Here is a 132185-nt window from a genome sequence, read left to right as displayed (position 1 = left end):
TGCCCCACTTAGTGTTGTTCCTTTTGAGCCAGAGGAAGAAGCTTCCTTTCTCAGCCTCCTCAGCCAGCTCCTGCAAAGCTTTCCTCTGCTTACATCCAATAACTCCTTGTGTTTTAAGGAGGTACTGGGTGGACTTTCAAATAAACCCTCTGCAGTCCACTTCCAGCATGCCTCTCCTTCCTTCTCTCATAGGCATCCTCAATGCCTTCCTCCCAAGGGACAGTGAGTTTGGCTATGATAGCTGTCCTCATGGTAACATCATCCTTATTTGACTCGACCCTGCGTGCCTTTAAATCCTCTGCCAGCTTTCGCAGGACCTGGTCGTGGTGCCATCTGTACCGGCCTTGGGTCAGAGCTGACTTGCAGCCTGTCAGGATGTGTTGCAGGTTAGGTTTCTTGGTGTCACAGAGCTTTCAGTTGGTTCCAGAGCCGTACCAGCGATGCAAGTTGTTGGGACTCGTGAGGGTGTTGTACGTGGACCTGATGAGGAAACTTAGCCTTGCTTGTGGGATCTTCCACGTCAGACCATGTTATGGCCCTGTTGGTGACTGCCTCCCAGTTTGTCCACCTCCCCTGCTGTTGCTGACTGACAGCTGTAATTTTGTATGACTCGTCCTCCATTCTGGCTATTTCTGAGACAACCAGCTCTTTCCTCTCTTTTCTTGAGGCTGTGAACCACAATTTTGGGGCTGGTCCCGACCCAAGCCCAGCCTTGCCTGCCTGAAACCACCCGACAATATCCTGGTGCTTCAGATGGTTGAGGGCCTGGAGGACGGCTTCTTCAGCGCTCCACTTGGGCCCTGTCCGTACTGGGGCCTTGACATTCTGTATGAGAGGGTCTGTTCATTCCTTAAGCTCAAACTTAAGCCTCACCTTCTCCTGCCGTTAACATAAGCTGATCGATATCGGTAGGAGCTGGAGTCTGTTTCTTCTGAACAGTGCCACGCTTGAGATGCACCGAGGAAGACCAAGCCACTTGGGGATGTAGTTTTTGAGTCCATCCTCTGTACTGAAGTTGCAGGTATCTCAGACAGCTTCAATGGCCACATCTTGCATTGGTAAAGAGTCTGCAAGGCTGTGGTAACATTATCCATGCAGCTCCCTAAAGCTGGGAGCCGCAGACCTGACTCAGATCTTACCCCTCGGATCATCTGCCTGCCACCGATCAGAATAATCTCAAAGGCTGCTGTAAACAGGATAGATGAGATGGAAGCCCCCATTGCTGTGCCTTCTCCAAGCTGATGCCAGCCAGTCCGGACTTCCTGGGTTGTGTAGCAGAAGTAGGATGGTGAGGGACAGATCTGTTAGCATTTGCTAGGTCAAGCCACACCCCATGGAGGTTTGACTTCCTGTGTTTGGCTGCTTGGATTTACTCCCAAATCATAGCAGAGTGTTCAAAACAGCCAGGAAAACCAGGTACCTCCGCCTTCTGTTGTAGTGGATTTTCCCAATGTTTAATCAACTATTAATTAAATAACACGAAGACAGGATCAACTTGCAGCCTCTGTAGGTTTATTGAAGATACTGCATACAGCTCACATCTCTGATCATCCTCGACAGACAGACAGACAGACGGACAGACAGACAGACAGACAGACAGACAGACAGACGGACCCAAACCCAAGAAGCGCCCCAAAAGAATCCTTTCCTCTGCTTTTATGGCCTCCCAACGACGTCATTGTTTTACATTTATCCTGATGATTATTATGGCGACAACCTCCTACATGGAGGTCTTGCTTCATACTTGGCTCCCTTCTCGCACCTGTCAACATATATAACTGGGACACGGATCATGTTGACCTGAGTATCTGTGGTTTTTGGGAAACCATGTAACACCAAGGGTAGTGCCAACTTCCCCCTCAGATCACGTTGACCTGAGTACCTGTTTGTGAGAAAGTGAACTACTGAACCCCTTTAAGGACAAATAGAGGGAACATCTGATTTTTGGGGAACCACGCACTCATGGACATTTCTGGGACTTTTAGATTAGTGAATTCGCCACGACACTGGCAGCTTGTGTTGTAGCCGTTGGACAGGAAGTATTATGTCGTTCTTCTTGCAACCCTAGAGAAGAAGATTTTCCCTTCCACATTAAGTAAGGCTTTGCCTCTGAACTGGTCTGTGTTACAGGAATCTTTCTCTTTTGGGATGAAAGTGGTTTATCTGCTCCATGATTATGGGATGGATTGAGTCTTCCAGGCAGCTATCATCAGCCTCCAGAGGAGCCTCAGCACGCTGGGGAAGCTCTTGTATTTGGTCCATGTGCTGATGCGGGTCTTGCTTTTTCTACAGCCTGTTTGATCTCTTTCCACTTAGGAAGAGTAGTTTCAAACTTGAAGGCTGGCTCTGGGGGGTGAGGCACGTACCCTGGCAATTGGAGGGGAATGTTCCTACTGCCATCACTAAGCTGTTCTGTAATGTGGTCCCCCAGCTCCTGTGCAGTTGTCAACAGTTTCCCACATTTCTTGTCCTCTAGCAAATCTGAGGCGCATCTGAATGAGTCTTGTAAGAAGCTAGCTCTTGCCTTTTCTACCCTACTTCTGCCCTTCTGGATTGGCCTTTCTGCCCTTCTCAGGTTTGAGAACAGAACTGGTCTAAAGGGTCTGCAGTGAAACCAAGTCAGTGTTGTTTGACCTCTGACCTCTTCATCCACGCTCTTCACTTCAGAGTATCAATAGTTAATAAATCAAAGCACATGAGCCAAGTTGATCCAGGCTGTCAGACCGGTTCACACACTCCCTGTACTTCTTACTGATAGTGTTACTCAGATTACAATCAAACTGCTGCTGACTCTACTCCACAAACACAAACTATAAAACAGGTCAATCTTTGTCAAATCACTGCTCTTTAACTCAGACAGAAACTCTACAACATATTTCAAACAGCCAATCAGCATCCAGAAACATTCCTCCAGTCAAACAGTGATCCAGCAGCGTGTGAGCACAGTGATCCTGATCATCAGACATGTAGAGATTTCTGGGGCACTGGTGGCGTAGCGGTCCAAGCACCCCACATACAGAGGCTACAGTCCACGTTGCAGGGGTCGCTGGTTTGATTCCCGGCCGGTTGACCATTTCCTGCATGTCTTCCCCCACTCTCTATTCCCATCATTTCCTATCTCTCTTCAGCTGTCCTAACAAATAAAGGCAAAATGGCCAACAAATATAACTTAAAAAAAAACGACGTAGAGATTTCTCTGGAAGGATTCTCACCTGTTGAAGTGAGTTCAGGTCAGCTTACAGACACTTTCCACCTTCATGTGTGGCGAGAAGAAGCTGCTGGTTCGTCCCACGTCAGTCCTGATGTGTCTGTGTGCATTTGATCTGAGGACGCCATCACATCCTCATACCTTCAGTGACGTCACTCTAACCTTTGACAGAAACCCAGTCAGTGTCAGATTACACTGATCACATGATGTAGCGATGACAGAGGAGACAAGAGAACAGCCTTCATAGAGGTATTTTCACTGACAGACAAGCCCCCTTGTCACATGTCAGCAGCGTGGTATAAAACAGGATATAGTTCTCTGTGCGTGTTGTAGTATAATCTGGCATTTTCAGTCAGAAATCCGCTGTGACTGACATTAAACATTAAATTTTGGGTGGCAAAGGATGAAACAGACTGTCCTCTGGCTTGCTGACTTCTTACATGCAGCATGCCGTGCAAACACATACACGTAACTGACTGTTTACCTCTCAATCACCTCCACCTGCAAGTCCCTCCTCTTCACCTGTGCTTTATTCTCAGCAATCTATTTCCCCATCACTACTATTATAACAAATTGTGAGTCCAAGGATATGTAAGAAATAAAATCATTGAAATTAAAGTTTTGCTGGAGAGGGAACTGATATTTCAAAGTGCAGCCTTAGTGGGCTCATGTGGCCTCCCTGGCTGTCACATCAACATGTATTAAGTGGTGTGCTGTCCTGCCAGTCGCTGCAATATTTATTTGTGATGTAGATGTATAATAGGGGTTGTAGTTGCAACGGATATAATGGACTCATGATTTGTTCTAATAGCTGTGATGGGGAAATAGACTGGTGATAATGTTGGGTGTGGAGGGAGACAGAGGAGGGCGTTATTCTGCTGGGACTGAGAATGAAGCACAGGTGAAGAGGAGGGACTTGCAGGTGGAGGTGATTAAGAGGTAAGCAGTCAGTTACGTGTATGTGTTTGCACGGCATGCTGCATGTTAGAAGCCAGCTCGCCAGAACTCAGAAAGTTCGGGTGAGCTGGCTTCTTTAAGAAAAGAAGCATGGTTCCAGAAAAGATGAAACTTGTCAATAAAACTCACATTATGTGCTGAGCAGCCGTCGTAATGGGGCTTAATAAAAAGAAAGATTTCCCAGAGTGCTTTAAGAGGTTTAAAAGGTGGCTAGAATCTGATCTTGTTTCCTCCGACCGAAGAAGCTTTGTGGGGTTGGTTCAGACGTGGACGTTTATCCTGCTGACGGTGGGAGGAAGTGAAGGCAGCATTTCCTGGAGGTTTTCATGAATATCAGGGACTGTGGTGCCGAAAACAGAGCGTGACAGAGACACACAAAGCTTCACCAACATCTGAACTATACTGAATGCATGAACATTGAACTGTCTCACCTTGTATTTCCTTTTCAGGTTGGCCCATTTGTTGGACCCTTTTTTAATGGTGACTCGGCCCTCCAGGTTTAGAAGTTGAATTATTTCACTGTGGGCCAAAAATATTAGGACAGTCTGTTTCATCCTTTGTCCCCCAAAATATGAGTTTAATGTCAGTCACAGGGGATTCTGACTGAATATGCCAGATTATACTACAACACACAAAGAAGACTATCCTGTTTTATACCACACTGCTGACATGTGACAAGGGGGCGTGTCTATCAGTGACAAGTCCTCTCTGAAGGCTGTTCTCGTGTCTCCTCTCTCATCGCTCCTCCGATTAGTCTCCTCCGTCCTCCAAGCAGCTATAGGAGCTTTGGGACGCCACTTAATATGGCGGGTCAGTAACTACTTTTGTTCAGTGAAGGAGAGAGGAGAGAGGAGAAAGGAGAGAGGAGAGTACAGTGAAGAGCTTTGAGATGCATCCAGTGTGATCCTCACTGCTGCTTCATCACATCTGTCAGTGCTGCTGTTTGTTTCATTAAAAAGGTTAGTCAGCACCATCTAGAGGACTGATAGTAGAACAACATCATGTGATCAGTGTGTAACCTGACACTGACTGGGTTTCTGTCACAGGTTAGAGTGTTGCACTCTGAAGGTATGAGTGTATGAGGGTGTGACAGCGTCCTCAGATCAAGCGCACACAGACACATCGGGACTGAAGAGGGACAAACCAGCAGCTTCTTCTTCTCTCCACACATGAAGGTGGAAAGTGTCTGTAAGCTGACCTGAACTCACTTCAACAGGTGAGAATCCTTCCAGAGAAATCTCTACATGTTTGATGATCAGGATCACTGTGCTCACACGCTGCTGGATCACTGTTTGACTGGAGGAATGTTTCTGGATGCTGATTGGCTGTTTGAAATATGTTGTAGAGTTTCTGTCTGAGTTAAAGAGCAGTGATTTGACAAAGACTGACCTGTTCTATAGTTTGTGTTTGTGGAGTAGAGTCAGCAGCAGTTTGATTGTAATCTGAGTCACACCATCAGTAAGAAATACAGGGAGTTTCCCAGCCAGCATTTTTCATCAAATGTGGTACACGTTGAAGCTCCCTCAAATATATAAACAATGAACACATCAAAAGAGAGGACAGAGCTTCAGTTTTCATAAATTTTATTCTAACTTGTTTCATTTTTTATCAGCATTTGAAATTTGATAATTTTCATTAAAAAAAAAACATTTAATTTTTCATTATAGTGTTGCACAACAGTAGAAGACAGGTAAGAGACATTAAAATACAGTATACAATATACAATATACACACAAACACACACACACACACATACACAAACGTGTGTGTGTGTGTTTGTGTGTGTGTGTGTGTGTGTGTGTGTGTGTGTGTGTGTGTGTGTGTGTGTGTGTGTGTGTGTGAGTGTGTGTGAGAGTATTTATACATACTATCAATGACAGTAATAATAGACAAATGATTAAATAATAAAAGCAACAGCGATACTGACAACAACAAAGGGGAACCATAAAACTGATGGAAACATAAATAACAACAACAATGAAAATGATAATGATGTAATTTGAGATTTTATTTTGGTCTAAGTGTTTATATCATTAAGTCTTTAATGAAGTTTGAAAGACTACTGTTTCATATATTGCACTGCTTCTTTAAGGTTGCCCAGGGTGATATTGTTTGAGGTTTAGTAAATGTGTCACGAGTTTGATGTGCTGTTGTCCAACGTTGTTGAAGGGTCATTAAAGGCATCACGACGCAGAGCAGAAGTTTTCCCGTGCTATTTCTTCCCCACAGCCCTGAAATATATTTAATTAAGTTTTAAGTTAACGCAGTAACAGTTTAACAGATCTGAAGAGATTTAACAATGTACGGCGTTACAATAATAATAATAATAATAACAGTAAGAATAGTAATAACCATAATTGTTATCATCATCATCACTGCTTCTTCCTCTTCACTCTAAGCCCCTCCCCTCCCTTTAAGTTCAGTGTTTGTTTGTTTTTTCGGATTTGTGCAGTTCCTGTGTTACTAATTATGATATGATGATGCGGTCGTAACCAAATATCAGTCGCCCCCAGACCCTGCAGAGTTTGCTGGCTGATTGGACCACCTCCCCACAGATTCTCATCCATCTAGGACAACCCCCAGACCCGATGGGAGGGGGGCATGCTTGTTTGAGTGGGTTGAGATTGAATCTTTGTATCATCTATATAGTCAATTATATTTGTTTTTCTCAAGGTGTATTATCTTTATTATTATTATTATTATTATTATTATTATTATTATTATTATTATTAGGGATGCACCGATATGAAAATTTTGGCCGATACCGATATCCGATATTAATATTTCTGTTATGTCCGATAACCGATATTTACCGATATCGATATATGTTAAAAAAAATAAAGTTTCTGAGATGACAAAATTTTGTACAGACTTAAAATCATGCAAACAGAATTCTTGAATGTCTTCCTTTATTTTCAAAAGGTGTTTCACTTCTAAATAAGAAGGTTACAGGGCTACCATAAAACACAAGTAACCAACAGTGTTACTTTTTAGCAACCCTCACAACTTGTAGCAAGTGTGTAATTAAACCCCTCAACTCACAAAACTCCTGTGAGAATGTCTGGATCATAAATTACAAAAATGATCATAAATCAAAATAAAATCCTGACAAAGTTACCTTAACAAACTTACCAGTATTCATGGCAACCAGGCATTTATTAAATTGCAAAACAAGTTTTAAGCTCCACTAAATTTCAACTCAAATCTGTGAAAAGGCTAAATCAAAAATATCAAAAACATGTCCTGACTGTCAGTTCCAACTTGCACTGTAATTTTCAAGTAAATGTCCCAACACTGAAACAATGTTTCCACCAAGCAAACATAAAAAACACTATACAGGTGCAAATCAGTGCAAGTCAATTTCAAGTCCCATCTTTAAAAATGCTAAATCAAAATATTAGAACTGTGACATAACTAACTCAAAAGACATGGTAGTCTGTGTACATTTACCAACTTAAAGCAGCCACAATGTACTCAAATGAATGTCCCAAACACTGAAACAGGGTTTCCACATGACACTGTAGGTTAAAGTCTAGGCCTCCTTCATCAGCAAAGGCAGGTTTTTTTTGACAAAGAGAAGCATTTCTGCTTTCTCACACTGGATCCTGTTTCTTTTTTCATCAACAATGTGTGATGCAGCAGAGAAGAGACGTTCGCTGTCCACACTTGTACATGGAGCTGAAAGGTACTTGAATGCTGCTTTGGCCAGGGCAGGAAAGCGAGACAAGTTGCTCTTCCAATACTTCAGTGGGCTCTCATTTCTGGGGATGGGGGGCTCACTCAAATAGCCATGCACCTACAGAAATGTAGACAAGTGTATTACTATGTATGTCTGATAAATTACCAGCAATCTGGACATTGCAACATTTTCCTCTTAAGAGCTTTGTTGAACTTTGCTCTGAGCAGATGACCAGTGCTAAAGGTCGACCACAAGAGGGCAGAGAAGCATTACTAAATACGGTATTTCTTAACAATTAGTTTTTTTTAATTTAATTAAATTGACTAGTAACTCTATAGAATGCACAGCACATTAATAAAAAATACAAAATCATTACACAAAGGATTCTAACAGGCTTCATTATTTGAATAAGAGACAGGATCTGATAATACTATACCTGCACACTTGTGCGGCTCGTCAGGCCTGCGTGCTGTTCCATGATCAAGTTTTCCTCCAGAATTTCATCATACATGTCAAGCAGCGACTTTCCACCCTCGTCACTTGTTCTTATCTTCTTCTCTTGAGGTTCTTCTGTGTCCGGTGTCTCCGTAGTTCTGTCGCTGTGCGTCATTTTGTCCACTTGCTTCTGGAGCATATTTACAGCCGCTTGCTTGGTGACCGTGTCAAAATAACGGTCTTTGTACCTAGGGTCAAGGATCGTTGCCAAGTAGTAAAGCGGCTCGGAGAAAGCGCTTCCAAATCGCTCGTTCACAGCTTCCAGTAGAGTGCTCTTTGCTGTGCAGACACCACTGTCTGTGTCAGCCGTCTTGCTCAGCAAACGTTTCAGCGCCACAACAGAGGGAATCACGTCCGCAGCAGTAGCCAAGTGTGAGCTGATCTCCCTCGTTAATTGTTCAAATGGAGTGAGAAGCGTGGTCATGTTTTCAACGAGGCCCCACTGATATGCGCTGAAACAAGCAGGCAGCTCATGATCTGCTCCATACACACCAAGTGCGCGCTTCTGATCCAGTAAACTTTTCATCATATAAAAAGTACTATTCCACCTGGTTGTGACATCTTGTTGTAGCATCTTGGGTTTCATGCCTAACTCTTGCTGTATGACTCTCAGTCGAGAGGTGGCGAGTTGAGAGTGGCGAAAATGTCCGACTATTTTCCTTCCAATAGCCACACAGTCAGAGATGCTCCTCTGGCTTAACACTCCGTTATGCACTGCTAGCTGCAGCGTATGAGCCATGCAGCCCAGGCTTTTAACATCGCACTCGTCCATTGCCTTCTGCATATTCCGAGCATTGTCGCGAAGCACAACATGCACATTGTCTTTTTTAATTTTCCACTGAGCAAACATGGAGTCAAATGCGCTAGCGATGGCAGCCCCAGTATGCGATCCTGCAAACTCTTGTGCATGCAAAACAGCTCTCTTCATTTCAAAGTTTTCATCAATCCACTGAGCAGTAAGGCTCAACATACTCATCTGACTTACGTCCGAACTCCATATATCCGTAGTGAAACTAATGTCAGTCACATTGTCCAACAATTTGTGGATATGCGTGGCCACGACTTCGTGCAAAGCAGGGAGGGAAACGTCGGAGAAGTAGCACCGACTTGGAAGGCTGTAGCGGGGTTCGATATGCTCCATCAACCGCCGAAATCCTCTGTCCTCCACTATGGAAAATGGCTGGTCGTCGAGAGCAATCATTTCCATTACCTTATTCGTTATTGACCTGGCTTTTGCGCTGTCCTTGGCAAATTTCTTGGTTTGGTCGAGTACTTGCTGTATAGGGCTCCCAACTGCGGCTGCTGCTGTTGTTTTTGCCTTCTGGCTAACGTTAGCAGCGTTAGCTTCCTGCCATTGTTTGTGAACTTCTGGATGGCGGTTTTTCAAGTGACATATTAAATTTGTTGTGTTGAATGACTTGACGCGGCATCCCCCTCGCATTACCTCGACTTTGCAAGTGTTGCATACTGCTTTTCGAGTATCTTCAATCGACACCGTAAAAAACGACCACACCGCTGACATTTTTTCTTCCTTTTAGTTTCACCCCCCACAATTCCGTGTTGCAGTGACACTGTCACATGCCCAAACAGATACCACATGGCCAAATCCCCCTCCCCCTCCCCCTCCCGGCACACGTACACAAACAGCAACTAGACGGAAATAAACATCGGTTGTTAATATCGTCCCAGTTTTACTCATCAGACCGATGCCGATATGTTAAAAAATGACAAACATCGGCCGATACCGATATTAATGCCAATATATCGTGCATCCCTAATTATTATTATTATTATTATTATTATTATTATTATTGAATTTTTCTCCATTTTCATTTTAAAGATGAACAGAGGGTGATGGGGAGGGCGTCAGAAGGGAATGCAAAACAGAATAACCGAAATGACTGTAATAATAATAATAATAATAATGATAATAATAATAATAATAATAATAATAATAATAATAATAATAATAATAATAAAATAATAATAATAATAATGATAACAAAAATAATTATATTAATAAAAATAATACTAGTAATTATCAAGTTGTTTGTTTTCATCAACTCCTTTTTTTTTTCAACTTAATAGACAGCAATTCAAATAATGTCGAATAAATTGAAAAAGTCTATTCCCTACCAGTGGACTCTTTCAATGTTCCTCAAGCTGAAAGTCTCCTTCTCTGGCTTAGACAGTTTGCTCTCTGAGACAGGCAGGTCCAGGCAGCTGTTCTGATCTTCCAGAGTGTGATTTTGGTAGGTTCCAGGGTTTATGCTCAAAAACCGCTAGATTGTAGTGAGCATTGCTTGACATTTCCTCAGCTTTGACTGAAAAGTAATAACAATAGTAATAGTAATATTTATACAAATAATAATAACAACAATCAATTATTTAAATTATAAGTGATGAACAAAAGTGTATATCGACGCTGTTGGGCGGAAACCTCGTATCTCCAAATTTTGACATTTTGTTTTTTTTTCATACATCATTACTATTTGTCAGCCTTTATGGGTGGCAATGGTTTCTACATTTTTTTAACCAATGAAAAGTATGAAAAGAACCTTGTGACTAAACCACGTAACTCTATTGGGTCCTCAGACCGTCGACGAAACCTCGTAGCTCCACCCCGTTCCATTTTGAAGGAAGTGCGCATTTCCCTCAAATAGCTTCAAAGTTACGACACAGTTTTCGATTGGCATCGTCTGAGGTGAGTAACGCGATAAAACCCTTCAAATTCAGTTTCACAGGATACATGGTAACTCAGTTCAAGGTATACAGAGAAGTATTACTTATTAATAGTTTTGTTTTTTGATTTCCAGTCGTCCGAATAGGTGGAAGTGATCACGATGACTTGTAGCTAGTTAGCCATGACATAAAATGATCTGAAAAGTCACCGATCTTTCTCTAGCTAGATCCGTGCTTCATTGAAAGTAATAATTCCATGAAAACTCACTTCATAATATTTTGATCATTGAAACTGTGATGATGAATGTCGTTTGGCTTGCTGAGTTGTCTGAAAAGCAAGTTAAATGACACGATATTATCAAGCTAATGCTATGTGGATAGCCTATGAGCACTTTAACAGTGACGTTCTCTTTGATACTTTTGTAACATGTCATACCATCAAAACCGGATATGCATGACGTTTGTTTGTTTTCTGACTTCCTACAGCAGAATGTCTTTATCTTTGGAGGAAATGTGTGAGTTAGCGAAGGTGTCGTATGAGGAGGCAAGAAAGCTACAGCCAGTTGAGTCAGACAGTGACAGCACAGGTGGAGAGAGAGAGGGAGACGAGGAAGCAGAAGTAAGAGGAGGTGATCCATACACAGAGAGTGAGGAGGTGATCCATACACAGAGAGTGAGGTTGAGGATAGTGAGGAAGACAATGTCAGCGAGGAAGTTGAGATGGATGCAGGTATGTTTAATAATGTGTTAATGATTCATGAGTTGAATTGTCATTGCTTCCTGCAGATACATTTAAATAAATAACTTCATTGATAACTTCATTAATGATAAATAGTTAAAACTGTAACTCTAAAACATGGTTTGATACATTTGAATAAATAATTAATTACTTCATTAATGATAAATAGTTAAAACTGTAACTCTAAAACATGGTTTGATACATTTGAATAAATAATTAATAACTTTGTTAGCAATAAATAGTTAAAACTGTAACTCTAAAACATGGTTTGATACATTTGAATAAATAATTAATAACTTTGTTAGCAATAAATAGTTAAAGATGGTTAAAATTAACTTTAAAACACAGTTTGATACACTTTTTATCATTAATACCTTTTATTGTTGCTGTTGTAGATATTCAAAGAAACTTCTAACATAGGAAACAATAGGAATGCACATAAGTTGATACTGTTACAATACATAATTGATTCCTTTTATAGATGTTTTTGTTGCTGAACAAGAACTGAATTATCTTTGTGTGGTTGTTACTGTCAGAGCAGCATCAACTGAATTAACGATGAACTACTTATTTACATTTTACATGTTTTTATAATTGCATCTGTCTCACAGTAGTGTAACATTTCTGAGTATTTGGTTGTAAATATTTTAGAGAGTGTTCTTGTTGGTCTTGCATTCAGTGAAGCCTCATAGCTGTTTTATTTTTTCTCCAGTAGGCTGCAGTATTGAGCCAAGTGTTCATTAGAAATTAGAAATAATCGTTCTGAGGGATTCTCAGTGTCTTGCACTGCTTAGCTAAATAAAGAATTAGTTGTTTGAGTAATTACAATGTTATACTTGCTTAAGAAATACTAAGACAATTAAGGCTATCGTATGCTGAGGACGGAGACTCTGATAATAAGGGTGCAGTTGATGACAGTTTATGCCAAGGTGTTTTCCCCCTAAATTATATTTTCCACAGAAATAAAATTAATATATGTGACGGTATCAGACTCAGTGTCAAGTTTTCTGTCTACTCGTTCTTATTGAGAAAGATCAGAATGTGTACATGGTCAGTGTGGTCAGGGTCAATTGTTTAAATCTCTAGTAATAACCAATGCTCTGTTAAATACTCTGGAAATAGTTATTTTACCAAGACTCTTGCCAAATCTATCACAACAGGAAAATATAACGACGGTATCAGCTGATCTCCGGCACGCACTTTACATTATCAGCTGTTCAACTCGATGACGGAAAAACCTCGTATGTCCACTTCAGCTGGTACAAAAACACTTAACTCCATTTTAGACTGATTTTTCATAAAATGTAATTTATACAATGACACATACTTGGAGCTGAATGTACTGAGAGCTAAATGTCAACTATGACTTTATAGTGTTTCTTTATTTGAAAGTTACAGGTTTTTTTTTTTTTACATTTCCTGAAATTCACAGTTTTGGAGATACAAGGTTTCCCCCCGACAGCTACGATATTAAAAATGAAAATATTAGTTGTGAAACTAAAAGTAATATTAATGTTATACAATGTTACAAAATGAAACATGTTAAAGATGATAAAAGTGATGATGACAATAATAATAGAAATAATAATACTTACTTACTACTACTTTTTATAACTACCATAATATAATATCATAATTATACATATATATTAATCTATATGTACTATAAAAACAAGATTTCAGACAAAAAGCTAAAAATCACATTTTATTCAGATAAGTGGATTTTTGTCATCTCATGGCAGAAAATTAATATTTACATTTTTTTTCTAACTTAAAGAATTAACATTAAATTAATAACACAAATATATTCATATATATAATTATATGTATATACACTTACACCAGAAATTATTCATACCCCTGGCAAATTTTGACTTAAAATTACTTTTACACAACCAGTAAATCTTTTCCTGATACGAAATGACACAGGCGTCTCCCAGATGGTAATAAGAAGATGTACAAGAGGCATCATTGTGGAAAAAAATATTTCTCAGCCTTTATTTACATTTGAACAATAAGTGGCATGTCCAAAATTATTCATACCCTTCTCAATAATGAATAGAAAAGCCTTTATTGGCTATTTATAACAATCAAACACTTCCTATAATTGCTGACCAGCTGTTTGCATATCTCCACTGGTATTTTTGCCCATTCATCTTTAGCGATGAGGTCCAACTCGTTCAGGTTGGAGGGTCTCCTTGCCATCACCCTGATCTTTAGCTCCCTCCACAGATTCTCAATTGGATTCAAGTCAGGACTCTGGCTGGGCCACTGCAAAACTTTCATGTTTTTGTCCGCTAACCAGTTCTTCACCACTTCTGCTGTGTGTTTTGGGTCGTAGTCGTGCTGAAATGTTCACTGGTGCCCAAGGCCAAGTTTCTCTGCAGACTGCTTGATGTTGTAGTTGAGAATCTTGATGTATTGTGTTTTTTTCATGGTGCTGTTTACTGTGATTAGGTTCCCTGGTCCATTGGCTGATAAACACACCCAAAGCATTAGATTCCCACCACCATGTTTGACAGTGGGTATGGTGTTCTTAGGGTTGAAGGCTTCTCCTTTTTACGCCATATGAAGGATACATCATTGTGTTCAAACAGTTCAATCTTTGTTTCATCTGACCATAAAAAAAGAAGACCAGAAGTCTTTTCTTTGTCCAGATGAGCATTTGCAAAGGCCAAGAGGGATGTGTGCCTTATCTGGAGAAGTGGCGTCCTCCTTGGTCTGTGTCCGTGGAACCCAGCAGTGTGCAGTGTCTGTTGGACTGTCTGCCTTGAGACGATGCCACCAGCAGAGCCCAGATTCACCAGGATGGCTTTGGTGGTGATCTTGGTGGATTCTTTTTCACCTCTCTCACTATCCTCCTGGCCAGCACAGGTGTCACTTTTGGCTTCCAACCACATTCTCTGAGATTTTCCACAGTGTGGAACGTCTTGTATTTTTCAATAACACTTTGCACTGTAGCCACTGGAACTTGAAAACATTTAGATATGGCCTTATAGCCCTTTCCTAACTTGTGAGCATCCACAAGGAGCAACCCCAGGTCCTCAGAGAGCTCCTTTGTCTTAGCCATGATTGTCCACAAACCACCTGCAGAGAGCTGCTGTTTTTCACCTGTTGAGTTGATATAAACAGCTGTTCCCAATGAATCAGGGTCATTAGGATGCTTTAGAACAGCTTGGACTATTGGAATGGTATAGAACTTTGGATTTTCCCACAGACTGTGACAGTTTGCAAAGGGTATGAATAATTTTGGACATGCCACTTTTCGTTCAAATGTAAATAAAAGCTAAGAAATATATTTTTCCACAATGATGCCTCTTGTACATCGTCTTATTATCTTCAGGGAGACGCCCTTGTCATTTCCAATCAAGAAAAACCTTGCTGGTTGTATAGAAGTAACTTTTAGTGAAAATTTGCCAGGGGTATAAATAATTTCGGGCATAACTGTATATATGAAAATAAAAAAAAATAATAATATTATATAATAATAATAATAATACATTTTATTTAAAAGCGCCTTTCTAAGCACTCAAGGACACTTTACAGAGAGGTTCAAACACACACAAAAACACGCTAATGCTAATGCTCCAACATGTATGTAAATATTTTATTCTGCCAGTAAATGCAGTTTTGTCAGGTTTGTTATTTTCCTGGATTTCCAGTTTCCTCAGGTTTCTGTTGAAAATTTGTTTTTTAATATTAACAATATTTAAGTGTTTGTTTAATGAATTCATATCAGACAGTATGACTTCCTGGCAGAGAAATGTAAACACACAGCCTATATGGAAACTTTGTAAGATACCATTTCTAAGGGGGATGTCTCAGTATCGTACAGTTTGTTTTTCTGCCATTTAGGTAATAATATACAATACTACTGTAAGAAAATATTAGGGAGACGTTCCTACTGCTGCCCCACCACCTGGAGATGTTCTGGGACCAAAGGGGTTAAACATCTGTGAAGGGTGGATCCCAGCTGATGACCCTGCAGCTGGTCGTGTGGCTCCGGTGAAGTGCAGCAGGCAGCAATGCCCAGTAGGTTGCTAGTACCCATGCTTCCATCTAAGAGATCTCCATAGTGTGTTTATGGGAGAGGGTGGGGGCTGTGTTTGGGCTCATCAGGTTCTGTTTGGGGCTCCAACAAGGTCTGTGTGAGTCCTGAATATCTGTGTCATGTTACTGAGAGCAATGAGAACTAATGTGTGTCCTGTGGTGTAAAGCTTGTTGTAATGATGAACATGTTGTTGTGTTTGTGTGAAGGTGGAGGCTCTGCTATGAATCAGTGTGAGGACGGAGAGGAGGGAGCCCCTCCCTCTAAAGGCACTCTGTGTGGGGAACATGAAGCTCAGAGGTGAGATGAGGATCTCTACCTGTCCATGACTCTGCTCCATGTCAGAGCTCAGTACTCACACCACTCTCTCCCTCCCTCCCTCTCTCTCTCTCTCTCTCTCTCTCTCTCTCTCTCTCTCTCTTTCTCTCTTTCTCTCTCTGTCTGTCTGTCTGTCTGTCTGTCTGTCTGTCTGTCTGTCTGTCTGTCTGTCTGTCTGGACCCAGCTGCGTGTCCATAAAGAGTGATTGGTCTAAGGATCTACCTGATGACTTCAAAGATGGACGTCAGTCTGCTGATAAAATGTAAGAATGTTAAAGGTTTGTGTCCGTCGTCCTCAAAAAAGTCAAAGTGTCCCCCTGAGGGACATTTCTGTCACAATCCCTTTAACCATCTTTGATCTACAATACTCAGAGACCCTTTTTATAAAACTTGAAGAGTTCTTTAACTATTTTTGGTGTTTATGACTCTTTCAGTACCAAAGATAAGAGACCTGCAGCTAGACCTGGACCAGGGCCCAGCTGTGTGTCCATAAAGAGTGATTGGTCTAAGGATCTACCTGATGACTTCAAAGTTGGACGTCAGTCTGATGGTCCAAAGTAATAATCGATCACAGAGTTTTTTTCAGAATCAAACATTATAAAAGTTTGTAGTAAATTTCAGCAGCACTCAAACCTGGAAGATTTTCAGAGTTCATGTTTGTTCATCAGTGTTTGTGATTCTGTCAGAGTCCAACATCAGCAACCAGACTCTCCTGGACCTGGACCCAGCTGTGTGTCCTTAAAGAGTGACGGGTCTTTGTGTCGATTCGATGACTTAAAATCTGTAGAGATGAGTGCTGGTGAAAGGTAAGACTCTCAAAGTGAACTTCCTGTTGTTGTGTGTGAAACATTTGTAACTGTGGTTGGTGTTTTCTCTGTGAAGGTGAACATTAGTCACTGGTTGTGTTTCTATCAGGATCAACACAGTAAACAGGATTGGAGGCAGAAAGAACTGTACTCAGCATGTAGTATCTTCATGTGTGTCCTGTGTTTGTAGGAGGATCCAGCAGTGTTTCTACCAGGATCCACTACATAGAATCTATCACATCAACACTGTGTGTCATTATATTATATACACTACATGATATTATATTTGTTCCACAGAGGTCAGAGATCAGAGGCTCCCATTGGTCAGTCTGCCCAGCAGCATCAAACACAGCTGGACTCCATATTGATGGTGAGTAAATGTACAAACACAGCTCCTCCTGAGAATCAGAGCACACACTCATTCTGTTTGGATGGTTCTGTTTCCTGATCACACTGCAAACATCATCTCTGCCTGAATTATCTTCACACTCAGTGTTTGACTGATTGAATGAAGCCTTACATTTCTGAGCTGCACACAGTCAGAGGTCAGAGGTCATGCTGCTCTCACACAGACTCAGACTTTGGCAGCAGAGTTCACAAAGTGAGTCCAGTTTGAGGTCTTAACAACAGAAACACTTTGCTTCATGTTAATGACAGCTGCTGCTTTCAGCTTCATTCTAATAAACACATCAGGTCTAAAGTCACTGCAGACTTTTTCTGGATGAAAGCACACCAGGAGATTTCTCCAACAGGAAGTTCATTTAAGTGAAACTTGATTTGTAGAAGACCGGACCATCCACAGACTAAGTCCTGAAGCAGCATTGTGATCCAGTCTCCATGCTGGACTCTGCAGACCTGCAGGCTCTCTGTCTGTCACAGATGATCTGATGTTCTGTTTTGTTCTGCTCCAGCTGCTCCAGGAGAACATCATCAGTTTTGTAAAGACAGAGCTGAAGGAGATCCAGAGAGCTCTGAGTCCAGATTACCCAGAATGCTTAGCGAGTCAGAGGGAGGATGAGGATGAAGAGCAGAGGAGGAGCAGAGAGGCCTTTCTAGAGATCACTCTGCACTTCCTGAGGAGAATGAAGCAGGAGGAGCTGGCTGACTGTCTGCAGAGCAGTAAGAGGATTTGAACACATTTAACATGATGGAGAGAGGAAATGGAGACAACATGGGAGAGGTTTACATTTCAAACTCTGCTGTTAATATGATGCACACATTTGTATCACATCTATGAGCTGTGAGAAAGTGTTCACAGCTGATGAAGAGAGTTCAGAGAGGAGGAGAATCAAATCCATCCTGATGTCTGAAAGTGTAAATTCATCAGACTGATTGTAGCTTCAGATCATTCATCACATTTCTCTTTTGTTCTTTCAGGAACTGTTGTTCCAGAGTGCAGACGTGAACTGAAGTCTCACCTGAAGGAGAAGTTCCAGTGTGTGTTTGAGGGGATCGCTAAAGCAGGAAACCCAACCCTTCTGAACCAGATCTACACAGAGCTCTACATCACAGAGGGAGGGACTGGAGAGGTCAGTGCTGAACATGAGGTCAGACAGATTGAAGCAGCATCCAGGACACCACACAGACCAGAGACCACCATAAGACAAGAAGACATCTTTAAAGGCTCACCTGGAAGAGATCAACCAATCAGAGTAGTGCTGACAAAGGGAGTGGCTGGCATCGGGAAAACAGTCTTAACACAGAAGTTCACTTTGGACTGGGCTGAAGACAAAGCCAACCAGGACATCCAGTTCACATTCCCCTTCACTTTCAGAGAGCTGAATGTGCTGAGAGAGAGAAAGTTCAGCTTGGTGGAACTTGTTCATCACTTCTTTACTCAGACCAGAGAAGCAGGACTCTGCAGGTTTGAAGAGTTCCAGGTTGTGTTCATCTTTGACGGTCTGGATGAGTGTCGACTTCCTCTGGACTTCCACAACAATCAGATCCTGACTGATGCTACAGAGTCCACCTCAGTGGATGTGCTGCTGACAAACCTCATCAGGGGGAACCTGCTCCCCTCTGCTCGCCTCTGGATCACCACACGACCTGCAGCAGCCAATCAGATCCCTCCTGAGTGTGTTGACATGGTGACAGAGGTCAGAGGGTTCACTGATCCTCAGAAGGAGGAGTACTTCAGGAAGAGATCCAGAGACCAGGAGCAGGCAAGCAGAATCATCTCCCACATCAAGACATCCCGAAGCCTCCACATCATGTGCCACATCCCGGTCTTCTGCTGGATCACTGCTACAGTTCTGGAGGATGTGCTGAGGACCAGAGAGGGAGGAGAGCTGCCAAGGACCCTGACTGAGATGTACATCCACTTCCTGGTGGTCCAGTCCCAACTGAAGAGCATCAAGTATGATGGAGGAGCTGAGACTGATCAACTCTGGAGTCCAGAGAGTAGGGAGATGATCCAGTCTCTGGGAAAACTGGCTTTTGATCAGCTGCTGAATGGAAACCTGATCTTCTATGAGTCCGACCTGACAGAGTGTGGCATCAAGATCAAGGAAGCCTCAGTGTACTCAGGAGTGTTCACACAGATCTTCAGAGAGGAGAGAGGACTGTACCAGGACCAGGTGTTCTGCTTCATCCACCTGAGCGTTCAGGAGTTTCTGGCTGCTCTTCATGTCCATCTGACCTTCACCAGCCTGATGGAAGAAGAAAAAAAACCGTCCCCGATCTCTAAAATCTTTAGAGACAAACCTAAACTGACACGTCTCCATCAGAGTGTTGTGGACCAGGCCTTACAGAGTCCAAACGGACACCTGGACTTGTTCCTGCGCTTCCTCCTGGGTCTTTCACTGCAGACCAATCAGATCCTCCTGAGGGGTCTGCTGACACAAACAGGAAGTAGCTCACAGACCGATCAGGAAACAGTCCAGTACATCAAGACAAAGATCAGCGAGGATCTGTCTGCAGAGAGAAGCATCAACCTGTTCCACTGTCTGAATGAACTGAATGATCGTTCTCTAGAGGAGCAGATCCAACAGTCCCTGAGATCAGGACGTCTCTCCACAGAGAAACTGTCTCCTGCTCAGTGGTCAGCTCTGGTCTTCATCTTACTGTCCTCAGAGGAAGATCTGGACGTGTTTGACCTGAAGAAATACTCTGCTTCAGAGGAGGCTCTTCTGAGGCTGCTGCCAGTGATCAAAGCCTCCAACAAAGCTCTGTAGGTGGATACATGACACATTAAAAACATGTTGTTCATGACAGATGAAACACTGTGTCTGTGCTAATCACTAATTCTTCTTCAGGCTGAGTGGATGTAACCTGTCAGAGAGAAGCTGTGCTTCTCTGTCCTCAGTCCTCAGCTCACAGTCCTCCAGTCTGAGAGAAGTGGACCTGAGTTACAACGACCTGCAGGATTCAGGACTGGAGCTGCTGTCTACTGGATTGAAGGCTCCCTATTGTAATCTGGAAACTCTCAGGTCAGTATAAGGCTGATATTAAAATCTTATACTGTCAGTAACAATAACCCAATGATTGTTAATGATGTCAAAACACCAAGCTCCACATGACTTAAAGTTTTTGCAAATTATCAGTAAGGATAGGTTGGGAAAGTCAACACACCAAGTCAGTCATTATTGAGGCTGTCTGATTCAAAAAGACATTTTCAGAGAATTACAACAAATAAATTACAGCTGCAAGCAGCATTGAACGGGCCCTCTGGACTTCTCAGCCGTTGCAGAGTCTTTTGCTGCTGTGGTGTCTTCAAGACACTTATCAGCTGTTTATAACGTGCATCTCTCGAGAAGCTCGAGAAGAGTGTTGTTTACTTTATATGAGGCTGATCGCTAATGAGCAGCAGGTTTGTTAAATGATTTCTAATTTTCACAAAGTATTTAACCTTCCAATTTCCTAATCCTAATTCTAATTTCCAAAGTCCTGGAACGTAGTAGTAAGGGCTATAAACAGTTATCTAAATCAAATATCATCCACACTGACCAGGAATAAGAAATTATAATGTAGTGTAATGTAATATCTAGTGCTCTATTAATATCATGAAACAAGGGGTGACAAAAAAGTCACAGTATGCCTCAAAACTATACAACACAGTACAGGAACGTTCATGTAATGTTTAGTTTTGTGGACAGTAAAATATACAGATGATTACAATACCTGCATCACTGAATGAATCTGAATTAACTTGATATACAGGGAAAATCACAACAGTTGTTGGTTGAAGGGACAAATTCAACCCTGTCCGTGGTACTGAAATCAGCAGCTGTCACTCAGCATGCCTCAGTCTCTATGCAGTTTAGATGCATTTTGTGACCTTTTTGTCAGTCTTTGTGCTCTAGGACACAATTAATTAAGCACTAGATATTATTTTAGTGTCATATTCTCTACTTTTATGTAAATTGGATCCTCCCTGTTAGAGAAATGATTCCAAGTATCACACCAGAAAACAGCTGAAAGAAATCCCTGTCTTTCAGATGTCATAGTATTAAAAGCCTCTGCATCCATGCCCGTTGAGTATCATACTCAGGCTAAGGATTATTTCCCCATAATGTGTTCATCTTACTCTGACAGCTTCTTTGTGCCACATTTGGTCACTGTACAAGTATTTTAGGCTCACTAAAAACCATTTCCTGTTTAATGGTGTTAAAAAAATTGCTATGGTGACAGCTTTTGGCGTAGGCTTAAGTGCTTAACGGGGGTTGGGGCAAAGTCTTAGGAAGCCTCGAAACAACTTTGAGGAGAATTTGGCAAACCAAGTAGGATTTGACAGTATTTTTTTGGAAACAGTAACTTCCTGTTGCCAGTTGGTGGCCCTATAAGTTTCAAAAGATTTTCAATGATCCATGTGTTCAGGCCAGGACCCCTAACAAGCACAAGCATTTTTGTAGTGATGTTGAGGTATGGCTGAGCTAGAACAGTTTAAAATGTTATGGCAAGACAAAATGTCAAAATCAAAATTTGCCACCTCAAAGTGACCACACCCTCTGAAGAAAATTCCCTGTTTTTTTGACACACATCAAGACAATCATCTCAACAATGCAAATGATGCAGAAATGTTCAACGGTCTTTGAGATATAGCTGTTCAACATCCACTTCCTAGTTCAGAGAAATAACCAGGAAATGGCAAATTTGGACTTCCTGTTGGTTTTACGACATGGATCCGCAAGGCTTTTTTGTAGGTCAGGGTATGATACACCACCCTACAAGATAACATGTTTCTAGATTATACAGGTTTAAGGGGCTGAAACTTTGAAGATTTTTGCCCAGAATATGGGCAGGGCTAAAATCACCCGATAAGCCATGCCCGCCAATAAATGACCATCTACTGAGATCCTTTAGAACCTTGTCTAATGTGTTTTTATAATTATACTTTACAATCTAGTTTAAAGTGGGAAATATCTCAACTCCAAGATATATGAAGTTTCCAACTACAGGGATGTTTGCTGGAAGAGCAGTGGATTTTGGAGGTTCATTGAGAGGTAGAAAGGCTGACTTGGGCTAGTTGATCCTAAAGCATGATAAACCACCAAACTCCTCTATTACCTTAAGAAGGTGTGCTACTGACGATGAAGGATTGTGCATGAAAATCAGGACATCATCCGTATAGAGGGATATGTGATGAGAGGTGCCTCTGATGGCTATAGGGCTAATATTCCATGATTGTCTTATCAACTGAGCCAGCGGCTCCAGGGATAAAGCAAAGAGCCCTGGGCTCAAGGGACAGCCCTGCCTTGAAGATCTTGCAACAGGAAAAGAGGAAGAGCAAGTTCTTCCGGTCATAATCATAGCAGATGGTGCTGCATACAGTACCTTGACAATGATTGGACTAGACTAGATTGTAAGATTAGCGCACAGTAAACTTAAAGGTCTGCAGCTGCTACAATCACTTGGATCTTTATCTTTCTTTATAAGTAGGGAAATGAGAGCTGTATTGACATTGCTGGAAAAGCCACCCTGCTCTAACGAATATTGAACCATATATAGCAGCAGGGGACCTAGAAGGTCCCAGAAAGTCAGGTTAACCTCCGGTGGTATACCGTCCCAACCAGGTGCCTTACCCCTCTGCATTTATTTTGATTTATTTGATTTATTTGTAAAGGGACCATGTACAATATTTAACATAAATGTCACCATTTGATGCATTGTACCAGAGTAAGCTTAAAGCTAATTTACATCTGTCGCAGACTGCGCTTATAAGTTCTGCCAGAGTGATGGGTTCAGCTAAGTTGTTAGCGTCAGCCTCTGTTAAACATGGGAGGTCCACCCCGCATAGAAAGGAGTCATATTTTGTTTTATCAAATGTTACTTCCAAGCTATAAAGATCTGCATAAAAGGACCTAAATGTATCATTAATCCTTTTGGGGTCAGTTGTGATCTTCCAATGCTTGGTCTTAATACAAGGAATATCTGTAAATTGTTCACTAGCACGTATTTTCATGGCCAGTAAACGACTAGGTCTAGAACCGTGAAAATAATAATGTTGCCTTGTCCTATGTATCTGAAACTCAGAGCGTTGTCTGCTAATGGAGTTGATTTCTATCTTTACTGCCTTCAGCTGTAATTCTAATTGTTCAGTGTAGTTTAATTGGAGTGAGGCATCCAGGAAAACATATGTTTTTACCAGTTTTTCGAGTTTGGAGAGGCGCGCTTCACATAGATTTGATGCAAACAGTGTAGTGTAGCTCCTAATAAAGCCCTTAACAGCATCCCATAGAATTCTGGGGTCTGCAACTGAACCCACATTAAATCCTAAAAATTCAGTGAGGTTTTCCCTAAATTGCTTACAAAAGTCACCACTCTTCAGCAACATTGTATTAAAATCATCATCTGGGCATGTGTAAGGAGAGGTTATTAAATGATATGCTAAGAGAGATATCTTTATGGTCAGACAGAGCAATTGGCAGCAAAGAGACATTATAGCTTTCAAAAAGATGGGGGGAGGCAAAAACAATCAATTCTAGAGAATGTTTTATGTCTTGAAGAGGAAAAAGAAAAGTCTTTGAGCGAAGGTTTAACCGTGCGCCACAGATCGACTAGCCCCGTGTTAATGGCTCACGCTTGCAAGGCAGCAGAAGCCTGCTTATGATCGGGCAACTCCGAGCCTCTGGATCGGTCAAGAGCCGGATCCCACACCGCATTAAAATCACCTCCGACTATAAACGCATAATCTTTACATTCCAGCATGACTGAAGTAAGCCTGTTGTAAAGTTTGTGTCAAATGAGTTGGCAGCATAGGCTGACAGCAGGGCAAGCTTCCTGTTGGAGTATTCTACTTTGGCCAAAGTTATCCTTCCCTACTTTGCCACAACAATCTATCTATCTATTTTTAAATAATTCATGTAGTCGATCAGATATTGGTATCAGGGTTTTACAAAGTATTAAAATTGGCAACATTTCACTCTTTCAACACTTTTGCTTTTGTAATATCTTAATTTAAATAATCTAGCCTGCAAAAAAAGTCAAAAGAAAACATTCTTCATGTGAACACTATATCTGATTCTCTTGATTCAAATAAAGATGCCATGATCGCAAAATACAGGTCTGCATTGCACTTTTACGACAGTCCCTGAATGCACCTGCAGTGACAGTCAGCTCACGGCACTCTTTGATGCCAAGGAGTTGATCCAAACTTACTAAATGTGTCTGATGTATCACCAAACTGGATTAAATCCAGCTATAGATGCAGAGCTTTTTACTGTAATGGCGGCAAAAACTGCAAACATGAAATATTAAACAGACGTCCCCGGTTGTGTCTTTGTCACTAACGCACACTGGGGGGGTAAAAATCCTCAATGAAGAGGAGACTGGTTCACACAGCACACCTGCTGCAGGTAGAGACCAAGCTGACACTGAGCCCCTCCAATAATAACTCAGCCTGTCACAAGTGATGTCAAAATGTGCTCTCTCCCTCTTTGGAGAGGAAGACAGTGCCCACAGATTATTAATACAATTATTCTGTGTATTTGATTCCTTGTTGAACACTTTTATTCATGCTTTCCTTCACCAAACCAAGCTTTTAGAGAAGCAGCTAACATTCACAGGATTTTTTATCAGCCAAACTTTTTTGTCTCTCATCTCTTTAGTCTGTATGGTGTCTGTCTGTCCTGCTGTGGTCTCAGGTTGTGAATTAGCATGCAGATCATGTGAAGTGAAAGAGAATGGTTTGGATTTTATTTCGTGCGGACACTAAAAAAAACCTTCTGCGTACGTAAATCAAAAATAGCTCCTAATAAAAAGCAGAGCAGTATTTATACCTCCACGCAAGCAGTGGTCAAAGCAACGTTCATGTTCATGGAGTTCTTATTGGGCCTGAAACTCACCGGTCAGAGGGGGACCCACCAGTCAGAGGGGGACCCACCGGTCAGAGGGGGACTCCATACACATGAAACAGCTGGGGGGGGGGGGAAGCCTCTGCGTCCCGTGTTTTAACGGTGTGGACGTCCATGTTTCCTTCTTGTAGCTATGACAACACAGACAAGACGGCATGTAGACTTTGTACAACACCCCATTCATGCTGATACAGAGCAACTGAAGAGCTAGCAGCTAACAGACTGTATACAGGTCTGATAAAGAGCAACAGAAGAGCTACCAGCTAACATACTGTACACAAGTCTAATAAAGAGCTACCAGCTAACAGACTGTATACAGGTCTCTATAAACATAGCTACAAGCCGTTAGCCGGCCATTAACCGCTAGCTGTCTCATAGATGAACAAAACCATGAACACAAAGACAAATGAAATGACATGATTACCTGTCCATTAGAAAATCAGCAACCATGGCGTCGCTTTAGAGACCCTTCTAATCCTTCAGCCGTCGCTGAAATGCAGCCCAAATATTGACTCGTGTTTGTATCTTCATCCAGTGTTTTTAAGTCGTCTCCTTTTCCATCACAGTCTTCCTCTTCTTGCTCTGTGTAGCGGCAGAACTTGAGGGCAGAAGTTGAGCTAAATCGTTGGTTTCTCTCTCTGACATGTTTCTCAGATGTTCTGTGTTTGTGAACAGCCTGCGAGGTGACTATCTCAGTCAGGTCACATGCACTCCGGTAAACAGTAGGTGTGTCTTTCGGCAGGTCACAGGTCATCCGGCAGGTCAGCCAATCATTGCCCTCGGTGGCGAATGAATGATTGGACAAACTTATTGCATTCTAGCTGCTGACAAAGACAACTGAGATTTCTCATCTCAGTGTTAGATCACTTTGTGTATTACTCCCTATCGATGTATACATTGCTTTTTGCTCGTGATTGAGAAAAATGCATCAAAATAACATGTCCTACTCCACCTTTAAGTTAAGATAATTGTTAAATCCAAATGCTAAATATAAATCTAAATGTTAAATCTAAATCTAAATATTGATTCTAAATCTAAATTTTAAATATAAATATAAATGTTAAATATAAATCCAAATGCTAAATATAAATCTAAATGTTAAATATAAATCTAAATGTTAAATATGCAATATACATTTAGATTTATATTTAGCATTTAGATTTATATTTAACATTTAGCACAATTTTCTGGCAATTACTTGATGGTTCAGGCTTAGGGGAACTGTGGGGTGGGGTTAGGTATTTGGTTTGATCACTTCCATTTTTGGCAATATGTAACATTCAGCTTAGCTGTAATATTACGTCTACTTAGTTCTGTCTTTATAATTGAATTACCTGTTGCCATAAGTAGAATTATTCTTTTTTTCATAAATTCAAAATGGAAAGAATCCCTGGCTAGATTAAACGTTGTTTCTTGTAATGTACAGGGCCTTAACTGTCTGGATATAGCTATGTTTCAGGAAACTCATCTCCTCGGAAATGATCTTTACAAGGTATCTGTTCTCTCATCGGCTCTTAATAAAACAAAAGGTGTGATAACCTTAAAACGTATCACACTTCAGATCTCCATCATTGGCAAAGGAGGAGATGAAGAGGGTAGGATTGCCTTTAATAAATATGTATGATATGGGCAGAAAGTGGCCTTTGTTAACATATATGCACCAAATAACTATGTCAATCGTTTTTTGCTTGGCTAAATAATGTTTTTGGGGAATTTCCGAATTTGAACTGATAATTGGATCAGATATGAAAGCCATACTGGACCCAGAACTGGACAAATCAAGTAAATCACAATCCAATCTTCCTGCAACTAAGCTGTTAAAACATCTACTCTCAGATTTAAATCTTGCTGAGGTATGGAGGGTACACAATCCTAAATGTAGAGAGTATACTTTTTATTCAAATAGGCATAAATCCTTTTCTAGGATAGACTTCATATTTATATCAGCATCTCTCATGTCCTGGGTAACAAAGCACATGAGCCTGACAGACCATCATGCATATAAATGTAAATTGTTGATTTCGACAAAATCAAGATTTCTATGAACAGTTTGAAGTTGAACTATTACAATTTTTAAAAGCCAATAGACATTCAGTTAATGATATTAGGTTTCTCTGGGATGCAATTAAAGGCTTTATTAGAAATATCGCAATCTTATTCTCCTCTAAAGTGAATAAAAAACAGCTTAAGAAAATACACGATTTAGAAACATCACTTTCCATCCAAGAACAAAATCAGCAAATGAATTACTCTGAACTCTTATGGTATGAATTATGCCAGCACTCTGAACATGCTTACTCATGAGGGGAAGAGGGAGCGTGAGATTGACAGACGGATTGGGGCGGCGTCTGCAGTGATGTGGACGCTGTACTGGTCTTTTGTGGTGAAGAGAGAGCTGAGCCAGAAGACAAAGCTCTCAATTAACCGGTCAATCTACGTTCCAACCCTCACCTATGACCACGAGCTGTGGGTAGTGACTGAAAGAACAAAATCGCGAATACAAGCAGCCGAAATGAGCTTTCTCCGCAGGGTTGCTGGGCTCAGCCTTAGAGACTCCGGGCAGAACTTTAACCAAACCCAAAGGCTGCTGTAGTGATCAGTATGCAATGCTTCCAAAAAGATGCTAGCAGTAAGATGGAAGCCCCCACACACTCTTTCTATAAATCAGTGGATTAATTTGTTATAGAAATATTGACATTGGAGCTCTCTGCTGCTAGGATGAAGGCAGGCCAGGTTACGCTTATAAACAGAATGGAGGCACTCAACTTGGCCAGATCTATATTATGAATTAACCTATATATATGTGTATATATTAGGTGTGCAACAATACGTGTATCTGCATTGAACCGTTTGATACAGTGGTCACGGTTCGGTACGCCCTATGAACCAAACGATACGCAATTTTAGCACTTCTGACTAGGCACTCTGTGCTGAAAGTTCAGAGGATCTGCGCTCGACTCCTCCGGGCTGCATTGACGAGCGCAGGTCCACTGAACTGCGCGCTCCTCCCACATTCATTCAGTCCAAGCTGATCATGTTTGTTTTAACTGTGCTTCATGTGGAAATATATATTTTACCATACGATGGTCTGCTGGGTTCATATGTTCATGTATGTGTGTGTTTGAGCGCGCGCCCGCACGAGAGGGAGTGTCCATCGGGTCCCGCCCCCCCTTGAAAGTCAAAGCAGAAGGGATTTAAGGTTCCCTCTCTCATAGATCAGGTCTATACCTTGTTCTTTTATGTAACAGACTAAATATCCTTATGTTATTTATCTTATTTACATGACGGGATGTCATTTCTGTCTCTACATGGTTGCCCGTTCACAATTCTCCTCTGCTCTCTATCGCGCACGGCAGATGTGCACGCAGACAGACACACACACACACACACAGACAGACACACAGACAGACAGACACACACACACACACACGCGCAAACCCCCCATGCACAGCAGAACGTGTGCCAGGTATATATATATATATATATATATATATATATATATATATATATATATATATATATATGTATATATTAGGTCATTGCACCTACAGTGCTTGGGCCCTGATAATTATATTTTGAATTAAAAAAAACGTGAATGGCTTTTTATTATGTAAAAAATAACAACAGATCTGTCAAATGTGCACGTCTTTTAAGGTTTACTGGATGTAACCTGTCGGAGAGAAGCTGTACTTCTCTGACCTCAGTCCTCAGCTCACACTCCTCCAGTCTGAGAGAGCTGGACCTGAGTAACAACGACCTGCAGGATTCAGGACTGAAGCAGCTGTCTGCTGGATTGGGGAGTCCACATTGTAATCTGGAGACTCTCAGGTCAGTGTAAAGCTGAAATGTACAGTGAGTGTAGATGATGTCAAAACACAAAGCTCCACATAATTTTTTGTTTCCTCAAATTATCAATAAGGACAGGTCAGGAAACTGTAAACTAGCTTGTTCTGTGAAATATTTGTTTTACATGAAACTGTCAAAACCTTTACACTTTGCTTACTGCATGATTCCTTTTCTAACACCAGAGTGTCGGGATGTCTAATCACAGAAAGAGGCTGTGCTTATCTGGCCTCGGCTCTGAGCTCCAACCCCTCCCACCTGAGAGAGCTGGACCTGAACTACAATCATCCAGGAGACTCAGGAGTGAAGCTGCTGTCTGCTGGAAAGGAGGATCCACTCTGCAGACTGGATACACTGAGGTATGACCAGACCACAAGATCTCAAACACTGCAAGAGAAAAAGAAAAAATCCCATTTCTCAAAAAAAATCCTGTTTAGTTTCATTATTTTCTGAGCAGTGATTGGACCTGAATCAGACAAAGACCACCAGAAGACTATTAAATACAAAATAAACTACTCAGTAGAAATTCAAAGCTTGAACCGAAAAGCCAACTGGACTCAGTAGAAATTCTTGAATACATTTCACGTCTTCTCTGAAAGGCTTCTTCACTTCTGAACAGACTGGGGGGGGGACTAGAAAATATAAGCTTCCAACAGTGGTTGGTGTGCTAAGGTGGTCACATGGGGTCGTTATTAGAGTCGTTGACTTAGTTCTTGACAGTTGTTCAGGTCAGCTGTTCATTTTATATACAGAAACATTCCCATGTGCCTGTTCATCCACTAATGTTGTGTGTGAACATGAAGAAGGCAGATGTTATTGTCAGAACATCATAATTATTGAACAAATGTAGAAATATACAGACATCATCTCTAGGGCAGTTGTTTTTGGAGTTGTGTTGTTGTTCATCAAATCAAAGGTTCAGCAGGAATCGTCTTTACCGATTTCAAAGAGGACATGAGAAGCAGAATCTGGACTTCATGGATCCAAAGATCAACAGCCAGCCTTTGCTTTTTGAATCTTTGACTTCTTTTTCTCTGAGTATCTCAACACTGTCAGAAAAAGAGACAGAGTGATGGAGACAGCTGGCTCAGATGAGTTTCAGCCTGTTTCTCTGTCACAGGGACAAACTGAGGAACACTGCTTCATGTTGAACAGCAGGTAGGACTCATGTTGGACTGAACATCACTCTGACTGTGTTTCTTCCTCCAGGGTGGACCATGGTGGAGAGCAGAGGTTAAAACCTGGACTGAAGAAGTGTGAGTGTGGAATCAGTTTGACTCATGATGACCAAACAGCAGACTGTCAGCTAACAAAGAATAAAGCCTTCAGGTGTGTCTGATGATAAACTGCTGCTGTGTTGTGTCTTTGTCTCTCCATCAGATGTCTGTGAACTCACTCTGGACTCAAACACAGCACACAGATACCTCAGACTGTCTGAAGACAACAGGGAGGTGACATGGGTGGGAGAGGATCAGTCATATCCTGATCATCCAGACAGATTTGACTCCTGGTTTCAGCTGCTGTGTGGAGATGGTCTGACTGGTCTTGGTTACTGGGAGGTTGAGTGGAGAGGATGGGTTCATATATCAGTGAGTTACAGAGGAATCAACAGGAAAGGAAAAAGGCCTGGCTGTGGGTTTGGATCTAATGATCAGTCCTGGAGTCTGATCTGCTCTGATGAACGTTACTATGTCCGTCACAATAACATAAGAACAGAGCTCCCTCTCTCCTCGTCCTCTGACTCTCACAGAGTAGCAGTGTATGTGGACTGTCCTGCTGGCACTCTGTCCTTCTACAGAGTCTCCTCTGACTCTCTGATCCACCTCCACACCTTCAGCACCTCCTTCACTGAACCTCTGTATCCTGGGTTTAGGTTGTTGTATCATGGTTCCTCAGTGAGTGTGTGTTCTGTGTAGCATGGAGAGTCTCCTCCTCTTTACACAAACACTACACACAAACAGCTGCTGAAGAACAGTGTACCCTCTGCCCCCACACACACACACACACACACACACACACACACACACACACACACACACACACACACACACACACACACACACACACACACACACACACACACACACACACACACACACACACACACACACACTTCAGCTGATCATGTGATTGTTTCTGTCACATTAGCATGAATGTCTGTTATCAAAGAGCAGGACTCAATGGAAAACTGTCTAACTGAACTTTACTTCTTAACATCTCTATTGTGAAAACATCAGGCCTCATTCATTCTGTGTTTCTTCAATGTATTGATAAGAAAGTTTGTCAGAAAAGTCTGAGTCTCATTCATTAAACTGTCCTTACTGTCGACCTTGGTCTGACAGAGGAATACATTGTGTTTGGAGACAGAGGTTTAGTCTCCTTTGAGGAGCTCTCTGTACAGTTTAACTTGCAGCGCTCTACATTCTATTTTTATCTGCAGTTGCGTACAGTAATGATAACCTACGGTGTCCCCTGGCAGGCCACTCTTTCCACACACCCACTATTTAAAGTTCTGTCAGTTTCATGGTAACAAGGGAATCATTTCCAAGTTTTATTGTTATATTTTAAAGGCAACATACCACCCATTGGCACTTTTTACCATATGATATGGGAGTGTCCTGGTGTGGCCACTTTCTGGAAAATGTTTAACAAAAATTTGTCCCGGTTGTTACACGTGTCTATCCCATTGTTTCCTTCTGTCTTAATTTTAAATGACTTACTTCAGCTGCAGCTTCATAGAGCTCAGAAGCGTGTGTTTTTAGCTGCTTGACGACCGCTAAGAAGTTGGTTGCCACTAGATGGAAACACTAACTACTGCTCACTCGTAACATCGCAACAACCTTTACCATTTCTTTGTTCTTCTGGACCTGGTTCTTAGTAGTCTCTTTTTAATTTGCTTTCATATCCTCTTTGGCCTTTGTTGATCTCTCTGTATGTGACAGTAACTGCATAAATGATAATAAAAATTTGATCACAAAATATAATGTCCCCTCCTCTATGACTACTTACAACAGCAACTGACAGTTAGACTCAAGTCATGAAACTCAGGGGGAAGTCTGGATTTGAGCTGATTAGGACAATGACTTTAATGATGGGAATTCCGGCTCTTTTTAGAGAACCGGTTCTTTTGGCTCAGCTCACTACAAAGAGCCGGCTCTTTTTTCGGCTCCTGAGTCTTGTTTAAATGACTGTATTACTTAAAATAATGTAAAATTATTTGTAAAATGAATAAGTAATGTAAAAAACATACATTATATCAAATGCGTATTATTAATAAGGCTTTATTTATATAATCAACATGGAGCAGAGTGCTACAAAAATTAATTATAAAGTACAAAAAGAAGACCCATCACAATTAGACATAAAGGTCCAATCTCTGATGTCTGTATATTATTTATAAACTTTTAAACACCTTCATTAACAGCAGGTTCCCTTGACTGTCTCTATTCTTCCAATTGCACTGATGGATAAACAGTTCTAATGTCCATGACCTGGATGAATGAGATCCTTCACAGACACTTCTAATGTGCCTTTGCAGGTTTTTTATGGACCCTGATTGATGACATTTTCACCTTACACAGTCTACACTCTGCCTTTTAACAGTCTATGCCATTGAACTGTGTCTAAAGTTTACTGTGTTTTCTGCAGTCACTCGTTTTTTCACCTTTCCAGTGCGTTCTCTCTGTCGCGCATGTTCTCCCTCTCATCTCCCTCCTGTTGGTGTGCTCACTGTGCTGTGTGTGTCTGTAACCCCTCCCCTCCTCCTTCTGCTCAATGTAGACACGTGATTGGTCAAGACGCCACCATGTCTTGACCAATCACGTGAGGCTTAAACAGAAAAAGACGAGAAAAAAAAAAGGCTCCCAATCAGGAGCCGGCTTCCGTCGTTCACTTCAAAGAGCCGGCTCTTGGAGTCGGATCGTTAGCGACAGACACATCACTGCATGACTTTCTGTGCCAAGATCTGGTTCCTGCTCTTTCTCCTCATCTGGTACAGGTTCAGAATTCTCCACAGGACATGTGGGGCAATACTAAACACTTATTTCTACAAATATGCAATAACTACAGCACAAAGATATGCAGTTCACAATCCAGTTGCATTGTACATGTCCCTGGATTTCTTGAGGAGTGCAGACACTTTTTTGCTTGCTCTTGCTTATGCTTGCATTCTTTTCATTTTAACTCTTTTTTCTTCACTGAGAGACTACAAGCAGTCACTCCAGGATACTTAGAAACCACTGGGACTATAATTTATTTTCGACTAAGTGAACTACTGCCTTATCTCGACATTTTATCAAAACTGCAAACGTGGCCTACTGATCGGCAAAAGCCTGTTAGCAGCTAAGCTAACTTGAACCAAAATGCCTCCTTTCACTGTGGACGATTTTCAGAAGATCCTTCAGAAAATTGCTGTGCTGGAAACAAAGATGCATCGGATAGAAGTGAATGTGGAAGTGAATGGACTATGCAGGAATGACACCACTCTTCCATGGGGTCAGAGCAGCAGACATGTACCTGCTAACACACGGCTAGTTAGCCCAAACAATGACACTCCAAAACAGGAGGACTGTGCAGTTGGGACCAGCTGCAACACTCTTGGCGCTAGGCCAAAAGATAAAACGTTTCCCACGTACATAAGAGAACGGATAACAGGCAGAGCCCAGCGCCCTGAGATTTCTGATGCGACTTGCTGGCCTGCACTCTCATCCAGAAGGAGTGCCGCCTCAACCCCCCTACCAAGGAGGAAACAGCCATGGACAGCAGTAAAAACTACTAGTAAGAGCAAACCTGTAGAAGAAACAAAGATACATTTAGAGAACAGATTTGCACCACTTTCACAAGATCCTGACTCTCCATCCCAGGACCTGAGAAACCCTGTGACCTCGAAGACCAAGGGAAGGTAGGAGACCAAATCTATAAGCAAAAGGCCTCAGAGGGAGCTGACGACTGGGCCTGAAACACTGATCGTGGGCGATGGTGCCGTGAAAGAGGTCAGTAGCCTCTGTGGCAAGAGAAACACCAAAGTCCTCTGCTTCACCAACGATTCGGTCTCCGACATCTCAGACAAAATTCTGGACATTGTTGCTGACCACACAACGGTGAAATCACTCATTCTGCACACTGGGGCCTTGGATGTTGTGAAGCAACAATCTGAGGTATTGAAACAAGATTTTACTGATCTGCTGCACAAAGTCAGATCTGTTGATACTGTGGTGTTTATCAGTGGCCCTCTACCGACTGTCCGAAGAGGGGACGAGAGATTCAGCAGGCTGTTGATTTTGAACAAATGGCTCAAAGCTACATGTGCCGCTCAATCAGTGAACTTTATTGACAATTTTAATATTTTCTGGGAACGCAGACACCTTTTTAAGGCAGATGGATTTTGTCTCAACAAGTCAGGAGTAAGATTGTTCACCTCCAACCTATTTTACTCTGTGTATCACACACCAGCTTCCCTGGCCAAGGACAAGAGACAAGACAAAACAAAACAGAAGATAAGACCACATTCTGGAGGAAAACGACTGAGATCGCTGAGCCAGGAGGAGTCTTCATCGCCGCCACCTTCACCCCCCCAAGAGGAGCGTCCTCCAGTGCCGCCAACTTCAACCCCCCAACGAGAGGAGCGTCCTAGACTGCGGCCATCTTCACCCCCCCAACAAGAGGAGTGGCCTCCACTGCGGCCATCTTCCACCCCCCAACAAGAGGAGTGGCCTCCACTCCCAACAAGAGGAGATTTCTATTCTTCACCACCCCAAACACCAGCCAACTCCCCGCCCTCTCCAGTCACTCTCTCTCCCTCCTCCCCCCTCCTGGATTTTACGGATGAGATGAAAAAGCTTGTCAATGTTGGAATCAAGCTTACACCCCGTCCAAATCCCATATTCTCTCCCCTAAATCTACCCCATCGCCCAGCCCCCAGCCCACCACCGCGCCCGAAACCACCATCACAGAAACTTCACAAAGCCCCTTCACCTCCTCAGAATCATCATCATCATAACAATTCTAACTGATATGGGCCGGGTCCAGGCTTCAAAGCTGATATCATTAATGTTTTCAACCAGGAAAAGCCGGGGCCCTGTGGAATTCAGGTAGCCTCCTCAATTCCTCTGTTGGCAGGAAATAGAAAAAGGGTAAATCTGCTGAGAAACAGAAGATACTCGACTAAATCTGCCAACTTATTAAATTTAGCTCCACTTCCTCGTCAGCCACAAACAGCTGTAAAAAATAACACAACTGGTTTCAACTCACTAAACTTAGCTTTATTAAATATCAGGTCTCTGGGAGGCAAATCTTTTTTAATAAATGATTTTATTATTAAACACAATCTTAATTTTATGTTTTTAACGGAGACTTGGTTAGACCAAGATAACAGTGCAGCTGTACACATTGAATCATGCCCTCCAAACTTCTCTTTTGTGAGTGAGACTAGAACGCATAAAAAAGGAGGTGTTAGTATAATTTTTAATGAGTTATTCAAATGCAAGCAGGTGTTTTATGGAAATTTCACTTCTTTTGAATATGTGGCTCTTCAGTTAAATACATCCTCTCGGTCTATATTTCTTAATATTTACAGACCACCTAAATACTGTACTGATTTCTTTGATAACCTTGTTGAACTCCTGTCTCTTATCTGCACTGACTTTGATTCTGTTTTAATTGTTGGTGATTTTAACATCCATGTTGACAAACCTGAGGACAGAGTGACTGAAGAACTGTGTTATGTCCTTGACAACTTTGGACTCACTCAGCATGTGACGCAGCCCACACACAACAGGGGTCACATCCTAGACTTGGTTATCTCCAAGGGTCTAAACATTTCCAAGGTTCTGGTATCTGATGTTGCTCTCTCTGATCACTGCTGTGTTTTCTTTGAAAGTGATTTATCTGTGAACACTAATGTTCAAACTGAGGTTATCTCAAAACGTTACATTACTGAAAGTACCAGTGATATATTTATTCAGGCTTTCTCTTCCATAACCCCCCTCTCTAGGTTCTCTGCAAATGAACTTGTAGAAGATTTCACTTTAAAAATTACAAACATTATTGATTCCATTGCACCAACTAAAGTAAAAGTGGTCTCCAATAAGAAAAAATCGCCTTGGAGGAATACCATGCAGGTCAAACATGAAAAAAAGAAATGTCGAAAAGCTGAGCGCAGGTGGCGTAAAACAAAGCTTCAGGTTCATTATGACATTTATAAAGAAAGACTTCACATGTTTAATCTAGAACTGAAAAAGTCAAGGCAGACCTTCTTCTCAGACATTATCTCCAAAAACAAAGATAATGCACGCGCCCTGTTTGCTACAGTCGACAGGCTAACAAACCCCCCTGTGCCTGTGGCCTCTGAACATTTATCTACCAGGGCCTGCAATGAATTTGCATTCTTCTTCACTGACAAAATTCAGAAAATCAGACAAGCAGTCAGCACTACTGTACGAGGTACTGCGAATGTGTTATCTGTGTGTCCACCAAAAAACCAATCAATCACTATGACACAATTTAATCCAATAAATTACAAAAACCTACAAGATATAATACAACATTTGAAATCCTCATCCTGCTGCCTTGACATTCTACCATCACCATTTTTCAAAAAGGTTTCAGACTGCATGACCTCAGATCTGCTTCAAATTGTCAACATGTCTCTTCTTACAGGTGTCTTCCCCCAGGCCATGAAAACAGCAGTAATTAAACCACTCCTGAAGAAGAACAATTTAGATACATCAGAAATGAACAACTATAGGCCGATATCAAACCTCCCTTTTTTAAGTAAAATTATTGAAAAAGCTGTTTTTCAACAACTGAACAATTATCTAATGATAAATGACTGTTTTGATGTCTTCCAATCTGGATTCCGATCACATCACAGCACAGAGACCGCTCTAGTCAAGGTCCTCAATGATATTCATTTAAACACAGACAATGGCAAAATTTCAGTTTTGGTATCACTTGATCTTAGTGCTGCTTTTGACACAGTTGACCACAAGATACTACTGGACAGACTTGAAAACTGGGTGGGACTCTCTGGTGCAGTACTAAATTGGCTTAAGTCCTATTTAAATGACCGGGACTATTTTGTGTCTATAGGTAAATACACATCTGAGCGGATGAAAATTGTATGTGGAGTACCTCAGGGATCCATTCTGGGGCCTCTACTATTCAACATCTACATTCTCCCCTTAGGTCAGATAATAAGAAACAACCAAATAAAATACCATAGCTATGCAGATGACACACACATTTACATCACCATATCACCAGGGGATTATAGTCCCATACAAACACTGAGTAAATGCATTGAACAAATCAATGACTGGACGAGACAGAATTTTCTTCAGTTAAACAAAGAAAAAACTGAAATGATTGTTTTTGGAGGAAGAAAGGTTAAAGGTTACTGCTCAGCTCCAATCTGCAATGATGAAATGTTCAAACCAACCACTCAGACCTTAATTTCAGCAGCCACATTAAGACAATTACAAAGTCCGCCTACTATCACCTTAAGAATATATCAAGGATTAAAGGACTCATGTCTCAGCAGGATGCAGAAAAACTCGTCCATGCATTTATCTTTAGCAGACTAGACTACTGTAACGGGGTCTTTACAGGACTCCCTAAAAAGTCCATCAGACGACTGCAGCTCATACAGAATGCTGCTGCTCGAGTCCTAACAAGGACCAAGAAAGTAGACCACATCACTCCAGTTCTTAGATCTCTACACTGGCTTCCTGTCTGTCAGAGAATAGACTTTAAAATCCTGCTGATGGTTTATAAAGCACTGAATGGTTTAGGCCCAAAATACATTGCTGATCTGCTACTACTTTATGAACCACCTCGACCTCTGAGGTCATCAGGTACTGGTCTGCTTTCAGTCCCTAGAGTCAGAAGGAAACATGGTGAAGCAGCGTTTAGTCATTATGCACCACATATCTGGAACAAGCTCCCTGAAAGCTGTAGGTCTGTTCCAACTCTCACCTCTTTTAAATCAAAGACTAAGACTTTCTTATTTACCTCTGCCTTCCTATCTTAGATTATTTTAACCCACTTTAAATTAAAATGTTAATGTAATTTTTAATATATTTCTAATTTTCCTTTTCTTTTCTGTTTTATCATATTTGTCATTTTAATTGTGTTCTTTTATGCTTGTCTGAATGTCTCCAATGCTTTTAATGTGTTAATGTAAAGCACATTGAGTTGCCCTCGTGTATGAAATGCGCTATACAAATAAAGCTGCCTTGCCTTGCCTTGCCTTGCCATGTGCTGATGCGGGTCTTGCTTTTTCTACGGCCTGTTTGATCTCTTTCCACTTAGGAAGAGTAGTTTCAAACTTGAAGGCTGGCTCTGGGGGGTGAGGCACGTACCCTGGCAGTTGGAGGGGAATGTTCCTACTGCCATCACTAAGCTGTTCTGTGATGTGGTCCCCCAGCTCCTGTGCAGTTGTCAACAGTTTCCCACATTTCTTGTCCTCTAGCAAATCTGAGGCGCATCTGAATGAGTCTTGTAAGAAGCTAGCTCTTGCCTTTTCTATCCTACTTCTGCCCTTCTGGATTGGCCTTTCTGCCCTTCTCAGGTTTGAGAACAGGACTGGTCTAAAGGGTCTGCAGTGAAACCAAGTCAGTGTTGTTTGACCTCTGACCTCTTCATCCACGCTCTTCACTTCAGAGTATCAATAGTTAATAAATCAAAGCACATGAGCCAAGTTGATCCAGGCTGTCAGACCGGTTCACACACTCCCTGCATTTCTTACTGATAGTGTTACTCAGATTACAATCAAACTGCTGCTGACTCTACTCCACAAACACAAACTATAGAACAGGTCAATCTTTGTCAAATCACTGCTCTTTAACTCAGACAGAAACTCTACAACATATTTCAAACAGCCAATCAGCATCCAGAAACATTCCTCCAGTCAAACAGTGATCCAGCAGCGTGTGAGCACAGTGATCCTGATCATCAGACATGTAGAGATTTCTGGGGCGCTGGTGGCGTAGCGGTCCAAGCACCCCACATACAGAGGCTACAGTCCACGTTGCAAGGGTCGCCGGTTTGATTCCCGGCCGGTTGACCATTTCCTGCATGTCTTCCCCCACTCTCTATTCCCCACATTTCCTATCTCTCTTCAGCTGTCCTAACAAATAAAGGCAAAATGGCCAACAAATATAACTTAAAAAAAAACGACATAGAGATTTCTCTGGAAGGATTCTCACCTGTTGAAGTGAGTTCAGGTCAGCTCACAGACACTTTCCACCTTCATGTGTGGAGAGAAGAAGCTGCTGGTTCGTCCCACGTCAGTCCTGATGTGTCTGTGTGCATTTGATCTGAGGACGCCATCACATCCTCATACCTTCAGTGACGTCACTCTAACCTTTGACAGAAACCCAGTCAGTGTCAGATTACACTGATCACATGATGTAGCGATGACAGAGGAGACAAGAAAACAGCCTTCATAGAGGTATTTTCACTGACAGACAAGCCCCCTTGTCACATGTCAGCAGCGTGGTATAAAACAGGATATAGTTCTCTGTGCGTGTTGTAGTATAATCTGGCATTTTCAGTCAGAAATCCGCTGTGACTGACATTAAACATTAAATTTTGGGTGGCAAAGGATGAAACAGACTGTCCTCTGGCTTGCTGACTTCTTACATGCAGCATGCCGTGCAAACACATACACATAACTGACTGTTTACCTCTCAATCACCTCCACCTGCAAGTCCCTCCTCTTCACCTGTGCTTCATTCTCAGCAATCTATTTCCCCATCACTACTATTATAACAAATTGTGAGTCCAAGGATACGTAAGAAATAAAATCATTGAAATTAAAGTTTTGCTGGAGAGGGAACTGATATTTCAAAGTGCAGCCTTAGTGGGCTCATGTGGCCTCCCTGGCTGTGTCACATCAACCTGTATTAAGTGGTGTGCTGTCCTGCCAGTCGCTGCAATATTTATTTGTGCTGTAGATGTAGAATAGGGGTTGTAGTTGCAACGGATATGCTTGGACTCATGATTTGTTCTAATAGCTGTGATGGGGAAATAGACTGGTGATAATGTTGGGTGTGGAGGGAGACAGAGGAGGGCGTTACTCTGCTGGGACTGAGAATGAAGCACAGGTGAAGAGGAGGGACTTGCAGGTGGAGGTGATTAAGAGGTAAGCAGTCAGTTATGTGTATGTGTTTGCACGGCATGCTGCATGTTAGAAGCCAGCACACCAGAACTCAGAAAGTTCTGGTGAAGACCGTCTCTCCTTTAAGAAAAGAAGCACGGTTCCAGAAAAGATGAAACTTGTCAATAAAACTCACACAGAGTGCTTTAAGAGGTTTAAAAGGTGGCTAGAATCTGATCTTGTTTCCTCCGACCGAAGAAGCTTTGTGGTGTTGGTTCAGACGTGGACGATAATCCTGCTGACGGTGGGAGGAAGTGAAGGCAGCATGTCCTGGAGTTTTTCATGAATATCAGGGACTGTGGTGCCGAAAACAGAGCGTGTTGCATTGAGCCACACAAAGCTTCACCAACATCTGAACTATACTGAATGCATGAACATTGAACTGTCTCACCTTGTATTTCCTTTTCAGGTTGTCCCATTTGTTGGACCCTTTGTTAATGGTGACTCGGCCCTCCAAGTTTAGAAGTTGAATTATTTCACTGTGGGCCAAAAATATTAGGACAGTCTGTTTCATCCTTTGTCACCCAAAATATGAGTTTAATGTCAGTCACAGGGGATTTCTGACTGAATATGCCAGATTATACTACAACACACAAAGATCACTATATCCTATTTTATACCACGCTGCTGACACCTGACAAGGGGGCGTGTCTATCAGTGACAAGTCCTCTCTGAAGGCTGTTCTCGTGTCTCCTCTCTCATCGCTCCTCCGATTAGTCTCCTCCGTCCTCCAAGCAGCTATAGGAGCTTTGGGGCGCCACTTAATATGGCGAGTCAGTAACTACTTTTGTTCAGTGAAGGAGAGAGGAGAGAGGAGAGAGGAGAAAGGAGAGAGGAGAGTACAGTGAAGAGCTTTGAGATGCATCCAGTGTGATCCTCACTGCTGCTTCATCACATCTGTCAGTGCTGCTGTTTGTTTCATTAAAAAGGTTAATCAGCACCATCTAGAGGACTGATAGTAGAACAACATCATGTGATCAGTGTGTAACCTGACACTGACTGGGTTTCTGTCACAGGTTAGAGTGTTGCACTCTGAAGGTATGAGTGTATGAGGGTGTGACGGCGTCCTCAGATCAAGCGCACACAGACACATCAGGACTGAAGAGGGACAAACCAGCAGCTTCTTCTTCTCTCCACACATGAAGGTGGAAAGTGTCTGTAAGCTGACCTGAACTCACTTCAACAGGTGAGAATCCTTCCAGAGAAATCTCTACATGTTTGATGATCAGGATCACTGTGCTCACACGCTGCTGGATCACTGTTTGACTGGAGGAATGTTTCTGGATGCTGATTGGCTGTTTGAAATATGTTGTAGAGTTTCTGTCTGAGTTAAAGAGCAGTGATTTGACAAAGATTGACCTGTTCTATAGTTTGTGTTTGTGGAGTAGAGTCAGCAGCAGTTTGATTGTAATCTGAGTAACACTATCAGTAAGAAGTACAGGGAGTGTGTGAACCGGTCTGGTAGCCTGGATCAACTTGGCTCAGGTGCTTTGATTTATTAACTCTTTCACTGCCAGCATTTTTCAACAAATGTGGTACACGTTGAAGCTCCCTCAAATGTTTAGATCTATGAATATATAAACAATGAACACATCAAATTTTATTCTAACTTGTTTCATTTTTTATCAGCATTTGAAATTTGATCATTTTCATTAAAAAAACATCCATCCATTTTCTTCCGCTTATCATTTTTATTAAAGTGTTGCAGAACGATACAAGACACACGTGTGTGTGTGAGAGTATTTATACATACTATCAATGACAGTAATAATAGACAAATGAATAAATAATAAAAGCAGCAGCGATACTGACAACAACAAAGGGGAACAATAAAACTGATGGAAACATAAATAACAACAACAATGAAAATGAAAATGATAATAATAACAGTAAGAATAGTAATAACCACAATTATCATCATCATCACTGCTTCTTCCTCTTCACTCTAAGCCCCTCCCCTTCCTTTAAGTTCAGTGTTTGTTATTTTTCCAGATTTGTGCAGTTCCTGTGTTACTAATTGTTTAGATATGATGATGTGATCGTAACCCAATATCAGTCGCCCCCAGACCCTGCAGAGTTTGCTGGCTGATTGGACCACCTTCCCACAGATTCTCATCCATCTAGGACAACCCCCAGACCCGATGGGAGGGGGCGTGTTTGAGTGGGTTGAGATTTAATCTGTTTATCATCTATATAGTCAATTATATTTGTTTTTCTCAAGGTTTATTGTCTTTATTATTATTATTATTATTATTATTATTATTATTATTATTATTATTATTATTATTATTATTATAATTATTGAATTTTTCTCCATTTTCATTTTTAAAGATGAACAGAGGGTGATGGGGAGGGCGTCAGAAGGGAATGCAAAACAGAATAACCGAAATGACTAATAATAATGAAAATAACAAGAATAATAATGATAACAACAATAATTATATTAATAAAAATAATACTAGTAATCGTCAAGTATTACTTGTTTTCATCAGCTTCTTTTTTTTTAACTTAATAGACAGCAATTCAAATAATGTCGAATAAATTGAAAAAGTCTATTCCCTACCAGTGGACTCTTTCAATGTTCCTCAAGCTGAAATTCTCCTTCTCTGGCTTAGACAGTTTGCTCTCTGAGACAGGCAGGTCCAGGCAGCTGTTTTGAATTGCATTGATTGCAGCCAAGTGCACTGCTTCCTCTTCCAGAGTGTGATTTTGGTAGGTGCCAGGGTTTATGCTCAAAAACCGCTAGATTGTAGTGAGCATTACTTGACATTTCCTCAGCTTTGACTGAAAAGTAATAATAATAGTAATAGTAATATTAATACAAATAATAATAACAATCATCCATCCATCCATTATCTTGACCGCTTATCCCGTTGGGGGTCACGGGGGGCTGGAGCCTATCCCAGCTGGCTACGGGCGGAAGGCAGGGTACACCCTGGACAGGTCGCCAACCTATCACAGGGCTTAATAACAATCAATTATTTAAAATATAAGTGATGAACAAAAGTGTATTAAAAATGAAAATATTAGTTGTGAAACTAATAATAATATTAATGTTATACAATGTTACAAAATGAAACATGTTAAAGGTGATAAAAGTGATGATGACAATAATAATAGAAATAATAATACTTAAAAAATTATATACATTAAAAAACGCAATGATAATAGCATTAGTAATAAAAACAATTATTTTTTATAACTACCATAATATTATAATCATAATTATATACTAATCTATATGTACTATAAAAACAAGATTTCAGACAAGAAGCTAAAAATCACATCTTATTCAGATAAGTGTATTTTTGTCATCTCATGGCAGAACATTAATATTTGCATTTTTTTCTTACTTAAAGCATCCATCCATCCATTATCTTGACCGCTTATCCCGTCAGGGGTCACGGGGGGCTGGAGCCTATCCCAGCTGACTTCGGGCGGAAGGCAGGGTACACCCTGGACAGGTCGCCAACCTATCACAGGGCTAACACAGAGAGACAGACAACCATTCATGCACACACTCACACCTACGGGCAATTTAGAGTGATCAATCAACCTGAGCATGTTTTTGGATTGTGGGAGGAAGCCGGAGAACCCGGAGAGAACCCTACTTAAAGCATTAACATATTAAATTAATAACACAAATATATTCATATATATATTTATATATTTATATGTATATACACTTACACCAGAAATTATTCATACCCCTGGCAAATTTTGACTTAAAGTTACTTTTATACAACCAGTAAATCTTTTCCTGATACGAAATGACACAGGCGTCTCCCAGAAGATAATAAGACGATGTACAAGAGGCATCATTGTGGAAATTTTTTTTTCTGAGCCTTTATTTATATTTGAACAATAAGTGGCATGTCCAAAATTATTCATACCCTTCTCAATAATTAATAGAAAAGCCTTTATTGGCTATTTATAACAATCAACTGCTTCCTATAATTGCTGACCAGCTGTTTGCATATCTCCACTGGTATTTTTGCCCATTCATCTTTAGCGATGAGGTCCAACTCTTTCAGGTTGGAGAGTCTCCTTGCCATCACCCTGATCTTTAGCTCCCTCCACAGATTCTCAATTGGATTCAAGTCAGGCCTCTGGCTGGGCCACTGCAAAACGTTCATGTTTTTGTCCACTAACCAGTTCTTCACCACTTTTGCTGTGTTTTGGGTTGTTATCGTGCTGAAATGTCCACTGGTGCCCAATGCCAAGTTTTTCTGCAGACTGCTTGATGTTGTTGTTGAGAATCTTGATGTATAGTGTTTTTTTCATGGTGCTGTTTACTGTGATTAGGTTCCCTGGTCCATTGGCTGATAAACACACCCAAAACATCAGGTTCCCACCACCATGTTTGACAGTGGGGATGGTGTTCTTAGGGTTGAAGGCTTCTCCTTTTTTACACCATATGAAGGATACATCATTGTGTTCAAACAGTTCAATCTTTGTTTCATCTGACCATAAAAAAAGAAGACCAGAAGTCTTTTCTTTGTCCAGATGAGCATTTGCAAAGGCCAAGAGGGATGTGTGCCTTATCTGGAGAAGTGGCGTCCTCCTTGGTCTGTGTCCGTGGAACCCAGCAGTGTGCAGTGTCCGTTGGACTGTCTGCCTTGAGACGATGCCACCAGCAGAGCCCAGATTCACCAGGATGGCTTTGGTGGTGATCTTGGTGGATTCTTTTTCACCTCTCTCACTATCCTCCTGGCCAGCACAGGTTTAACTTTTGGCTTCCAACCTCATCCTCTGAGATTTTCCACAGTGTGGAACGTCTTGTATTTTTTAATAATACTTTGCACTGTAGCCACTGGAACTTGAAAACATTTAGATATGGCCTTATAGCCCTTTCCTAACTTGTGAGCATCCACAAGGAGCAACCCCAGGTCCTCAGAGAGCTCCTTTGTCTTAGCCATGACTGTCCACAAACCAACTGCAGAGAGCTGCTGTTTTTCACCTGTTGAGTTGATTAAAACAGCTGTTCCCAATGAATCAGGGTCATTAGGATGCTTTAGAACAGCTGGGACTATTTGGAACTTTGGATTTTCCCACAGACTGTGACAGTTTGCAAAGGGTATGAATAATTTTGGACATGCCACTTATTGTTCAAATGTGAATAAAAGCTGAGAAATATATTTTTCCACAATGATCCCTCTTGTACATCGTCTTATTATCTTCAGGGAGACGCATGTGTCATTTCCAATCAAGAAAAACCTTGCTGGTTGTATAAAACTAACTTTAAGTCAAAATTTGCCAGGGGAATGAATCATTTTGGGGATAACTGTATATATGAAATAAAATAAGCACTCAAGGACACTTTACAGAGAGGTTAAAAACACACAAAAAACACGATAATGCTAATGCTCCAACATGTATGTAAATATTTTATTCTGCCAGTAAATGCAGTTTTGTCAGGTTTGTTATTTTCCTGGATTTCCAGTTTCCTCAGGTTTCTGTTGAAAATAGGTTTTTTAATATTTACAATATTTAAGTGTTTTTTTTAATGAATTCATATCAGACAGTTTGACTTCCTGTCAGAGAAATGTAAACACGCAGCCTATATTGTAACTTTGTAAGACACCATTTCTAAGGGGGATGTCTCACTGTCATACAGTTTGTTTTTCTGCAATTTTAGGTAATAATATACAATACTACTGTAAGAAAATATTAGGGAGACGTTCCTACTGCTGCCCCACCAACTGGAGATGTTCTGGGACCAAAGTTAACCATCTGCGAAGGGTGGCTCCCAGCTGATGACCCTGCAGCTGGCCGTGTGGCTCCGGTGAAGTGCAGGCAGCAGTGCCTGAATATCTGTGTCATGTTACTGAGAGCAATGAGAACTAATGTATGTCCTGTGGTGTAAAGCTTGTTGTAATGATGAACATGTTGTTGTGTTTGTGTGAAGGTGGAGGCTCTGCTATGAATCAGTGTGAGGACGGAGAGGAGGGAGCCCCTCCCTCTAAAAGCACTCTGTGTGGGGAATATGAAGCTCTGAGGTGAGATGAGGATCTCTACCTGTCCATGACTCTGCTCCATGTCAGAGCTCAGCACTCACTCTGTGTGTGTGTGTGTGTGTGTGTGTGTGTGTGTGTGTGTGTGTGTGTGTGTGTGTGTGTGTGTGTGTTTGTGTGTGTGTGTGTGTGTGTGTGTGTGTGTGTGTGTGTGTGTGTGTGTGTGTTGAAGCCCAGAGCAGCAGCATGGACCAGACTCTGCTGGACCTGGACCTGCTCCCAGCTGCGTGTCTATAAAGAGTGATTGGTCTAAGGATCTACCTAATGACTTCAAAGATGGACGTCAGTCTGCTGATGAAATGTAAGAAGGTGAAAGGTTTATGGCGTCGTCCTCAAACTGTCATCAGGACGGTTAAAAAAGTCAAAGTGGGCCCCTGAGGGACATTTCTGCAATATCCCTTTAACCATCTTTGATCTACAATACTCAGAGACCCTTTTTTTATAAAACTTGAAGAGTTCTCTAACTGTTTTTGGTGTTTATGACTCTTTCAGTACCAAAGATAAGAGACCTGGACCTGGACCCAGCTGTGTGTCCTTAAAGAGTGATTGGTCTAAGGATCTGCCTAATGACTTCAAAGATGGACGTCAGTCTGATGGTCCAAAGTAATAATCGATCACAGAGTTTTTATCAGAATCAAACATTTGAAAAGTTTGTAGTAATTTCAGCAGCACTCAAACCTGGAAGATTTTCATAGTTCATGTTTGTTCATCAGTGTTTGTGATTCTGTCAGAGTCCAACATCAGAGACCAGACTCTCCTGGACCTGGACCCAGCTGTGGGTCCTTAAAGAGTCACCAGTCCAAGGGTCTACCATTTAAGTTCAAATCTGTAGAGATGAGTGCTGATGAAAGGTAAGACTCTCAAAGTGAACTTCCTGTTGTTGTGTGTGAAACATTTGTAACTGTGGTTGGTGTTTTCTCTGTGAAGGTGAACATTAGTCACTGGTTGTGTTTCTATCAGGATCAACAGCAGTAAACAGGATTGGAGACAGAAAGAACTGTACTCAGCATGTAGTATCTTCATGTGTGTCCTGTGTTTGTAGGAGGATCCAGCAGTGTTTCTGCCAGGATCCACTACATAGAATCTATCACATCAACACTGTGTGTCATTATATTATATACACTACATGATATTATATTTGTTCCACAGAGGTCAGAGATCAGAGGCTCCCATTGGTCAGTCTGCCCAGCAGCATCAAACACAGCTGGACTCCATATTGATGGTGAGTAAATGTACAAACACAGCTCCTCCTGAGAATCAGAGCACACACTCATTCTGTTTGGATGTTTCTGTTTCCTGATCACACTGCAAACATCATCTCTGCCTGAATTCTCTTCACACTCAGTGTTTGACTGATTGAATGAAGCCTTACATTTCTGAGCTGCACACAGTCAGAGGTCAGAGGTCATGCTGCTCTCACACAGACTCAGACTTTGGCAGCAGAGTTCACAAAGTGAGTCCAGTTTGAGGTCTAAACAACAGAAACACTTTGCTTCATGTTAATGACAGCTGCTGCTTTCAGCTTCATTCTAATAAACACATCAGGTCTAAAGTCACTGCAGACTTTTTCTGGATGAAAGCACACCAGGAGATTTCTCCAACAGGAAGTTCATTTCATAGAAACTGGATTTGTAGAAGACAGGACCATCCACAGACTAAGTCCTGAAGCAGCATTGTGATCCAGTCTCCATGCTGCACTCTGCAGACCAGCAGGCTCTCTGTCTGTCACATATGATCTGATTTTCTGTTTTGTTCTGCTCCAGGTGCTCCAGGAGAACATCATCAGTTTTGTAAAGACCGAGCTGAAGGAGATCCAGAGAGCTTTGAGTCCACATAATCCAGAATGCTTAGAGAGTCAGAGGGAGGACGAGGATGAAGAGCAGAGGAGGAGCAGAGAGGCCTTTCTGGAGATCACTCTGCACTTCCTGAGGAGAATGAAGCAGGAGGAGCTGGCTGACTGTCTGCAGAGCAGTAAGAGGATTTGAACACATTTAACATGATGGAGAGAGGAAATGGAGACAACATGGGAGAGGTTTACATTTACAACTCTGCTGTTAATATGATGCACACATTTGTATCACATCTATGAGCTGTGAGAAACTGTTCACAGCTGATGAAGAGAGTTCAGAGAGGAGGAAAATCAAATCCATCCTGATGTCTGAAAGTGTAAATTCATCAGACTGATTGTAGCTTCAGATCATTCATCACATTTCTCTTTTGTTCTTTCAGGAACTGTTGCTGCAGAGTGCAGACGTGAACTGAAGTCTGACCTGAAGGAGAAGTTCCAGTGTGTGTTTGAGGGGATCGCTAAAGCTGGAAACCCAACCCTTCTGAACCAGATCTACACAGAGCTCTTCATCACAGAGGGAGGGACTGGAGAGGTCAATGATGAACATGAGGTCAGACAGATTGAAGCAGCATCCAGGACACCACACAGAGCAGAGACCACCATCAGACAAGAAGACATCTTTAAAGGCTTTCCTGGAAGAGATCAACCAATCAGAGCAGTGCTGACAAAGGGAGTGGCTGGCATCGGGAAAACAGTCTTAACACAGAAGTTCACTCTGGACTGGGCTGGAGACAAAGCCAACCAGGACATCCAGTTCACATTTCCCTTCACTTTCAGAGAGCTGAATGTGCTGAGAGAGAGAAAGTTCAGCTTGGTGGAACTTGTTCATCACTTCTTTACTCAGACCAGAGAAGCAGGACTCTGCAGGTTTGAGGAGTTCCAGGTTGTGTTCATCTTTGACGGTCTGGATGAGTGTCGACTTCCTCTGGACTTCCACAACAATCAGATCCTGACTGATGTTACAGAGTCCACCTCAGTGGATGTGCTGCTGACAAACCTCATCAGGGGGAACCTGCTCCCCTCTGCTCGTCTCTGGATCACTACACGACCTGCAGCAGCCAATCAGATCCCACCTGAGTGTGTTGACATGGGGACAGAGGTCAGAGGGTTCACTGATCTTCAAAAGGAGGAGTACTTCAGGAAGAGATTCAGAGACCAGGAGCAGGCCAGCAGAATCATCTCCCACATCAAGACATCCCGAAGCCTCCACATCATGTGCCACATCCCGGTCTTCTGCTGGATCACTGCTACAGTTCTGGAGGATGTGCTAAAGACTAGAGAGGGAGGAGAGCTGCCCAGGACCCTGACTGAGATGTACATCCACTTCCTGGTGGTCCAATCCAAACTGAAGAGCATCAAGTATGATGGAGGAGTTGAGACTGATCCACTCTGGAATAAAAAGAGCAGGAAGATGATCGAGTCTCTGGGAAAACTGGCTTTTGATCAGCTGCAGAAAGGAAACCTGATCTTCTATGAGTCCGACCTGACAGAGTGTGGCATCAAGATCAAGGAAGCCTCAGTGTACTCAGGAGTGTTCACACAGATCTTCAGAGAGGAGAGAGGACTGTACCAGGACCAGGTGTTCTGCTTCATCCACCTGAGTGTTCAGGAGTTTCTGGCTGCTCTTCATGTCCATCTGACCTTCACCAAGTCTGGACTCAACCTGATGAAAGAACAATCAATGTCCCTGATCTCTAAAATCTTTAGAGACAAACCTGAACTGAAACATCTCCATCAGAGTGCTGTGGACCAGGCCTTACAGAGTCCAAATGGACACCTGGACTTGTTCCTGCGCTTCCTCCTGGGCCTTTCACTGCAGACCAATCAGACTCTCCTGAGAGGTCTGCTGACACAGACAGGAAGTAGCTCACAGACCAATCAGGAAACAGTCCAGTACATCAAGGAGAATATCAGTGGGGATCTGTCTGCAGAGAGAAGCATCAACCTGTTCCACTGTCTGAATGAACTGAATGATCATTCTCTAGTGGGGGAGATCCAACAGTCCCTGAGATCAGGACCCCTCTCCACAGAGAAACTGTCTCCTGCTCAGTGGTCAGCTCTGGTCTTCATCTTACTGTCATCAGAGAAAGATCTGGACATGTTTGACCTTAAGAAATACTCTGCTTCAGAGGAGGCTCTTCTGAGGCTGCTGCCAGTGATCAAAGCCTCCAACAAAGCTCTGTAGGTGGATACATGAGACATTAAAAACATGTTGTTCATGACAGATGAAACACTGTGTCTGTGCTAATCACTAATTCTTCTTCAGGCTGAGTGGATGTAACCTGTCAGAGAGAAGCTGTGCTTCTCTGTCCTCAGTCCTCAGCTCACAGTCCTCCAGACTGAGAGAGCTGGACCTGAGTCACAACGACCTGCAGGATTCAGGACTGGAGCTGCTGTCTGCCGGTCTGAAACATCCAAAGTGTAATCTGGAAACTATCAGGTCACTATAAGGCTGAAAATAAAATCTTGATTCGTCCATTCATTCATTCATCCACACCCACCCTCAATCAATAAACAAACCACAACATCTTTCAAGGGGCAGCGTAATCTGAATCCTGCCTCATGGAAGGATTATTGAACTGTTTGTATTTCGCATTTTTATTTTGATGAATTTATATTGCTTATATTGTTTTGTAAAGGTTTGACCAAGGTCATTTTTATTTGCAATTCTTTGAACTTGTCGGACTTGACTCTGACTGGCACCCCAGATTTATTAGTCAAATCCACTACAGTAGGTCAACACAAGCAGTCAGTCAATATTGAGGCAGTCTGTTTCAAAAACAAGTAAATCAGACAATTAAAACTATACTAAACATATTGCATTTCAAAAAAACATGCATGGCTTTCAATTATGTAAAAAATTAACAACAGATTTGTGAAATGTGCATGTCTTTTAAGGTTTACTGGATGTAACCTGTCAGAGAGTAGCTGTGCTTCTCTGTCCTCAGTCCTCAGCTCACAGTCCTCCAGTCTGAGAGAGCTGGACCTGAGTAACAACAAACTGCAGGATTCAGGACTGGAGCTGCTGTCTTCTGGATTGGGGAGTCCACATTGTAAACTGGAAACTCTCAGGTCAGTATAAAGCTGAAATCAGTATCTTACACTGTCAGTAACAATAACCTATTGAGTGTAAATGATGTCAAAACACAAAGCTTCACGTGACTCTTAGTTTCCTCAAATTATCAAGAAGGACAAGTCAGGAAACTGGAAACTAGCTTGTTCTGTTTAATATTTGTTTTTACATGAAAATGGTCAAAACCTTTACACTTTGCTTATTGCATGATTCCTATTCTAACACCAGAATGTCAGGATGTCTGATCACAGAGAGAGGCTGTGCTTCTTTGGTCTCAGCCCTGAGGTCAAACCCCTCCCACCTGGGAGAGCTGGACCTGAGCTACAATCATCCAGGAGACTCAGGAGTGGAGCTGCTGTCTGCTGGACTTGAGGATCCACTCTGCAGACTGGATACACTGAGGTATGACCAGACAAGAAGAGCTCAATCACTGCAAGAGCAAAAGAAAAATCCCTTTACACAAAAAAAGATCTTGTTTAGTTTCATTATTTTCTGAGCAGTGATTGGACCTGAATCATACAAAGACCACCAGAAGACTATCAAATACAAAATAAACTACTCAGTAGAAATTCAAAGCTTGAACTGAAAAGTCAACTGGACTCAGCAGAAATTCTTGAAGACGTTTCACGTCTTCTCTGGGAGGCTTCTTCACTTCTGAACAGACTGGGGGCGGAGCTAGAAAATATAAGCTTCTAACAGTGGTTGGTGTGCTAAGGTGGTCACAGCATTTAGAAAACGCGATGCAAAGACAACAGCACTACACATAAAAAAAAGCGCTGCAAATAGACAGCAACACAACAGAAGTGTTTCCAGAGGACACTTAAAAGTGATGCACACGCTTATGCTTATGCTTATGCTTATGAGGCAGTTTAGCATTTATAATGTGTTACCTAAGTGATGCATGTGTTACACTTTAAAATAAGGGTCCAGAAAGCATTCACTAATGGTTAACTAATTAAGTTTTGTAACTTTTATTAATGCTTAATAATGTATCAATTAACTCTGAGCAGTGGACATTAATTAACTGCTTATTAATGCATTAACTAATGTGTTAGTTAATGTTAGGTAATATATTATAACGGTTATTAAACTATTATTAAACTGTTAATTAATGCTTAATAATGCATTTACTAATGCTAATTAAGGGACCCTTATTGTAAAGTGTTACCCAAGAGGATAACAAGAGTAATAACAAGAGTCAATCTTACCAACATATGGACATGTTAAGATGGGTTGTGTTTATTTAATATATTTGCTGTAGTATTGTGTAAGGAATTTAAGACACTTTGTAAGGGGGTCCCCGCCAGAGGCTGATGCTCTATGGAGGTCCTTGGCATGACACAGTTTGGAAACCCCTGCTCTCTGAGACAGTGTTGTCTAATCAAATGAATATGATCAAATATTAAAGAATCCTTTTCTTCACTGTATCTGAAAATGGATTGCTGTCCAAACTGTACACTTACACTTTGAATGCTCCTCTATACAGTCACTGTTTATTGTATACAGGTTGTATAGATTGAAGGGAATCTCAGCAGGAACAGAACTGAGGAAGTTACAGATGTTAGAAAAAAGGATTCAAAGTACTGGCTGCATAACTGGGTTAAACAATGAGATCAAACAGTATTCATTGAACTTCATCAGCCCAGATATACTGGTTTACTGACACAGCTACATTCAGGGAGACAAGCAGCAGACCTGTCAGTCACCATCAGCTTCATATACATGCTGCTACCTGCTCTTTGTTTCAATAGGGACTCTGAGACAAAATGAAGGACATGTTGGAATGATCTGAATGTTGATGCTCCAACTGTTCTCCAGCTGTCTTCATCACTCTGAAACCATAAGACAGGATGTTTAGGATGATGGATTTATACTCCAAAGAGAGTACAGAGAGACAACAACTTTAAAGTGACAGAACAAAAGGTTCAGAAGGGATCCAAAGAGCAACCGCCAGCCTTTTCTTTTTGAATCTTTGACCTTTTCTTTTTCTCCCAGTATCTCAATACTGTCAGAAAAAGAGACAGAGTGATGGAGACAGCTGGTTCAGATGAGTTTCAGCCTGTTTCTCTGTCACAGGAACAAACTGAGGAACACTGCTTCATGTTGAACAGAACATCACTCTGACTCTGACTGTGCTTTTTCCTCCAGGGTGGACCATGGTGGAGAGAAGTGGTTAAAACCTGGACTGAAGAAGTGTAAGTGTGGAATCAGTTTGACTCATGATGACCAAACAGCAGACTGTCAGCTAACAAAGAATAAAGCCTTCAGGTGTGTTTGATGATAAACTGCTGCTGTGTTGTGTCTTTGTCTCTCCATCAGATGTCTGTGAACTCACTCTGGACTCAAACACAGCACAGAGAAAGCTCCGACAGTCTGAAGACAACAGGAAGGTGACATGCGTGGGAAAGGATCAATCATATCCTGATCATCCAGACAGATTTGACTTCTGGAATCAGCTGCTGTGTAGAGATGGTCTGACTGGTCGCTGTTACTGGGAGGTCGAGTGGAGAGGAGAGGTTCATATATCAGTGAGTTACAGAGGAATCAGAAGGAAAGGAGACAGTTATGACTGTGTGTTTGGATGTAATGATCAGTCCTGGAGTCTGATCTGCTCTGATGAAGGTTACTCTGTCCGTCACAATAAGATAAGAACAGTCCTCCCTCTCTCCTCGTCCTCTGACTCTCACAGAGTAGCAGTGTATGTGGACTGTCCTGCTGGCACTCTGTCCTTCTACAGAGTCTCCTCTGACTCTGTGATCCACCTCCACACCTTCAGCACCTCCTTCACTGAACCTCTGTATCCTGGATTTGGGTTTGGGTTGTCTCATGGTTCCTCAGTGCGTGTGTGTTCTGTGTAGCAGGGAGAGTCTCCTCCTCTCTACACAAACACTACACACACAAACAGCTGCTGAAGAACAGTTTACCCTCTGCACTAAAACACACACACTTCAGCTGATCATGTGATTGTTTCTGTCACATCAGCATGAATGTCTGTTAATGAAAGAGCAGGACTCAATGGAAAACTGTCTAACTGAACTTTACTTCTTAATATCTCTATTGTGAAAACATCAGGCCTCATTCATTCTGTGTTTCTTCAATGTATTGATAAGAAAGTTTGTCAGAAAAGTCTCAGTCTCATTCATTAAACTGTCCTTCACCTGCAGAGTTGTTCCTTCCTGTGTTTAAACTGATGAAGGCCATGTCCTCATGAGACTGCAGGGTGCTTTGCACACACACACTCTCCAACGTCTTCCATTGATCAACTAGAAAGTCTGGTTTGATAGGATCATCCCATCCTCTCTCTGTCTTCCACAGTTCTTGTTCCAGTGTCTCAGCCCTCGTGGTGAAAGGAAGGATGTACCCTAGCCCTCCTGATATCCTCAAACATCTCTTATCCAATTGAAACCTCCAGAAACTGATTGTTACCTAAGTTTATGTGTCAGGTACTTAATTTTCTTTGGTGACTTTCTAAATAGCTCTTTCTCTGTTCTCAAATGTATGGCACATTAAACATCATGGACTGTCTTCAGAGACATGGTGGCTGTAAATATTATATCTAGCGAACGTGACGAGTCGTGAAAAAGAGCTTTGAGTGGTCAGAAAGAAAAGAGATATAGTAGTACAAGTCCATTTACCATCTCAAGTATATCTTTTTGGATTGACTTCTCCATGCTAACTCTGATGCTAACCGTCGGTTCAGCTTAGCAATATACAACTTTTTTTTCCCACTGCACTCACGTCATAAGTCCTCCGTCCTCGTCGCCATTGTTGTGTGCCTATCTAAATAATGAATCAGATAGTGCAACCTGAATTAAATCATGACATTAAGCTTCTATTTTTACTTGCTAGACAAAAATTAGACAAAAAGGTCCAATCTCTGATGTCTGTATATTAATTATAAACTTTTAAACACCTTCATTAACAGCAGGTTCCCTTCACTGTCTTTATTCTTCACTTATTGCACTGATGGATAAACAGTTCTAATGTCCATGACCTGGATGACTGAGAACCTTCACAGACACTTCTAATGTGCCTTTGCAGTTTTTTTGTGGAGCCTGATTGATGACATTTTCACCTTGCACAGTCTATGCCGTTGAAATGCGTCCACAGTTTACTGCGTTTCCTGCAGTCACTCGTTTTTTCACCTTTCCAGCGTGTTTCTGTCGCGCATGTTCTCCCTCTCGTCTCCCTCCTGTTGGTGTGCTCACTGTGCTGTGTGTGTCTGTAACCCCTCCCCTCCCCGTTCTGCTCAATGTAGACACGTGATTGGTCAAGATGCCGCCGCGTGTCTTGTTTCTGTACTTAGTTTTCAATGCCACGAGTGCAGAAAATCCAGTCTCACAGAGGTACATCGTCGGGAAAGGCATCAGGAATCGCACAGCTCTGTTGGCCAGATCAGGATACTCAGAAGCAACATGAAGCCAAAAGTTTGTCAGGTGCTTCTGTGAGAAGACCAGCTTCAGCGCGGTGTCAGAACCGAGATCCAGGAGACCATCTTGCTCTTTTGCGCTCAGGGCGGCGAGGGCCTCGGCACTGTGGCTGGTGAACGGGTTTTCTATTGAGTTTCATTGCACATCCGCCTCATCTCAAACAGTCTTCAGATCCGGGGGCATTTTCTTTGTAGCGAGTGCTTCACAGTGTATGCTGCAGTGGACAGATGCTGCTTGCAGAGCCACCTCTTTCACACGCCTGACAGCTCTGCTGTGCTGCCCCAGCATAGCACAGGCTCCGTCAGTGCTCACTCCAACACATTTGGACCAGTCAATCAATAAAAGTGTTCAAAATGTTCAAAATGGCCTCATCAGTTGAACGGGTGGGCAGAGGTTTACAAAATAAAAACTCCTCTTTTATCTCGCCATTTTTTTCACATCGCAGATAGGCAAGCATGTTTGACAGACTTGTGACGTCGGTCGATTCATCCAGTTTGAGTATGTAAAAGCGTCTCTCTTTTATGCTTTGGATCAGCTGTTCCAACAGATTATCTGCCGTGTCATCAATTCTTCATTTGACTGTATTATCTGACAATGAGACGAGGTTGATAGGCTGCACTGCCTTCTCTCCCAACATCACCACAATGATCTGTTTTGCTGCAGGAAGAATTCAATTCTCGCTGATGGCCTTGGCTATGAGCTGGGAGACCTGAAAGGTTGCTTCCACAGCATTCATATTCTCGCTGCCCATACACTCGATTACCTTCTTTTTACTTTGATATTCCTTGAGCTTGTTCTCAAAAAAATCCAGTGGCTTGGTCCCAACCCTTTTTTGTTTGATGGCGGGGAGATCACCTGTCGACTCACCATCAGTCTCTTGTCTCTCTTTTCTTTTAATTCTCCCTGGTGCTCGCCAGCTATCCATCTTTATACTCCGGTTTCAGCAATCAGCATCCAACGTAAACAAGTCAAGTTCAATGCGGTCCCGCTGCAAAGAGGTCCGGCCGATAACAACAAAAGTTCCTATCTCTCATTTGTTTGTCACATGTCTAATAATAATAAATAAATAAAAAACAAAACAAAATAATGAAAATAATATTTAAAGATTTTTATTTTCCTTTTTGTTTTTTTTAATTGCTAATAACTTTTTAATAATTGATATTTTATAGGCTCTTGTTTGATTTATATATATATTTTTTGCACTGTCTACCTTGTTACTGTGACACTTGAATTTCCCCGATGTGGGACGAGTAAAGGACCATCTTATCTTATCTTAGACGTAACTGAGTTTTAACATTTAAAACATTTTTCTGTATATGTTCATTTTTATAGAATTATATCCCTCCCCCCACAAAAATCTGACTTTTTTTGGAAATGATTTGACGGCCCACTTGCAATACCTTCACGGCCCATCAGGGGTCTGCAGCCCACAGGTTGGGGATCACTGCTTTAGTGGTATAGTCGGGTCCTCATACATTGATTTTTGTTGTCCAATTTTGTGTTACCTGTTGCTTTGTCCTGTCCTTAACATTTTTGGGACCCAATATGGACCCTTGTGGGATACCATTGTTTTATTCATAAAGGTAGATGATAAGCCATCAACCCTGACACATTGCCTCCTACTGCTCAGGAAGCTTTCAAACCACTGAACAATTTTCAGTGAGAACCTGATATCAGTTAACCTCTGTAAAGAATCCAGTGATCCACTATGTCAAAGGCCTCAGATACTTCTAAGAAAAGAGCAACACAGTGTTCTTTAGAGTCAATGGCATTTTAGGACCTTCATTGTGGAGGTGACTGTACTGTCTTTTTCTGAACCCAGACTGCAGGTCATTAAAAATGCAACTTCTAGGTAATAATTATTTTAACTGGTTACCTACCAGTCCTTCCAGTACCTTAGCTAGCACTGAGAGTTTGGATATGGGTCTGTAGTTATTTGGGCTTAAGGGATCTCCATCCTTTAAAACTGGAGTTACATAAGCTGCTTTCCAGACCTCAGGTACCTGACCATTTTGTAAAGACAAATTAAAGAAATGTAAATGGATAAGAAATTATACTTCAAAAAAAAAAAACTATTTAAAAATTATCCACTTCTTTGACAGTTTTTCAGATGTCACAGTTTCAAATGTTTGCTAATTTTCTTTTTCACATTTTTTTTTTGCTCTTACTTTTTCTTAACTTTTTATTAATTTTTGACTGATTTCGCAGGTATACATTGTGCAATATTAATTGTACAATTCATAGAGTCACAGTTGTGATGATGACAATGCATAAGAGAACAAAATGTCAACATAAGGGATCAGTTATTTTACCCCCCGACAAAAAAAAAAACGTCTCTCAATGCAGCTGGAGCCATCAAATCTCTCTCTATTTTAATCCATGGTGTGGAGCTGTTGTCATTGAACCAGTTTATAATGAGATGAAGGCAAAGAGCCAGAAAATACAATTTAAAGTTAGGGATTGAAATTCCACCTAACTCCTTTCCTTGTAAATTAGCCAGTTTTATATTGGACTGTCTGCCTCCCCATAAAAATCTTGTGATAATGCTGTTTATTTTGTCCCAATATTTAGGAGGAGGTGCTAGGGGTAAACATATAACTACACAAATTTAACCTCAGAAGTACGTTCATTTTAATTATTGAGATTCTACCTGAGAGAAAAATGGATAAATTATGCCATCTCTCCAAATCATGAGTAAGCATCTTCAGAACGCTCACATAATTCTTACAGACAGTTTTTTTAAGGCAAGGAAATATGTTTATTCCTAAGTATTTAAAATGGCAGACAGCAGGGATATTAAAATGATCACATTCTTCTTTACTTGTTCGATTTAAAGGTAGAAGAGAGGACTTGGTCCAATTTATTTGGTAACTAGAGACAAAGCTAAACTGTTCCAACATACTCAAGATATGTGGAAGTGAATTCTTTATATCAGAGAAAAACAAAAGGACATCATCAGCAAAGAGGGATATATGATGTATTGCTGATATTGCATGATATTTTTGCTCTTATTTTCAGCAGCTATACACAAATCACATTTCAACATTTACAGCTGTTTGTTTGTTTGTTTGTTTATTTATTATTTTTTTAGTTTTTAATGCAGAGTTTCTGGTGGCGTCTTGGTTAGAACCCCCTTCTAAGTGTTCTTCTCTTTGAAGTAGTCCACTTGTTCTTATGACTGTGTCCTTTGGTAGGCACAACCTGAACCAGTGGAGCGCTCGGAGGTTGTTGGTTCTCTTGAGGCATCAGCCACTGAAGCTTTGGCACAGTGTCTCTATCCAGAGAGTGAATCGCTCTTTGAGGGAGAACTTCTGGAAAAACTGGAATCTTCATAGAGGTGTGGTCATCCAGAGTAGAGAATCTGATGCTTTCCAGATCTGGATACCTCTTCTCATTGGTCTTAGGGTCCAGGGGTGCATTTACAGGTGGAGGAGCTGAAGGCAGATAAATATCTGACAGCAGACTCATGGGCTTGCAAGAGGACCCAACGTTCTTGCTCTTTGGAACATCTTGAAGCTCTGGTTGGACAGTTTCAGGACTTGGAGGCAGTAGGACTTCTAAAGCCATTTTCCCGTGAGGCTGGGAGAACAAAGCTGCCACTTCATCATCCAGAGATGGATCGTTATCTTCATCCAAATGAGGAAATCCTATGTGTCTCAGGTCAGGGTAGTTAGGCACAATATCTGCCAGCAGATGAAGGGGCATCAGATCAGGTTCTTCTTCAAGAGCAGGAAACAAACAAGGCACAGACTCATCATCTTCATCATCCAGAGAAGGGAACCCGGTGTTTCTCATGTCTGGGTACACCTCCTCATTGGAACTAGTGATGTCCAGCTCATCAGGACTTGGAGGAATTGGTACCTTTGAAGCCCTGATGTTGATTTCCTGGGCCATGAAAAAAGCCACTTCTTCATCCAGGGAGAGAAAGCCTTCGTTGTGCAAATGTATGCACTGTTCCTCAGTCGGTAGAGGAGGCAGATTCGGAGGACAAGGGACCTCGTCTGGGAGTGGACTCAGCGTCAGGGCTTCTGGTTTAGGACTTTCTGGCAGCGGCACCTCCTCAGCAAGAAAGAAGGTGATGTGGTAGTACTTGCTCTGTGAAGAGGTGGTACTGGCCAGCAGATGAGGGGGCATCAGAGCGTGTTTTTCTTTAATAGCCCGAAACATACTCATCCCCCGGCTCTCACTCTGAGTTATGTCTCCTGCTTGAGGGTCTTTATCTGTTGTTGTTGCTGTACTTGGAGGCAGTGAAAATTCCCAGGGCATTTTCCTTTGAGGCTGGGAGAACAAAGCCGCCACTTCATTATCCAAAGACTCATCATCTTCATCATCCAGATAAGGGAACCTGATGCTTTTCAAGTCTGGGTACACCTCCTCATTGGAACTATTGATGTCCAGCTCATCAGGACTTGGAGGAAGTGGTACCTTTGAAGCCCTGATGTTGATTTCCTGGGACATGAAAAAAGCCACTTCTTCATCCAGGGAGAGAAAGCCTGTGTTGTGCAAATGTATGCACTGCTCCTCAGTCGGTAGAGGAGGCAGATTAAGAGACAAAGGGACCTTGTCTGGCAGTGGACTGAGCGTCAGGGCTCCTGGTGTAGGACTTTCTGGCAGCGGCACCTCCTCAGCTAGAAAGAAGGTGTGCTTGCTCTGTGAGGAGGTGGTACTGGCTGCCTCTTGAAGACTTTGCTGTCTGCAGAAAAGAAAGAAAACAAGAACTCAATGTTAGATAGAGTAATGATGAGCATTTTAAAGATCAGTGAAAAGAACACGTTCATTTTAAGTCATATTTAAAGTTACATGCAGTAAGGTATCAACTTAAAGTACAAACTTGAGCAGACAGGCAGGGGCGTGCCCAGCTAGAGTGCTGACTGATCTTAACTTGTACACTGTAACATTAAACTAACCAAAGTATTGTTGCTAATATCATATTTTCATTTAGCCAATCAATGATGAGCTTTTTTCTTCATGTGTTTAGGAGCTAACTCCCATGCCTCGTAAGAAGCAGACGCTAACTGTGCACTCCTGAACATTTCATCCAGACCTCATATTTGAAGTTGTTTTAGGTTAGATGTGGGACTTACCGGTTCATCTTGTCAGTAGGTGCTCACAGGTGTACCAACGTCTCTTTTGCCTATTGGTCAGACCAACGATCCGTGCAGGATAAGGTGTGACAGGTAGTTTGGTAATACAGACGTTCTGAATGATGCTCTGAGGTTCATAAACGACTGAAGCTTCAGGTGAAGTTCACGTGTGCTCTGGAGAGTAGTCACAGGTGTACTAAGTTTGAGCTGGGGGTTGTATATATAGATTCTGCCTTTGACCATGACATCATCTCTGAACCGATTGTGAGTCAACAAAGCCGAGTTCCGAAGTGCACCCTGGAGACTGAGCGGAATGTCCTTTGATCTCATCCAACTTTATATAACTTTCAAATTCAAACAATAACAAAATGTCTGTAATATAAAAAACATCATGAAGACACATGAAGTAAAGATATACATTTTCACTGTGTCATACTGTATGTAGACAAACTGTGTACTGTTAAACTCTGCCAATAACTGAACTGTTAATGCCAATAAGGCAATCTGAACTGAACTGATATACATTCATGATCAGAAAAGAAACATTAATATACCAACATGCCCTCATCCATATCTCAAAGAAGTCCTAAAAATATTAAAAAGGGTCAAATTAAATCCAGTTTGAAATAATCTCAGCATGAATAAAACATTTCAAGCTCTGTCAGAAGAGACATTTTTACAAAGATGTAATGTAATACTCAAAATCAAGTTCCTGCCACATGCAGCTCATATAAACGCAGTGGTGGACAAAGTACAAAGTACTGAAGTCAGAGTATAGATCCTCCTGGTCAAACATTCCTCCAATACAAGTGAAAGTTGTTCAGTCAGATTCTGACTTGAGTTAAAGTCCTGGAGTACTTGTTTTTAAAAATACTGAAGTATTCAAAGTACTTTTTAAATATCTCTAAACATATTTTCACAAAGCATGAGGTTAGTCAAGAATGCATGGGTGAACATTCTGCTCCGTTCTGTTTATCTAGAAAACATGATTTCATATCTACAAAGTCTACCATGAAATCTAAACTAAGTTACTACAAGCACAGACAAGTTTACAATGTTCCTCTGGAATCAAAGCAGTGTGTTAGCTCCAGACCTCCACATGCTTTCTCAGGTTAGATGCTGATGTTTTGGAGGCTGTGATGAAGTTTGTGTGGTAAACAGATCAGAGATTTACAACAATACAAACGATCATTCTTTATTTCAAAACCTCAAACGTGGGTTTAAAATATGGCTGTGTGCTCAGGTAGAGAATCATCATCCTTCTCAGTCATAGCCATCATCACCACGACTAAAGGCTGGCACACATTACAGGATCCTTCAAACCTTCACACATTTAGAGACCACACACTTGATGACAACAAAAGACAGATCGCACAAGATCTCTCTCTTCTGATCTTATAGTGTGTGGTGTGCACTAAGGAGCACACCACACACTATAAGATCACTAACCCATTCTTCAGCAGAGTATCAGGTTCTTCACGCTCAATATTCCAAATCTCGTGTACTGTACATAATTAAATGCTTTCTTTATCAAAAGGACTCTTGGACATCGCCAGAAGGAAGGACAATGAATGTGTAAGAAATGTGTTGGTTTGCTGTGTTATATGTGTTCCTAAAGTTCTCATAGCATAAAAGATGCACGCAAGTTACACACACACACACACACACACACACACACACACACACACACACACACACACCTCATTATCTGTCTGTCAAAATAATCGTAAATTGTGCATTCCTTCTCCTACCCTGCTCAAATAATATATGCTAGACACTTCCAAAATGTATGTGAACCTGTGAGTTTATCATTCTGAAGCTAAGTTATGTGTTATATTGTGTTGAGACTGTTACAAGTTCTGCAAGCATTATTTTAACTTCTCACTAGTTATGAAAACTGCATCCGTACGCAATGGGAATCATTAATGAGAATTCATTTTGATGTTTAACGGTATGATATATTTTCATGTGTCATAGATTACTTTGATTTGTTTGTCTATTATGGATTGTGTTTACTTTCCCATACACTGTACATGTATTTTAATCCATAACTCACATTGGTGATAGTGGTGGTGAGATGTTTATATTAAAGTGATATTTCAAGAGAACATAGCAGAGTAATTATGATAGAAATCCTTTGTTAAGAGGCTGTGTTAAAGTTAGAGTCAAAGAGATAGGAAATGCCCAGTGAAGCCTATAAAAACTCCAGACGCAAAGCACTCGCTCTCTTGCTTCTCTCTTCTCACCCTCTTCTTGCTCTTATCTTAGGACGTCTCTGTCTTCTTAATCTGTCTCTTGTCTCTTGTGGCGACTTTTCCTTTTTCTATAATTTTTTCTCATTGTGTTTCCGAACTCAGTGTAAAAATGTTTTATTCGTTTTTCTTTCATTTGACCAAATTTCTATTGTCATTTTTAGAAATGTTTCCTACTCTTTAATCCTTTACCCTGATGTCACGCGCAGTAAAGCAAAACTCGCCTTTTTGTTAAAGATATTATCTTCTAGTCTACGAGACTTCTTTTTACATTTTTGATCCATGAGTCCACGTGACCATGCAACAGAACTAAGACATCTATGCCGGGCCTTGACTGGACTTGAGAGACGGTGTTGGCCCATCAGAAGGACACAACTGGACCCCTGCTGGACCCCCTGCAGTTTGCTTACCGAGCAAACAGGCCAGTGCATGATGCAGTCAACATGGGGCTGCATCACATACTGCAACATCTGGACAGACCAGGGACCTACGCAAGGATTCTGTTTGTGGACTTCAGTTCAGCCTTCAACACCATCATCCTGGAGCTCCTCCTGCCCAAACTCACCCAGCTGTCTGTCCCACCCCCCTCCTGTCAGTGGATAGACAGACAGACAGACAGACAGACAGACAGACAGACAGACAGACAGACAGACAGACAGACAGGGATGTGTGCTCTCCCCACTGCTCTTCTCTCTGTACACCAACGACTGCATCTTCTCACACTCCTGTGTGAAGCTCCTGAAGTTCGCAGACGACACCACTGTTATCGGACTCATCCAAGATGGTGACGAGTCTGCTTACAGACAGGAGGTGGAGCTGCTGGCTGTCTGGTGCAGTCATAACAACTTGGAGCTTAACACGCTCAAGACAGTTGAGACGACAGTGGACTTTAGGAGGAACCCCCCTGTGCTTTCTCCCCTCACCATCCTGAACAGCACTGTGGCTGCTGTGGAGTCCCTCAGGTTCCTGGGTACTATCATGTCCCAGGACCTGAAGTGAAGAAGTTCAACCTGCCACAGGAGCTGCTGAAACATTTCTACTCTGCAGTCATTGAGTCTGTCCTGTGCTCATCCCTCCCTGACTGGTTCGGTTCTGCTACCAAATCAGCAGGAGGAGACTGCAACGGTCAGTCAGGACTGTAGAGAGGATCATTGGCGCCCCCTTGCTCTCCCTCCAGGACCTGTACTCCTCCAAGATGAAGAAAAGGGCAGGGAAAATCCCCAGAGACCCCTCTCACCCGGGTCACCACCTCTTAGACCTGCTGCCCTCTGGCTGGCACTTCAGAACTCTGAGCACCAGAACATCCCGGCACCGGAGCAGCTTCTTCCCTCAGGCCGTATCCCTCATGAACAATCACACATTAAACCACTAAAGACTCCTGTGATACATCACATACAGTACATGTGCAATACTTTGATTTCTGGTGCAATACCTCAATAACCATGTGCAATATTGTAATTTATTCCATGACATATTTTATTATTATATTCATCTACTACATGTGCACTCTGGTCTAGGCTAATTAATTAATTTATGTCTTAAAACTACTTCTATACATTTCTTTGTACAGATAGTATTTTTATTTTTATTTAGAATTTTTAGATTGTCCTTGCTGTCTTGTTGTGTCCTTATTGTCTTGTTGTAAAGTACCAGTGTTCCATTCACAACATCAAATTCCTTGTGTGTGCGAGCTCAATTGGCAAAAAAGCTTTCTTGAATCTTGAATCTTGAATCTTGATGTGACAGAAACGGTCAAATGATCAGCTGAAGTGTGTGTGCATGTGTGTGTTAGTGCCAAGGGTAAACTGTTCTTCAGCAGCTGTTTGTGTGTGTAGTGTTTGTGTAGAGAAGGAGACTCTCCATGCTACACAGAACACACACACACTGAGGAACCAGGAGTCCACAACCTAAACCCAGGATACAGAGGTTCAGTGAAGGAGGGGCTGAAGGTGTGGAGGTGGATCAGAGAGTCAGAGGCGACTCTGTAGAAGGACAGAGTGCCAGCCGGACAGTCCACATACACTGCTACTCTGTGAGAGTCAGAGGATGAGGAGAGAGGGAGGACTGTGTCTCTATTATTGTGACAGACAGAGTAACGTTTATCAGAGCAGATCAGACTCCAGGACTGATCATTAGATCCAAACACACCGTCTTTACTGTCTCCTTTCCTTCTGATTCCTCTGTAACTCACTGATATATCAACCCATCCTCTCCACTCGACCTCCCAGTAACAGCGACCAGTCAGACCATCTCTGCACAGAAGCTGAGGCCTGGAGTCAAATCTGTCTGGATGGTCAGGATATGACTGATCCTCTTCCACCCGTGTCACCTTCCTGTTGTCTTCAGACAGTCTGAGGTTTCTGTGTGCTGTGTTTGAGTCCAGAGTGAGTTCACAGACATCTGATGGAGAGACAAAGACACAACACAGCAGCAGTTTATCATCAGACACACCTGAAGGCTTTACTCTTTGTTAGCTGACAGTCTGTTGTTTGGTCATCATGAGTCAAACTGATTCCACACTTACACTTCTTCAGTCCAGGTTTTAACCTCTGCTCTCCACCATGGTCCACCCTGGAGGAAGAAACACAGTCAGAGTGATGTTCAGTCCAACATGAGTCCTACCTGCTGTTCAACATGAAGCAGTGTTCCTCAGTTTGTCCCTGTGACAGAGAAACAGGCTGAAACTCCTCTGAGCCAGCTGTCTCCATCACTCTGTCTCTTTTTCTGACAGTGTTGAGATACTCGGAGAAAAAGAGGAAGTCAAAGATTCAAAAAGCAAAGGCTGGCTGTTGATCTTTGGATCCATAAAGTCCAGATTCTGGCAGGATCAGGACCGCCAATTTGATGAACAACAACACAACTCCAAAAACAACTGGCCTAGAGATGATGTCTGTATATTTCTACATTTGTTCAATAATTATGATGTTCTGACAATAACATCTGCCTTCTTCATGTTCACACACAACATTAGTGGATGAACAGGCACCATGGAATGTTTCTGTATATAACATTAACAGCTGACCTGAACAACTGTCAAGAACCAAGTCAACGACTCTAATAAGGACCCCATGTGACCACCTTAGCACACCAACCACTGTTATGTCGTGTTCACAGCAGATGCAAACGATCGTGTTATTGGTGAATACAGACGCGAGAATGTTTTGTGTTGACTCACTCTATTTGCACTAATGACTCGCTCAATTCGCGCGTCAAAATTTCAGGAGGGGGTTACCACGCCACACTAGTCTGTTGTCATCAAACAAGGTTGAGCTCTCGGACATTGAATGGGGAAGCCGGTTATGCTGAAAAGGGGGTAGAGCTAACTTCCTACTACAACCGATAGCTTGATTCAAGTGACAGACAAAGGTTTTCACAACTCAGCAGATAATCCTCCTCCCTCTCTGTCCTCACAGTGAGCTCCTGTTTATTCCTGATCCCATAAAAACAGGTAGAGTCACAGAGTTTGAGGAAGCTGCACAGAGATAGAATCAAAGTGTCCCATACATTCCAGATGAATAAATCTCTGCTGGTTCATATGTCACCCGGAGATCTGCAGGTTGAATGGCTATTGCACAGTGATGGATTGATCAGATATTTAAACTCTCATGATTTATTTCATGAGAGTAATTTGCGCAAATCACAACATTCGTGTCACCCAATTCATGCCGCCAGACCACTACTCGTGTCTATTTCTGTCTTCACATTGACTTTACATGTAGTTCATTCGCATAATGATTTTATTCACGTTTGGTGTGAATACACCATTAGAAGCTTATATTTTCTAGCTCCGCCCCCAGTCTGTTAAGAAGTGATGAAGCTTTTCAGAGAAGACGTGAAGCGCCTTCAAGAATTTCAACTGAGTAGTTTATTTTGTATTTGATTGTCTTCTGGTGGTCTTTATCTGATTCAGGCCCAATCACTCCTCAGAAAATTATACAAAATAAGATCTTTTTTTTGTGAAATGGGATTTTTTTCTTTTGCTCTTGCAGTGTTTGAGCTCTTGTTGTCTGGTCATACCTCAGTGTATCCAGTCTGCAGAGAGGATCCTCTAGTACAGCAGACAGCAGCTGGATTCCTGAGTCTCCTGGATGATTGTAGCTCAGGTCCAACTCTCTCAGGTGGGAGGGGTTGGAGCTCAGAGCTGAGGCCAGAAAAGCACAGCCTCTCTCTGTGATCATACATCCTGAGAGTCTGGTGTTAGAAAAGGAATCATGCAATAAGCAAAGTGTAAAGGTTTTGACCATTTTCACGGAAAAACAAATATTTAACAGAACAAGATAGTTTCCAGTTTCTAGACCTATTCTTACTGATAATTTGAGGAAACTAAGAGTCATGTGGAGCTTAGGTTATTGTTAATGACAGTTTAAGATTTTAATTTCAGCTTTATACTTACTTGAGAGTTTGCAGTTTACAAAGTGGACTCCCCAATCCGGCAGACAGCAGCCCCGGTCCTGAATTCTGCAGGTCATTGTTACTCAGGTCCAGCTCTCTCAGACTGGAGGACTGTGAGCTGAGGACTGAGGCCAGAGAAGCACAGCTTCTCTCTGACAGGTTACATCCACTGAGCCTGAAGAAGAATTAGTGATTATCACAGACACAGTGTTTCATCTGTCACAAACAACATGACTTTTAATCTCTCATGTATCCACCTACAGAGCTTTGTTGGAGGCTTTGATCACTGGCAGCAGCCTCAGAAGAGCCTCTTCTGAAGCAGAGTATTTCTTCAGGTCAAACACGTCCAGATCTTTCTCTGAAGACAGTAAGATGAAGACCAGAGCTGACCACTGAGCAGGAGACAGTTTCTCTGTGGAGAGGGGTCCTGATCTCAGGGACTGTTGGATCTGCTCCTCTAGAATCCGGTCATTCAGTTCATTCAGACAGTGGAACAGGTTGATGCTTCTCTCTGCAGACAGATCCTCACTGATCTTCTTCTTGATATACTGGACTGTTTCCTGATTGGTCTGTGAGCTACTTCCTGTCTGTGTCAGCAGACCTCTCAGGAGACTCTGATTGGTCTGTGAGTTACTTCCTGTTTGTGTCAGCAGACCTCCCAGGAGGGTCTGATTGGTCTGTGAGCTAGTTCCTGTTTGTGTCAGCAGGCCTCTCAGGAGGGTCTGATTGGTCTGTGAGCTAGTTCCTGTTTGTGTCAGCAGACCTCTCAGGAGAGTCTGATTGACCTGCAGTGAAAGACCCAGGAGGAAACGCAGGAGCAGGTCCAGGTGTCCGTTTGGACTCTTTAAGGCCTGGTCCACAGCACTCTGATGGAGATAGTTCAGTTTAGATTTGTCTCTAAAGATTTTAGAGATCAGGGACGTTGGTTGTTCTTCTTCCATCAGGTTGAGTCCAGACTTGGTGAAGGTCAGATGGACATGAAGAGCAGCCAGAAACTCCTGAATGCTCAGGTGGATGAAGCAGAACACCTTGTCCTGGTACAGTCCTCTCTCCTCTCTGAAGATCTGTGTGAACACTCCTGAGTACACTGAGGCTTCCTTGATCTTGATGCCACACTCTGTCAAGTCGGACTCATAGAAGATCAGGTTTCCTTTCTGCAGCTGATCAAAAGCCAGTTTTCCCAGAGACTGGATCATCTCCCTGCTCTCTGGGCTCCAGAGTGGATCAGTCTCAGATCCTCCATCATACTTGATGCTCTTCAGTTTGGACTGGACCACCAGGAAGTGGATGTACATCTGAGTCAGGGTCCTGGGCAGCTCTCCTACCTCTCTGGTCTTCAGCACATCCTCTAGAACTGTAGCAGTGATCCAACAGAAGACCGGGATGTGGCACATGATGTGGAGGCTTCGGGATGTCTTGATGTGGGAGATGATTCTGCTGGCCTGCTCCTGGTCTCTAAACCTCTTCCTGAAGTACTCCTCCTTCTGAGGGTCAGTGAACCCTCTGACCTCTGTCACCATGTCAACACACTCAGGTGGGATCTGATTGGCTGCTGCAGGTCGTGTGGTGATCCAGAGGCGAGCAGAGGGGAGCAGGTTCCCCCTGATGAGGTTTGTCAGCAGCACATCCACTGAGGTGGACTTTGTAACATCGGTCAGGACCTGATTTTTGACGAAGTCAAGAGGAAGTCGACACTCATCCAGACCGTCAAAGATGAACACAACCTGGAACTCTTCAAACCTGCAGAGTCCTGCTTCTCTGGTCTGAGTAAAGAAGTGATGAACAAGTTCCACCAAGCTGAACTTTCTCTCTCTCAGCACATTCAGCTCTCTGAAAGTGAAGGGGAATGTGAACTGGATGTCCTGGTGGTCTTTGTCTTCAGCCCAGTCCAGAGTGAACTTCTGTGTTAAGACTGTTTTCCCAATGCCAGCCACTCCCTTTGTCAGCACTGCTCTGATTGGTTGATCTCTTCCAGGTGAGCCTTTAAAGATGTCTTCTTGTCTGATGGTGGTCTCTGGTCTGTGTGGTGTCCTGGATGCTGCTTCAATCTGTCTGACCTCATGTTCATCATTGACCTCTCCAGTCCCTCCCTCTGTGATGAAGAGCTCTGTGTAGATCTGGTTCAGAAGGGTTGGGTTTCCTGCTTTAGCGATCCCCTCAAACACACACTGGAACTTCTCCTTCAGGTGAGACTTCAGTTTACGTCTGCACTCTGGAGCAACAGTTCCTGAAAGAACAAAAGAGAAATGTGATGAATGATCTGAAGCTACAATCAGTCTGATGAATTTACACTTTCAGACATCAGGATGGATTTGATTTTCCTCCTCTCTGAAATCTCTTCATCAGCTGTGAACACTTTCTCACAGCTCATAGATGTGATACAAATGTGTGCATCATATTAACAGCAGAGTTGTAAATGTAAACCTCTCCCATGTTGTCTCCATTTCCTCTCTCCATCATGTTCAATGTGTTCAAATCCTCTTACTGCTCTGCAGACAGTCAGCCAGCTCCTCCTGCTTCATTCTCCTCAGGAAGTGCAGAGTGATCTCCAGAAAGGCCTCTCTGCTCCTCCTCTGCTCTTCATCCTCGTCCTCCCTCTGACTCTCTAAGCATTCTGGGTAATCTGGACTCAGAGCTCTCTGGATCTCCTTCAGCTCGGTCTTTACAAAACTGATGATGTTCTCCTGGAGCAGCTGGAGCAGAACAAAACAGAACATCAGATCATCTGTGACAGACAGAGAGCCTGCTGGTCTGCAGAGTCCAGCATGGAGACTGGATCACAATGCTGCTTCAGGATTTAGTCTGTGGATGGTCCTGTCTTCTACAAATCCAGTTTCTATGTAATGAACTTCCTGTTGGAGAAATCTCCTGGTGTGCTTTCATCCAGAAAAAGTCTGCAGTGACTTTAGACCTGATGTGTTTATTAGAATGAAGCTGAAAGCAGCAGCTGTCATTAACATGAAGCAAAGTGTTTCTGTTGTTTAGACCTCAAACTGGACTCACTTTGTGAACTCTGCTGCCAAAGCCTGAGTCTGTGTGAGAGCAGCATGACCTCTGACCTCTGACTGTGTGCAGCTCAGAAATGTAAGGCTTCATTCAATCAGTCAAACACTGAGTGTGAAGAGAACTCAGGCAGAGATGATGTTTGCAGTGTGATCAGGAAACAGAAACATCCAAACAGAATGAGTGTGTGCTCTGATTCTCACGAGGAGCTGTGTTTGTACATTTACTCACCATCAATATGGAGTCCAGCTGTGTTTGATGCTGCTGGGTAGACTGACCAACGGGAGCCTCTGATCTCTGACCTCTGTGGAACAAATATAATATCATGTAGTGTATATAATATAATGACACACAGTGTTGATGAGATAGATTCTATGTAGTGGATCCTGGTAGAAACACTGCTGGATCCTCCTACAAACACAGGACACACATGAAGATACTACATGCTGAGTACAGTTCTTTCTGCCTCCAATCCTGTTTACTGCTGTTGATCCTGATAGAAACACAACCAGTGACTAATGTTCACCTTCACAGAGAAAACACCAACCACAGTTACAAATGTTTCACACACAACAACAGGAAGTTCACTTTGAGACTCTTACCTTTCATCAGCACTCAGCTCTACAGACTTGAAGTCATCGAATCGACACAAAGACCCGCCCCTCTTTAAGGACACACAGCTGGGTCCAGGTCCAGGAGAATCTGGTCTCTGTTGTTGGACTCTGACAGAATCACAAACACTGATGAACAAACATGAACTCTGAAAATCTTCCAGGTTTGAGTGCTGCTGAAATTTACTACAAGTTTTTCAAATGTTTGATTCTGATAAAAACTCTGTGATCGATTATTACTTTGGACCATCAGACTGACGTCCATCTTTGAAGACAATAGGTAGGTCACTCTTTAAGGACACACAGCTGGGTCCAGGTCCAGCAGTTTGTGGTCCATGCTGCTGCTCTTGGCTTCAACACACACACACACACACACACACACACACACACACACACACACACACACACACACACAGTGATGTGAGTGCTGAGCTCTGATGTGGAGGATGTCATGGACAGGTAGAGATCTTTATCACTAGAGTCACATGACATGGAAGACCAAGATGGCTGCCTAATTTTGTTTGTTTTAATTAAGTCAATTTGGTTAAATTCTTCTGGACGTATAGTCACAGTATATCAGGGATGTCAAAATCAGCAAAGAGAGAACCCAACAGTCAGCACGGCAGATTGGGAAAAACTACGTACATAACCCAAGACCAAGAACAATCATCACCGCTATACCATTCTGCTATACCAAGACTGCCAGGCCACTCTACGAGCCACAAGAGGGAAACAAGAGATCGAATGGGGAGGAGAACTGGTGATAATTTTCTCCGATTTCTCTAGAGAGACCCAGGAAAAGTGCAAGGTGTTCTGACAGTGCAAAAAGGCACTCCACGAGCGCAACATGCAGTTCAGCCTGCGGTATCCAGCGCTATTGAGTATCAGATAAGATAAGATAAGATAAGTTAAGATAAGATAAGATAAGATAAGATAAGATAGTCCTTTATTCCTCCCACAATGGGGAAATTTAAGTGTCACAGCAGCAAAGTAGACTTTGACGACCCCCAGAAAGCACTGGACTTCATTTTAAAAGACAGATCTCTCCACTCTTTCTCTCTCCTCCCTCATGCCCCCTCCTACTCTTCCTCATGTTTAAGCCTGGTATATTACTCTATTACTCCAGTTCTTAGATCTCTACACTGGCTTCCTGTCTGTCAGAGAATAGACTTTAAAATCCTGCTGATGGTTTATAAAGCACTGAATGGTTTAGGCCCAAAATACATTGCTGATCTGCTGCTACTTTATGAACCACCTCGACCTCTGAGGTCCTCAGGTACTGGTCTGCTTTCAGTCCCTAGATTCAGCAGGAAACATGGTGAAGCAGCGTTTAGTCATTATGCACCACATATCTGGAACACACTCCCTGAAAGCTGTAGGTCTGCTCCAACTCTCACCTCTTTAAAATCAAAGATTAAGACTTTTTTATTTGCCACTGCCTTCCTATCTTAGATTATTTTAACCCACTTTAAATTAAAATTTTAATGTAATTTTTAATATATTTCAAATTTTCCTTTTCTTTTCTGTTTTATCATATTTGTCATTTTAATTGTGTTATTTTATGCCTGTCTGAATGTCTCCAATGCTTTTAATGTTTTAATGTAAAGCACATTGAGTTGCCTTCGTGTACGAAATGTGCTATACAAATAAAGCTGCCTTGCCTTGCCTTGCCTATATACTTCTGCCTCACCCCTACACAGCAGGAGCTGCTGCGGACATGAGCACCACATACTTCTGTGTCGATTTTGTCCGTGTCACGCAGCAATTCTCCACTGAAACACTTGAGGGCAGTGTGGTCTCTCTGATAGCCGGTCGCCTGCTTCCGGTCCCGCTACGATCTCTGTTTACTTTTCCACAGAGTTTCAGAGCGTGTTCTGTTAATCTACAGCTGATACATGTTGCTGTTTATCATACAGACATGATTACATGAAGAATAGAGAGGAGGAGATGAAATACACGGCTGATGTGCGGGGATCCTGGAAGTGCTGTAAATGCGGGAAATACAATCCCGCCGGGTGGACCAATCAAAGGGCTTGCAGTCCACGTTGATTCTACGGGTAGTTACATTTTGGAGGAGGTGCACGTCAGCTACGTGTGTAGGCCTTTGCGTCGGTACGGGAGTTATGTGGACCTCTGGCGTAGGGTACACCGTCGATTCGATGCAAAAGTATAAATCAGCCTTTAGACATATCTGGTTAATAACAATAAGTTAATGACCCACTTTACATTTCACATGATGGACACGTTGTGATCCTTTAAGGATGGGATGGGGGGAATTTATACTGCAAGATGATTCTGTTTTTGATTATTATTGTCTGCATTTTAAAAAACTTTGTCTATTCTGAAATACACATGCCTATTTTTGTTTGGTTTTACATATTTTCCTTCTCAATCAGATATAATTTAGGCTTTCAATGCTGCTGCAATATCTGATTATATTTGGAGGGCATATTCATGTTCAGACACTTTAAATATTAAGCTCAGGGAAAGAACTCAGTCGATTTTGGTTTTTAATGATATAAATGATAAAAGGACAGGCTGACACTTTTTTAAATCTAAGGATTATTAAAGGACTGTTCCTCTGTTTGCTACAATTGTTGTTAATGGACATCTACAACCCTTTTTTTTTTTTACTTTGACGTTTTTCTGATCTCCAAATCTTTACTTCCCTCCAAACTGTCATTCTCTATTGGGAATATCATAATTTCAGATCATGCAAATTTATCACTAGATATTATTTTGTGTAATTATAATTTCCAAACACCTCGGTGGAGGTTTAATAACTCCCTGCTTCAAGATCATGCCTTTAAAGAAAATCTTAAGAAAGAAATTACATTTTATATTAAAACTAATGGTCCAACAGCGCTCTCTGCTGGTGTAGCATGGGATGCTATGAAGGCGTATTTCAGGGGATTTATAATTCAGTACTCCTCTTACAAGAAAAAGCAAGATAGGGCCAAAATGTAAAAAGGAGATTTCAGAACTTAAACTAAAACGAAGGATGACTACTGAGGGACTGAAAAAACGTACAAGACTTAAATTTGAATATAATTCATTACTAACAAAGAAAGTTGAATTGATGTTGCTGAGGTCAAGACAAAAGTACTTTGAGTCAGGCAACAAAACAAGCAAATTATTAGCCAGGTATATCAAACAAAAACAATCCAGTTCCATTATTGCTGCTGTGTAGGCTCAGGCAGACAAATGTGACTAACCTGAAAGACATTAATGAGACATTTAAAAATGTCCATATTGATCTATGCACCTCTGATTGCACAGTGAGCCAGGATGAAATAGACTCTTTATTAGAGAATTACACCTGCCTAAAGTCAATAAAAACGCTCTTGACTCCCCAACAACACAGGAAGAGATGGCGGAAGCAATTGCAGCTTTACCAACAGGTAAAACCCCAGGTCAAGACGGCTTCCCAGCTGAGTTTTTCAAAAGCTATAAAGAGGAACTTCTACCATTAATGAAAGAGATGATTTCAGAAAGCTTAGATAATGGAAAGTGTACACCTTCCTTAGAACAGGCTATTATTACCCTTATACTCAAACCTGGAAAAGATCCCACTGAATGCAAAAACTATCGTCCCATCAGCCTGATCCAAACACACTGTAAGATTTTATCAACGATTTTGGCCAATAGAATAGATAAAGTTATTAGCAGCATTGTACATCATGACCAGGTTTGATTTAATAAAAAGAGGAACTCATCAGATAATGTAAGGAGACTGTTGAATATTACGTTGGCAGTACCCAGCTCAAATTCCCCGATCGCTGCTGTCTCTGCTGTATTGATGAGGAAAAGTTATTCGATCTGGTTGAATGGAGGTATCTGTTATGTGTATTAAAACATTTGGCTTTGGACAAGGGTTCATAAAATGGATAGAAATTCTGTACAACCATCCTGAGGAAGCAGTACAGACCAATGGAGGTATCTCTCCCTACTTGAGATTAGGTAGAGGGACACGTCAAGGCTCTGGCCTCTCTCCAGCCCTCTTTTGTTTGGCAATCCAACCATCAGCAGAAGAGATATGAAGAAATTCTGCCTTTCCAGGTATTTAAATTTGGGAATCTGTGCATAAATTGACACTTTATGCTGACCATATACTCTGCTTTGTATCCGACCCTGTAACATCTGTTGCAGCCCTGCTTGATATTATTTTTCAAAGCTTTCAGGCTACAAAGTAAACTGGAATAAATCAGAAGTGCTACCCTCAACTGCTTTCTGCCCCTAAAGTTTATTTCAAGCTGGATTGTTTCAACAGCCATCAGATGGCACTCCATACTTAGGGATCATTTTTCCACCTAAACTGAAGGAAATTGTAGACAAAAATTTTGAACCAAATTTCATTGGATGTTGACAGATGGGCTCCACTTTTTTTGTCTTTGTGGGGGAACGTTAACACTTTGAAAATGAACTGTATTCCTAAAATTAACTACCTTCTCCAATCTCTCCTGATGAATATTCCCATAAAGTATTTTAAACAGTTTGATCCTTTATGTAACAAATTCCTTTGGAATGGGAAACTACAGAGGATGCAGTTGGAAAAATTGCAACTCCCAGTGGACAGATGTGGTCTGGGACTTCCTAAATATTTATTTGATCACTATGCATTAAGCCTCCGACACATAGCTCAGTGGTCTATTCCACCAGAAGGTGCTCCTCCATGATCTAGCATCAAAAGGGAGGTGTGTTCACCACTCACTCCATTAGCATGTTTGTCAAAAGAGAGGAAGTCCCACCCAGTCATCTCTCATTTGCATAACGTATGGAAAAAGGTTGCCAAGATTTATGATATAGACATCCATCTTAACTCAGAGTCAAGTATTTGGTATAACCCAAAGCTGTGTATTGGTAGAGCTCTGTTCTGCTGGAAAATATGGTTGAATAATGAGATTCACACTCTGGGAGATTTGTATATACGAAGTGCACTAAAATCTTTTGAGGAATTAATCCAGGAGTTTGGTCTCCCTCACTCAAGTGGGTGGCCATTTTTCTAACATAGCCACATGCTGTCCTCTGTACTAGGCCCACCAAGAACCCCCCACAGCAATCTATATTTCTCTTCAGTATCAGTGATATTTTTGGGCTTGGCCATGAGGTCTCTCATCATTACTCTAAGATACTTGGTCGGGACACTTCACTTTCGTCAGCACTAAGAACTATTTGGGAAAGAGATTTAAAACTCTCATTTGATGATATAGACTAGAAGAGGATTTGTCAAAATCATAGAAAACTGTCAAGAGACATAAAAGTAAGACTAATTCAGTTTAAAATATTGAATCGTTTTCATTGGACACCCTCAAGTTTACATCACCTCGGTTTTAAAAATACAGCCGATTGCTGGAAATGTCAGGATTCAGAAGGGACACCACTGCAGGCTCTCTGGCAATGCCCACAGATTAATAACTTTGGGAACAAATTCACAACTGCATGAAGGAGATTACAAGAGACAATTTTGAATTCTGTCCTAGGCTATAAGTAATGGGTGACCCATCAATAGTGAGAGGCTGCAGAAATGCAGAATTGATTCAAACAGCCATAATGGTGGGCAGACAGACTCTATTAAGAGGATGGAGAAAGACAGAAGCCCCCTCATATGGAGAGTGGTTCCTCGAACTAGGTAGGGTGGCCTCATATGAAGAACTTTTCTACAGACAGACTAAGAGGTGGAATGATTCTCTTTTAAAGTGGAAGAGCTACCAGGTCTTTATTATCAACTGACACGGACACAGTATGTAATTGTATTTTCATCTGATCTATACACAAAATCTATTTGTGTTTATTTGTTTATTTTCATTATCATTCTTTTTTTGCTGTTTGTTTGTTAGTTTTTTCATTTTTCTTTCTTTCCTGTTTGTTGATTGAAGCAGATACACCTTTTTTCTGTTTTGTATGTTTGTGAAATTCTCTAAATGTATGAATGTTCCAAAAAATTAATAAAAGCAATAAAATTGTAAATCATAAAAAAAAAAATGTTTCACACACAACAACAGGAAGTTCACTTTGAGAGTCTTACCTTTCATCAGCACTCTTCTGTACAGATTTGAAGTCATTGAATCGACACAAAGACCCGTCACTCTTTAAGGACACACAGCTGGGTCCAGGTCCAGGAGAGTCTGGTCTCTGATGTTGGACTCTGACAGAATCAAAAATACTGATCAACAAACATGAACTCTGAAAATCTTCCAGGTTTGAGTGCTGCTGAAATTTACTACAAACTTTTCTAATGTTTGATTCTGATAAAAACTCTGTGATCGATTATTACTTTGGACCATCAGACTGACGTCCATCTTTGAAGTCATTAGGTAGATCACTCTTTAAGGACACACAGCTGGGTCCAGGTCCAGCAGAGTCTGGACAATGTTGCTGCTCTGGCCTTTAAAACAGACACACACACAGAGTGATGTGAGTGCTGAGCTCTGACATGGAGCAGAGTCATGGACAGGTAGAGATCCTCATCTCACCTCTGAGCTTCATGTTCCCCACACAGAGTGCTTTTAGAGGGAGGGGCTCCCTCCTCTCCGTCCTCACACTGATTCATAGCAGAGCCTCCACCTTCACACAAACACAACAACATGTTCATCTTTACAACAAGCTTTACACCACAGGACACACATTAGTTCTCATTGCTCTCAGTAACATGACACGGATATTCAGGACTGACACAAACCTTGTTGGAGCCCCAAACAGGACCTGATGAGCCCAAACACAGCCCCCACCCTCTCCCATAAACACTCTATGGAGACCACTTAGATGAGCAGGCAGAAGAAGACTGAGTTACAAACAAAAACAGAAGGAAAAGTTAACAGAGATCATTTTAACACACAGCGGTGTGTATACAGACTACAGTAGATCTATATGTATTATTACCACGGCACAGCTGCATGCGTATCCGACACACACAGACCCCCTGCAGTGAAGCTGTATCAGACAGAGACACTCCCAACAGTATGATGTAGTTTATAACTTGACAGAAATAAGTTTGTTTGTTTCATATTTTTTAGTTCATGCAAAGACCCAGAAGGAATACTGTAGTTTACTATTGATCACTATCATTAAGCACATGATGAAAACAGCGTTTGAAATGATTCCATCCTGATCTCTTTGATCCATATAAGATGACTGTAGCTGTGATCACCCTAAGCTGTGTTGTCACTGTATGTGCTCTGGTATCATTTCAGACACAGAGTCGAGGGAGTCACGGTCCAGGTTTCTTTCTTGATCCACACCTTCCAGAGGTGAAGAGGTAAGACCTGATTTTAGGAGATAGCAGTGTTATGTGTCTGATTGGGTGTTAGACTGTATGACACTTCATTGCTTTTAGTTAGGAGTGTCTGCTAAATACAGAATAAAGAGAAAATAAAGTATGTGTCATTTGGTGAAGATAATATTTTTCCACCAATATTCCAACATAAAATTAGCTCTGATCTTATTTCAGACACAAAGTTGAGGAAGCCAAGGTCGAGGTCTCCTTCTCTTTTCCCTCCTGCCCGAGGTAGTGAAGAAAATGTGTTTGTTTAGAGATGTTATAGATGATAATGAAATTACACATTGTAAGGTCAGATATTTACAGATGTTACACATAATAAGGAATGCTAATGATCCAACATGTATGTAAATATTTAATTCTGCCAGTAAATAAACTTTTGTCAGGTCTGCTATTTTCCTGGATTTCCAGTTTCCTCAGGTTTCTGTTGAAAATATGTTTTTTAATATTAACATTATTTGAGTGTTTTTTAATAATAATAATAATAATAATAATAATAATAATAATTCATTTCATTTAAAGCGCCTTTCTAAGCACTCAAGGACACTTTACAGAGAGGTTAAAAACAGAGCGACTGAAAGCTCTGCTCCTCATGGTGCTGAGACGGGCTGAGGGCACAGAGAGGTGAAGGGAGGAGGAAGACCTGAGGGAGCGAGAGGCGGTTACAATGTGGAGGAGATCAGACAGATACGGGGGGTTATGGCCTTAAATGTGTACAGGAGGATTTTTAAGGTGATTCTGAATTTGACCAGGAGCCAGGGAAGCTGCTGGAGGACGGGGGTGATATGGTGGAAGGAGGGGGTTCTCGTGATGATACGGGCTGCAGAGTTCTGGACCAGTTGAAGCTTATGGAGGGATTGGTGAGGGACAACGAAGAGGAGTGAGTAACAATTTTTAATGAATTACTTTCTAAAGGGGGGGTGTCTCTCTGTCATAAAGTTTGTTGTTCTGCCATTTTAGGTAATAGTATACAATACTACTGTAAGAAAATATTATTGTTTCATTTTATATAAATATATATATATATATTATATATATATATATAAATACACACACACACACACACACACACACACACACAGTCTTTTAACATTCACTCACAACACTCAATATTGCAGTTCGTTGTTAGTTCCTACACTTTAATAAAAAATTTTATGTTGTTTTTTTAATGAAAATGATCAAATTTCAAATGATGATAAAAAATGAAACAAGTTCTTATAAAATGTATGAAAACTGAAGCTCTGTCCTCTCTTTTGATGTGTTCATTGTTTATATATTCATAGAACCAAACATTTGAGGGAGCATCAACGTGTACCACATTTGATGAAAAATGCTGGCAGTGAAAGAGTTAATAAATCAAAGCACATGAGCCAAGTTGATCCAGGCTACCAGACCGGTTCACACACTCCCTGTACTTCTCCCTGATGGTGTGAATCAGATTACAATCAAACTGCTGCTGACTCTACTCCACAAACACAAACTATAGAACAGGTCAATCTTTGTCAAATCACTGCTCTTTAACTCAGACAGAAACTCTACAACATATTTCAAACAGCCAATCAGCATCCAGAAACATTCCTCCAGTCAAACAGTGATCCAGCAGCGTGTGAGCACAGTGATCCTGATCATCAAACATGTAGAGATTTCTCTGGAAGGATTCTCACCTGTTGAAGTGAGTTCAGGTCAGCTTACAGACACTTTCCACCTTCATGTGTGGAGAGAAGAAGAAGCTGCTGGTTTGTCCCTCGTCAGTCCTGATGTGTCTGTGTGCGTTTGATCTGAGGACGCCGTCACACCCTCATACCTTCAGAGTGACTCTAACCTGTGACAGAAACCCAGTCAGTGTCAGGTTACACACTGATCACATGATGTAGTTCTACTATCTGACCTCTAGGTGGTGCTAACTAACCTTCTAATGAAACAAACAGCAGCACTGACAGATGTGATGAAGCAGCAGTGAGGAGACAGAAGCTGGTCACAATGTGTGGACTGTTTTAAATACACACTAACATGTCAAATAAAGATCTACTCTAACCCTGCAGTGTGCCTTCATGCTTTTTGGAAAAATTACATTTTACATCAAGTCATCAAGTTCTTCAACAACAGAGACCGTCCTAAAGATGGAACAAACAGTGCTGTCTGTCATACCATAGCACAGAAACAAAACAACAAGTCAAATATAATCATGTGATGTGTGGATGGGAAACACAACACTGAGCTGATGATATGTGCATCAAGTCTGAAAGGTACAGGAGTGTATGTAAACCAGCCCTTACAAAGAGGAGAGCTGAAACAGCAAGACCAGGCTGAGTGTTGAAAAAGTGGATTAAAGGTGGGGTTGGTCATCTGATCCTGATACACTCTTTGTTATACTGGTTAAAATAATCTTTATGTCCCACTGACAATCAACACGTGATGTGTTCTTCGAAAAGAATGAAAACAATCTGTAACCATGGTGATTACGTGTGTTTGTGTGTTGATTTAGCCATGAGACGTTTTTGTGTTGTTGTGGTGAATTTGTAATCTTTGTAAAATACGAAGCCAAGCTGACATTCATATAGCCATATTAGCCTGATGCTAACTTTAACTAATCTGTGGTGAAAGCCTTTACATTTGCCAAGTTTCAGATTCCAGTCTGACATATTTGATGATGTTTCTCACTACGTGTCTGAGCGTTTGTGTAGTCCACATCGGCACACAGGCTTTGAGCGGGACATTCTGCAGCTGAGGTGATGTCTGGTATCTGTGGGTTGTTTTAGTTATGTGAAGGATCTGTCACCTTCCACGGCGCTCAAACATGGTTTGATGAGACCCCCTCCCCTCCTGGGCCAACTGTTGCTTCAGAGTCTCCCTCCGGAGACTTTAGTCTGAAAGGAAATGTTTCCCAGTGACAAGCAATGGTCATCTGATGCTTTTTAGAAAGTGGTTTCATTATGTTTTTGAAATGTTTGAGAATCTTTAAACAGCTTGTCCTTGGCTTCAAACCTCATTGACCACAATTAGTGTATTGGGCAGGAAGTCGACTCGTTGGGAGAGGACGCTGGTGCATCTTGGCTGCTGCTTCTCCCTCCGAAAAAGTCTGGAAAAGTTCGATTTTCACTGCATTTCTGCTCCGGCCTTCACCTGGGTCTCTCACATTCCTCCACCACTACACCGCTGGATGATAATCCCAGTTAGGTTCAGTAAATGTCCTGGTGCCGTTCACCGATTCTTGGTAACCTGCTACCTGCAGGTTAGCCGCTGAGCCTACAGTTGCTTCTGAAGCTACTTCCCCGGACAGGCTTCCACCTGGCCAGCGCAAGCGGCTGCCTTCCTGCTCCGAGCCGAAGCCATCAACCTTGGCACAGGGTGGCTCGTTCTCCATCTGCAATTCTGTGGTTGGTCTCGATTGTCCTGCTCCTTCCTGTTCAACACAAGATCCCTCAACAATAAAAGCCTCAAATTAAACAAATTCATCACAGACAATAAACTGGACATCTCTGTCTCACCAAAACTTGGCAAAAACCCCTGGACTACCATTCATTAAACCAATAACTGCATCTGATCTCTCTGAACTTCTCTCTGGCATTAAACTCTCCACCTGCCCTCTGGACCCAATCCCCTCCACCCTTGTCAAATCCTGCCTCCCCTGTCTAACTCCGCTCATCCTGGACATCATAAACTCCTCCCTCACCACTGGCACTGTTCCTTCTTCTTTCAAACTTGCTGCAATCACACCCATCCTCAAGAAGCCTGGCCTGGACCCTGATAACCCGGATAATTTCAGACCCATTTCAAACTTTCCATTTCTCTCCAAAATACTATAACGCTCTGTCTCAGCCCAACTCAAACAGTACATCCACACCAACCAACTATACGAAACATTCCAGTCCAGCTTCCACACCCACCACAGCACTGAAGCGGCTCTGCTCAAAGTCACCAATGACCTCCTGCTCTCCTCTGACTCCGGCCCCCTCAACATCCTACTCCTCCTTAACCTCAGTGCAGCTTTTGACACAATTGATCACTCCATCCTCCTCAGTCACCTGCAATCATGCATCGGTATAACTGGTTGAACACTCTCCTGGTTCAGCTCCTACCTCTCAGACAGACTGCAATACATCTCCATCAACAACAGCAAGTCCCATACCACCCACGTCACACATGGTGTCCCCCAAGGCTCAGTGCCTGGTCCCCTTCTTTTCATCCTGTACATGCTCCCCCTCGGTCACATAATACGCCGCCATGGACTTCAATTTCACTGCTACGTCGATGATACCCAGCTCTACATCTCCACAAAAACCATCACTCCTGCCATCGTCTCCACCCCCACAAACTGGATGAGCAACAACTTCCTCAAACTCTACTGCAAGAAATCGGAACTCATTCTCATCAGCCCCAAATCCCTCCTCCCTTCCACCGGGAACTTCTCACTGAGCAACCACACAGTCACACCCTCTCCAGTAGTCCATAACCTTGGCATCATCCTCAATCCCACTCTCTCCTTCAAACCACACATCAGAAACGTCACCAAAATATCATTCTTCCACCTCGGTAACATTGCATGGCTCATATCCCCTCTCTCCTCCTCTGCTGCAGAAACACTCATACACGCCTTCATAACCTCCTGACTTGACTATTGCAACAGCATCATTTACAGCCTTCCCTCCACTGACCTCCAAAAACTCCAATATGTCCTGAACTCAGCTGCCCGGTTACTCACCCACTCCAGTTCCAGAGCCCACATCACAGCCATCCTTCAGCACCTCCACTGGCTCCCCATACAGCACCGAATCCATTTCAAGGTCTTGCTCATCACCCACAGAGCCCTCAATAACCTCATCCCCTCATACCTGACCAACCTCCTCAAACGTCACTCCCCATCTCGCCGCCTCAGATCATCAGATGCCGACCTCCTGTCCCTCATCACTAAGACCAAGCACCGCTCCTTGGGGGACAGAGCCTTTGCCACCGCTGACCCGACTCTCTGGAACTCTTTCCCTCCAAACATCCTCAACTCTCTGACTCACTTCAGTCATTTCAAAACCACCTCAAGACCTTCCTGTTCAAACAAGCATACAATACATAACCCAGTAAAAGCTCCTGGGTGGTTGGAGGTGGGATGCTGGCCAGAACCTCATACTTCCGAGGATCATCAGGCCTCAACCCTTTTTTCCTCGGCAGTCCCTTGTCAGCAGTGAGTCTTGCTTGAAGTACCGCAGTCTGGATCTCTGGAATGTAGCTGTAGTAAATACACGTCTGAAGTTTTTCCTTTTTAATTTTGTGTAATTATCATATTTCTGATTGTCTTTATTTACTTGGTCTTGGGTTATAAACACGCTGTATATTATAGTAGCTTATACATTACAGAGTCTTGAATGTAGCAGCTACCACAATATACGGCATGAGTATAATCCACAGAATGTGACAGCACAGTTCAGTCACTATGATCATGATGCCGATCATATTGTAGTACTGTGATCAGAACCACTGTAGAGGATGTTTTCGTCGTGTCAAAGTATGAACTATATTTGTCCAACAGGTGACTCATGTCAGTAACTTTGCAGAGTCCTTTTATATGTTATATTATTGAAGTCAAGACCTTACTGCAAGGATCTTTTTGCCCAAATTCTTGTACCCATGCCTCGTGCTGTCAATCATGACATCACACCCCCCTTGTTGAGCATCAGATACCTTATTAAAGCTAAAATGACTGTGACATAAACCATCATGATAAGAAGTAACTGTAGCAGCAGAAACCATGTTTGACTAACATTTATCTGACCTGAGGATTTTCATATGTTTTTTTAAAGTCTCAGAAAAATCCACATCCTGTTTTTATATGTAGATGCTGATTGTAGCTAACCTACCCACAGTCTCTCTTCTGAGTGTGATCTTCCTGCTGATTGACCAGAAACCTGTCAGCCAGCTAACTGAGGAGCAGCCATGAAGTCAACACCAACAATGACTGGACTCGTTCTCCTACTTCTCTCTGTGGAAGGTAATGTACCTCTACATTCATATTAAAGGCAGATATTCTTCTTCAGGATTTCAATGGAGGATTGATTTTATAATAATAATAATAATCATACAATTTATTTATATAGGGCTTTTCAAAACTGGGTGACAACGTGCTTTGCAGATGAAATAAAACAGAGAAAATGAAACAAAAGGAGGAATGTTAGGAATTCAATGATTACATTTTTTTATTCAAACATTAAAACAGAGCAGCAACATAAAAGACGGACAATGAGGAGTAAAAAAGGTAGACCAGGAAAGACGAAAAGGAGTAAAACAAGTTAAAAAAAGCTAAAATCAACAACAATAGAATAAAAATAAATAAAGTCAGTAGAATAAAACAAACCAAGAGAAGAGATTCAAAGAGAAAAGATATAAAAGAGGAAATTTAAACTTTGATATTGTCTGAAAGAAAATCAAAACAGTGTCAACAGGATTGAAACACGCTCAGGTAACATTTCCTCTAACAGCACCTCTATAAAAATGTGTTTTCAAAAGAGGATAAAGGGTCTTCCAATCAGAGGCCGGGGCTCTGGCTGAAGAGTCCCACTCACCTTCAGTCCTCAGCCTGGACCGTGGAGTGGATAGCAGAGCCTCGGCCGAGGAACGGGTATGACCAGATCGTTAAATGCTGCTTAGGTTAATTAGACTTTTTTATAGACTTTATTTTTTTATTTTTTAACCAAACGGACTCTTTTATCTCTTATTATACTGATCTTTTATTGATTTGTTCTTGCTTGTCTTTTACTGCTCAGTCTGCTGATACCTGTACTGTAGCTCCCGTGTATAACTCATTGTTGTCCGTATGTCTCTGTTTCTATTTATGTTATTACTTGTGTACAAGCTGCTCCAAACACATTGCCCCTAGAGGGATTAATAAAGTTGTTTGAATTTAATTTGATTTTCAAAAATCTTAGAATCACTTAAAAAATGTATCAGGATCAGATGGAGGGATGCTAAAAGAGGAGTGATGTGGTGTCTTTTTTGGTAAGAAGTCGGGCTGCTGGGTTTTGGACGAGCTGTAGCTTCTGCAGACTCTGTTTGTCTCCTCAGCTTCATGAAACAAGACTTCACCTCGAGGTCCACATGCTGCTTCAGAGAGAGGTTCTGGTCTAAAATGACACCTACCTTTTTACACCTAGCAGCAGTGGCGTACTCAGGCAGTTTGAGGGGCAGGGGCAAAAACCCCAAAAAGGGCACCTCCTTTCAAACACCTGTACTCACAGTTTAGGGTTCATTTAAATGTATTGAGGTAGCGTTAACAAGAGGGGGGTTTGGGGGTCCTCCCCTACAACATTTTGAGCAGCTAACACTTCATTCCTGCATCATGGTGAAAATTTATGAGACCATTTGTGCTGGAAATTGATTTGTGAAAAAGGAAAACACAAACCTATTTATTTATTTCTATATTATTGACTATAGTACATAATTAAGATTACATAACATAGTGAACTACATGGGTATCCAGAGGACACTTTTTTCTTAAGTTTCATATATTTTCAGAGGCATCTAGAGGGCACTTTTTCCTGTTTTAACATAGGTGGGGCATCTAGAGGGCACTTTTTCCTGTTTTTTAACATAGGTGGGGCATCAGAGGGCACTTGTTCCTGTTTTAACATAGGTGGGGCATCTAGAGGGCACTTTTTCCTGTTTTAACATAGGTGGGGCATCTAGAGGGCACTTTTTCCTGTTTTTTAACATAGGTGGGGCATCAGAGGGCACTTGTTCCTGTTTTAACATAGGTGGGGCATCTAGAGGGCACTTTTTCCTGTTTTAACATAAGTGAGGCATCAGAGGGCAGTTTTTCCTGTTTTTTAACATAGGTGGGGCATCTAGAGGGCACTTTTTCCTGTTTTTTAACATAGGTGGGGCATCAGAGGGCAGTTTTTCCAGTTTTTTAATATAGGTGGGGCATCTAGAGGGCACTTTTTCCTGTTTTTTAACATAGGTGAGGCATCTAGAGGGCACTTTTCCCTGTTTTTTAACATAGGTGGGGCATCTAGAGGGCACTTTTTCCTGTTTTTTAACATAGGTGAGGCATCTAGAGGGCACTTTTCCTGTTTTAATATAGGTGGGGCATCTAGAGGGCACTTTTTCCTGTTTTTTAACATAGGTGGGGCATCAGATGGCACTTTTTCCTGTTTTAATATAGGTGGGGCATCTAGAGGGCACTTTTTCCTGTTTTTTAACATAGGTGGGGCATCTAGAGGGCACCTTTTCCTGTTTTTTAACATAGGTGGGGCATCAGAGGGCACTTTTTCCTGTTTTTTAACATAGGTGAGGCATCAGAGGGCACTTTTTCCTGTTTTAACATAGGTGGGGCATCTAGAGGGCACTTTTTCCTGTTTTTTAACATAGGTGGGGCATCAGAGGGCACCTTTTCCTGTTTTAACATAGGTGAGGCATCAGAGGGCACCTTTTCCTGTTTTTTAACATAGGTGGGGCATCTAGAGGGCACCTTTTCCTGTTTTTTAACATAGGTGGGGCATCAGAGGGCACTTTTTCCTGTTTTTTAACATAGGTCAGGCATCAGATGGCACTTTTTCCTGTTTTAACATAGGTGGGGCATCTAGAGGGCAGTTTTTCCTGTTTTTTAACATAGGTGGGGCATCTAGAGGGCACTTTTTCCTGTTTTTTAACATAGGTGGGGCATCTAGAGGGCACTTTTTCCTGTTTTTTAACATAGTTGGGGCATCTAGAGGGCACTTTTTCCTGTTTTTTAACATAGGTGGGGTATCAGATGGCACTTTTTCCTGTTTTTTAACATAGGTGAGGCATCAGATGGCACTTTTTCCTGTTTTAACATAGGTGAGGCATCTAGAGGGCACTTTTTCCTGTTTTAACATAGGTGGGGCATCAGAGGGCACTTTTTCCTGTTTTTTAACATAGGTGAGGCATCAGATGGCACTTTTTCCTGTTTTAACATAGGTGAGGCATCAGAGGGCACTTTTTCCTGTTTTTTAACATAGGTGAGGCATCAGATGGCACTTTTTCCTGTTTTAACATAGGTGAGGCATCAGAGGGCACTTTTTCCTGTTTTTTAACATAGGTGAGGCATCAGAGGGTACTTTTTCCTGTTTTTTAACATAGGTGGGGCATCTAGAGGGCAGTTTTTCCTGTTTTTTAACATAGGTGGGGCATCAGTGGGCACTTTTTCATACATTTTCCTCTGGAATGGCCCCAGAAAATGCATTTATTTATGTTTTATCTAATACAGTTGAATCCATGGGCACTTTAGCGTGTTTTCTTTCTGACATGATGCCTTTGAGAGAATCAAAGTGGTTTGTTTTGTGCTTCAGCCTGTGTTTGTATTGGATGAGGTTTAGAAGCTGTTCTCTCTGGAAGCTAACTATGAGTTAGTCGTCAATGAGAACAGAGAGATGAAAAAAGGAAGGAGAGGACAAAAGATAATACTGATCGCATTAACAAAGTGAGATGCATATGTGAATTCTTCAGTGTATTCTCACTTGTAGAGCAACCTGCTTGATAAAAACCCATAAATCAGTCCACTCAGAGACTCAAACAATCAAAAGACTGCCTTCAGAGTGAGCTCTCTGACTGAAACCCTCTCTAGAATCATGGTGTACGCGTTATCTTCACATCTCCATTTTGAACTTGTGATTCTTGAGGCAGCATGGATTATACAAATGTTGTGAAGTGTCAGTGTTTCTCTGTTTACATGTGGATGATTGTCTTTTATGGTCAAAGTATAATCTAACAGATCTTTTCAAATCCATTCTGAAAATAGTGCAAAGAAACAAATCACATGTTCCAACTGAGAAATGAAAAATATCTGCTCATATGAAATGGATTTAAAATTCAGAGATACTTTCAAAGTTCATCTGTGACTGTTCCTCTGCATGTTTCATTCTGAGTCTGAATTATTTTAAAACTTTAAATCCTAAATTCCCTTTTGCATCAAACACAATTGAAAATGTTTTACAGTAAACCTTAAAGGAACAGACTGACATAAAAACATGTTCTTTAAAAACAACACTTAAAAATGTTCAACTAGTTTTTGTATTAAACTTTGTATTTTCTGTCTCTTACACTGATTTAGTTTCCCAGAATGCAGTGCCTCCTACAGGAAGTGTATCTCCCGATGTTGCTGTGTGTCTAACAGTGGATCCTGGTGTGCTCTGTGTTTCAGTGATTCAGGGGGAGCATTTGTTGGGGGTAAATTGCACCACTCCTGAAGTCTGTGCTCTAAAAGGATCAACAGTTGAACTGGACTGCTCCCACTTCATGTATAACCTCCAGATAGACGGTGTCCAGAACCAAGTTAAGGAAGTGTACTGGTTCGTTAAAGAGCAGGATGGAGAAGCTGTAGATCTCAGTTCAGACTCACAGTACGAAGGTCGTTTGTCGTTCACGGGTGTTCGTGGACGGGGCACTTTGAGAATCGCAGACCTGAGAGAGAGCGACTCAGCTGTGTACCACTTCAGAGTGGAGACAGAGCAGCCAGATGGAATATACACCAGTGATCCTGGAGTGTCTTTGTCTGTCACAGGTAACATTTGGTAATAATGTCATAACATCCATAAATAAAAGTGTTCCGGTGTTTATCTGTGTGTACACTGACAGCTAACCTTCCTGTTGCTCCTCATATATCCAGCTCTGCAGGTTCAGCTGCACAGGTATCAACTTCTCGACAGGCCCGTTCTGGAGTGTTGGAGCAAATGTCCTCTCCCTTCGCTTTCCTACGTCTGGTACAAAAATGGAGAAGCAGTTCACACAGAATCACCTTCTTACTCAGAGGACTTGGATTATGGAGACATCTTTTCCTGTGGTTTGAAAGGACACAAGGACGTCCACTCTCCTCCTCTCTGTGAGTTTACTTCAGAACCTTGCACCGCTAACATAAACTTTTCTCTCTAACATAACAGCATCAGGAGGAGTCCACCTTAAAACATGAGGGCAGATTAAGTACAGTCAGTGTGATCATTTGAGGCAAGAGGTAGAAAACACTTTTCCCGCTGCACTTCACTGTTCTGTTCAGAAGGAGGATCACAGAATCATAAGCACAGTTTCATACAATCTGAATCCAGGACAGTCGTCACCTTGGACTAAGAGACAGCCATTAATGTTCCTCATGCACTGTACGATGATATGTGCTTAACCTCCCTGTTGTGTTCGTTTCTTAGGGACAGCAATAATGTTCCTGGGTCAACTTGACCCATGGCATATTTAATGATACAAAAGTGTCAGAACCCCAAAAAATCCCAATAAACATTTTTTAATTTCATTATTAACTCCATTACTAACCATTTGAATAAATATTTAGTGCAATGGTGTTCTTTAATTCTCATGGTTCATGGTTCAATGAGGATAACTCACTCGTTTTTAATAAAAATTAATGTTAAAACTTTTTTTAATGTACATTGGAAAGCCCTAAATATAAATACAGTAGTTTTACATGACTTAGATTTTTGTTTATTGTGTTTTAAATTTTTTATTTTTTCATTTTTTATGAAGTGATGTTGATAAATTAACACGAAACACCTCTTCTGTCCCATGCTGCCCAGGTTTTTATGCTGTATTCAGCTGGTTTGGAAGGCAGATATTGCCTAAAATGGAGGGAACCTCTGAATGCCTCTAGCCTTTCATCCACTGTGACATTAGGGCCTGGGTTATAGAGTAGTGGAAGTTGCTCTACCCACTTGTCCCTCACTGTTCTTAGGGCTGCCAGCTTGTCTCTCTTCGATCCCAGCTCTTGCAGTCAAATGGCAAAGTGTCCTTGGGCAAAGAATTTTCATTTTATATGTTATTTACGCTAATTAAGCGAAGCAGAAGAAGTTTCATAGCGAAAAAATACTTTGAACATTTTTTTTTAGATTTTGGATCTTTGACCTGTCAAGAATATTCAAGTTCACTTTGATTGATAACATCAATGTCAGAGTCCAGAATAGGAAGTGGGACTAAAGAGGCAAGTTTCTTCAAACGTTGTGAGTAAAAGATTCAGTGTTGTCAGATTGAGCTGGTTAAAATGGGCTTGGATGGGTGGACATCATTTGGGCTGGTTTTCCATGAGTTGGGCGATTTTTTAAATGTATTATACAATACAGAAGTGGTTCCCAAACTTTTCCTGCGGGGCCCCCTTTGTGGGTGAAAATATTTCCACACACTTTTCTGCAACCTGAACGTCATCTCTCAGTGCCTTCGCTGGACTTAGCAGGAAAGACTTAGCAACCAGACCAAGATGCCGAAGTGAAGAAAATACAAACAAGCTATAAGATAAGATAAGATAAGATATTACTTTATTGATCCCCTGGGGGGGAAATTCAGTTGTTACAGCAACCCAGACATAAGTACAGTACATATAAGCACAATATATTGTTGCTACATTGACATAAAAAACAATAGATCTCTGCCGTTATTCTTTTCAGCTCTGTCAGACTTGCTTGTTATGGAACAGAGATGCGCAACAAATTTTGGCAAAGCTATGTGATGACTGTGACATCCATATGTGGACATTTAGTCCAGAAGGTGGCGGTAATGAACATTCAGTCCAGAAGGTGGCAGTAATGAACATTTAGTCCAGAGGGTGGCAGTAGAGAACATTTAGTCCAGAAGGTGGCGGTAATGAACATTTAGTCCAGAAGGTGGCAGTAATGAACATTTAGTCCAGAAGGTAGCTGTAATGAACATTTCGTCCAGAAGGTGGCAGTAATGAACATTTAGTCCAGAAGGTGGCGGTAATGAACATTTAGTCCAGAAGGTGGCGGTAACGAACATTTAGTCCAGAAGGTGGCAGTAATGAACATTTAGTCCAGAAGGTGATGGTAATGAACATTTAGTCCATAGGGTGGCGGTAGAGAACATTTAGTCCAGAAGGTGGCGGTAATGAACATTTAGTCCAGAAGGTAGCGGTAATGAACATTTAGTCCAGAAGGTGGCAGTAATGAACATTCAGTCCAGAAGGTGGCGGTAATGAGCATTTAGTCCAGAAGGTGGCAGTAATAAACATTTAGTCCAGAAGGTGGCGGTAGTGAACATTTAGTCCAGAAGGTGGCGGTAACGAACATTTAGTCCAGAAGGTGGCAGTAATAAACATTTAGTCCAGAAGGTGGCGGTAATGAACATTTAGTCCAGAAGGTGACGTTACTGAACATTTAGTCCAGAAGGTGGCGGTAACGAACATTTAGTCCAGAAGGTGGCAGTAATGAACATTTAGTCCAGAAGGTGGCAGTAATGAACATTTAGTCCAGAAGGTGGCAGTAATGAACATTTAGTCCAGAAGGTGGCAGTAATGAACATTTAGTCCAGAAGGTGGCAGTAATGAACATTTAGTCCAGAAGGTGGAGGTAATGAACATTTAGTCCAGAAGGTGATGGTAATGAACATTTAGTCCAGAAGGTGGAAGTAATGAACATTTAGTCCATAGGGTGGCGGTAGAGAACATTTAGTCCAGAAGGTGGCGGTAATGAACATTTAGTCCAGAAGGTAGCGGTAATGAACATTTAGTCCAGAAGGTGGCAGTAATGAACATTTAGTCCAGAAGGTGGCGGTAATGAACATTTAGTCCAGAAGGTGGCAGTAATGAGCATTTAGTCCAGAAGGTGGCGGTAACGAACATTTAGTCCAGAAGGTGGCAGTAATAAACATTTAGTCCAGAAGGTGGCGGTAACGAACATTTAGTCCAGAAGGTGGCAGTAATAAACATTTAGTCCAGAAGGTGGCGGTAGTGAACATTTTGTCCAGAAGGTGGAGGTAATGAACATTTAGTCCAGAAGGTGGTGGTAACGAACATTTAGTCCAGAAGGTGGCAGTAATGAACATTTAGTCCAGAAGGTGGCGGTAATGAACATTTAGTCCAGAAGGTGGTCTGAAACTATCAGCTCTATCTGGTAACACTGAAAAAATGTCTATAGGTTTGACACAAGCTGACTTGTTTGGTGTCACCCCTGCTGGCCATTAGAGAGACTGAAGGCTCAAGGCACTTCTTTGTGGCTGCACTTTAAAATCTGTTTCTTTATTTGCAGATTCATATTCTGTAAAACGCACCTCTGTGTCTGTCACACCTCATCAAGGCCAAGATATCAAAGAAGCATAGTATGTTTTCAACTTCATTTCAGACTCAGAGTCCACATAGAAGACAAGACAAAAGGGAAGCACATCAAAATCCAAACATTACATAAACTATTGAAATATCTGTGTAAACATAAGAAAACAAAATAACACAAGTGATATATCTTATAAAAAGAGGCTATTATGCCCGAGTCTTCACAGCTGGGACTTCAGACGTACTATGTCAGTCTGACACTGGACAGAGACAACACAGTGTCACTAACCCCGGCTTCAGCAAACAGAGTGAGACATATGATTCTTCAATAGAGCGTCTTCCTCCTGCACTCACAAACATTTCTCCTGCACTGCACTGCACTGTCTCTGTCTCTTTAGTTACATTCTCAAAGCAGCATTATAAGTAACCTGTTGTCTCTGCAAGATGGCTTTCTTGTAATTAGTAAGTAAGCGAGGCACAGACTTTTCCGTTTATATCAGCATATAAAGAAAGTTGACTTACATTAGTTGCATTCATTAGAACACAAACCTTAGTGATGGATTGAACTGCCACAGCTACAATCCTTAACTGTTTATCTATTGAACAGGATGTTCAAACACTCTGAGAGATAAGGCAGCAGTTTCCTGCATGTTTCCGTGGTTATCAGTTGTGTTATCATGTATTTTTGATCTGTAAATGTTTCCACTGGGTGAAAGTTTTGCTTGTCTTGTGATACACAATTTCAACACCTCTGTAATTTCAACACCTCTGTTTTGTGTCACGTTTCTATCCGTGACATGAACCAGGATGCAAACTTTGCTGAAACATCACTTTAACTGATTTCTTAAAGGTGACATATCATGCAAAATTGACTTTTTAATGGTTCTTTACCTGAAATATGTGTCCCTGGCATGTCTACAAACCCCCCGAGAATGAAAAAAATCCATTCTGCCCCTGTTCTGATTTCTCCACCTTTCTGTAAATGTGTGTGAAACGAGCCGTTTCAGACTTCAGTGTTTTTGTTACGTAACAACCATATCCGGTCTGTCACGGAGTCAGAGCTCGGAGCTTGTTCAGCCCATAGACTGTATAAAATAATACTGAATCCCTCCTCCGTTTTTCATTACCTGCACAAATGTGTGCGAACAAGGAGCTTAGGAGGGAGGCATGCTAGTTGTAGGCTGTCTTAATAAACACAAAGGTTGGTTTTACTCCCCACGTCTGCAGATTTGAAGATCTAGTGGATGATTTTTATTTGTCATGGATAAGTGCTAGCGCTAATTAGCATAGCCACATAGCTATATGTTCATAGCTGTAGCTGTAGCTGTAGCTGTAGCTGTAGCTGTAGCTGTAGCTGTAGCTGTAGCTGTAGCTGTGTACCAAGACACACGTCGACATACTGACAAATAAAACAACAAGAAACACTAAATCTGTGACCAATCCTTCAGAAAAGGTCCTGCTGCCTTTCTGGCAGAGGTCGGTTTTACTCCCCACGTCTGCAGATTTGAAGATCTAGTGGATGATTTTTATTTATCATGGATAAGTGCTAGCGCTAGTTAGCATAGCCACATAGCTACATGTTCGTAGCTGTGTACCAAGACACACGTCGACATACTGATAACTAAAACAACAAGAAACACTAAATCTATGACCAATCGTTCAGAAAGGTCCTGCTACAGGCGCCTCTCCTTCAGGATCAGATTCTGGATCAGATTCAGAGGGTTGAAGTAACGCGATCTCTGAGCAGCCGTGTATATTCAGCCAACATGTAAACATTAGATCAACGTGCTGGAGAGCCGAGGCACATCCACTTCCGGAGGGGGCGTGGTCAGAGGGAAAACAGAGTGTTCGGATGAGGACTGAAGAAGAGGGCTTTTCAGGCATGCCAAAATCTGATTTCAAAGTGTTTTTTTGAGCATAAACTCTAAAGACATGTTTTGGGGACCTCTTAGACCAATATATATTGATGAAAAAAGCGTGATATGTCCCCTTTAAAAAACGACTAAAAACATCAGATGGTGTTACGATGTGTTCCTCTGGCTCGTGAAATGTGTCAGAAACAGTGTGTTGTACGTTAGTGGTAGCTGATTAGCATGTGTGCATTTAAATATTGGATTAACAAAACAGTTAGACTGTTAAAAGTGATACGTTGGAATGTCTTACCTGTGATACTGCCATGCTACAGGAGACCCACTATTATAATGTAATCTGCTCCCTCAATCCATCAGATCTGACACATTTATAGAATGCTTTAAGAAAATACTCAAATCTCATTTCAGTCAGACAACTCACGTTTACTGAAGATAAAGTTTATTGCAGCATACAGTATTGTGTTTGGCGTTTGGGCTCCAAACCTCATTATTCGTCGTAGATTATTTAAATGCAGACATTTAAGAGCAATGAGATAGGACTAACCCCCCTTGGAGCCCGCAGGTGGATGCCGGGGAGATGGTGGGTACAAAGTTTTCACACAGCACTGAGCAGGACAGCAGGAGCACTTGCAGAGACGGGGAGACTTGCAGCTTAAATAGACCACCAATGAGAGGATGTTGAGATCAGCTGATAGGGAGGATGATGACGTGTCAGTATGAATGAGCACAGCTCGAGTTGTCTGCCTGAACTAGCTTGCCGTCGGCGCTCCATTTGTACAAACAAGCCTCCATATAACCTTCACTCTGAGTATGATGGTTGTTTGTTTAATTCTTTGTTTGTTCGACTATTCTTTTATTTTGCACATGCATTTTGATTCTGTGTTGCTTGTTTTTATTTCTGTGCCTGTGAAGCACTTTGTAACCAAGTGCTTTAAAAGTGCTTTATAAATATATGTTTACTTACTTCTAGCTGTGAATTGGACATAGCTCTTCAGAGAAGGAACTTTTTAAAGGACCCATGAAAATGGCCAACATTGGGTTATTTCTGATAGTTTTTAAAGAAATATCTCACTTCCTGTTGACATATCACCACAGACTCAACAGCCATTTTTTCAGTCTCGGATATGTGAGCAAAAAAATGGTTCCAGGTGAAACTGCTGGGCTCCTACAGCCCACCAGGGTGCGCTCCTGAGTGAAATTGTACACGCCCATATTTAACAACATTAAAATATAAAAGGTTTCACCAGGCCTATTTGGGATTTAGTGCAGATAAGAAGACTGAATAATCCTATTACAGCCAAATTCCACCAGATCTGTCTTCGATCCGTCACAGCACTGGATCTGATAGGTTTCTATTCTAGTCAATGTGTTAACTTCCACTGGATCCGCTCCGTTGCGTTCCGGCTCCATCTCTGATTAGGCAGGTCAGAGCCCTCTGGATCAGATACACAAGACTTCTATTTTTGCCGGATGCCGGAGCATGATGCATCAATCTCAACAGAGCAGATGGAGTGAGACAGGAAGTCAGGTTTCACCAAAACAAAATGAAAACATCCGCTTAATTTTCAGAATAAAACACTCTGTGTTATCACCAGATCGTATTTCACTTAACTACAACAACAAACCGTCATGATGAGCGGAGCCAGGCCTGGAGTCAACAAGTCAGAGGTTTTCAGAGGACCAGAAAGACAACATGGATGAGGAGATGAGGAGGAAAATCCTTGATTAAGTGATTACTGCGGGGAAACCTCGGTCACGTGACTCCAGCTGTTAGGTGGTCCTGCTCCGTGCTGCATTCTGAAAATGCAACCGGTGGGTGTTGATGGACGAGAGAGCACAGAGCTGGACCGCAGCAGATCTGAGACGGACCGGACGCAGATCTGGTAGAAGTCCCGGGTTAGGAATGCAATAGGGCCTCAGCACCAGTCGGTGCTTGAGCCCTAATAATCCTAAACCATGACAATAGGGTCCTCAGTCTCACTGCTCGAGCCCCAATAATCCAAAACAGGTCAAATGTGTTGATGTATAAAAAGCACTTAATGTTTTCAGTACTTCAACATAACAGCCGGATGTCCTGGTGTGCTTTGTGTTACAGTGATTCATGGCCAGGATTCCTGGGAGGTGAAATGCACCACTCAAGTCTGTGCTGTCAAAGGATCAACGGTGCGACTTAACTGTTCATACGGGTATGCTTCCACAAGACATGGCCTCTTAAAAGAAGTGAAGGACATGTACTGGTTCACTAAAGAGCAGGATGGGACCCCAGTAAGACTGCGGGCAGACCCACAGTACAGAGGTCGTGTGTCAGTGGAAAGTGTTCCTGGGCACCACACCTTGAAAATCAAATACCTGAGAGAGAGCGACTCAGCTGTGTACCAGTTCAGAGTGGAGACAGAGCAGCCAGGTGAAATATACACCAGTGATCCTGGAGTCTCTTTGTCTGTCACAGGTAACGTTTGGTAATTATGTCATAACATCCAGAAACAAGTGTTCCAGTGTTTATCTTTGTTTGTACGTTGACAGCTAACCTTCCTGTTGCTTCTCATAGATCCAGATCTACAGGTTCAGATGAGAGGACCTGATCCTCATGGCAAGGTGTATCTGAGGTGTCACAGCAGTTGTCTCCTACTTCCATATTCCTCCTACATCTGGTACAAGACTGGAGAGGAAACTCAGGAAGAAACCTCTACTTATTATCTTAAGGACTTTACTCGTGCAGACAGCTATTCCTGTGCTTTAATCAGACGCGAGAATTTCCCCTCTTCTTTTATCTGTGAGATAACTTCAAACTCATATCAGCAGCAGGTGGAGACTGATAACCACCTGCTGACAAACTCTGATCTTTGTTTTCATTGTTCCAGGTGCGTGGGGTTCATCGTGCAACAGAGTGTCGTACACGGACAGAGAAATCTGTGCTTTCAAAGGCTCAGCAGTGAATATTTCTTCCAGCTACAACAGTTATGGGACTATCACATCCAGATTCTGGTTCAGTCCTGAACTTAGTCACCGTTGGAAAAATCCCATACTACCTGAGGACCTAAGTGAAGACTCCCAGTTTGCAGATCGTGTTCAGGTCTTTGAAACAGAGAGAGGACGCTCCACTTTAAGAATCGCTGATCTGAGAGAGAGTGACTCAGCAGAATACGGTTTCAAATTCAAGACGCAGAGCTTTGAATGGACAAGCAGTCAACCTGCCACAAAGCTGACTGTCACAGGTAACGGTTAAAGAACCTCTGAATACTGGAATTTACAGGTGCATCTCTACAAATTAAAATTATCAGTAAATAATAAATAAAATAATTTTCATCAGTTATTTAAGAAAGTAAAAATGCAATATATTACTGAGGCAGATTACACAAAACAAATCAAGTATTTTTCTGTTTTCATTTAGTTAATTAAGGTTCACAGCTCACCAATATAAATCTCAGAGCAGGTCTAGACCGTACTCTCTGTTCTATTATTAACAAAGACCCAACATCAAGACAGGATCAGATCCAGTCCCATCTTACAGACAGGACTCAGTCTGATCTCATCTTAATCCACCATGAGCAGAGCACTTTGCAGCATTTAGCAAGTTACAGTGGCAAGGACAAACTTCCTTTAACAGGCAGAAACCTCCAGCAGGACCAGACTCATGTTAGACACACATCTGCTGAGACCAGGGTAGAGAGAGGGATAGAAGGAGATGAAGAGAGAGAGAGAGAGAGAGAGAGAGAGAGAGAGAGAGAGAGAGAGAGAGAGAGAGAGAGAGAGAGAGAGAGAGAAAAAGAGAGAAAGAGAGAGAAAAAGAGAGAGAAAAAGAGAGAAAGAGAGAGAGAAAGAGAGAATAGTAGATAGTGGTGAGAAGATAGTGGTGAGAAGGATAGTAGTAGTTGATAGTGGTGAGATGGATAGTAGTAGTTGTAGCAGCTGGAGTCTGGCACATCCACAGCAGCAGAGATCCAGAGGAACCTACGAGACAAGGGAGCTCAGGGACTCCAGAAAGGTCTATGGTTAGGAACTTTAATGGGACAGGAAGACTTAAAGTAAGTGATGGGGGGGGGCGGTAAAAACTTTGGTTTAGTTCAGATCACACAACCATGAGAAAGACTGCTGACCTGACAGTTGTCACCAAGACGATTACAGAGGGTCACTGCTGAAAAGACCGGCTATTCATTGAGTGTTGTACCAAAGCAGATTAATAGGAAGTTGACTGGAAGGGAAAGTGTGGTAGGAAAAGGAGCGCTAGCAACAGGGATGACCTCAGCCTGGAGGAGAAGTTGATTTAAGACCTTTGGAGAGCTTCAAGAAGAGTGGACTGAGTCTGGAGTCAGATCATCAAGAGCCACCACGCATAGACAGCTTCAGGAAAGAGATTACACCTGTCACCTGAACCAGAGACCACTTCAGAAAAGTCTTACCTGGGCTAACAAAGAACTGGGTTGTTGCTCAGCGGTCCGAAGTCCTCTTTAAGATGAAAGTTAGCATTTCGTTTATAAATCAAGGTCCTAGAGTCTGGAGGAAGAGAGGAGAGGCACAGAGTCCAAGGTGTCTGAAGTCCAGAGTGAAGTTTTTGCAGTCTGTGATGGTTTGGGGTGTCATGTCCTCTGCTGGTGTTAGTTTATGAAGTCCAGAGTCCACACAGAGTCTACCAGGAGACTTTAGAGCACTTCATGCTTCATCTGCTCACAAGCTTTATGGAGATGGTGATTTCATTTTCCAGCAGGGCTCAGGACCTGCCCCCAGCGCCAAAACTACCACCACATGGTTTACTGAGCGTGATGTCACTGTGCCTAACAGGCCAGCTCACCTGACCTGAACCCCGTAGAGACTCTGTGGGATGTTTGTCAAGAGAAGTACCCGACCCAAAAACATTTTAGATACTGGATTTCTGATTTTTAGGAGCTATAACCCATAATCAACAAAGTACAATTCAAATATTTCATTTTACATGTATGAATATAAGAATGTTTGCCTTTTGAATTAAACTACAACCAAATTCTTTTGTGACATTGTAGTTTGTTTAAATTCCCCTGTGTTATCTGAAATAATTGATTATTAAGAAAACTGTCATCTTATCCAGCTTTAAGGGTGCGGGTGAGAAGAGCACGAGCCAACCAGTCTTCGACCTATGCAGTCCTGTGGTGTCTCAGCAGCTGCAGGCCAGCTCTTCATTTGTCCTTCATCTGGTTCAGGAACGGAGAAACAAATAGTTCCTGGCCGGAGACGTTTTCCTATGAAGGCTGGATTTCTTTGGAGGAAGAAATCTCCTGTGCTTTAAGAGGACATGAACAGTTTCCCTCTCCACCAGTCAGTGAGTAAACACCACTGTGTCAGGACAGAAACACACCTGCACAGTCACCGACCATTACACTTTACAAGTTCAGCTAGAACTGTATCTGGGTCCTGATGTATACCTGAACATAGATACAATACAGTTACTGAAGAAAGCACCACAAAGGAGCTGAGCTGATACTGCTCAAAGATCATGCTCAGATAGACGGGAAGTTGTGATCTAACACTTAAAAATTCTTGACTAAAATGTTAAAAATTTGGAGCCCAGCATGATTGCCATGTTTTATTCTTGGATTACCTTTTTATTAGGACAAACTTCTTGAGGTATGTACCATGTTCTCAAGGAGGTCTCAGCAGAAATCACATCTGCAACATGACAACTGAAAATAGTGTAAGGACAAGATATCAAGGTTTGTGACTGAAACATATTATTGTTAAATAAAAATGTAGGCTCATTTTAAATTTGATGTATCAACACGTGAGATGTTTCCTGTTCATCAGATCTTCTTTGAACAACACACTGTAAACGCTGGTGAACCCAGGAGACCAGGTTCTGGACTTTAAAGTGAAATGTTGTCCCATTGTCCCACTGATAGAGGATTTCAGCTGCTCAACAGTTCAGGGTCTCCTTTGTCGTATTTTTAGTTTCATGATACTCCAAATGTTTTCAATGGGGGACGAGTCAGGACTGCAGGCAGGCCAGTTCAGCACCTGGACTCTTCCACTACAGAGCCATGCCATTGTAATACGTGCAGAATGTGGTTTGGAGTTGTCTTGCTGAAATATGTAAGGTCTTCCTGAAAAAGGCATCGTCTGGATGGCAGCAAAAGTTACTCCATACCCTTTATATGTCACAGATATAGAAAGGAGGGGGTCACCGACCTCTGTGCAGGCACAGGAAGCGCAGGGGTTGCAGCTATCGGTGCAGGCAGTGCAAGCACAGGGAGTGAAGCCTGGGTGCAGAAACAGGGGTCGCCCTCTGGGGCGCAGGCACAGGGGTCGCCCTCTGGGGCACAGGTGTCGGCAGGACCTCCGAGTGAGGAAGGCGCTCCGGCAGCACCTCCAAGCGAGGAAGGGGTGTCGGCAGGACCTCCGAGTGAAGAAGGGGTGTTGGCAGGACACCCCTTCCTCCCTCTTTGTGGCCAGAAAAAAAATAGGAATCTAAAAAATTTCCTGAAAGTAATAAAAAAAAAGTTTTAAATCTAAATGTTGGAAAACATCTGCTGGGTCCTCTTGCGGCCTGTTTATTCTGTCACAGATGTAGAGAGGAGGGGGAGGACCCAGGTGCAGATTCAAAAATAAGATAATCTAATAAACTAAAAAAGATATAAAACAAATTTACTCCAAATTAAATCCAGGGAACAAAGGAAACACAGGGTCACTGGAAGACAGGAATCCACATCACACGTCATAAGCACAATGAACAGGCACAGAATGCAGGAAACACAGAGACTAAATAGACACTGGGTATCGAGTAAGGACACACAGGTGAGGACAACAAGGCACAGGTGAGGACAATCACAAAGGCCGGAAAACACAGGCAGTAACACTAAACTTAATACAAGACTATTCTACAAAATAAAACATCGAAAACCAACTCAAGACCACAGGAAAATACACAGCAACAAGACAAAACACACAAGAACACAGAAAGGCAACAGATAAAACACAGGACATGAATCAATGAAACACACAAAGTGAAACCAGAAATCAAAGCCAGGATACCACAAAGAAAACAAAACAACACCAACCCATGACAGTATATATTGTTTAGCATTAACGGAGCCTTCACAGATGTGGAAGCTACAAATGCCATGGACTCTTATGATCCCCATACCATCAGGGACGCTGGCTTTGAACTGTAAACTGAATTATTGATTGATCAGACCACAGGAAGTTTCTCCTTCGCCTCAGTCCATCTTAAATGGGCTCAGGTCCAGAGAAGTCTCCAGTGTTGCTGGATCATGTTCCCCGACAATGGTTTTTGAAAGTGATGTTGAGCCCATGCAGTGATTTCCACTACAGAGTCACGTCTGTTTTAATGCAGTGCTGCCTGAGGGCCTGAAGATCAGGTCCATCTAATATTGGTTTTAAATTTTAAAATGAGCATATATTTTTCAGTTTGATCTATCACTGAAGTAACTTAAATATGTCTTCTGTTGACTTGTGTAGAATTATTGTTTATATAATATGTGGGGAAGTGATTTGTCAACTCCACCGTCAGTACTCTATCCAGCCTCTGTGACACAAACTGGTAGAGATGATTTAAAAGACGTTAAATCAATTACATTTCAACCATCACTTATAGGTGAAAACACACCAAATCTTAGATTAATGACTGATGATATCTTCCTCAGATGCTCCAAAGGTTCCCTCAGTGCTGTTGAATTCCTCTGGTGAGATACTGGAGGACAGTTCAGTGACTCTGACCTGTAGCAGTGATGCTAACCCAGAGGCTAACTACATCTGGTACAAGAAAGATGGAGATCAAGACGTCCAGCCGCTCAGTAACAAGTCCCAGCTTGTCTTCAGCTCCATCCAGTCCTCTGACTCTGGAGAGTATTACTGTGAAGCTGAGAACAAGCTCGGGAAGAGAACATCCAAGCTCTTCTTCGTCGATGTGAAGTGTGAGTTTATCAGTTTGGTCTTTTCTGAAACTGAGATTAGTCTTGAAAGTGGTCAAATGATCAAGAAGCACTGGGACCCTTACGGCCTGTTTGTTCCACAAAGTGTTCTTTGTGAATTGAAGGTCAGCTGTAACCACAGGGGGATTATTTCACAAACAGATTTGCTGTAAATTTCAATAAAGTGTGTCTAATGACTCTTTCTTTCTAGGTCTAGATAAATCAGCAATGATAAGTGCCAACAGTTTGGGTCTCCTGGTTGTGATCTCGATTCCTGTACTCTTTTTAAGTCTGTGGATGAGGTGGGACTATTACATTAACACACCACATTGCTTTGACTGTTGACTGTTTGGGAGTTTGAAATGAAACTTTTGTTTTCCTTCACTTATTGCAGAAAAAAGACGACTCTGCGCTCCTTTGCTGAACCAAATGAACCTGAAGGGACTGTAGAGGTCAGAGATATTGGGCCACACTTACAATCACTTCATGTTTTAATTTGTTGGTTTAATACAGTTGCACTTATTAGGTTAAAGGCATGTTCTCACTCTTAAATCTTCAAAATGGCAGCTCAGCATGTGGTCAAAATAGAAAAAACAAGCCTCACATTTGAGACCTTAGGAGCTTTACTCAGTGGTCTGGATTTGTTTTTAATATGTTTCTAGTCTGAGTAGTATTGACCGATCAGATGTTAACAGGATTGGGTGTCTGCAGAAAAAAAAACGTTAGTATGGAGAGTGAAAGCAGGAGAAACACAATCCAGCGTAATGACCTTCCGGCTCCCATGGTTGTTAATCTGAGGAGGATTTCTGTCTCTCTATGAACAGATATCTGCATGAAGAGCAGCTAACAATCAGTTCTAGATCAAACATTTACACTGAGACACAAATCTGCTTGATGCTGTGTCACTAAAGACAATCAGTGTTGAGATTTCCTGACTTCTATGAATGCATCAGACTAACTTTTGTCCTGTGACTAATCTGGACCAGACACCTTCAGCACAACTGTTCAACAGTTCATTGGTCCAACCAAATATTAAACCCACTGCTAAAATCCAGGTATCGTATTTTACCAACATATGACCTTTGACCATCAGATAAACTAAACTTCTTCAATCTAGTTCCCTGCAGCGATGAAATATTACAAATATCAGATCGATGGAATCGACCTCCTCAATCTGCCAGGTCTGCTGGATCTGTAGATTGTTTCAAGAAGCTCCTCTAGACTTATCTGCACAGACAAGCCATCATGTTAGCTCCAGTGTTATGGTTGTTTAGCTTTGTTTCTTTTACTTCCTAGTATTTGCATATGTCATTCTGTGTCCTTTGTTTCATTTCCATGCTTGGGGATCACTTTGTAACCAAGTATTTTAAAACTGAGGTATAAATAAACTTGTACTTGCTTCTTAAATACTGGCTGCACCAGAGTTACCAAGAAGATGACGATCATTCCCAGAGGACAATTTCCTCCTCAGACAATAGCCAATGGGCCCCGAGACTGCAGTTTGGTTGGTTAGGCACAAAACTGCTTTATAATAATTAGGTACCAGTTTCTACTTCAACTCAGCAAAACAACAAGTTAGGGGTCAGCACCCAGAAGTCCCAGATGAAGTCACATCTGGGGGTCATATTTTGAGTCACTGTCTGTTTTCATAACGGCCTGCTACATACTACCTACTAATGTAGTAGGCATTTTTGGCCAAATCAGTATGTACTGCTAGTACAGTAGGCGGTTTCGAAAACAGCCATTGTCTGACTTCATTTAAGACTTTACCAGGGATGTCTCTGTACCACAGATCCATTTAAGCTCAGTTTTGCTTCAAACATGTCATAGAAGATTTACTTATAAAATAATAACTGATTTAAGTTCCCATTTATAATGCCTTTGATATTCATCCTAATGTTGCTGTCAGATTGAGTCCGATCCTGATAACATCAGCACCACTGCCTTGAACAGCATACCTGCAGTACAGCCACAAGACACTGAGGAGCAAGAAACTCCTGTGTGAAGGTCAGTGTAGTTTCAACCTGCTGCATGGAAAGTATGACAATACATTATATCATCTACTTGTGTTTGAGAACTCACTCATCAGATTGTTGGGACTTTCTGCAGATGCAGTTGAACCGGAGTGATGGCTAGTGGAAGAAAAACTGAAGAGCGACTTTGCAGAGGCTGTGTTATTGAATACAAGCTTTAATTTCATGTAGTTTAGGATGTGCAGGTTTGATATATATGTAGTTTAGGATGTGCAGCTATGACTAATTCAGTTTAAAATATTGAATCCCTTTTATTGGACACCCTCAAGGTTACATCACCTAGGTCTTGAAAATACAGCCGATTGCTGGAAATGTCAGGAAGAAAAAAATAATATTTTTCCACTAATATTCCAACATAAAATTAGCTATGATCTTTTTTTTTTTTTTTTTTTTTTCTCTTTTCTTTCTTCTTTTTTTTTTGCTTTTTTTTTTGCTTTTCTCTTTTCCTCTTCTTTTTTTTTTCTTTTTTTTTTCTTTTTTCCTCTTGTCTGCATATATATTTCTGGTTTGTGTCATGTTTGTCACAAACTGTCAAATATTAATGCAATTTATTCTTGCAGCAAAACAAAAGAAAGAAAACCTTTTTCTTCTGTGCTTGTGACTGTGTGCATGCAACCATCACCATCCCTCTTAGAACTCTGGCCTATCTTTTATTGACAGCTAATATCATGTTCTATAAAAGAGGGCGTGCACACCTAGGTGGGCCAAAATAAAATAATAATAATAATTAAAAAAAAATAAAAGAAAGTAAAAGAAAGATTACATAAGGATATACAAAGGGACAGGGAAAGAGAAGGAGAGAGAGACCTAACACACTTAGATGGAGAGGGACCATCTCACCATGACGCCAAAAAAACTCTGTGCAGTGATACTAATGATTAAGCAACCCTTAGTGTCCACAATCATTACTGAAGCTTGGGTCGCAGAGGGTTGCCGCCGTGTTGTGTTCTATTTGTGTAACAAGACCACCACTGGTGCAGATGAAACCACTTGGGTCAGATCAGCCGAGCGGTTCAGCCCAGCACCCGGGCCGCGAGAGCCCCCACCAAATTAGCTCTGATCTTATTTCAGACACAAAGTTGAGGAAGCAAAGGTCCAGGTCTCCTTCTCTTTTCCCTCCTGCCAGAGGTAGGAGAAGAAAATGTGTTTGTTAGAGATGTTATAGATGATAATGAAATTACACATTGTAAGGTCAGATATTTACAGATGTTACACATAATAAGGAATGCTAATGCTCCAACATGTATGTAAATATTTTATTCTGCCAGTAAATAAACTTTTGTCAGATTTGTTATTTTCCTGGATTTCCAGTTTCCCCAGGTTGTTGTTGAAAATATGTTTTTTTATATTAACAATATTTAAGTGTTTTTTTTAATGAATTCATATCAGACAGTCTGACTTCCTGGCAGAGAAATGTAAACACACAGCCGATATGGAAACTTTGTAAGATCCCATTTCTAAGGGGGATGTCTCACTGTCATAAAGTTTGTTGTTCTACCATTTTAGGTAATAATATACAATACTACTGTAAGAAAATATTATTGTTTTGTTTTATATTCATATATATGTCATTAATTTAATGGAAAAAACAAAATATAAATGTTAATTTTCTGTGAGATGACCAAAATACACTTATCTGAATAAATGTGATTTTTATCTTTTCATCTGAAATGTTGTTTTTTTATAGTTTATATAGATTATTATATACAATATGATCATATTATTATAGCAGTAGTAATAAATACAATATTACTTTTATGATTGAGTTATTATTTCTTTTATGTATTATTATTGCTATCCTTACTGTCATCATCACTTTTATTAACTTCATCATTGTTAATGTTGAAACTATGTATAGGATTAGCATTACTAATGAAAAGGGAGAAAAAAATCAATAATAATTATAATAATTGTAAAGATAATAGACTTTGAGAAAAATAAATATCATTGACTATATAGATGATAAACAGATTAAATCTCAGATTAAATCTCAACCCACTCGAACAAGCCCCCTCCCATCGGGTCTGTTGGTTGTCCTAGATCAGGGGTATTCAACAAAAACTGCAAGAGGTCCATCGAGGGAAAACTTCTTGAAGCCAAGGTCTGAAAGATCATAATGTCTAACTATTTAGTGTGATATACTGTATCTGCATGTAATCAATGCCCGACTGTCAACTTAAATGAATTCAGTACAATTCAAAAACTTTTGGAAACAAATTTAAACCAGGGTTTCCAACTTTGAGTGTCTGGCAGGAGTGAGATTTTTATGACATGGACCTTATAATAATAATAATAATAATAATAATAATAATAATAATAATCATAATCATAATCATAATCATCATCATCATCATCATCATCATCATCATCATCATAATCATAATCATAATACATTCTCCAAGACACTTTAGAAAAGCAAAGGAAAACAGTGCAAAAAAGAAAAGAAAAGCAAGGCAGCAATATAAAACAAAACAAAACCCAAATCAATTCTAGTTTAAAAGCCTTTGTAAAAAGGTGGGTTTTGAGTCCGGATTTGAATTTGGTGAGTGAGGGAGAGAATCTGAGGTGTTGGGGGAGAGAGTTCCAGAGGGTGGGGGCAGCGACAGAGAAGGCCCTGTCCCCCCAGGTTTGGTGCTTGGGTTTGATGAGAGGGATGAGGAGGTTGGGGTTGGTGGAGCGGAGGTTGCGGGAGGGATTGTATGGCTGCAGAAGGTCGGTGAGGTAGGAGGGAGCTAAATTATGGAGGGCTTTGTAGGTGATGAGGAGGATCTTGTACTGTATTCTGGAGGTCATGGGAAGCCAATGGAGGTTCTGGAGGACTGGGGTGATGTGGTCTCTGGAGCGGATGTCAGTGAGGAGGCGTGCAGCTGAGTTTTGTATGTATTGTAATTTGTTGAGGAGGGTGTTGGGTGAACCGTAGAGGATGCTATTACAATAATCAAGTCTTGAGGTGATGAAGGCATGGATGAGAGTTTCAGCTGCAATGACGGGCAATGTTTTTGAGGTTGAAGAAAGCAATTTTTGAAATATTGTTAATGTGTTGTTGAAAGTTGAGTGACTGATCAAAAATGATACCAAGGTTACGGATGTGGGTGGATGCTGAAACAGTTCAATTATCAATAGTGAGTGAGAAGTCTGGGCAGGTGGAAGGGAGGGATTTTGGGCCTATGATAAGAATTTTGGATTTATTACAATTGAGTTTGAGAAAGTTTGTTTGCATCCAGGAGTTTATTTCAGTGAGGCAGTTTGTGAGGGTGGTGTGGGAAGCAGCGGTGATGGATGTGGTTGAAATGTAAAGCTGGATGTCGTCGGCATAACAGTGGAAATGGAGGCCATGGCGGCGTATGATGTGACCAAGGGGGAGCATGTGGATGATGAAGAGGAGGGGACCAAGCACCGAACCCTGGGGGACACCATGAGAGAGGGGGGCTGTGCGTGACTTGAGGTTGTTGATGCTGATAAACTGGTGGCGGTCAGAGAGGTAGGATTTGAACCAACAAGTCTACAAGGTCAATTAATGTCAGTGATGCAGTCAGTTTAAGGTTTTCTGTAGTCCTTACGAGTACAGGCCGATGATGAACATGTGTAGAGGGTAGAAAGCCTTGATATGTTTATCTTCTGTTTTGGGGTTTGTTGATGTGGATGTAAAGAATGAATGTAAGAGCAGTGAAGAGCTTTGAGCTGCACCCAGTGTGATCCTCACTGCTGCTTCATCACATCTGTCAGTGCTGCAGTTTGTTTCATTAGAAGCTTAGTTAGCACCATCTAGAGGTCAGATCGTAGAACTACATCATGTGATCAGTGTGTAACCTGACACTGACTGGGTTTCTGCCTCAGGTTAGAGTGACGTCACTCTGAAGGTATGAGGGTGTGATGGCGTCCTCAGATCAAACGCACACAGACACATCAGGACTGAAGAGGGACAAACCAGCAGCTTCTTCTTCTCTCCACACATGAAGGTGGAAAGTGTCTGTAAGCTGACCTGAACTCACTTCAACAGGTGAGAATCCTTCCAGAGAAATCTCTACATGTCTGGTGATCAGGATCACTGTGCTCACACGCTGCTGGATCACTGTTTGACTGGAGACATGTTTCTGGATGCTGATTGGCTGTTTGAAATATGTTGTAGAGTTTCTGTCTGAGTTAAAGAGCAGTGATTTGACAAAGATTGACCTGTTCTATAGTTTGTGTTTGTGGAGTAGAGTCAGCAGCAGTTTGATTGTAATCTGAGTAACACTATCAGTAAGAAGTACAGGGAGTGTGTGAACCGGTCTGATAGCCTGGATCAACTTGGCTCATGTGCTTTGATTTATTAACTCTTTCACTGCCAGCATTTTTCAACAAATGTGGTACACGTTGATGCTCCCTCAAATGTTTAGTTCTATGAATATATAAACAATGAACACATCAAAAGAGAGGACAGAGCTTCAGTTTTAATACATTTTATTCTAACTTGTTTCATTTTTTATCAGCATTTGAAATTTGATCATTTTCATAAAAAAAAAACAACATTTCATTTTTTATTAAAGTGTTGTAGAACGATACAAGACAGGTAAGATACATGTAAATACAGTATACAATATACAAAACAATGTGAAACACATGACTACAGGTGAACACTGAAGAGACAAAACCAGACACACAGAGACGAGCAGGAACTAACAACTGACTGTAATATTTTGTGTGTGTGCGTGTGTGTGTGTGAGAGAGAGAGAGAGTATATTTTACAATCAATGACAGTAATAAAAGACAAATGATAAAATAACAATAGCAACAGCGATACTTCTTCACCATTTTTAATTGTCTATCCCAAGCACCACCAAAATGTGGTGCAGCAGGTGGATTGAAAATCCATTGTATCCCTTGTTTTGTTAGGGTATTTTGTATCTTGGTTTGATCCATTTCCTGTACAGCAATTCTTAATGCTCTTTCAGCTCCAACTAAGTTTGTTCCAGTATCAGATCTAATGAGAGCAACCTGTCCTCTTCTACACATGAAGCGTTGAATTGCATTTATGCAGGAATCAGTGTCCAGGGTGTGAGAGACTTCAATGTGCAGAGCACGTGTTGTTAAACAGGTAAACAACACCCCATCTTTTTTCACAGTGGTGCGACCTCTCTTGACCTCTATAGGCCCAAAATAATCTACCCCTACATTTGAAAAAGGGGGTTTGTCAGGTAGCAGTCGATCCAGCGGCAGGTCTGCCGTTTTCTGCTCCTGTGCTTTAGCATGGTTTTTTCTGCAAGTGACACAACGGAACAAAATCTTTCTGATCGCTGCATTAGCTGAAGGTACCCAGTACCACTGACGAAGGCAAGAGAGCATGAAGTTTCTACCAGAGTGTCCTGTTCTCTTATGTATGTCCTGCAGCAACAGATTGGTAGCAGGATGATCTTTTGGCATTATGATGGGATGCTTTGAACTTTCTGGCATAGCAGATCTATTTAATCGTCCACCAACTCGGAGTATCTTGAAGGTAAGGATCCAACCTGTAGATAGGACTTTTCCTTTTTCCGCACTTGTTCTCCTCTTTTCAAATCTTTGATGTCAGTGCAGAAGCTGCAATGCTGACAATACCGAACAATCTCCATTTCTGCTCTGTTCAGCTCTGTCACTGTCAAAGGCCCTTGGTGAGGGGAAGGTTTAACAGTAACAGCAGCCTTTGCCCTTTTGTGACCTTTCAAAACCAGATGATCTTTGACTCTGAGCATCCAGGCTATGGCTCTTTTCAACCGCCACCAGCTGGAGTAGTGACTTATCAGTCTCCTTATAGCACATGAGTCCACTGCAACTGATGAGAGCACCAACATTGATTTTCTCACTTCCTGGTCCTCCTCTGAAAGTTTCATGCATTTGTGTCTTTCTGTCCCTTTCCAGCTTGCATCCTTTAAGGATGCTGGCCCATGTGTCCAGACCCGATGGGCCAAAAACCATTCCATTGTTAGCCCACGTGATGCACAATCAGCTGGATTTTCACAAGTATCCACATGATTCCACCGTTCCACATTTGTAGTCTCTCTGATAACTGCAATCCTGTTGGCAACAAAAGTCTTCAGCCGCAGTGCTTCAGTTGCAATGTATTTTAGCACAGCTGTGCTATCAGTCCAAAACGCTGAGGTCTGAAGATCAACCTCGAGCTCTTTTCTCATCATCTTGTCAATATTTACAGCCATCACTGCTGCAGTAAGCTCCATACGTGGGATGGTTGTTTGTTACAATGATGCAACTCTGGCTTTTCCCACAAACCAGTCTTGCAAAAGTCGTTGGGGAATTTCCTGATCCCAGGAAACCTTTTCTTTGCACAGCCTTTGGAGGATTGTTTTTGCAGGGAGCACTACAGGAGCAAGGAACCCAAGTGGGTCATAAATGGAACTCACTACTGAAAGAACTCCTCTTCTCGTCATTGGTTTGTCCTTCATGATTGCTTTGAATTTGAAGGAGTCTGAATTTTCACACCATAGCACACCTAGTGCTTGCTCTATGGGAAGTGTATCCTTTGCAAGATCCAGATCTTTCACCTCCTTGGCCCTTTCACTCTCAGGCACAGATTGCAAAAGTGAGCGGTATTGCTTGTCCACTTTGAAAGTTTGATGCACACAGAGCTGTTAGGCCTTTCCTTAGTGTGATGGCTTCCTTCTCATTGCTGACCGCCTTTAGGCAATCATCCACATAGAAGTTATTCAACACAGTTTTCACAACATCAGGTGTTGACTTGGTTTTGTTGTCTTCTGCAGTTTGGTGCAAAGCAAAATTTGCACAGCTAGCAGATGAGATAGCCCCAAACAGATGAACACTCATTCTGTATTCAGTCTTCTCTTGAGTCAAATCTCCTTCTGGCCACCAGAGAAAATGCAGAAAAGGTCTGTGTCCTCTTCTGGAACTCGCAACTGATGGTGCATGGCCTCAATGTCAGCCATCATAGCCACATTCTCCTGTGTGAAGCGAGTCAGCACTCCTATAAGCGTGTTAGTTAAATCTGGATCCTGTAAGGCAAGGCAAGGCAAGGCAGCTTTATTTGTATAGCGCATTTCATTCACGAGGGCAACTCAATGTGCTATACATTAAAACATTACAAGCATTGGAGACATTCAGACAGGCATAAAAGAACACAATTAAAATGACAAATATGATAAAACAGAAAAGAAAAGGAAAATTTGAAATATATTAAAAATTACATTAAAATTTTAATTTAAAGTGAGTTAAAATGAGCTAAGATATGAAGGCAGAGGTAAATAAGAAAGTCTTAGTCTTTGATTTAAAAGAGGGGAGAGTTGGAGCAGACCTACAGCTTTCAGGGAGTGTGTTCCAGATATGTGGTGCATAATGACTAAACGGGGCGTGGTCAGAGGGAAAACAGAGTGTTCTGAGGAGGGCTGAAGAAGAGGGTTCTTCTGGCATGCCAAAATCTGATTTCAAAGTGTTTTTTTAAGCATAAACTTTAAAGACATGTTTTGGGGACCTCTTAGACCAATATATATTGATGAAAAAAGCGTGATATGTCACCTTTAAAGCTGTTGCAAATTTAACAGGGTTCCCATAGTGGTCCTCCAGTAGGCACACTCTGCTTCTCTGTAGCCTTGAACAGAAGGTATGTGTTGGCAACTCTTGACCAGATCATGTGGCTCCCCTCTTGTGAATTGTTCCAAAAAGAAAAGCTTGTCTGCATTATTGTCAGTTTTGGAGTCCACAACACGTTCAAAGGCCTTCGTAAAAGATCTAAAATCAAGTGGGTCACCACAAAAAACAGGAACATCATGTTGTGGCAGACGTGCTGATTGCTGATGTTTAACAATCATCTCTGTGATATTGGTTTGACGTTTCATGACATCACAGAGCTCTTTTTCTTGATTTGCTGGTTGTTGGGGAACTGTATCATGACTCTTGATGAACTCATGTGGTCTGTGTACCTTTGGTCTGGCTCCTAATGATGGGACAGGGGGCTGAGTGTGAATCACAATGACAGGACTTGACACTTTTTGGATGTTTACACCTTTGTGTGTGTGTGTCGTGGTTGCTGCATCATAATATTCATTCATTCCATCATCACACTCAGAAATGTCATGTTCTTCATACACCTCTATTTTTGCATTTGACACTGCCAAAGTGGTTTGAATCTTTAACTCCTTCTTCTCAGCCATGAGCTGTGCCTCCTTAAGCGCTAAGGCCTGTTTTTGCCTCAATGCAGCTGCTTTTGCTTCCAGAGCTGCTCTCTTCGTTGGAGCGCGCACTGTGAGAGGTTCTTTTTGACATGATCTTTTTGATGCGCTGTCGTGATGAGTTATCTCGTCCGGCTCTGTTGGAGCCTTTTCCATTCGTTTGTCCACATCTTTGCATCATGTATGAACTTTTTGGGTGAATTCTTCAAACCTTTTTATTTTGGGTTGAAACCAGTGATCCTGGTCGGCGCTTTGATCCTCCTCATTTAAGTGTTGCAGGACGGAATTATTATTGATTTTTTCTCCCTTTTCACTAGCAATACAAATCCTATACATAGTTTCAACATTAATAATGATGAAGATAATAAAAGTGATGATGACAGTAAGGATAGCAATAATAATACATAAAAGAAATAATGACTCAATAATAAAAGTAATATCTTTTTATTACTACTGCTATAATAATATAATCATATTGTATATAATAATCTATATAAACTATAAAAAAAAAACATTTCAGAGAAAAAGCTAAAAATCACATTTATTCAGATAAGTGTATTTTTTCATCTCAGAAAATTATCATTTCCATTTTGTTTTTTCACTTAAAACATCAACATATTAAATTAATTACACACACACATATATATATATTTATGTATGTATATAAAAAAAGCAATAATATTTTCTTACAGTAGTATTGTATATTATTACCTAAAATGTCAGAACAACAAAATGTATGACAGTGAGACATCCTCCTTAGAAATGGGATCTTACAAAGTTTCCATATAGGCTGTGTGTTTACATTTCTCTGCCAAGAAGTCAAACTGTCTGATATGAATTCATTAAAAAAACACTTAAATATTGTAAATATTAAAAAACATATTTTCAACAGAAACCTGAGGAAACTGGAAATCCAGGAAACTAACAAACCTGACAAAACTGCATTTACTGGCAGAATAAAATATTTACATACTACTTGTTGGAGCATTAGCATTCCTTATTATGTGTAACATCTGTAAATATCTGACCTTACAATGTGTAATTTCATTATCATCTATAACATCTCTAAACAAACACATTTTCTTCTCCTACCTCTGGCAGGAGGGAAAAGAGAAGGAGACCTGGACCTTGGCTTCCTCAACTTTGTGTCTGAAATAAGATCAGAGCTAATTTTATGTTGGAATATTAGTGGAAAAATATTATCTTCACCAAATGACAAATACTTTATTTTCTCTTTATTCTGTATTTATCAGACACTCCTAACTAAAAGCAATGAAGTGTCATACAGTCTAACACCCAATCAGACACATAACACTGCTATCTCCTAAAATCAGGTCTTACCTCTTCACCTCTGGAAGGTGTGGATCAAGAAAGAAACCTGGACCGTGACTCCCTCGACTCTGTGTCTGAAATGATACCAGAGCACATACAGTGACAACACAGCTTAGGGTGATCACAGCTACAGTCCTCTTATATGGATCAAAAAGATCAGGATGGAATCATTTCAAACGCTGTTTTCATCATGTGCTTAATGATAGTGATCAATAGTAAACTACAGTATTCCTTCTGGGTCTTTGCATGAACTAAAAAATATGAAACAAACAAACTTATTTCTGTGAAGTTATAAACTACATCATACTGTTGGGAGTGTCTCTGTCTGATACAGCTTCACTGCAGGGGGTCTGTGTGTGTCGGATACGCATGCAGCTGTGCCGTGGTAATAATACATATAGATCTACTGTAGTCTGTATACACACCGCTGTGTGTTAAAATGATCTCTGTTAACTTTTCCTTCTGTTTTTGTTTGTAACTCAGTCTTCTTCTGCCTGCTCATCTAAGTGGTCTCCATAGTGTGTTTATGGGAGAGGGTGGGGGCTGTGTTTGGGCTCATCAGGTCCTGTTTGGGGCTCCAACAAGGTTTGTGTCAGTCCTGAATATCCGTGTCATGTTACTGAGAGCAATGAGAACTAATGTGTGTCCTGTGGTGTAAAGCTTGTTGTAATGATGAACATGTTGTGTTTGTGTGAAGGTGGAGGCTCTGCTATGAATCAGTGTGAGGACGGAGAGGAGGGAGCCCCTCCCTCTAAAAGCACTCTGTGTGGGGAACATGAAGCTCAGAGGTGAGATGAGGATCTCTACCTGTCCATGACTCTGCTTCATGTCAGAGCTCAGCACTCACATCACTGTGTGTGTGTGTGTGTGTGTGTGTGTGTGTGTGTGTGTGTGTGTGTGTGTGTGTGTGTGTGTGTGTGTGTGTGTGTGTGTGTGTGTGTGTGTGTGTGTGTGTGTGTGTGCATGCGTGCGTGCGTGCGTGCATGCGCCTGTGCGTGCGTGCGTGCATGCGCCTGTGCGTGCGTGCGTGCATGCGCCTGTGCGTGCATGCGTGCATAATTTGTGTGTGTGTTGAAGCCAAGTGCAGCAGCATGGACCAGACTCTGGTGGACCTGGACCAGGATCTAGACCCAGCTGTGTGTCCTTAAAGAGTGATCGGTCTAAGGAACTGCATAATGTCTTCAAAGATGGACGTCAGTCTGATGGTCCAAAGTAATAATCGATCACAGAGTTTTTTTCAGAATCAATCATTAGAAAAGTTTGTAGTAAATTTCAGCAGCACTCAAACCTGGAAGATTTTCAGAGTTCATGTTTGTTCATCAGTTTTTTTGATTCGGTCAGAGTCCAACATCAGAGACCAGACTCTCCTGGACCTGGATCCAGCTGTGTGTCCTTAAAGAGTGACGGGTCTTTGTGTCGATTCAATGACTTCAAATCTGTAGAGATGAGTGCTGGTGAAAGGTAAGACTCTCAAAGTGAACTTCCTGTTGTTGTGTGTGAAACATTTGTAACTGTGGTTGGTGTTTTCTCTGTGAAGGTGAACATTAGTCACTGGTTGTGTTTCTATCAGGATCAACAGCAGTAAACAGGACTGGAGGCAGAAAGAACTGTACTCAGCATGTAGTATCTTCATGTGTGTCCTGTGTTTGTAGGAGGATCCAGCAGTGTTTCTACCAGGATCCACTACATAGAATCTATCACATCAACACTATGTGTCATTATAATATATACACTACATGATATTATATTTGTTCCACAGAGGTCAGAGATCAGAGGCTCCCATTGGTCAGTCTGCCCAGCAGCATCAAACACAGCTGGACTCCATATTGATGGTGAGTAAATGTACAAACACAGCTCCTCCTGAGAATCAGAGCACACACTCATTCTGTTTGGATGTTTCTGTTTCCTGATCACACTGCAAACATCATCTCTGCCTGAGTTCTCTTCACACTCAGTGTTTGACTGATTGAATGAAGCCTTACATTTCTGAGCTGCACACAGTCAGAGGTCAGAGGTCATGCTGCTCTCACACAGACTCAGACTTTGGCAGCAGAGTTCACAAAGTGAGTCCAGTTTGAGGTCTAAACAACAGAAACACTTTGCTTCATGTTAATGACAGCTGCTGCTTTCAGCTTCATTCTAATAAACACATCAGGTCTAAAGTCACTGCAGACTTTTTCTGGATGAAAGCACACCAGCAGATTTCTCCAACAGGAAGTTCATTTCATAGAAACTGGATTTGTAGAAGACAGGACCATCCATAGACTAAGTCCTGAAGCAGCATTGTGATCCAGTCTCCATGCTGGACTCTGCAGACCAGCAGGCTCTCTGTCTGTCACAGATGATCTGATGTTCTGTTTTGTTCTGCTCCAGCTGCTCCAGGAGAACATCATCAGTTTTGTAAAGACCGAGCTGAAGAAGATCCAGAGAGCTTTGAGTCCAGATTACCCAGAATGCTTAGAGAGTCAGAGGGAGGATGAGGATGAAGAGCAGAGGAGGAGCAGAGAGGCCTTTCTGGAGATCACTCTGCACGTCCTGAGGAGAATGAAGCAGGAGGAGCTGGCTGACTGTCTGCAGAGCAGTAAGAGGATTTGAACACATTGAACATGATGGAGAGAGGAAATGGAGACAACATGGGAGAGGTTTACATTTACAACTCTGCTGTTAATATGATGCACACATTTGTATCACATCTATGAGCTGTGAGAAAGTGTTCACAGCTGATGAAGAGATTTCAGAGAGGAGGAAAATCAAATCCATCCTGATGTCTGAAAGTGTAAATTCATCAGACTGATTGTAGCTTCAGATCATTCATAGCATTTCTCTTTGGTTCTTTCAGGAACTGTTGCTCCAGAGTGCAGACGTAAACTGAAGTCTCACCTGAAGGAGAAGTTCCAGTGTGTGTTTGAGGGGATCACTAAAGCAGGAAACCCAACCCTTCTGAACCAGATCTACACAGAGCTCTACATCACAGAGGGAGGGACTGGAGAGGTCAATGATGAACATGAGGTCAGACAGATTGAAGCAGCATCCAGGACACCACACAGAGCAGAGACCACCATCAGACAAGAAGACATCTTTAAAGGCTCACCTGGAAGAGATCAACCAATCAGAGCAGTGCTGACAAAGGGAGTGGCTGGCATCGGGAAAACAGTCTTAACACAGAAGTTCACTCTGGACTGGGCTGAAGACAAAGACCACCAGGACATCCAGTTCACATTCCCCTTCACTTTCAGAGAGCTGAATGTGCTGAGAGAGAGAAAGTTCAGCTTGGTGGAACTTGTTCATCACTTCTTTACTCAGACCAGAGAAGCAGGACTCTGCAGGTTTGAAGAGTTCCAGGTTGTGTTCATCTTTGACGGTCTGGATGAGTGTCGACTTCCTCTGGACTTCCACAACAATCAGATCCTGACTGATGCTACAGAGTCCACCTCAGTGGATGTGCTGCTGACAAACCTCATCAATGGGAACCTGCTCCCCTCTGCTCGTCTCTGGATCACCACACGACCTGCAGCAGCCAATCAGATCCCTCCTGAGTGTGTTGACATGGTGACAGAGGTCAGAGGGTTCACTGACCCTCAGAAGGTGGAGTACTTCAGGAAGAGGTTTAGAGACCAGGAGCAGGCCAGCAGAATCACCTCCCACATCAAGACATCCCGAAGCCTCCACATCATGTGCCACATCCCGGTCTTCTGCTGGATCACTGCTACAGTTCTGGAGGATGTGCTGAAGACCAGAGAGGGAGGAGAGCTGCCCAGGACCCTGACTGAGATGTACATCTACTTCCTGGTGGTCCAGTCCAAACTGAAGAGCATCAAGTACTATGGAGGAACTGAGACTGATCCACTCTGGAGTCCAGAGAGCAGGGAGATGATCCAGTCTCTGGGAAAACTGGCTTTTGATCAGCTGCAGAAAGGAAACCTGATCTTCTATGAGTCCGACCTGACAGAGTGTGGCATTAAGATCAAGGAAGCCTCAGTGTACTCAGGAGTGTTCACACAGATCTTCAGAGAGGAGAGAGGACTGTACCAGGACATGGTGTTCTGCTTCGTCCACCTGAGCATTCAGGAGTTTCTGGCTGCTCTTCATGTCCATCTGACCTTCACCAAGTCTGGACTCAACCTGATGGAAGAAGAACAACCAACGTCCCCTATCTCTAAAATCTTTAGAGACAGACCTAAACTGAACCGTCTCCATCAGCGTGCTGTGGACCAGGCCTTAAAGAGTCCAAACGGACACCTGGACTTGTTCCTGCGCTTCCTCCTGGGCCTTTCACTGAAGACCAATCAAACTCTCCTGAGAGATCTGCTGACACAGACAGGAAGTAGCTCACAGACCAATCAGAAAACAGTCCAGTACATCAAGAAGAAGATCAGTGAGGATCTGTCTGCAGAGAGAAGCATCAACCTGTTCCACTGTCTGAATGAACTGAATGATCATTCTCTAGTGGAGGAGATCCAACAGTCCCTGAGATCAGGACGTCTCTCCACAGAGAAACTGTCTCCTGCTCAGTGGTCAGCTCTGGTCTTCATCTTACTGTCTTCAGAGAAAGATCTGCACGTGTTTGACCTGAAGAAATACTCTGCTTCAGAGGAGGCTCTTCTGAGGCTGCTGCAAGTGATCAAAGCCTCCAACAAAGCTCTGTAGGTGGATACATGAAACATTAAAAACATGTTGTTCATGACAGATGACACACTGTGTCTGTGCTAATCACTAATTCTTCTTCAGGCTGAGTGGATGTAACCTGTCAGAGAGAAGCTGTGCTTCTCTGGCCTCAGTCCTCAGCTCACAGTCCTCCAGTCTGAAAGAGCTGGACCTGAGTAACAACGACCTGCAGGATTCAGGACTGGAGCAGCTGTCTGCCGGATTGAAGTGTCCACATTGTAAACTGGAAACTCTCAGGTCAGTATAAGGCTAAAATTAAAATTTTACCCTGTTAGAGAGGAAGACCCAGTAATTGTAAGTCACATCAAAACACAAAGCTCCACATGACTCTTAGTTTCTTCAATGTACAAGTAAGGGAAGGTCAGGAAACTGGAAAACTGCAAGGTCAAGTTTCTGCTTCTTTTTTCTTTTTCTTTTACACAAAAATGGTCAAAATCTTTACACTTTTCTTTTTTCACGCTTCCTTTTCTAATACCAGACTGTCAAGATGTCTGATCACAGAGCGAGGCTGTGCTTCTCTGACCTCAGCTCTGAGGTCCAACCCCTCCCACCTAAGGGTGCTGGACCTGAGCTACAATAATCCAGGAGACTCAGGACTGGAGCTGCTGATTACTGGACTGGAGGATCCACTTTGTAAGCTGGAAACTCTCAGGTCAGTGTAAAGCTGAAATTGAAACCTTTCACTGTCATAGACAATAAGCCATTGAACATACGTGACAATAAAAGACAATGCTCAACTTGAATCTTAGATTCCTCAAATATTAATAATAATAATAATAATAATAATAATACATTTTTATTTAAAAGCGCCTTTCTCAACACTCAAGGTCACTTTACAGAAAGATTAAAACACAATAAACAAAACAATGTTAAAATGAGGCAGTTAAATTAGACAGAGAATGCAGTTTGAAACAGATGGGTTTTGAGTCTAGATTTGAACAGGGGTAGTGAGTCAGAGTTTCGGATGTCTGGTGGGAGTGAGTTCCAGAGTTGGGGAGCCGAGCAACTGAAAGCTCTGCTCCCCATGGTGCTGAGATTGGCAGAGGGCACAGAGAGGTTGAGGGAGTAGGAAGACCTGAGGGAGGTGGAGGGAGGAGGAAGACCTGAGGGAGCGAGAGGAGGTGACAATGTGGGGGGACACTGTTGAACTGCCTATGGTGAGGGGGAAACTGTCTGCTTTGGATAGGGTGGATTAAGTACCAATGAAGAGGAGTTCTGTTTCAATGCTGTTAAGTTGAAGGAAGTTGGAGGTGAACCAGGACTTGATCTCAGAGAGGCAGAGGGTGAGGGAGGAGGGTGGGAGAGCGGAGTCGGGTTTACTGGATAGGTAGAGCTGGGTGTCATCCGCGAAGCAGTTGAAGTGGATGCCAAATTTGCGGAAGATATTGCAGAGTGGGAGAAGGTAGGTAATGAAGAGGAGGGGCCCAAGGACAGAGCCCTGGGGCACACCTGAAGTGACAGGGGAGGGTTGAGAAGTGAAGGATTTGAGTTGGATGAACTGAGTGCGGCCTGTGAGGTAGGAGTGAAACCAGTGCAGGGGGGTGTTAGTGATGCCTATGGAGGAGAGTCTATTCAGGAGGATGGGGTGAGAAATGGTGTCGAAGGCCACACTCAGATCGAGGAGGATGAGGACGGAGATTAAACCATGAGGAGGTCGTTAGTGATCTTGATGAGGGCTGTTTCTGTGCTGTGGCGAGGACGGAAACCCGACTGGAATTGTTCATAGAGGTTGTTACTGGTGAGATGGGAGTGGAGTTTAGAGGCAACGTTTTTTTCTAGAATTTTGGAAATGAAAGGGAAGAAGAAATGGGGCGGAGGTTATTGAAGTCATTGGGGTCTGAACCAGGATTATCAGAAAGGATAGGTTGGAAAGACAACATAAGCAGTCAGTCATTTATTGAGACTGTCTGATTAATAAGACAATTTCAGAGAATTACAACAAAAAATAAGTTATGCATTGAACTTAAAAAAAAACATGCATGGCTTTTAATTAATAAAAAAATTAGATTTATCAAATGTGCACGTCTTTTAAGGTTTACTGGATGTAACCTGTCAGAGAGAAGCTGTACTTCTCTGTCCTCAGTCCTCAGCTCACAGTCCTCCAGTCTGAGAGAGCTGGACCTGAGTAACAATGACCTGCAGGATTCTGGACTGGAGCACCTGTCTGTCAGACTGAAGAGTCCACATTGTTACCTGGAAACTCTCAGGTCAGTATAAAGCTTAAATTAAAATCTTACACTGTCAGTAACAATAACCTATTGAATGTAAATTATGTAAAAACACAAAGCTCCACGTGACTCTTAGTTTCCTCAAATTATCAGTAAGAAAAGGTCAGGGAACTGGAAACTGTTCTGTTTAATATTTGTTTTACATGAAAACTGTCAAAACCTTTACACTTTGCTTATTGCATGATTCCTTTTCTAACACCAGACTGTCAAGATGTCTGATCACAGAGAGAGGCTGTGCTTTTCTGGCCTCAGCTCTGAGGTCCAACCCCTCCCACCTGAAAGAGCTGGATCTGAGCTACAGTCATCCAGGAGAATCAGGAGTGGAGCTGCTGTCTGCTGGACTGGAGGATCCACTCTGCAGACTGGATACACTGAGGTATGACCAGACCACAAGATCTCAAACACTGCAAGAGAAAAAGAAAAATCCCATCCCCCAAAAAAGATCCTGTTTTGTTTCATTATTTTCTGAGGAGTGATTGGACCTGAATCAGACAAAGACCACCAGAAGACTATCAAATACAAAATAAACTACTCAGTAGAAAATCTTGAATATGTTTCAAGTCTTCTCTGAAAGGCTTCTTCCCTTCTGAACAGACTGGGGGGGCGGAGCTAGAAAACATAAGCTTCCAACAGTGGTTGGTGTGCTAAGGTGGTCACATGGGGTCGTTATTAGAGTCGTTGACTTAGTTCTTGACAGTTGTTCAGGTCAGCTGTTCATTTTATATACAGAAAAATTCCCATGTGACTGTTCATCCACTAATATTTTGTGTGAACATGAAGAAGGCAGATGTTATTGTCAGAACATCATAATTATTGAACAAATGTAGAAATATACAGACATCATCTCTAGGCCAGTTGTTTTTGGAGTTGTGTCGCTGTTCATCAAATTGGCGGTCCTAATCCCGCCGGGCTCACTAGGGTGCACCAGGGGGTTCTTGAGGGAAAGTGGAGGGGACATGGAACAAAAATCTACATCAAGGGAGGCTAGTTCACTTTTAACTTTGAATATCATCTGTATTTACAGATTCTACATAAACATGTAGAATCCATAATCAGGGGTCTGGAGTTTCAGTTTGGGACGTGGTCTGGTTTCTGTTTGTAGTCTGAGTAGTACTGATCATAAGAAGGCTTTGGTGTCTGAGGGAACAACAGTGAATATGGAGAGCAAAAGCAGGAAAAACATGCTACGCTGTCGTGACATCCAGACTCCCTTTGATTGTAATCTGATGACAGTTTATTTCTGGCTGTAAAGACATGTCTTTGTTCAAGTGCAGCTCACAAACTGCTATAGATTAAAAATCAACATCAGCAACAGCTCTACCAGCCGCTGTGTTCTCAAAGTTTAGATTTCCAGATTCCCTGGAACGCATCATGAATGATCGATACGACTTCTGATAATCAAACATGCAGTTTAAAAGTAGCTTTCTTCTACTCTCCAGATCAGAACTGGCAAAGGTTGTATTTTTACACTTTAAACAACTCGATCATGATGTTTTTATATCAACAGACTTAAGACCCGTTAACTGAGTAAATGAGGAGAAAACACATTTTTCAGTCTCATATTTCTGAAGTAAACCAGGGTGAATTGTCTGTGTAATGTCTGTGTCTTTACTTGAAACAGTTGAACTTCTCTGAGGGATGTAATGGACCAAAAATGAGGACGTTAACGTTAATGATCCTGGGAGCTATGTTTTTCGTGGCAATTGCCCCTGGTAGGGACTCCCATGGCAAACAGGTCCTAGGTGAGTGGACAGACAAAGTACGGCCCCCCAGACTTCTGATGATGAACAACAGGAACAAGTTCACCCTGTCCGGAGAGCCACCGGAGCCCCATCCTGGAGCCAGGCCTGTGGTTGGGGCGCGCAGGCGAGCGCCTGGTGGCCAAGCCTTCACCCATGGGGCCCGGTCGGGCCCAGCCCGAATGGGCGACCTGGGTTCATCCTCCCTTGGGCTCACCACCCACAGGGGGAGTCACAGGGGTCTGGTGCAGTGGGGATTGGGCAGCAGCAAAAGGAGAGGTTCTTACTGGTCTGATCCCTGGTTACAGAAACTTGCTTTTGGGACATGGAACGTCACCTCTCTGTTGGGGAAGGAACCTGAGTTAATGCGGGAGGTTGAGAGGTACCGGCTTGATATAGTCGGGCTCACCTCTACACACAGATCTGGAACCAACCTTCTCCAGAGGGGTTGGACTCTCTTCTTTGCTGGAGTTGCGCCGGGATAGAGGCAGAGGGCAGGTGTGGGCTTGCTCATAGCTCCCCAGCTCTCTGTCAGTGTGTTGGAGTTTCCCCCGGTGGACAAAGGGTTGTCTATCTGCTCCTTTGGGTCGGGGAACAGGTCCCGACTGTTGTTTGTGCTTCAGCACCAAACAGCAGTGCAGAGTACCCACCCTTCTTGGAGTCTTTTGGATGGGTGTTGGACAGCGCACCTACTGGGGAATCTATTGTCCTACTGGGGGACTTCAATGCTCACGTGGGCAATGACAGCGTAACCTGGAGGGGCGTGATTGGGAGGAACATCTTGCCTGATCTGAACTTGAGCGGTGTTCAGTTACTAGACTTCTGTGCTAGTCACAGTTTGTCCATAACGAACACCATGTTAGAACATAAGGGTGTTCATAAGTGCACGTGGCACCAGGACACCCTAGGTCGTACATCATTGATCAACTTTGTAGTCGTATCAGCTGATCTGCGGCCGTATGTTCTGGACACTCGGGTGAAGAGAGGAGCAGAGCTGTCAACCGATCTCCACCTGGTGGTGAGTTGGATCAGGTCGCAGGGGAGGATGCCGGACAGACCAGGCAGACCTAAACGGACAGTGAGGGTTTGCTGGGAACTTCTAGCAGTGGACCCTGTCAGGCCAGTTTTCAACTCCCACCTCCGGCAGAGCTTTGACCGCGTCCTGAGGGTGGTGGGGGACATGGAGTCTGAATGAACCCGGTTCAACATTGCCGTTGCCGAGGCAGCTGTCCGGAGCTGCGGATGCAAGGTTGCTGGTACTAGTCGTGGCAGTAATCCACAAACCTGCTGGTGGACACCAGAGGTAAAGGGTGCCGTCAAGCTGAAGAAGGAGTCCTACAGGTCGTGGCTGGCTTGTGGTACTCCAGAAGCAGCTGACAGGCACCGGCAGGCAAAGCGATCCGCGGCCCGGGCGGTCACCGAGGCAAAAACTTGGGCGTGGGAGAAGTTTGGTGAGTCCATGGAACCAGACTTTTTCGGCCTTGAAGAAATTCTGGCAAACTCTCCAACAGCTTAGGAAGGGGAAGCGGCCCCTGGTTCACACTGTTTACTGTGTGGATGGGGAGCTGCTGACCTTGACTGAAATTGTAGTTGGGTGGTGGAAAGAATACTTCGAGGATCTCCTCAATTCCACCAGCATGCATTCCGAGGAGGAACCGGAGCCGGGGGATTAGGAGGTGGGCTCGCTCATCACTGGGGGTGAGGTCGCTGAGGCAGTTAGACAACTCCGAAGCGGCAAGGCCCTGGGGGTGGATGAGATCCCCCTCGAGTTCCTCAAGGCTCTGGATGTTGTCCTGGTTGACACGCCTCTGCAACATTTCATGGCCATCGGGGACAGTACCTCTGGAATGGCAGACAGGGGTGGTGGTTCCCAGAGGGTGTGTTCCAACTAAAGGGGATCACACTCCTCAGCATCCCTGGGAAGGTTTACTCCAGGGTGCTGGAGAGGAGAGTCTGGCTGTTAGTTGAACCTTGGATTCAGGAGGAACAATGCGGTTTTTGTCCTGGCTGTGGAACACTGGACCAGCTCTATACCTATAGCGGCCAAGCCTCACACTTAAAGCCACTGAGGGGCTGCCTAGACGGGCTTAAATATAGTTGACGCGCTCTTGCTTGTGTGTCTTGTGGAAATAAGATCCTGACGTCTTCGGGTTGCAATTTACGAATGTTTTATTGTTCATCGTCCTTTCTCCAACCGTGTCAACATACAAGATCCAACACAGTGTCCATCAAAACCATAAAACGTAATTAATTCCCATTTACACCTTGCCAGCGTCCTGGCGTTGCGGCACGTTGCGGTCAAAAAACTTTTTGTGTTCCCCGTCTAGCAACACCTGCTACCTGGTGAAAGGTTCCTACCTAAATATGCATGTGCACTGGACAGGGGAGACCCCTAGTGGACAACTTAATGTCCTACACACAAACACACACACAAACATCTTGAAATGGCCCTTACACACCGGCCCCTAATTGTAATGACTTACAGGCATAACAATTCCAATATTTACAAAGTAAGGAGCCATAACCAAAATGACACAATGAGGAACATGCATTACCACATTTTTAGTCGCATATTCCAAAACCCACAGAATACATCGAATGACCTAGTAACTCTTGTTTTCAAGTAACAGGCATAGCTTTGTCACAGGCCTTTCAAGGACACTAGACTTTGTCTTCAGACGCACTGAGCGCACAAATCCTTTTTTATCATGGAAAGCCTCCAAGACTCTTCCGAGTGGCCAGGAGCCTCTTGGGGCAGTGGGATCCATGATGACGACAATGTCTCCAGGTTCCAGATTCCGCCTCTTCTGGTTCCATTTTTGCCTTTCCTGCAGCAAGGGTAGATATTCTCTTATCCAACGTTTCCAGAAGAGATCAGAGATATACTGCGCTTGCCTCCATCGTCGTCTTACATACAGGTCATGCGGTTGAAACAATCCAAGTGGCAATGATGCTTTTCCTTTTATGAGGATATGGTTGTGAGTGAGTGGCTCAAGATCATTTGGATCATCTGACAGCTTCGTGATAGGCCGATCATTTAAAATGGCCTCAGCTTCCAACAGATCCTCCGTTGACACATTTTGTCCTCTTGGACGCCGCTTCTTCTGCCACATGACTTTGTCCAGCCTTGGTTTGCTGATATCAGAAGCGTCTGGCTCACGCCCCCGGTGACTCATCTCCACAAGAGTCTTTCTCACTCTAAGGAACCATGCAACTGCTACCTTTAGCTTCCTCCAATCGGAAAAGTAGGCCAATAGCCGACTAGTGGCATCAGGTGAGCTGTCCACTTCAATAGCATTCACCATGACTTCCTTCTTGACCTCCAGGTCATCTGCTCCTATCGCAGACTCCACCACACTCGCTGGCCATTCCTCTTCAGGCCTATGTACCCTTTGCTTCACCACAGAGAAGTTGTGGGGCATAGCCACATTTTCCTTCTTAAAGGGCAATTTCAGGCTGTAGTGACCATCTTCAAGCATTGCAGAATTTTCCACAGCTTCCACGAAGTTGATGTCCTCTTTCTCCTCTGCATCTCTCTTGTTGAAATCATGATTGTACTGCTCACTCAACATTTCCTCGAACCTAGACACAGAAATCCTGTTGACAACTGCTGAATGGCACTCTGTTTCCCAGCTGCTCACCTTTCCTTGCAAAGGTCCATTTATGACCCACCCAAGCGCTGTCCTTATAGCGAATGGGCCATCCTCAAGGCTATTAATGACCTCCCAAGGCTCCAACATCTTGGGTGCATTGCTTCCAATCAGCAGGTCCACATTAGCCTTTATGCTGGGGATTCGTACCTTTGACAGGTGTTGCCATTTCACCAGATCTCCTTCGGTCACAACATTGTCTGCACTCACTGGCATTTTCTTCTGGGTGAGGACTTCTGGGAGCTTGTAAAAGAGGTTGGTCTCCAAACCAGACACTTCCAAGCCCGTACATTCATGAGCTGGAACGACTCTTTCCTGTCCCATAGTTTGCAGAAGAATGCGGGTTTGCCTACCAGTCAGATTGAGCTGTTGCATGAGATGCTCCGAACAGAAAGTGGCAGTACTGCCAGGATCCAAAAAGGCATACGTTTCTATTATCCGGTCTCCTTTGACGGACTTGACTTGGACTGGCAGGATAGAAAGAAGACAGCGCTCTTTTCCGGCCCCTGTGTGCCCACAAACTGTATGAGATGCTGTGATGTTGCATGCTACTGGCTCTTCAGCACATTCGGTGTTTGTGTTAGCTTCATCTCTTCTGTCAATATGAAGTACACTTGGATGGCTTTGACCACAACTCCTGCAGGTCAAGCGCTCATGGCAGTCACGACTCATGTGACCTGGACATAAGCAGCCAAAACACAGCTCTTTCTCCTTTAGAAAGCTTATTTTGTCTCTGTGCTTCTTCCTATTGAACTGCTGGCAGTCTTCCAATGAGTGACTTTGATAACAACACACACAATTACACTTAGACCTTGTAGAACCATGAGCATCTGAGAATGCCCTTGAGTCTCTGAAGTTCTCCATTGACTGCACAGGAGCAATGGTGGTGGCAAAGCTGTTTCCTGTAACTCTGTTTCCTGACTGTGGCTGCAATCTGTTGACAACCTTTGAACCAGCACTTCCAGATGATGGGTCTCGAATGTCTCCAAATAAAGGATCGGATAGAATTCTTACATGTTTTTCAATGAATGCAACCAAATCCTTGAACAAAGCTCTACATTTAGATGACTCCAGTATGCCATATGCAACAGTTCGCCATCCCTCTCTCATCCTGAATGGCAACTTAACCATCACTGCTCTCATGTTGCTTGGCATATTCAACTCTTGCATGTACTGCAGCTTCTCCATGACATTGCAACATGAACGCAGGAAAAGAGAGAAGGCTTGTAGAGCATTCACATCCTCTGGTTTTATTGAGGGCCAAGCCAATGCCTTTTCCATATATGCAGTAGCAATTTTATATTCATTGCCAAAGTGTTCCTGTAGCAGCCTTTTTGCTTGATCATAGCCTTGACCAGGTAGCATGTGTTGGCAGCTACGTACCAACTCCCTAGGCTGTCCTCTCGTGAACTGTTCCAAGTAATACAAACAATCAGCACTGCCAACCTTTTCCTCCACTCCTTGCTCGAATGCCCTTTTAAAGGAGATATATTGTAGAGGATCTCCATCAAAAACTGGAATGTCTCTTGCTGGTAATGTCATTAATCGTTGTTGTTGGACAAGAGCTGCTGTAATTTCATTTTGTCTTTGCATTATGGTGAAAATACCTCCAGGTTGTCTTTCATCCACATGCTGCGAACTGAAAAGAGGCAGCTGATTTTCCTCCATAGACTGGGCATTGAACGCAGGGGGTTGCCTTTCCTCCACAGCCTGTGTACTGAAAGCAGGAGGCTGTGTAACAGTTGGTGCTGGGTACGTTGTTGGTAACGTCCAATCCTGACTTTGCTGCAGTTTGTTCTGGCTTTCAGGGTTGTAATCCTTTGCCAGGGGATTTAGCTTGTTTGCAGTCGCTTCCTTCCTTTTCTCCCTTTGCAAATAGGAATTCAGTGCATTCGATGCCTTTGAAACATTTGAAACTTCAGAGGCCTGAAAAACTGCTAGTTTAGCAGTTGATGCTGCTAGCAGAGCTTCCAGCTCAAGGTGTTCTCTTTGCCTTTGTAGTTGTTGCTGTTGTTCCTCCAAAGCATGCATCTTCTTCAAAGATTCAACACGGGCAAGCAAAGCAGCTCTGTCTGCCTCTACTTTGACTCTTGCAGATGACGTAGTGCTTGATTTTCCACTGCATGCACTCTTTTTGCTTGTGTGTTTGCTTGCAACATTTGAAACACTGTCCTCTGGTTTTACTTCATCATCACCATTTTCATCCTTACCATAAAATACATGTTGTTCAGAACACTTTAACCACACTTTCACATCGGAAATTAATTCATCATTTGCAATCATTTTTGCTTTGAACCAAATGTCATGTTTTTCTTTTTCTTCTTCAGGTAACAAACCCATCAAAGAACATTGAACACCTTTTGTTTCATCACATAAATTGACAAGCTCATCAAGAGCATTTTGCACCTCTGATTTTTTATCACTTTTTAGCATAAGCTCTTGTATCTTTTTTCTCATATTACTAGCCTTATTTAGCTTAGCTTTCCTGTCATTTTGTACCTTTTCCAACTTGTCGGCATAAGCTTTAGCAGTTAACTTTACAACACGTTTTGGTTTGTCCCTTCGCGTATCATCGCTGTCCGCGTTAATGTTCGAATCAGCTGATTGCGCAATACCCTCTCCGGGCATGTCCGCGGTTTCACGCGCATCCATAATTTAGAACCACGAAAGAAGTCGACAAGTCAATTGTCATTTATCTTCAACAACCAATGCATTGGATTTACGTCCCGAACAGTGTGCACACAACATGAATGGCCATTCATAACTAGTAGCGCTACACATACCTCACGTTGGGCGCCATGAATGATCCTGGTGAACGAATCCTCCGCCGGCGTTTGGAGAGCTGCTCCTGTTGTCCTCACACTGGTGGAAGGGATTTGATCCGAGGGAAGAAACGTGCTGATTCTCCGCCGAGCTGGAAGCAATCCGTGGCGTCCTGTAGCCGATAGCAGTAGCTGGATGTAGCAGCTGAACTCCGGTGATTGAATGTCCGTTTACAGCGTCCACTCAGCTGAAACTGCCGACATATATCGCCGCTGTGATGAAGCTCCTCCAGCGTCCTTTAACATAGTTTTTTGACTTGAATATAGCGGCCAAGCCTCACACTTAAAGCCACTGAGGGGCTGCCTAGACGGGCTTAAATATAGTTGACGCGCTCTTGCTTGTGTGTCTTGTGGAAATAAGATCCTGACGTCTTCGGGTTGCAATTTACGAATGTTTTATTGTTCATCGTCCTTTCTCCAACCGTGTCAACATACAAGATCCAACACAGTGTCCATCAAAACCATAAAACGTAATTAATTCCCATTTACACCTTGCCAGCGTCCTGGCGTTGCGGCACGTTGCGGTCAAAAAACTTTTTGTGTTCCCCGTCTAGCAACACCTGCTACCTGGTGAAAGGTTCCTACCTAAATATGCATGTGCACTGGACAGGGGAGACCCCTAGTGGACAACTTAATGTCCTACACACAAACACACACACAAACATCTTGAAATGGCCCTTACAATACCCTTACGAAGGTGCTGGAGGGGGCATGGGAGTTTGCCCAACCAGTCCACATGTGCTTTATGGACTTGGAGAAGGCTTCAACCGTGTCCCCCGAGATATCCTGTTGGGGTTGCTCCGGGAATATGGAGTGGATGGCCTGTTGCTACGGGCCATTCAATCTCTGTATTGTCTGTACTCTCTGTATTTCCGGCAGTAAATCAAATCCATCCCCGGTGGGGGGGCTGCCCTTTGTCACTGGTTCTGCTCATAACTTTTATGGACAGAATTTCTAGGCACAGCCAAGTGGCGGAGGGTCTCGAGCTCGGTGACCTAAGGATTCCGTCTCTGCTTTTTGCAGATGATGTGGTCCTTTTGGCATCATTGAGGAGTGACCTCCAGCTCGCACTGGGACGGTTTGCAGCTGAGTGTGAAGCAGCAGGGATGAGGATCAGCTCCTCCAAGTCTGAGGCCATGGTGCTCAGTCGGAAAGGGTGTCTTACCCTCTCCAGGTCGGAGGAGAGTCTTTACCCCAAGCGGAGGAGTTTAAGTATCTTGGGGTCTTGTTCACGAGTTAGGGGAGGAGGGAGCATGAGATTGACAGACTGATCGGGGCAGGGTCTGCAGTGATGTTTCTTTTTCTCCGAGTATCTCAACACTGTCAGAAAAAGAGACAGAGTGATGGAGACAGCTGGCTCAGATGAGTTTCAGCCTGTTTCTCTGTCGCAGGGACAAACTGAGGAACACTTCTTCATGTTGAACAGCAGGTAGGACTCATGTTGGACTGAACATCACTCTGACTGTGTTTCTTCCTCCAGGGTGGACCATGGTGGAGAGAAGTGGTTAAAACGTGGAGTGAAGAAGTGTAAGTGTGGAATCAGTTTGACTCATGAGGACCAAACAGCAGACTGTCAGCTAACAAAGAATAAAACCTTCAGGTGTGTCTGATGATAAACTGCTGCTGTGTTGTGTCTTTGTCTCTCCATCAGATGTCTGTGAACTCACTCTGGACTCAAACACGGCACACAGAGAGCTCCTACTGTCTGAAGACAAGAGGAGGGTGGCACATGTTGGAGAAGATCAGTCATATCCTGACCATCCAGACAGATTTGACTCCAGGCCTCAGCTGCTGTGTAGAGATGGTCTGACTGGTCGCTGTTACTGGGAGGTCGAGTGGAGAGGAGGGGTTCATATATCAGTGAGTTACAGAGGAATCGGAAGGAAAGGAGACAGTCCTGACTGTGTGTTTGGATTTAATGATCAGTCCTGGAGTCTGATCTGCTCTGATGAAGGTTACTCTGTCCGTCACAATAAGATAAGAACAGTCCTCCCTCTCTCCTCGTCCTCTGTCTCTCACAGAGTAGCAGTGTATGTGGACTGTCCTGCTGGCACTCTGTCCTTCTACAGAGTCTCCTCTGACTCTCTGATCCACCTCCACACCTTCAGCACCTCCTTCACTGAACCTCTGTATCCTGGGTTTAGGTTGTTGTATTATGGTTCCTCAGTGTGTGTGTGTTCTGTGTAGCAGGGAGAGTCTCCTCCTCTCTACCGAACACTACACACACAAACAGCTGCTGAAGAACAGTGTACCCTCTGCACTAACACACACACACACACACACACACACACACACACACACACACACACACACACACACACACACACACACACACACAAACACACACAAACACACACACACACTTCAGCTGATCATGTGATTGTTTCTGTCACATTAGCATGAATGTCTGTTATCAAAGAGCAGGACTCAATGGAAAACTGTCTAACTGAACTTTACTTCTTAACATCTCTATTGTGAAAACATCAGGCCTCATTCATTCTTTGTTTCTTCAATGTATTGATAAGAAAGTTTGTCAGAAAAGTCTGAGTCTCATTCATTAAACTGTCCTTCACCTGCAGAGTTGTTCACTCCTGTGTTTAAACTGATGAATGCCATGTCCTCATGAGACTGCCGGGTGCTTTGCACACACAAACACTCTCCCATGTCTTGAATTGATCAACTAGAAAGTCTGGTTCGATAGGATCATCCCATCCTCTCTTTGTCTTCCACAGTTCTTGTACCAATGTTCTCTTAGCCCTCATCGTGAAAGGAAGGATGTACCCTAGCCCTCCTGATATCCTTGTAGCGAGGACAAAGCATGTGAGAGTTTCCCAATATCAAAAAAGACCTTATCAGCTAAATGATGAAAAACTTCTCTTTGAGTGTTGACCAGGGACCAGGCTGTCCCAAAAAGCAGCCCCTCTTGTGCAACATTCTACTCCCCTTTTGGACATTCCAAGGAACCATTAAGGAGACAGTTTAACTTCCAAATCTGATAATTAACTGCATAGGAACCTCTCTACCAGACCATAGGTGACCATCCTCCAACGAGGAGGGGGTTGTTTTTCTGTGCAAACTCCCTTCTCCTTTTGTTTAATCCTTTTTCCAGGTGTGTGTAATTGAATGCTTTCTTCATGAAATGGACTCCTGAACATCGCCAGGAGTCCAGCTGTGGGTGGGCCAATGTGTTTGTCAAGAATTCATAACTTCAGATTTAAATTGTACCAGACTGATTGAAATTATAAAACATAATCAAAGCTAATTATATAGATAATAAAGCGAGATTACGTCCCACAGTAGGTGGGCTGTGCCCCAATTAACCTATACAAGGAAATTATATGAAATATTAATTTCATAATTCATAACATTTTTAAATATGTACAATACGCTACAAAAAGTTAAGTTAAAAGGGGAAGACGTGTGTGTATTTTTTGTGCAATAAAATGATTGTAATTTTGTATTTTGTCTTAGTGTCTGAAAAGATTGAATATTACAGATTATGGATTGTAAAAATGTTTGTTTTTGTGTTTTCATGTTTAGATTTGATGGATGTATCCACACAGACTGAGGTGAAGTAACTTTTA

General features: G+C 42.3%; 4 protein-coding genes, 1 long non-coding RNA gene and 1 pseudogene across 8 annotated transcripts; 4 read left to right on the top strand and 2 right to left on the bottom strand.

The window, feature by feature from the left end:
- Nucleotides 1–7037: 7037 nt before the first annotated feature.
- LOC117824631 (zinc finger BED domain-containing protein 4-like) lies at nucleotides 7038–9546 on the bottom strand. Its single transcript, XM_034700165.1, has 2 exons — nucleotides 8281–9546; nucleotides 7038–7961 (listed from the first exon to the last, which is right to left on the bottom strand). The coding sequence occupies exons 1-2, from the start codon at nucleotides 9544–9546 to the stop codon at nucleotides 7698–7700; spliced, it is 1530 nt and encodes a 509-aa protein (XP_034556056.1). The 3' UTR covers nucleotides 7038–7697.
- A 6296-nt stretch (nucleotides 9547–15842) lies between these two features.
- Nucleotides 15843–130797, top strand: LOC117824123 (NACHT, LRR and PYD domains-containing protein 12-like). Its single transcript, XM_034699517.1, has 13 exons — nucleotides 15843–16108; nucleotides 16312–16389; nucleotides 16561–16683; nucleotides 16813–16932; nucleotides 115257–115329; nucleotides 115871–116078; nucleotides 116337–118140; nucleotides 118226–118399; nucleotides 118641–118814; nucleotides 120196–120369; nucleotides 120593–120766; nucleotides 130082–130128; nucleotides 130253–130797. The coding sequence occupies exons 1-13, from the start codon at nucleotides 15987–15989 to the stop codon at nucleotides 130786–130788; spliced, it is 3807 nt and encodes a 1268-aa protein (XP_034555408.1). The 5' UTR covers nucleotides 15843–15986; the 3' UTR covers nucleotides 130789–130797.
- On the top strand, nucleotides 18011–53445 carry LOC117824125 (NLR family CARD domain-containing protein 3-like). 4 transcript variants are annotated; one of them, XM_034699518.1, is made up of 7 exons: nucleotides 18011–18051; nucleotides 18310–20101; nucleotides 20187–20360; nucleotides 28878–29051; nucleotides 29252–29425; nucleotides 30276–30322; nucleotides 30447–32045. In XM_034699518.1, the coding sequence occupies exons 1-7, from the start codon at nucleotides 18015–18017 to the stop codon at nucleotides 30980–30982; spliced, it is 2934 nt and encodes a 977-aa protein (XP_034555409.1). In that variant the 5' UTR covers nucleotides 18011–18014; the 3' UTR covers nucleotides 30983–32045. The 4 variants fall into 4 exon arrangements, with proteins under 4 accessions (XP_034555409.1, XP_034555411.1, XP_034555412.1 ...); XM_034699520.1 differs by having other exon boundaries at nucleotides 29275–29425; nucleotides 30447–30563; XM_034699521.1 differs by lacking the exons at nucleotides 30276–30322; nucleotides 30447–32045 and adding an exon at nucleotides 53309–53445 and having other exon boundaries at nucleotides 29275–29425.
- Nucleotides 41289–50574, top strand: LOC117824128 (annotated as a pseudogene).
- On the bottom strand, nucleotides 77273–80031 carry LOC117824152. The gene is made up of 3 exons (XR_004633536.1): nucleotides 79873–80031; nucleotides 77406–77496; nucleotides 77273–77317 (listed from the first exon to the last, which is right to left on the bottom strand). It is a non-coding gene; the product is annotated as an uncharacterized LOC117824152 (long non-coding RNA).
- On the top strand, nucleotides 96208–104368 carry LOC117824135 (B-cell receptor CD22-like). The gene is made up of 9 exons (XM_034699530.1): nucleotides 96208–96527; nucleotides 96627–96851; nucleotides 96940–97293; nucleotides 99141–99371; nucleotides 101710–101979; nucleotides 102188–102278; nucleotides 102371–102428; nucleotides 103886–103983; nucleotides 104086–104368. The coding sequence occupies exons 1-8, from the start codon at nucleotides 96308–96310 to the stop codon at nucleotides 103979–103981; spliced, it is 1545 nt and encodes a 514-aa protein (XP_034555421.1). The 5' UTR covers nucleotides 96208–96307; the 3' UTR covers nucleotides 103982–103983; nucleotides 104086–104368.
- Nucleotides 130798–132185: the final 1388 nt, after the last annotated feature.

The sequence above is a fragment of the Notolabrus celidotus genome, chromosome 13, assembly GCF_009762535.1.
Source record: "Notolabrus celidotus isolate fNotCel1 chromosome 13, fNotCel1.pri, whole genome shotgun sequence".
Lineage (NCBI taxonomy): Eukaryota > Metazoa > Chordata > Actinopteri > Labriformes > Labridae > Notolabrus > Notolabrus celidotus.
This window is presented reverse-complemented; position numbering and strand designations above follow the sequence as displayed.

What these genes read in the sequence shown, in the direction of transcription:
- LOC117824123 (XM_034699517.1), top strand. Translation starts at nt 15,987, where the DNA reads ATGATGAACATGTTGTTGTGTTTGTGTGAAGGTGGAGGCTCTGCTATG. An exon ending in CGTCAGTCTGATGGTCCAAA is followed by an intron (nt 16,684 to 16,812) that starts GTAATAATCGAT and finishes TGATTCTGTCAG; the next exon opens with AGTCCAACATCAGCAACCAG. An exon ending in TGCAGACTGGATACACTGAG is followed by an intron (nt 120,767 to 130,081) that starts GTATGACCAGAC and finishes TTCTTCCTCCAG; the next exon opens with GGTGGACCATGGTGGAGAGA.
- LOC117824135 (XM_034699530.1), top strand. Translation starts at nt 96,308, where the DNA reads ATGTACTGGTTCACTAAAGAGCAGGATGGGACCCCAGTAAGACTGCGG. An exon ending in GTTTCCCTCTCCACCAGTCA is followed by an intron (nt 99,372 to 101,709) that starts GTGAGTAAACAC and finishes TATCTTCCTCAG; the next exon opens with ATGCTCCAAAGGTTCCCTCA. An exon ending in CTTCTTCGTCGATGTGAAGT is followed by an intron (nt 101,980 to 102,187) that starts GTGAGTTTATCA and finishes CTTTCTTTCTAG; the next exon opens with GTCTAGATAAATCAGCAATG.
- LOC117824631 (XM_034700165.1), bottom strand. Translation starts at nt 9,546, where the DNA reads ATGGAAATGATTGCTCTCGACGACCAGCCATTTTCCATAGTGGAGGAC. An exon ending in CGAGCCGCACAAGTGTGCAG is followed by an intron (nt 7,962 to 8,280) that starts GTATAGTATTAT and finishes ACATTTCTGTAG; the next exon opens with GTGCATGGCTATTTGAGTGA.
- LOC117824125 (XM_034699518.1), top strand. Translation starts at nt 18,015, where the DNA reads ATGAAGCAGGAGGAGCTGGCTGACTGTCTGCAGAGCA. An exon ending in TGTAATCTGGAGACTCTCAG is followed by an intron (nt 29,052 to 29,251) that starts GTCAGTGTAAAG and finishes TTCTAACACCAG; the next exon opens with AGTGTCGGGATGTCTAATCA. An exon ending in TGCAGACTGGATACACTGAG is followed by an intron (nt 29,426 to 30,275) that starts GTATGACCAGAC and finishes TTCTTCCTCCAG; the next exon opens with GGTGGACCATGGTGGAGAGC.